This window comes from Enoplosus armatus, chromosome 20 (genome assembly GCF_043641665.1).
Source record: "Enoplosus armatus isolate fEnoArm2 chromosome 20, fEnoArm2.hap1, whole genome shotgun sequence".
In the NCBI taxonomy this organism is placed as follows: Eukaryota; Metazoa; Chordata; class Actinopteri; order Centrarchiformes; family Enoplosidae; genus Enoplosus; species Enoplosus armatus.
The window spans coordinates 1,813,378-1,924,930 of NC_092199.1; the positions used below are offsets into that span (position 1 = coordinate 1,813,378).

The window sequence follows — 111,553 nt, forward strand, 5'->3', positions numbered from 1 at the left end:
CAAAAAGTACGATTTATGGAAACATAAAGTTGCATAAAACACGGTTACTTTACTGATGCCTTGTGTCCAAAACGAAAGATTAACCCCCGATCTCAGTGTGTTTGTCTGCTAAAATGATAGGTGTTGGCACACAGCTGCCGTCTGAATATACTGTACGTAGAAACACAAACATGAATTCGAGAATGACAGTCTTCACCTTTTGCAGAGTCTGTGTTCCTGTTTCCTATTGAATGTTTCCAGGAAAGAATTATGTAATGGCACAAATGACATGAGAATGAAAAGAAAGACTCAGTTTTGAGACAGATATTTGAGTTTGATTAGTTGTACCGAGTTTATAATAAGTTCTCTCTAGAGTAGAGTAAGTATCAGCTCCATTTATACTGAAATAAATAATTCTTCATTATTATTTAGTATTGGAAACTTTATTGTCCAGGTACACTGAATGGTAAATTGCCTGTAGACAAATTTCACATTTTTGCACATTGAACTAACCTCTAGGTTGCACCAGAAATGAATTGGATTTAATACTTTGGAAGTGTGCCCATTGAACACTCGCCATTTTCCCTATAATTAGGTCCATATTGCAAAGTCCCCTCCAGGAATCCAAGAATTTACAGTTACCTTCTGGGAAAGTATACAAAACTATGGGATCTGTAAGTTTCCGTGACAAACTGAGAAAGAATCAAAAATCCACTGAGACAGTTTCCTTCTACACAGATTTTTAAAAGGTCAAAATCAGAGTCAGAAATTGCACCATAAAAAGGTCACAGTATTTCAGATGACTGGACCACTTGGTCTGAATATGTATTGGTTCGATATTATACAAAAAGTTAATTTTAAATACACATATTCCCTGATTTGCAGTGTGTCTTTGGTTTCTTTTCTCTTCCCTCCATCTGTATGTTGTCACTGCTGTCAGTGAAATAAATCCTGGTCTTATTCTTTTAATCATACAGACAGTACATCCCTGTTATTTAGGGTGTGATGTCTCAGTTTGAGATGAGTGAACTTTGACCCTTCATCGTCACAGCTCAGGTGTGGCGGCTGAACAAGCAGATTCCACAAGATGAGTCCTCGGCGAACGTCCCGGAGTCCAAACGGAGTGAAAAAGACACCTACTTCCTCGTTTGTGTTGTTGAGGAAACGTCCCACATCACCTCAGAAATGTCCGCCTCCGTCCTATTGCTTCATACAAACTACTGATTTCACATTAAAAAAGGCACTGAAAGTCCAGTAGAGCCCACACAGTGTTCTTATCATCACAGTACGGCACCTCGTAAAAGACTAAAGAAAAGTACACTTGTGTGTTTAAAAAGAAATTAAGAAAAAATAAGTTAAGTCCCTTAAACTAAACACTTTCATGTTCAAATATTTGTCCCAATGAGCTTTATAGTCTCAGTGGGTTTTTTACCTTCCACAGTAAATATACATACATATAGAAGAATCTGAGTAAAAGTCAGAATAGACCTTGGCCACTGCCAGCAGTGCTTTGACTGTATATTTAGGGAAGGGAGACAGGATATTTTAAGCAAGTGGCCAACTCAATTGCAGTCCAGTCCCTTGTCAACACACACTAACAAGAAACTCCACTTTAACTCAGCCAGAGACTGATTGCATGATACGCTCTAAAGTCATCCCAGTAAACAGGGTTTTGGTGATTTGCAGGTCAAAACAAGTAAACCAGGGATAATGAAATGTTTTTGAAAAGGTTATAACAAATACTTTTTTGATAAATAAAACTAAATCTCCATCCTGGACAATCACAGCAGCTGTCATTTAAAAAGAGAATCCTTGTTTCCTTCATGAAAAGAAAACTTCTGCTACGTTTTGTTTTGCTCAGTTCAAGAGACTCATTTTGAGACAAGGCAGGCAAGGTCGCCCCGTCCATTTCGGAACTTCCTGTTACCATTTTACAGACAGGGTGACGTCATCTCTGGTCGACCTGAATTCACTTGTGCATGTACAGTTGGATGAGGCCCGCCTGGTGCAGCTGCTGCCACAGATTCATTTCCATCCGCAGGTCGTGGTTGATGAAGAAGCCCACTGGGTGATAGTTGCTGTCGTAGTAGTGGTCAGAGTAGTTCTTATAGTCTGGGGTCATGAAGCCGTACGCACTCACCTTCACCAACAAAAGGAAACACAAAAGCCAGTCAGACTATGAAACAAATTCTGTCATCTGATATCCTAAATATCTAAACAGAGCTTTTAGGAGCTCTTTTATTTCATGCTTTGACTTGAACCCCTCAGCCTGAATCATTTTCAGCTTATTTTCATTCCCACCACAGACGGGTTGAAAAACAGGTTTTGACAGTGCTGACATGCTGTGGATGTGAGGGAATCTGTGGGTGATCAGATAAATAAATCACGCAGTTGGCACAGTAAAGGATCATTTCATATTTCCTGGGAGCACTTGAACCGTGGTTTGAGTGAGTCACTATCAGCACCAAGGCTACACAATGTCAGACATACGTGCATTCACAAGGCCAACGGCTACAAGTCAAAACATTCTCACGCTATCAGGCAAGTGCAGCCTTGTCCCATAGTAAATAAACAGCTGACTGACGGTAATATACAGTAAAGTAATTATGAATTCCACCTTGTTGCAGGTGTGCAGTGCAGCCAACAGCATCACGGCTCCTGTTGACGGACGGTAAATGTCCTTATATCTGGTTTTCAGAGCATTAGAACGAAGGAATCTGAAACAAACAGGAAAGAAAAAAATCATACAACAAAACAAATAAATCTGTTGTGTTCAGAGTCACTGAAGCTTAAATGAGGTAAAAATGGACATCGAGTACGTGAAAGCTGCTAACGCATAAATACTCTCATACAACTCTTTTGCCCTCCGTCACTGTGTGGGAACTTCCCACAGCAGCACACTCTGCTTTCTGCCTCTGCTTCTCTTTTACTCTCATTTCCAACTATTTGAAACGTGAGCCATGCTTTCATTCTGCAGATAATTCGCTCACCTGTTTCTGAGGTAACGGATGAAGTCGGGGTGATACATCTTCAACTTTTCTGCTGACACATCCTCTCCAAAGTACTTGGATGGACTGTAGAGAAAATATGACAAACATAAAGCACCCACATCAGGTTTATCCGATCTTTTTTATCTGAAAATAAAATAGTTGGATAAGAAATCTTTGCCATGTACTGTGCAATGACAATAGATTGAATCTGAATGTAAATGTTTACTGGACATGCTAGGGTTAGCAGTGACTCTTATCTGGGATTGCCACACTTGTGTGACTATGGAAGTGGTGAAGATTAGACAGTGATGTTTGAACTCTTCTGAGAGTGAAGCAACAGCACTAACCACACAGGAAAGCTGCTCTGCATAAACTCAGAGTGAGAAACACACCCGTCTCTGCTGGCTGAACTCATTTCCCTCTGAAATGTAGAGTATAAGTAGCAGAAAATGGAAATACTCTAGTACAAATATTATAAAATTGCTTCTTCAGTACCAGGAAAGTACACTACATGTGCTTTATCTGCTAAGTAAGTATGTTACGTTCCACCACTGCACATACATACATCTGTTATGAAGAGTGACAACATCAGGAAGAAGCAGCTAACTTAGACTGATGATGATGAGCAGTATGAAGACAAGAGTCTACAGCCATGCTAGCAGCTCTGCAAGGCTGTACTTTGTCACAGCAATGCTTTGAGCTAAATGCTAACCCAGCATGCTAACATGCTCACAAAGACAATACTAACATGCGTTTGCTGGGAATGTTATTAGTTTTGCAGGTATTTGGTAATATTTGGCGCTGGTGGAAAAGTCAGATGATCGCCAAAGTTAATGAAATTCATCCGGGGGGGGGGGGGGGGCGTGAATGTCTGAGCCAAATTTCATGACAATCCATCCATTAGTTGTTGAGACATTTCACACTAACCCATAAAATGTCAACCTCATGGTGGCGCTAGAGGACTGGTCTCACAAAAGTCAGTAGGGTTCATCCTCTGGGGACCACGAATGTCTGTGCAAAGTTTCATGGCAATGTTTGTTGAGATATTTCAGTCTGGACCAAAGTGGACCAAAGTGGACCAAAGTGGACCAGTCCCTTGAGCCATGACGCGAGCATGGCTAGAGATTAAGTCCACTAAACAGTGAATGTTTGTACGGAGTTTCGAGCTGAATGCATGAAGACGATGTATAAGAACATAACATAATGTAACATAAGAACATTATGGTGCTGCTTACTCTTTGCCCCGCTCAGGCCCTCTCTCTACTGGAGTGTGTGTCGCTGCAGCCTTCATCAGCAGGTAATCACGGTCGTGATCTGGCAGAAAAACGTATCGTGTTTCCTGTTGGAGGGCAGCACAGTGTGATGCGACTCAGGCCCGATTCTTTCACGGCACAATTTTAGCATTTTATGAGGAAAGACTTTTAGTTTTTGTCCTCACCTTAGACAGAGGGGGTCCTCTATAACCGAGGCCTGCGTAACTCCTCATGGAGTTCATCAGTGTATTGGTGGAGAACGTGTAGTGGGTGGTCCGAGACCCCACGTCCTGCTCAAAGCCCTTAATGATTGCCCCATTGGTCCTGAAGATCACAAGTGTCCACAAACATATGAAAACACACAAGCACAAGCTTAATGACAGAACACATCAGGCTGGCTGAAGGGCCACTGGTTAAGGATTTAGAGGCATCCTGAGCAGCAGTTTAGGGCCCCTCAGCCCCAAACCAACTGAAAATGTAAAAACTCTGTTGATATATACGTTAGATATTGTTAAAATTTAGGTATAATAACTTGGGAGTTCATTATATTCTTCATACAATATTTCTAATTTACCTTTTACTCTTTTTGAAAGTTATTTGTTATAAAATTGTACTTAACTGTAATTTGTTTTTGGGGGGATGGGGGCCCGAAAAAGGCTTAGGCCGGCCATCAGACCAGACCCCTGTAAACATGTGGCTTTAAACACAACATGTTTTTGCTATTGAACAAACAAACTAGATTCGGCTCTACTAAGGAAACTCTTCAGAGTCAGTACCCACCTGAAAACATAGTGATGAGCGTCGATCTCCTTCCCTTTCTTCGAATCCTTCAGTATCCCACCGTTCCCCACCACCGCACAGCGGATACACTCATTTATTGCCGATTTATTGCTGCGATCCTTCCAGTCGTCCAACATCTGCCAGTTAGCAGACGAGTTGAGGACAGACAGAGTTTCCACCAACGCTGTTGACACAGAAAAACAGAATTAATCTGGATGAGATTTATTTAACACAGTCTTAAAAAGGTTTTTACAAAAATCCTTGAACTCAAGAGGACAAGATTTAGTTGCTGAACCAATGATTTTTTTTGTGCCCATGTAATTGCATCCGCCCACAGATTCAGTTGCTTGTGATTGGTCTGAAAGAAAAATAAAACCCTGGAGGCTCCATGTGCACACAAAGAGGGAAGCTACCATTATCTCAACACGATAAGCATCTTAACTGTGATGAGGCCCACATGTCCTCGGTCAAATTATCCAAAATACTTTGCATCTTCTGTCCGGATATATCTGGGGTGCAAGTTTCAGATAACAAATCAAAGAGTGCACAGTCTTCTTTAGACGACCCTCAGTGTCTACACATCAAATATGAATGTACCCATGTACTTTAAATTACAAATTTAGAGGAATACTTAAAGGCAACACGCTACTTGCACAATGCACAGATTAGGAGGTATGGGGCCTCAACAGGGACTTAATCTGGCCCTGATGTGGAGGATTGTAAGTGTTTTCTAGACTCATTCCTATCAAAGTCAACAAAGTACCAAAAGACTTTGTGGAGGAGAGCGCACACTGATAAGAGCAATGCGCTTCATCAGGCTCAAGGAAATTACTTAAATACACACACAGTTTGTGCAAAGGCATACAGGGGTGCAACATAGGACTGACCCTCTCAGACAATAAATACAGATGAAAAGGTCTTTAAAAACAATATATAAAAACACCACACTGGAAATACCACAAAAAAAAAAAAAAAGTAATGAAAAACCAAAATCTAATCAAATGAAAGATGAATAACCGATACATAATAAATCACGAGAATAAAACATAAATAAAATACAAAAATAAGAACAAATAGAGAGGAATAACAAAAACAAACGCTCACTCTTGTAATCGACGCCCCCCCAGCCATGTGCTCCTGGGTACCGGCTCAGGCGCTGGTGCTGTTCACGAGTGACGTGTTTGGCCCACTGCAGGACTGGAATGTGTTCCAGAAATCGCCCACCAAATTCCGTTTCTGTGACCCGTCTTTGGATACTGCCTTGGCAGTCCTGAAGGAAGCAGATAACACAACCTGGTTATCAAGCCACATACAGAGGGTCTTATCTCCACTCTCTACGACTTTGTAGCAACATACAGTTCTGTCCCACATGATCATTACAAACCAAGCATCATTAGTTCCACTTGGCAGGTTGCACAACCTCAATATCAACCTCCAGACTCTCACTGGAGGCAATTATGTAGTAATTGCACGGCTGCAGAAGAACCATGAGCCAAGAGCATTCATTATGAATTTCACATGGACAAACTTTGCTGCATAAAATATAAAACTATATGCGGGCAAAGAGGGAGCATGGAAAAGGTTCCACACATGAATACACGGATGGCACTGAGCTTATTTGCAGCTTTATCTTGTTAATTGTGTTATCTGTTATCCGTGTGCGCTCTCCTCTTACGTAACAGCTTAAAGCCTAAACTGCAGCTTAACTCGGTTGATAGTGTGTACTTTAAAAGCTGGATCGTACAAAATTACAGTATGTGCATTGGAGGAAATTCACATGATTGTGATTCAGCACATGGAGGCATTATTCCATTCAACTCTTACAAAACCCTGTGATCTCTCCCACGAGACGTCGGGGCAGATGGAGTCATGTTTTCATGTTATTTTGTGTGTTTTCTCATCGTCTCCCTCAGTGAACCATCTGACAACTCAAAGAGACTCTGCCTGATGACACATTCAGGGAATCGAGGTGGAGAGAAACAGAGTCAGGCTGTAGGACTCATGACTCTATGAAACATTTACTAGACCCACCCAGTACAACTATGAAGAGTGTGTTCTGATGCTCCACAGATATGATACGCCAGTCATTTTACGAGATATATATCACTACCTGCTGGTTTGACTTCAGTCACAATGTCGCTAGAATCTACAGTGCACGTCGGTTTCAGGAAATGACTGAGCTTAAAGTAAAGCATCACATAAACTGCACCAACTTTTATCAGTATTGTCCAATTTTTCTACAAATAAAAAAATATGACTTCATAACAATTTGAAAGGTGCTATAATCACATAAAACTTCCACACAGAAGGGCTTTGACTTTCAGAGGTCTGCACAGACGGACGAAATCCACATAAGTTCTGCACAGGTAGAACTCACCGTCTGTGGTTGGATGTCTTCACTCATGTAAGTGTCTCCGATGAAGGGAGGCTCTGTTGGCCTGGCTGCCTGTGTGGGCTGCTGAGGCTTCAGTGCGGGGCCTTTGGTACTGGTCCTGGTTTTATCCACACCATCAGACCTGGAAGTGGACTTTGAGACATCCAGGACATTGTTCTCTGCTGGTTTATGTCCAGCAGCTGTGGATGTTTGAGTCTTTAAAGTTGGATTCTGTGTGGCACGTGTGTGTTCAGGCAGAACTGTGAGCTCTGGGTGAAAGTTGAAGGCAGGGGGCGGATTGGTCCACTGGTCACTGTTACTCTTTCTGTCAAGAGGCTCCTCTGAGTCTCGTGAGCTGCTGTGGAAGACAGAACAAGAGTTGGCGCTGAGCCCGGCAAGACACTCCTGGAAATAAATAATCTGAAACTCTCCCTCAACATGCTCTCATGTGGTGAGATGCACTTCCTCTTAAAAGGAATAGTTAAATATAAAAAAATGTGCTTATTTGCCTTCATGGTGAGGTTAGATGAGAAGATACCAAGCTCATGTCGGTCCATTAACTCTGTAGCTAGAGCCAGCAGCCAGTGAGTTTAGCTTAGCATAAAGACTGGGAACAGGAGAAGCAGCTAGCCTGGCTGTCTGAAGGTAAAGTGCCTACCAGCCCCTCGTTATATCTTGTTTGTTTAATCCCCACTAAAAGAGATAGAAAGTGTTAATTAGTGAGCTTTAGCACTACTGGTAGACACACCGAGCCAGGCTAGCTGTCTCCAGTCTAAGCTAAGCTAACTGGCTGCTCATAAGGTATTATAGCAGATTCTGTCTCTTCTTAGACACAAAACGCATATAACACTGTCAACAAAACTATCATTGTTATTTTAAATCAAGTTTATAGCTTTTCACACAATAACACATTAACTATAAATGTGACATGCGAGGATCTGAAGTTCAGGACGTTTAAATTGATTTAGTTCAGCTTCACACTGCATAACTTGGAAAGTCATGGAGAAGAGGGTGGGGGAGCTATAAAAGGTCTGTTCTATTCTCTACTCCAACAGCTTCTTTGTAGAAGTGACGGAGTGAATTCTCACTGATTTCAGGTGCACTGGGTCTTCATGGAAAAGGGTGAAGCCATTTATTTCCACCTACCAATCAGAATTTAAAAACATATAGATCAAAATCTGAATCTGATGACAGTTGTGGGGTTGAGTGTAAAAGTTAATTCTTGACTATGGCTGCGACTAACGATTTTTTTTAAAGGAAGACAGCGAGATGATGTTGAAAGTTATGGAAAAAGCTAATAAGTGGACCTTGAGTTCTAGTGTTGAGTTTTCCTGTCAAACAGCTGTGGTGTTAGTTTGCATTGCATTGCCAATAAAATTGGCTCAAAACACACCCACACAGTGCAGATTTGACTGTTAAATTCAAAATATTTGACTAAATACGTTCAAAGAAAGCTGCAGTCTCAGGTAACCATGGCGCCCCCCCCCCCCCCCCCCCCGACTGACCCATTATTAATCTGACACACCGGACACCACTCAGCAGTCAGTAAACCTCCAAGCTTCGTAAAGACACAAAAATGTAATAAATTAAAGTTTAACTGGAACTTGTTAATGTTGAACAAAGATTAAAGGTTGCAGAGAAGACAGGAAGTCAGTGAAGACGCAGCATGTTTGTATTTTATATGTTGCCTTGGAGGAGTTTGTAGAGAGACAAGACAAAATAAACAAAAATGTAAATATGTTAATTAGTTAATTCTGTCTATTATGATTTTCTTTTGGGAGGCAACTATTGTGATAAAAAAATTGCTATGAATTAAAGAAAAAATTAAATATTCATTCTTTGTCAATATTGTATCTGAATGGGGTCAAAGCTATTTTCTTTTCTAAATGAAAAAGGCTCCACAGTCCATTAAAAAACATGAGGTCTCCCACATCAAAAAGGAGCTGCAGCAGGGAGGTGACGCGAAGAGGATATTCACGTGGTTATTTTTACTCAGGCGTTCAGATTAAAGAACAGCTTTTAACATGAAAGACCTGCAAGCTCCACATGCCCAAACTTAACATTTAGTGTCTGAAGCAGACCTTTGAGAAACAGCCATCTTTCCCATTTCCCCGACTTAATGCATCTTATCTGGACCGGTTAGCTTTTAAACCTGGAGCGCCGCCCGTTATAACAAAGCTTACGTTTCACATACGCGTGTAAGAGACCACCTCCAGTGAAATAACTCCAGGGGCTTTTTTTCATTAGTGCAGCCGGAGCGCTGTGTGGCTCCTTTGTTAAAACCACAATGATACAACAAGAGGGGGAATAAGTGCTGGTTCCAAAAAAACCCATGGAACTTTTCATACCACTCATGAGCTAAGAGTTTAACCCTTCAACCCCGGCCCTTTTTACTGCCGAATCTGACCTCAATTCCGTGCTGGATTAAACTTCCTGGTCTCCTCATCTGTCTGTGATTTAGATTCTGAAACAACATATGGATACTGCGCACAGGGCAGTGTGGGCATTTGATTTTAAATGAAACAATGACTATGAGGCCCTTTAAGGCTATTTTTCCAATCAGCTTCTCACTGTGAGCACTTTTCAAACTGTTGGTTATTTCACATAGAAGATTTGTGTATTTGTGTTTTTGTCTGAGCGCTCAGTGTTTTAAGTGGGCAGGTCTCAGTTGGAAAAAGGTGACGTTGCGGTTGCGTCCTTCCACATCCACTCCGTCCTGTCGAAGTAGATGAACTGTGTTGTTTAAATATGAGTCTGAATGTTTCTGAATGTCTGTTGTTCGTTGTAATTAAACCCAACAATGGACATCATGTTATATTGTCAATACACAGTTTACTACTGATGGTTGGTTCTACCCATGAACACTGTCTTCTTTGTCTCTGGAGGAGCTTTGTCAAGTCTGCTGTAATGTCTTCAGGGTTATCTCAGTGGGAGAAATTTGTAACAGAAAGACGGCGTTACAGACTGGGGGATTGGAGTTTTAAAGACATAAGCAAATATTGTCATGCAGAGAGGGTCTAATGAAAGACGCTGTCAGGTTTACTTAAGGGATCCAGTGTCTTTGAAGCTGGACCTAATCGAAGATTTCGTGTATGTTGTTGAGCAATCCACCTGTGTTGTGTCCGAGTCATACCCTTGCCCCCCCTCTCTCTTCAAAGTAACAGATTTTTAAAAACTTTTAAAAAGGAAAAACTGTGCTATAAAAAATATACGACAATTTTACTCTTGTTTTAATACGTTTTTGTACTCTTCCATGTTTTTACTCGTCTACTCATTTACTCATTTTATTGCTATATAATGGTTCATCTTTTCTTTTCTTTTGATGTCCTGCAGATGGGGCGATGTCAGCTGCACAAACCGGGCTGTGACCACACCTTGAAATTCTAATTGTTGTTGCTTTGGTTGAAGAACTCGGCTCACTACACATCCCTTGATCCGTGACTACGATCACGCCGGTGGTAGCTGTGACGGGGCCGCCAGGCGCAAGACGAGATGCTGTGACTCCGCGAGGGTGAGGGCCTGATGGGGCTTAGGCTCTGCCTCGGCCAAGAGAGGGAGTTGAGCAATCCACCTGTGTTGTGTCCGAGTCATCCCGCCCCCCCTTTGTTAAAAGGTACAACACGTCTGTACGCTCGCCCTACGCTTGCAGTGAAGACCACATACGCTTCGGTTCCTGCAGGCGCCTCGCTAAACACGGAAGTTGAAGCATGCCTTGTTAAAGTTAAGCATGTAAAATGTATTTTGTGATCTCATATGTTGTTACCCAATAGCTAAGATGTTTTTATGGATCTCCGACCCCGAGAACAGGGGGCAAAGGTTATAAAAGGAAGAGCAGAACAAAGGCTGGAGGCCCCGCTTGTCTTCGGTTGCCTCTTTGGTCCCTTGGGATTCTTGGTTGTTTGAGAGACTTTGTTATTTGATTTTTGCTTAATTGTTTTTATTCCTTTGAGTTTTATATTTTCTTCTTTTTAAACATTTTGTATCCATTTACTCTTTTGATAAAACTGGGTTGTATTTTGTACACTACAACCAAAATCCTGTGTTGCTCCTCTCTGAGATCATCTAAGTAGCCCCCCTTCAGGTAAGAAGACTCCTCTCCTTGAGATATGCCGACAGTAGATAATCATTTGACTTTGATTGGTGAATTTTAATGAAAGCTGCTATGTTTATATTATGAGGTACAACATGGGAGGACATGTTGAAGGTTCAGCTCAGTTGTCTGCTGTTGCGTTATGTTTGGTGTTGAGGTTAAAGAGGTTAAATTTATCTAAATTATAAATTAGGGACTAGGGCCTTTGAGGCGGCCCAGTGTGAAATCAGGCGAGTGTCCTCAAACCGTCGGAGTGGACCTCCTCCAGTACTGATCTTTTCCTTCAGGGTCTTACTGGGGTACCACCAATCTCCAAACACCTACCGCACACAGACATTCCTGCTAATATCTGGTTTTCGGAGCTTGACTCATAGATTCTCAGAGATTTAACTGCTCAAGACTTCAGTGCAGGTTTCGTCCCTTCACTCACCTGCTCACTTCCTGTGTGAAGCCATGGAAGTGTTTCAGAGGCACTATGGACCAGGACAGAGGCCTCTCAAGATTCACACACAGGATGTAGACACACAGCAGGGAACTGGCGGTCAACGCGCCGACCACCAGCCTCCTCTGGACGGCCATCCCTGTCAAGGTGTGTGTGACCGGCAGGCTGTGTGAGCTCGCCCTGCCCTCCACTCCGCCTGAAGGAACATGAGGAGGCAGAGGATGTTGTCCTACTCAGGACGGTTTTCTGTCTTTTTCTGGTAAACCAGGGGAGGGAAGGCAGGGTGTCAGTGATGGTGGGGATTTAATTAGCCCACAACAGGATCTGGGCTCCACTCTGGGCTTCTCTCAGCACAACTACAGTGGGGGGGAGATAGAAAGAGAGTTGGAACGAAGGCAAAGACTCGGGGGAAAACTTTATCTTTCAGTGTCAACAAAGTCCCAAATAATCCCTTTTTAATGAAACCCTTGCCCATGCCCCTGAACACAAAGTGCAGGGTCATAATCTTCATATCCTTTTACATCCTGCTTTTATTTATCTCTTTTCTGCACTCACTGTTAGTTACACAACAATAAGTAAAAAGAATCACAAACAGAGAAGCTGAACAGGCAACATTTCCTCTCTTCCCCAAGCTGACAAAACTAAAAAAAACTCAAGTCAGCTGCAGCTGATAGGTGACAACAAATGCAGGAAGCTAGAAACACTTACAGGAAACTGTGCGAGAGCGTTGTAAGCCTCCAGAGACCTCACCAGAAGTTGACGACATTAACATACACACTGAGCACCACCCCTCTCCACTTCTCACCTCTTTGTAAGTGGTGTAATAAACACAGCCCGAGGCCAGGCAGGAAATCTGCTCTCTAAACTTCTCTCAAGTCAAGTCTCAAGCTGCTTTCTTAAGTCTAAGCAATCCTCAAGAGTGATCACTTAATAACTGGGCGAATAAAGAAAATAACAACAGCACTGATAACAATGTGACAGATACAGTTTCCCAGGCTTGTGTGAGAAGGTACTCCTGGCTGAGGCTAAATGGGGAATGGAAAGAATGTGTTGCAGTGATCCAGTGATAACCTCAGCTCCCATGTCTCTGATAACAGCCATAAGAGGAAAACTCTGGGGGAAATGTGTATTTTTCCAGACAAGAAAAAAAAAATACAATTTGTAGTGTTAGCAGAGATTTCTACTTTAAGTAAATGTCATAAAAGTGATTAAACAATAAATAACAATACCGCTGACAAAGAATCAGAGCAAAATATAAGAGGGGATACAAAAGGCATGCATCAGACTGTGACAAATCATGAGTCAATCTCTCTTCCTCTTAGAGTCAAAGGACTCGTCTGTTCCCGTCTAACAGAAATAAAGCTCTTCAAATGTAACACAAGAAGATCAAATAAAGGGACATGAGTGTCCTCTCACCAGCAGAAAGTCTTCAGTGTTCTGTGGTCTCGGTCTTTGCTTCATCACGGTGATAATGTGGACATATTCCTCTAAGTTGGGAGCACTGCTGCTCATCTAGTGTGGAGTGGCTGCACCGCCAGCCTCGGCACTGTATGGGCGGGACCATTGTGAAATGAGCAACAGCTGCTGGCAATTGGTCAACCCCCTCAACTCCAGAGCATGGGGGGGGGGGGCAAAGGAGCCCACTCCAGGCTGCAATAAAGTTAGACATGAGCAGGCAGCTCTAAAGATCTTTGCTATGCTCACAATGTGTGGACACCCTGAATCACAACACACTGCTGACAGACGGGAGACAGACGGGAAACACACACACACACACACACACACATGTATGAATGTATATACACACAGATGCTGTCAGGTGACATGCAGGAACATGCCGCCTGAACGTACGCCACACAGCTGACAGCTTTTAAAAATCAAGACAGGAAGACACTTCACTCTCTCCACATCCACAGTCACAAGAGCCATTCACTCATCCATCCAGCCCCCAGCAGCCAGTCAGTCAGCTGGGCCCTCCAAGCCAAGTGAGAGTCAATAGTCGGTGTGCCTCTCTGGGTTCGGTTTCCTCTGTGAAAAGAAAGGAAATACGCCGAGAGGGGAGACGTTTCAGTACGCACCACCGGTTGCTTTGGCAGTCCAGAGGAAGTGAGCTAGCTGGAGGGCGAGGAAGAGAAGAAAAAAAAAGGGGGGGGGGGGGGGGGGGAGTGGGTCAGCTCTGGACATTATTCCAGATGTATAGGCTGAAACCTCCCTGAAGTGGTTTTAACTTGTCTTTATAAAGGCAGCTGAGAGAAGAGAAGGACTGCAATTAGGGAACTATTGTGGCCAAAATATCCATTTACAAGAAACAGTTTACAGATATTTCAGAAATGGAACTATGCATCTAAACACTTAGGAAATACTGTCGATAAGTCATTTCAGCTATTTTGGCTCATAATTTGGATTCCACAGGGGGATTGACTAGATGTGATTTAAGACAACTGCATGAGTTATGGTCTGAGAGAGCGAGGGATGATGGGAGGGCGGGGGACAGAAACAAGCAAACAATTGTCTGTTTTCCCACAGTGAACAGAAACGAGAAACACAGTGTGTCTTCCCAACAGTCTTTTTATTCTCTTTTTGCTGATAGATCAGTCACCATCTTCTGCCCAGTTTTCGAACCATCAGCGTGAATAACATTAAAAACTAGACTAAAAGATGAGAAAACAGTGTGTTCAAGAACTACATATTCGGGCACAGAGGGTTACACGTGTAGAAATGGAAATAGCCAATGACTGCTGGAATGGTTTGTATACAAAGTCACAAATGAAAATAAAAACAAAACAACGAGGGAACCTTTTGCATGTATGAGTGTGTATCTGACACCACGAGGGTCATCTCAGGTCACAGTGGGAGGAATGGTGGCACACAAACACACACATACACACAAAGGCAAGGCTCATTGGCACTTGTAGGACGGGCATGCGCAAGGAATGCCAACTCACATCGCCACCCTCCCGGGTTCGAGGCCAGCAGCCCCGTCTGCTGTGCCAACAGCAGCAGAGCAGCGAGAGGCTGCGAGCAAACTGTGGTGCTTCGAGGCCTTCGGGCCTCCACACCAAAGTCCTTGTGACTCACAGTGAATCTCAGTTAGTGACTGCGAAACACACAGTGACACGTGACACATATCAACCACTTCTGTCTTAAAGATTTCTATTTTCTATAATCTATAATCTTATTTTTGTTCCATAAGGAGGGTTGGACTTGATTTCAATATTTGGTTTATTGGTTAACAAGTTGGCTGATGTGACAATCACTCTGATTTAATGCCTCTGAGGTCAGAAACTGCATTACCCATAAAGCTGCACTACGCTAACCCCTACCCTTCTACAACATTACACTTCATATGAACCCTTTACATTGTGGCTCAGACAACTTCCATGTCAGAAAAACCTGACATACTGTATTTCAACCATCTAAAAATGGCATAGGTATAACGTTTTACCACGGCAGTCTTCAGATCTGCCAAGTAACTGTATTAGAGTTCTTGCAAAAGAAATGAAAAACACTTGGTGTGTTGACTAGCTTTGAAAAGAAATACTTAAAATCCTTGACCTTTCTGTGGACCAAAAACACTACAAAGGTCATGTAAGAGTGCTACATTGGAAAATAAATAAAATAAAGAGAAACAGAATAAATATTTTCTGATATGCGGTCTAATCTGGAGGCTGTGGGCCTCTACAATCACATCAGAGTCTGGCCTTTCACATCACGTTGCACCTAAATAACAGGCTTTACTTCCAGGTTTAGAGTTTCTCTCTGCAGCACAAACTCTTGTTACAGCCCCCCCCCACCCCTCATTGACTCATGCTATGGACCGTTCTTACTGAAATCTTATCCACAAAGACTTTTTGTGTCTGCAAGAGGGACTTCAGACTGTCTTCAATCATAATGAGGGTTAAGAAATTAGAAAAGAAGCAGGAACATTTGAGGAAATCAATGAAATACAAATTTGCAAGTGCTGAGAGGTGGTGGCTCCTCAGAGAGCTACAAAACAGAGGTGGAGTATCCAGTTTGTGTGTGACTCCAAGCCCCTTTCCCTGTTGAGTTTGATGCGTTTTGTCACAGTGCAGCCTCTGAATCAGGCCGGGCCAAACCTATATGGCTTTTAACATACCTCTGGTCACATGCCTCGTGCCCCCTGAAACCCTCCTACCACCCAACTCTGTCCCAGCTCTGCTTTATTAATCCTATAAACATTTTCTATGCACATTCCTTCTTTGCTCCACCCCCATCCTCTTCTTTCTTCCTCACATTCAGAAACTTTCAAAGCCACTCTGTAATCATCTGTCTTTCACCTCAGACATCCCACTTTTCTTCACTCCCTTTCCTTCAAGTTGCCTCCACATTCTAGCGCTCTTTCTAGCAACATTCTTCATGCACTCTAACTTCAGTCTGTAGCCAGTGTTATTACATTACTTCTAACTTCTTTGTTAGACCCAAATTTTGGTTCAAGACACATATAACAAACGTTCAGAGCCGGTCACAGGGCTGAAGCGAGGGACAGGTTATAGATCCTGTGATTCGCACTCGCCTCGAGGGGGCACTGGGACAAAACACATGACTCGACAGATAAAACGGGGCACTGGGAGCTTGACTTGACAGAAAGAAGCTCATACTGTAGCTCCAACGCTGACTGATCACCTTGTAAAGGGTCCTCCAGAAAAAGACCCCCCCCCCCACCTTCTCCCACTTCATTGAAGTGCACGCCTGGGCTGGTTTCAGAAACATCTGGAACTGTTCTGTGGCAGCTCTGTGGGGAACATGGAGGCATTCCTGCTCCCACAGACTACAGAGGGAGGGAGGGAGGGAGGTGGGGGTACAGTCACAAAAAATGGCAGCAATCCTTCTTTGGAAAGGGAAGAAGAATGGGAAGTCCGTCCGTCGTCTTTTCATCTGGTGCCACCTGGTCTATGGCATTTAAATTAGGGCAGTTCCAACACAACAAGCTCCTTCATGCCTGGGGGGTGGGGGGTGGTGGGGTGACCTATACAGTGAGGCCCAGTGCATTTCCCCATTTTGTATTTTTCAAATGAGGTAGGACAAGGTTCAGTCACTTGTTCAACCCTCTGAAGTTCCACAGGTTCAGTCTTGCTGGCAGGAACAATTTCCAAAGGGGGAAAAAAAATCAGGTGGGGGCTTGAGCGACACAATGGATAGAGCTCAGAGCAGAGCGAGAGGGGAAAGATGGAGGGCGGAGAGGAGAGGTCCAGACGGATAACACCAGGCCTTCCTGCCAGTCACTTCTCCAGCAGCTGCTTCCTCTGTTGTTCCCACAGGGCCTCCAGGTGATCCGCCCTCTTCAGGGCAGCCTATCAGAGGAGAGGGTGATATTAATACACGCTGTCAATCATCTCTCCACAACTGTGTTTTCTTATTAATCAAGCTCTGACAGAAAGACGCTGCTTGTGCTTCATCAGGCCTCTCACCTCATGCTGCTTCCGGAGATGACTGACAGTTTCTTCCTTCTTCAAGATGGCCGACTTCACTCTGGCAAATCACAGAAGAGAGGACGTTAATTACGTGCCACAGATTTTGATTTGCTGTTTTCACCTCTGAAAACACAAAGCAGTGATTGAATACTTTACTCAAACGACGATTGACCATTTATTGGCCAACATGTTTCGGCTCCTGTGGTTTTGTTGTTGACAGTCAAATGAACGGATTTTGGCTTTTGGTGTTCTGTTTTCACAGAAGTTGCTTTGTTGGAGAGCTAAGGTACCAACACGTAATAAAACAAAACACACAAGGTATAAATTGTGACTCTTCACCATAACACATTATCCTTTATACAAGAGATAATGAGCATGTATACTACATGGTCCAAAGTATGTGGACACCCAAGTCCAACAAATCCCATGAAAAGACCAAAAGCAACAATAAATGTATCCTACTAACAACTTTTGTGTGTATATCCAAAGCCTGATATGTCTTATTCCTCTGTGTCATAGAGCTCCACTGTTCCACGGGGTGACACGTTCCGTATTACCATGAACCACCCAGCTCCAGAAAGAAATTATTATCCCAGTTTGTGTGGAAGAACTCGGAAGCTTAGGAGCTAGAAAAGCCACACTGAACTCCATGTCGACATTAATCAGGTCATCTTCAGGATTACTCCAACCCTCCATTCTACTCCTATTTCTCTTCTTTTAGAAAATGGCAGACACCCAGCAGAGTGCTTAAGTTTCCACCCTTTATTCATTTTAAACTTCAGGTTTAAACTGTGCGCCAACATTCCTTTCTACACCTTGAACAGAGCAGATTGTAAGGAGCCAGCTGGCCTCCAACAATACTTATCAAATGTTTGGAGACTGCCGCTGACCTAAATCCTTGGACAGTCTTTCGTTAGACACACAGGGGGCTTTTGATTGTCTGGCGATGGTGATTTACTGATAGTTTTGTGGAGTTTGGCCTTTGTAACTTGCAGAGATGCCAACTGGGCACCTCAATTCATCAGATTTGCGCAGAGGCACTAGCCAAGGCTGCCCACTCTCCCCAGGTTCATTTGCCATTTCACTTGAACGATTGGTGTGGGGATAAGTGTGCCATATCTGCAATCACAACTATACAACATAAATGTCACAAATCTGAAAAGTGTTTTCAAGTTCAGTTATTAGGAGCAAACTCTGTGGATGGACAGACAAAACAGAACAAAACTAATTAATAAAGCCACATTGTTTTTCAGATCATCTTGTCATTAATCACTCTGTCCCTTCCTCATTACCGTTGGTGGACTTCAGCCAGTTCCTCTTCCTTCTCCCTGGTGACCCTCTCCACCTCCAGCCGTAGCCTCGCTCGCACTTCTGACACCTCCACTTTCATCCTGCGGTTCTCCTCCTCCGTCATCACCAGCCGGTCGGCAAATTCCTGCCTTATCACCTCCGCCAGACTGCGGCGCTCGTCCACCAGCTTGTCCCTGGTCTGAATCGACAAGTTCAAATGGAAATTCAAGTTTTTCTGTATTGTATTGTACACGTGTCATCTCATATGCAGTTAAATTCTTTGAAAAAGTTCTGTGATGACTTGCTGTTTGCTGGTACACAGAGGACAGGAGTAACAGAATGGTAAGAGGAGGCCTTCAGAAGAAAGATGAAAGAACATGGGACTCGAGGGTTTGATAAATGATTAAATGACAGGGATTTGCTCCTCACCTGTGTGATGTCTTCAGTCTCCTGTTCTTTCAGTCTGAGCACGGCTTGTAGTCTAATCAGCTCTCCCTCCGTCTCCGTCTGCTTCTTCCTCAACTCTTGTTGTTTCTCCACAGCCGCCCTCTCCGAGCGCTCCAGCTCCCTCAGCTCAGCCTCGTATTTTTCCCTCACACGTTTCACCCTGAGAACAGTGAATTGGTGGTCGGTGTTGATTAAAGATTTTGTGAGATTTGGTGAGAAACTGTGCAAAAACAAGGATTTGCAAAAGAAAAAGGAAACAGTTCTTTTCAGGTGCTGGTCAGAGGATGCAAATCAATAACAAAAAACAGGTATGGATGTCTGCAACAGTGTTCATGTCAACATTTGCAACTATAGCAGTCCACAGTGTATGTGTACACTGGGGGCCACGTTCTCCTCATTATATAGTGTTAAAGGGAAAATATTAGAACTGGGTGTAACTGTGCTGTCAATCAACACACACACACACACACACACACACACACACACACACACACACACACACACACACACACACCTGTTGTCAGCTGCCCTCTCACACTCCTCTTTGTCCTTGCTGGTCTCCTCCTCCAGCGTCCAGATGGCGAGCTCGATCTCTTTGTCGCGTTCTCGACGCAGTTCTTCTTTGAGCTCCCGCTCGCGGCTCAGCAGCCACACTTCCTGTGGACACAAACACACATGCTGTCAGTCCTGGCTGCTCTCTGACCTCATACAGACACACACACACACACACACACACATATACAACACACCCAGGTTCAGATACATCCGTCATTTCATCCTTATTGTTTAATTCTTAACTTATTCACAACATCTCCACAGTGGAAGCTCCTGCCTGGATCACTGACTCTTTGACTCTGCTCTTCCTCATTACATGCGATCTACACCCCGAAGGTTTCATCCAAGTTACATTAAAATAGAGAGTTGGAAAGCACAGGTTGCTCTCACTTTGCTGCACTCCGGGGAGCTGGAAGTCTGCCACTTGCATACACCATTACATACAATGGAAAAAGACCATTTTTAGCAGAAAAGCTCAGCTGCTGTTCTGTTTACACTGATAGTTAAGTTTCACCTCCTCTTTTTGGAACACTAGAAATCTTACATTTGCCTGCAAACAGAAATGAGTGGGTAATCCAAATGCTGACAGGGTCCTTTGTATTCAGAGGTTCGGATTCATGCCAGCACGTCAACAAACCTCTTTTTTCTTGTAGTTTTCTTCCCAGGTCTGCTTTTCGATGTCCAAACGTTCTTGTAATGCCTTCATTTCCACCTAGTTGCACAAACAACACTCAATTATTTTGCTGCTGATTTTTCTGATGGACGTGGATAGAGGTTTCAAATACTAGACAGACTTCTGTAACAGATTCTGTTGAAGTCTGAAGTCAATGATGCTGATGTTATCCTGCACTGTTTATAGTCATCACCTGGTGTCTCCTCTCCTGCTCCTCTCTGGTCTTGTCCAGCTCCTCTCTGAGGGTTCGTCCAGCCAGAGAGCTGTTCTCCTCCAACTGCCTTCGCAGATCCTCCAGCTCAGCGCGCTGCCTGCGAGACCAACACAAACAAGAGCTTTGAAAAGGGGAACAACAATAATCCCTATATGCATCATCTATAAAAATACAACTGATTCACCCAGGATTGTTTGGGCAACACCAAAGCTGCCACTCCCACTACTGGGACATTCTGCGCCACAGTGGTTTCCGGGGCTGTCTTTTGTACAATGAACAACTCTGTTTTATGTCTTCACGTTCACTGCAGAAAGAGACAGACAGGTGACCTTTGACCTTACCTTGCAGCCAGCTGAGCCAGCCTCTCTTTCTCATCAGCCACCTCCTTGTAGAGACGCCTCCTCTGCTGCTGCAGGGACAGCTCCTCCTCCTGAAGCTGCTTCTCATATCTGACACACACAAACAAAAAGACACACACACCTGAATGCTACTGTAAACAGGCTGCTACATAAGCAATGCATAATCATCACACGCTGGCAACAAGTTAAACCGCTTTCTCTGTGTCGCTCTGCCTCTCTTGCCTTGCAGTACAGGCAGCATGATGTCAGTGCTTCCTAAAACAGTCATGAAGAGCCTGTTAAATAAACTGTTAGGACTGAAGGCCATCTCTCTCAGGTCTGAATCCATTAGGTCCATGCAGGCTGCTTGGTTTGTAAGACGTTTACTTTGAAGCTGCTTCCTGTTTAGTTTTTCCTGTGTTTACTTCAGCTTCCAGCAGCTGAGAATGAGGTTGGATGTTTTATTCTTATAGCCAGTTGTAAGCGGTGCATTCCTTGTATGCAGTGCTAGCATGCGTATAGTGTCCAAGACATATACCATTATCAAAGAATGTAAACAAAGTAAGAAAGAAATGCAGAAAGTATAGTGTAGTAGTATGAGTAATGATGGTGTGACATGCCAACCTCTGTTTAGCTAGTTCCCGCTCTCTCTGACACTGGTCCTCCTTCTCCTTCTCCAGCTGTTGGCGGAGCTCCTCACACTGGCGGACGTAGCGCTGGGCCGCCCGGTCGTCCGCCTGCAGCAGCTCCGCCTCGTGGAGCGTCCGCAGCTTCTTCAGCTCCTGTTTGTGCTTAGAAATCAGCTTCTGGATCTCTGGCTCCAGACCTGAGGGAGGAGGAGGAACAGAAAACAGTTACAAGTCATTACATTACAGACTTTTGCTCACTTATGCTCCGATCTTAACAGAGCTTTGGTAAAGATGTTTAAATCTCTGTTTGAAGTACCTTTCACAGTGATCTCTTTAATCTTCTTGGTTTTCTCATCAATCCATTTCTCCCGGCGGATCTTCTCTGTGGCACTCATTAGCTCTTTTAACTTCTTGATTTCCTATGAAGGGAGGGGGTGGAGGAGGAAAGAGGTTCGATTATGGTGGCGGTTTGGTGTCACAACTAGTCTGACTCACCAGATTCTCCTGCCCTCCCACTAACTGCGTGTTACTGTTTTCAATGTCCCCATTGTCACGTGAATCAACAACATCAACAACCTCCGAGCTAGCAGCCTACACGCTGAAAGTGGCAAGTTTTGACAAAGATTTAGATCATCTACGGTTTTAAGGGGTCCAGTGAGCTCTTCCAGAGCTCAAGTATAGGTCGGGGGGGATTTAACCATTTTAATGCCGGGGCTCGCCTCCGCACGAGCAAATGTTACACCAAAACAAGTTCCCCTCAGACACTATTTTGCAAGTGCACCATCGCTGCATCCTGGGCCGCCCAAGACAATTGTGATTGGTTTAAAGAAAAACAAACTAGCCAGAGCGTTTTTTCCCCTATCCCAGAACGACGAGGGTCTGCTTATGCGAGACTACAGAACCACTGATACACTAGCAGCAGTGAGGGAGGTACTTTGTAGGTCCCAGGTTCAGTTTTCACACCGTGACAGATTCAAGTTGTAAGCATGCTACAAGATCAAATAGTACATTGAAAAACATCACACAGGCAATAAGAGGAAGAGGACAGTTCAAATGAATTAACTTAAAAACACAAAGCAATGTGAGCTTTATATCTAAATCTAGAGATAAATGAGAAAAGCCTGAGGAGACTCACATGCAGACAGACTGTCCAACAGAAGTTGTGAGGAACAGACAAATGAAAGGAAAAAGGAATGGTAGAATGAGAGAGATGATCGTGCCAACGATGACCGGGTGAGAGGAAAAAAAAAGTTACCTCGCACAAGGGACCCAGAATTTGCCACACCTAAAAGCCAGGAAGAAACAGATATACAGACAAGGACAGAGAAAGAAAGTGAAGAAGAAGAAGAAGAAGAAGAAGAAAGGGAAACACAGTGAAAAGACAGTTAAATAAAAGCAGCACTGCAAGAAAGCAAGTTACGCAAGATGACCACACAAGATGCAAAGCAGAAGCAGAGAGGCAGAAGTTATTTGCAGTGCACATGCCAATTCTTAAATTTCCAAGGAAACATTAGATTATTATTGTGGCTTTTCAGCTTTTAGCTGCTGGCAAAATCTTCATCTCACCATTTCATGCTGCTCCTGCATTTGTGCAATCTTCTTAGTGTACTTTTGGTCCACCTGCTTCAGTTCTCCCACCACTCCTTCACAGCGCTCACTCAACGTCTTTTTATCATTGATCAGCTGAAGAAAGACAGAACATATTTTAGACCACAAGGGAAGATAGAAACATGTGAGAAGTTTGTTGCAGCTGGGATTAGATTGTGTATCCACATCTACCTGATCAATGAATGTGAGGTGTCTCTGGATGGTGGCTTCATATTGTTCCTTCTGGAGCTGAAAGTTTCTGTTCAGCTCCTTCTCGGTCTCCTTCACATGTCTCACCGTCAGCTCCCTCTGCTGGGCCTGATGGACAGGAGATAAAGAGGTTAGACATACCTGAGCTCTAGGTATTGTCATCTATTGTCTCCAAAAACTTGTCTCTACATTAACATGTACTGTAATGTGGGTGCATTTCCCCCACCAGTGCTGTCTGCAACATGTTGACGGTGCGTTTCTTCTCCTCCAGCTCCAGCTTGATTCTCATCATGGAGCCAGTGACTTCAGCGGCGGTGGCCGACGCCTGCTCGACACCAACCAGCTCCTCCTCTGACAACACAGCCTGAGAACATACAGGAACCATTCAGACAACACATCGCCATTTATTAGCATTTTGTTATTAATCATCTGAAAATGGACAGATGTGGGTTGACTGTATCATAAAACACACACTAAAAAGGCGACATCTACCCAAAACTCAAATTAATATACTGACTGCTTTGTCTAAAACAAGACATTAAAAAAAGTCAAATCTGTATACAACGTGACAATCCCATCGTGCTTCAGCAGTGCTTCCAGAAACAAACGTCAGACCCTGACCTCTCTGTGTGACCCTGAAGTAACTGAGCGTGGTCTCTCCTGTTCAGACTTCTCCATCTCATCCAGGAAGCTCATGATGCTCTGCAGCTTGGCCTCAGAGAGCAGGGCACCCCCATCTGGCAGTGCAGGGTGGTGGCTCAGCTGGCCGTGACGCTCCAGGTTGTCAGTTGTCAGAGAGTTGGAGTCTCCGTCCTTTAATGAAACACGGGGGAGATGAGATTATAGTCATGGAAAAGGTCCACACTGGCTGAAGATGAGCACTACACGACTAGGAAACTAATACTCCAGGTGATAAACATGCCATGTTGCAATAAGGAAGTCTCACCTCATCTATCCAGGCATATTTCTCTTTGCGGTAGCACTTTGGCTCTGACAGTCTCTCTGGCTCCTCCTCTAACAGCTTCAGGGTGTCCAGCAGCTCGTTGAGGGTGGTTTTAGACTGAGCCCTGCTGGACAAAGCTCCCTGCCGCTGGTCCTCCACACTGACCGACCTCTGCAGGATCTCCTGGAGCAGGAAGATCACAAACATGCTTATAATGGGACCAAACAGAAGAACTGCTTTAACATTTTTGCACTGGCAGATGGATTACTGATCAGTAATGTCATAAATTATTAATCATTTTCAATGATTTACCTGGGAACACTGGGAACCTCTGCAATTGGAAAAAGCTGGGGAAACAGCTCTGAAGCTGGAGAGCTCAACTAACTCAGCCATAACATTCAAATTGGAGTCTGTGGAAACATGCAACCAGTACAGTTATTACACGGTTCTCTCACATTCGCTTCCAAGTTCCACGTTGCACTTTTTTAGCAACCTTAAGTGGATATGAAGATGATTTTGGTGTTCAATAAGGCTCACACTACACAGCAGGAGTAAGCTTCATGATATAAAGCCACAGAGACATACAGACCTGTGTTCTTAGCTTTCACATCTGTGGGTGACATTGGGCTGTTGTTGCTCGATGAGGCTGGACTTTTGTTGATCGGCGAAATCTTGGGCGGTTTCTTGCGTCCTACCACACCAGTCTGTCTCATGTTTTCCAGCTCCACCTCAGCTACATGCTGCGCCTCTGCAACCCGCTGGGCTCTTTTCTGCTGGAGGTCCTGTAATACACCACCAGAGGGAGACAATCGACAATCAAAAGTTGTGAACCCAACTCACTGTGATGTGACAGGACGATTACTTTAAAAACATTGCTTTGACCCTGAAATGGGGTTTATAGCAAAGTACATACATTAGATGTGTTCACCTGCGTGACAGTGAGCCGCGCCAGACGAGCTTTCTCTTTACGAATTAATTTCCTGTCGTTCTCCTGATGCTGCTGCTCCAGGCAAATGTCTTCCTCTGCTCTGTCCTCCTGATCCTACGAGGGAAAAAGAGCGAGGATTTGTTAAATATCAGGAGAAAGGGAGAGGTAGAGAACTGAGGAGGTGGAGAGCTAAGATGTAAAGGTAGAGAGTTGTTTACCTGGGAACACTGAGAGCCTCTGTGATTGGACAAAGCTGGGGAAATGGCTCTGAAGCTCAGCTCACCTAAGTCCGTCACAACATTCAAATTGCAGTCTGTGGAAACACACAACTAATCAATACACTTATTACACAATCCTACATTATCCATGTTCAAAATACCAGTTCTTTGGCAACCATAAGAGGATACAAAGATGATTTGGTGTTCGGTATGGCTTGTGCTGGCCAGTAGCAGTGTCCTTACTTTCACTGTATTATGCCACAGCTATTCTATGCAACAAGACATCAAAAGAACTATAAGGACAAAAAAAGGGGATGTCTGTATGTGCACCAAAAGAAATCAGTAGTTTTGGGTGATTCCCAGACTTTACAATATATAAAAATCACTTTGCATAATTTAATTATAATTTATAATCTTTATTTTCCAGACAGGAAAAGTAAATTAATTAATATAACCCATCTCATCTTATAACAAGGAAGTCTGCAAATGAACAATGTTGTATCTGAAGTTAAAAGAACCCAGAGCAGAGACATACAGACCAGTGTTCTTAGCCTTGACGTCTGTGGGTGACATCGGGCTGTGGCTGCCCGGTGAGGCTGGACTTTTGTTTGAGGGAGAAATCTTGGGCGGCTTCTTGCGTCCAATCACACCAGTCTGCTTCATGTTTTCCAGCTCCACCTCAGCTACATGCTGTGCCTCTGCAACCCGCTGGGCTCTTTTCTGCTGCAGCTCCTGTAGCACAACACCAGGGGGGGACAGAGGACAGTGTTGTAAACCATCAAAATCCTGGGAAGTTATCCACAAAGAGGCTTGATTGAAATGTTCGAAGGAGGAGTTGTCTGTTTTGGTCCTGTATGGCAGTGTGGCTCTACAGACGGTAATGTTTGTCTGTTGGTCTTTTTACTTTGGTCCAAAAAGTCTCAACAGCTATTTGATGGATTACCACTGGAGACTAGAATTATTTAAAAGAAAGCCTTTGTAATATGCTGGGTACACGATTTCAAAGATGTGGCTAATAAAAGTTGCTTCTGAGTCGCATTATGGGAAGTGTAAGATCCAATGTATTTGGAGCTTGACACATATTAAGGACTTAAAGTCAGGCTGTCTCAGTCTCTGCTGCATCAGTTTACTTTTCAAAATATGTCTCTCGCAAGACTCCCAACTTCATGGAAGTGCAATGCTAAAAACTCTGGAGGTAAATCAGAGGTGGGCACCTGGATCGCAGCGAGGCGGGCCAGACGAGCTTTCTCTTCACGAATCCGTTTTCTGTCTTCTTCCTTTTTCTGCTGCTGCTCCAGGCGACTGTCCTCTTTTGTTCTCTCCTCCCACTCCTGAAAGGGAAATACACAGATAGTGTTAATGCAGTAGCAATGGAAAGAGAAAGACAAAACCAGTTAAGACCATGGAGGATAAAAGGTAAGGCAGCCTGGGGACAGATGGATACCTTTCTTTTACTGGCAAGGATGCGTTTGAGCGCTGCCTGGTTAGTGTGTTGTCTCTTGGCATGGCGTCTGTACCAGCGCTGGATAGTGACTGCCGCCTGGTTAACCTGCTGAATAAACCTTCAAATACACAAAGGAACTGCTATGAGTCACCGAACAGTACATGACAACAAGACATAAGAACATTAACATCAACAGAACGATGAACACAGTAGAAAGACTGGGGAAGCAGCCCTCTGGTCTGACCTCTCGGCCTCCTCCTCAGTGACCTCCCTCCTTCGAGACAGGACAGGGCTGCCGCGCTGGGCCGACACTGGGGATTTGTTGTTTGAGGTGGACGAAATTGAAGAGAAATTCTTCTGAGACTTTGTCAGGGAGCCATTCTCAAGCGACACCTCATCGTTTGCTGTGGCCTTCAGGATGTTACTGAGGGAAAAATATGATGATGAATTCTGAGAAACCTTAAACATTAGACTTTGACTGAGATGTGTTTCTGAATGTAAATGCCAAAATGTTTAATTGAAGATGGTGATAGTTGATTTCTTGAACTGATATTCAGTATTGTTTATTTTATTTCCCTGATATTTTACAACATTCAATAAAATTCTTAGACCACTAACTGCACTTAAACAATGTCACAATAAAAACTTTGAACAAACCACATGATATCCATTATTTTGAAGGGAGCCAACACTAACTGGCTGATATCAAACATTCTTCTTTAAAACCCATGTTAGGCAGGCAACTATGTTAATTTCAGGACATACTTAAAAGATGGCTTCTGGTTGGAGCTCTTAGGCGTGAGTGGTTTATCAGAGTAGTTGTTGTGTAAGATGGTGGTGACGGAGTTCCCCACAGCTCCCTTGTTGCTCCTGAGAAAAACAAAAGGCACAATGACCCTCTCCAGGAGACAGTACTGACTTACAAACCAGGCAAGATTGTGTTGGCATTCGTGTAAAGTATTGAGAATGCCACTGCCACCCTTTTTCACTTCATCCCCCTCAAGGCATTACAGTAACTGATACTGTACATGCCTTGACACAAATCCTTACCATATCACACACTCAGCCCACACTGACAATTTGACAATTTTGATGGAAGAAAAAGTTTCAGTGTGGGGGTGGAATTCCTGAAGGCAGTATCAGCTGCCATGATCAACAGGTATGAAACATGAGAAGCAGGTAGAAATCCAGAATGCAGCAGTACAAGTAGTCACCGAGCTGACGTTAGGCCTGTCCCTGCTCTACATGGACTATTGTGTGTGTGGATGAGTCAGAGACGCTGCCCACCTGTTGTTGGCTGTGAAAGTGGCAGCCAGAGCAATGCCAGGCTCTCTTCTCTTCAGGCTGGTGGGAGAGTCCACACTGCCGGTGCTGCGGGAGCTCGAGTGCAGGGGGAAAGCTCTGGGCTGATCGTCCTTAAAGAAGAGGAACATACACTTGTTACAACGTGAAATCTTTTTAATGTTTGGAAAGGAAGAAACACTTTTGGTCAACTTTAGCAAAACTTTAATTCTGATATTGGCTATGCCCTTTAGCTACTTAGCATAGATAATATGATGATCAGGACGTATATTAAATCAAATGTGATGATAAGTGAACTAATGTGAGTGGTTGATGGCACATACCAGGATGTTCCATGTGGTTCTGTCTGGTGAGGCCTTGCTAAGGCCGGCCAGTTTCTTGCGTCCCTCTGAGCCGCTGTCAAACAGGGCCAGGTAGTCCTCACTCTGGTCCTGACTGGGAAACACACACAAGCCAGCCACAAGTTAGAACAATACTGCACTATACAATTTGCCATTAATCAAATAGTCACAGGTGGCATAAAATCGAAACCTGGGACAATAAAACCCAAACTATTTGCATGCATAGCTAAAACTAGAGTAGGCTGAAAAAACATGTATTTTTTGCCATTTGGGTCAACTGACTTTTTAAAAAGCTGACATGGTATCTGTGAGCCAAGAAAAGTATTCAAAATCTGTCCTCATAAGTGGGGGAAAAAGCAAATTCTGGGCTCAATTTTCACAGAACCAGGGCTTAGCAGTGCACAAAACACAATTAAACAACTCAACACAAAGCAGGAACCCGACTCATGCTTTTAGTGGCAGCTTTTGTGATTAAATGTTGTAATGACAGCTGCAGAAATGGGACTCATCCCCTTCTCTTCTCCCCCCAAGCACTGGAATTCAGTATGTAGCAGCTGACCGTCTCCTAGGGGGAACTCCGTTATGGATTCCATGTAAATGCGTGCATGCATATGTTGATCCCGATGGCCTGTCATTCATTTTTCAAATAGACTTCCACACCAGCACCTCCATCATGAGGCACAGATGTAGGGTGACCTCCTGTCTGGCCTGGCCTCCACTGGTATCTGTGCTGCAGCCTGCCTGTGCTGTGCAGGGTACGTATATAAATGAGCATGAGTGTGTCTTTGGGGGGGGGGGTGAAGCCAGCTGGCCCAATGAAAAGCAATCTGACAACACTATTCAGGCAGCACATTCCTCTACTTTTTGCGTTACAAGAGAGTGATGCATGGAGGGGAGGAAGCAGTGGAGAGGGAGACGGGTGGTGAGTGACCCAATGACAGCCCTGAAAGACTCAGAGACTTAGAGGGGGTATTGGGGGTGTTTAGAATGTCTTTAAATTTAAAGCCCCTCCGCTCTGCATCGTCAGAGCCAGTAAGGGGAGGGGGATGGCGGCAGCTGCCGGACAATAGAACCAGAGCGTGCACACACACTTCTCCTTTCACTGGCTCCTGTTAGAGGGGGTAACCTGACCTCGAGGTCCCGGCCCTCCCCCTCTAACCTGGGACAAAGCAAGTCCCTGCACCCCGCGACCCTAGCAACAGCCGCCCAGCTTCCCTCTACTCTTTATCATGCAGGAGCTGGCGCTTTTAAGGGCTCCATGCAAACCAGTTGAACTACAGAGATTGTTCCTGGTTACACGAGCACTGCTTCAAGACTGTCTGACACACATTATCTAAAATGCACATTCATTTTTGTAATTTCTAAAAACATGGCCATAATATTTCAGCAGCATGTGTGTCACTGTAGCAAGTTTTCCCTGGGGCTGCATGTGCTGCAGAGTACATGTAACAGCACATACTGTACTATATGCAGTTCAGTGTGTCAATGTCAGTGATAAGGAATGAGGAAAATAGGTTTGACCCAGAGAAATGAGAGGGGATACTGATTCTCACTGAAATACGACGGTGTACTCTAAATGTGTTACGAGCATGAATCATTCCAGTGTTGTTACATCAGCAGGTGTGTATGTATGTGTGTGTTTGTACCTTAAACTGATGTTGGCCTGCTGATTAACCTGAGTGGTGCTGTTGGACCGCCTAAGGTTCTTGATGGAGCGGGAACTACCAAAGCTGGCATCGCTCTGTAGATTTAAAAAGGTTTGTTAATGAATTATAAGATTTGTTTGCAAACATTACACACTTTGTATTGTGGACATTTCTGAAACCAGCAACCTCGAAGACAGTCCTGATGCGCTCATTCCTGCATCTTGAATAGATTATCTTATAACTCATAAACAATCAGCAGTTCCATTCTGCTGCCAGTACAAAAATACACATATGGCAGTGCACAATCACTCACCAGCGTGTTGCGTTTTCCTCTGCTGTCGCTAGCCACAGACACCGACACAGACCGAGAGAAGTATTTCCCAGGTGATGCACTGCTGGGTCTTTTGGACATAGAAAGCTGGGAGCCTGACAAGCTGAGGTCCAAGGCATCTCCTGAGACACCTGTCTGGATGGATGAAGGGCTACGTGTTGTATGCATCCTCTGCAAACCTGGAATAGAGTGAAATAGGCTTGGATATAGGACACAATAGGCCACACATGCTATTTGCCTTGGGATTCAGCGGGACAACCACAACAACACAGGAAATAACAACCACTTTCCCCTGACTGTTTTGTCTCCCAGGGTAACCAACAACAAAACTAACTCACTATTTTTACTGCAGCTGGGATAGCATGACAATCAGGGAGAACAAGCTGAAATCAAAGTACAAACTGAGAGATATTACTGCTTATAGTTATTAGGTGCTGTTATGTGTTTTAACAGCTAAATGTTTATCTTGTTAGCTACGAGACAAGCTAGTTAATTGGTAAAACCTGAATAAAATTCAATGTTGCTGAGGCTTTGAGGCAATAGTACCCCGGTAAAGTTCGCCAAAATATAATCCTTCAAAGCAGCGTTGCTAAAAGAAATGCTTTCTCCTTGACATTCATTATGGCAGGTGTATGTTGAGTTAGCCCTGTTAGCTAACGTTATTATCATCTTCCCATCACAAAAACAAGATTGTGAAGCATGACAAGTATGAAAAATATCGTTACAGCACTGAAACGGCACAGCAAAATACAGCTGTCGTCAGATAACGTTAGTTAACATGATAATACTTGCTAGTTAGCTAACGTTATTGTACTGTAACGTCCCAGTTACAGCACGCTAACACAGTCATTATACCGTTACTATCGATAACTGTAGACCTTGGTAACGTTATTATTCCCAATTGATGCAAATCAGGATGTTTTGCAAATTAACGTCATTAAAGTACGATAACGTTCATTTACACTGATTTGTTATATCAACCCCTCGTTAACGGTTATGTTCCAATCGTTAATACGTTGGTTTTGAAGAGAAATAAAAACGGTTAGTTTTCGGATGAAGTCTTGTCAAAGCAAGCATTTCTAGCTAACAGTTAACGTGAACGTCTTTAACGTCTCTCCCAACAACCCCAAACATGTTGGTTGCTGAACAAGCAAGTTATCGTTAGCTACTTACTTTAAAAGCTGGATGGCACCATTGCTGATAAGCTCTAGTACGCTTTCACGGTTGTGTTTTAATTCCCAGCACAATCCTCTGATACCCAGCGAAAGTACTCCGTTGACTCAGTGGACAAATACGGGGAACCAAATAACGCGTAACATCATCTCTGTGGTAACAACACAGATAATCGCCGCCTTTCGACGTCTGTGATTGGTGGAGAAAGAACATTGTCCCTTTATTCGTGCATCTGATAGGCTGGGCGGAGCTGTCTGTCTACTGTGTACATTCCAGGGGGCGTGACTCAAACAACGGTTTGGTTGGCTTTGCAAAGGGAGGTGTGTTGGCAAAATGACATTTTTCAAATCAGTGTTGGGGAATACTTCCACAGGAAACAAAAGTTCCAGTTGATTCATGGTTTATTTATTGATTGTTCCCCGACACCTCATTAACAGATAGAACATAACATAATGAATACAAGTAGGTCTGCATTTAGCAGTGACTGTACCTTGTATGCATGTGACAATTGATTTACTTCACTACCCTATCATTTTCTCTCCCATTGGAACCTTTAACAAATAAGACATCTCAAACTTTAAACATTTACAATATTCAGTCAGGCATATTTAACAGAACAGTCCTAGCATATGGAATGAAATTATCGTTAACAGTAAATTGTAATCCAAATATCCCATTAGTAATTTATCAATAACAGCTATGTGTAGAAATCATTTATCTTCTTTTAAACTCTACAGCTGCTCTCCACACATCAGCCCCTTTTCCGAGGGTGATGTCCTCTGGTAAAGACTCGAGTCCCAGCAGAGGTGGAAGATCTTTCTTCCCCAGATGGTCCTCTAAGGTGCACCTGATGCTGGAGACAGCAGGGAGGGAAGGCATGAAGAAAACAACTGTTAGCACTGCATCCATTGTTTTCACCATAAGTATTCCTATTCACTTCCCTGCCCAGCTGCTGCTTCAATAGAAATGACCTGCGGCTGAGGGGATACAATTTAAGCTCCTTTCCCCTGACAGATGGCTGCCTGGAGGGGTCACGCTCTGGTCCTGGATGTCAAAAGGCTCCAAATCCCAGGGGAGAGCCCCGGGTGAGACCTCCACACTTTACTCTGATTAAAGCTGTCTAGGATCAATGGATTCCTTTAGACTAGGGGGGTAATCTTTGAACTGACAATAGGCACACTTCTTACATTCATGAGCTTACAATAAATTCTTACTCCTAGAAACACCTCTTGGGTAAACCAGGGAATAAATGTCAGTAATGCAAATGTTTTGACATTGTTTTACCATTTGGTGCATTACCTCCTACAAAAGCTAAACTTACAAATGGTAAATTAGTTGTGTTTTCATTATAGAGGGGGGATTACAAATGGCTTGTGCTTACTCCCAGTGTGGTTGGTAACCCTCGTCAGGAACGGCATTGCTCGTCTTCAGTAGCAGAATTTCATGCAGCTCCAAAGAGAAAACGTCAACATCTGTGACAGTGAGGAAATGCTTCAGCCCTTTCCGCTCCTCCACGGACAGCTTCTGCTGGAACGCTGAGGGTAGCCTCTGAAACGGGTCCTGAAACATGATCATGAATTAAGCGTAATCAAAATTTCATTTAATACAAAATGCAACAAAATGCTTGGGAGCAGAAACTAAAGCTCAGACAGAATTCCTCAGATTCAGTTTTTATTGGGGTCAAACTCTGGTCACCTGCCATGTCACACTTTCAACAGATTATAGCCCCGAAAATTTAACTCTCTGTGGTGTTTAGGGTCAGTCACCGGCAGCCAGCAGAGGTCATGAGTAAAAATAATGATTCAAGACCAAATGATGTGGTCACCATAGGTCGAGTTTCATGGATTTTGCGTTTTTAAGTCTTTAAAGGGCCTTGCCGTATGCACAGTTTCAGGTCATTTTACATATTACGTATGTTTTAATAGTCTTTTTCTGCCACATCCAGTAAAGTCAATGATCGTAAATATGATTTTATTAATACTTACTTGCTTTCTGTTCAGCATAAGCTCAGATTTCCAACAAGTCAAGACCTGCCAGGTGAATATACTGTGTTCCAGTTTGCTCTCTCCAAGACCCTAAAATGAAAATGAAACAGACAGGTTTAATGTTTGAAAAGACCATAACAGTATGTTTTTGATAGTTTTAGCTCCTGAACTACAGATCATGTATATTTCACATTTTAGCAGAACATTTTTGAATTCAGGCTGTACAGTTTTAAGTGTTTTTCTTTTGTATTTTTTCTACCACAGCCATTGGTTTCCATTCGGAAAACTTGTTAAAGTCTGCCTTGTCAGTGTTAAGTGGAGATTTAACTTAAACATCTGCACTGGAAAAAAAGTACAATGTAAACTGACACGTAGTTAATGGCTAAAACATACAAACTGCTGTATCAGAGCACCAGAGCAGACAGTGAGATCAGAGTATGGCATGAGGACCATTGTTATTTCACTTATTTCCACAAATGATTGTCAAATAAGTGGTATTTGAATGGGAAGTTGAAAAGGGTGTTGTAACAGTGCATTGCTTACAAAATGAGATCAACATAATCACATTCCTTGCATAGCAGTGTTGTAATAGAAGTAGCTGTGGGTCTGGAGGTTTCTACCTTGGCTACAGTGCTGGAAATCTGTGGGTCCATCTGCAGTGAATCAGTGAGGTAGGACAAAAGTTGACCCTGAGGATCCCCGCCTGTCTTTCCAAGAAAGCGAAGGCCAATCTCCACCACAAACACAGCATCACAAACATCTGTGTAGGAACGCAGCACCGTTCTCATGGCACTGCTCACAGAACCCTTCAGCGGTTCCTGTAGTACAGGCAGAGAAACTGTCAGCAGGCCAGCGAGAGGAGTGTGAGGGAAGGAATTTGACCTCTAACTAAGTGGCCTCACAGAATCCTACTGGGGAAACTACTGTGAACATTCTCGGGATGGCATTAGTCAGGTCCAGATGAAGCCTTTGGCACCGTAAAATAGTAAAGTTCAGAAGTAACTGAAATGGTCTTACCTGAGGAACCTTGCCTCTGACCTCAGTAAGAACCACAGAGAAATCCTGCAGGTGTCTGTTCAAGTACCTTGAGGTGTCCTGATTTGGATGAAAGAGGACAACAGTGCTGGTTAGCAGAATGTTTGCTATTGCCTGACATCTGCATGCAGTTGTATAAGTTTAGATTTTTACCGCTTGTATAAGTGGTTTTCCAGCCAGGAAACGACGGACCAGCTGGGTTTGGATGCCTGGCAGATCGTAGTTGCTGTGTGTCTCCCCACCTTTCTTCAAGGTGTAGTGGCAGTTGGCTAAAACCAGAGGTAGCAGCTCTCTTTCTGGGTGGCACAGGATCAGCTGGGTTTCTGAGACCCTTTCCAACAGAACACTGTATTCACTGGGGATATAAAACACGAGTAAGTCCATGATCCATGATCAGCCGTATTAATCATAGCTTTAAAGAGACCGCATCGGATCGTATGTTTCTGCAGTGCTGCTGTCAGTCTGAACACGGCCTTAAAATGAACTCAATCCACTCAAAAGCCAACAGCCTTTGCGTTTGACTCTGGACCGGGCGCACTGACCTGTCCTCTTGGCGGCTCAGGCTCCTGGCCGTCCTCACCAGGCTGTTGTGAGTCTTCAACAGGAAGTCTACCAGAGTTCGAAGACACGACCCCGGTCCATGTCGACACGGTGTCAGAAACTCCCCAGAGCTCTCGGCCGTCACCTCCTTCTCACACAAGTTCACATCCACTCCCAATTCTGCTGCTACATATACACACAGGCATGGGAGAAGTCCATGAAGTCACAACTCCACATAGAGGTACAACTGATCCAACTGAAACTGGAAGACTGCTTTTAGACTGAGATTCAAATGCTGAATATTCTGAATTAAATATAATAAATCAAACAATTAATTGACCACATGTTTCACTCTCAGCAGTAGCAGCAAAATGTTTAATTCCAATGATTTGATCTTAACATTTCACGAAGCTGGTCCTGTCTTTAACAACTCAGTTTTAAACTGTCATAAATAAATAATGTTTAATTGAGTCATATTTTAAACTTCACTTTCACGTTTAAAATCATACTTTTATTGTATAGCTTACCCAGAATTGAATTCATTCTTATTTGAATTCTATGTTGTAAATCACGTAGTAACTTTAGCTTAGAAAAGTTTTAGAAAGCTTATTTTTATTTGTAGTACTATAGTAGTAAGTACAGGTAGTAGCAGTAATATTCATATTACTGACACTGGTAGCAGTAGCAGCAGTAACAGCAGTGTTAGTAACTATCAGTTTCAGTTTTTCTAACGTGGCAGAGGATGAAATTGTTTGATTTTTGTGACTCTGATGGTGTCATATTGATGATGACAAAAGTCAGAGACATTTGATTGTTTCTTTTGGCAGATCAATGCATTGAATCAGCATAGTTTATATTGGATGCAGTGAGTGTAACAAATGAATTCCAACACCTCTACAACTGTACACTTATACACCAAAGATGAATGTTAATGGGGACATGCTTACAGTTGTTTGCCACCACCGCTCTGAGGCAGTTCCACACTTTGATGAACCTCTCCACTCTCTCAAGCAGCACCTTCTTCTGGTATCCTAACGAGGATAATGAGAAAGCTCAGTTTCTGTCAGTATGTGTGTGTGTGATTTTAGCAGTGGGGTTTGCATTGCAGTCTCTTCATTGCTGTACGTTCAATGATATATGTTTATATACCTGCTGGTATCTGCTGTAACATCAGCGCAATAGTCGGAGGTGTAGAGTCTGACGTCAGAGGAAACACCCTCAGCAGGTCTGACTGTAAAGCAGCCAGCTCAGGTAGGTGATGTAACTGCCTCACACAGTGTATCTGGGACAAACACACAGAAACAGAGTCAGTGCATGTCAAACACTGCAAACTGGAGTTTGGCTCCAAAAGCAATACGTCACTAATGTCAGGACAGCAAATAATGTTAATGAACATATAATAACATGTAGTGATGCAGCATGCATTAATACACATGTCCTGTCCAGTCCTGTCCAGTCCTGTCCTGTACTGTACTACACTGTACTGTACTGTACTGTCCTGTTCTGTACTACACTGTACTGAACTATACTGTACTGTCCTGTCCTGACCTGTCTGGTACTGTCCTGTACTATACTGTACTACACTGTCCTGTCCTGTACTGTCCTGTTCTACACTGTACTGTCCTGTACTATACTATACTGTACTACACTGTACTGTCCTGTACTGTCCTGTTCTACACTGTACTGTCCTGTACTATACTATACTGTACTACACTGTCCTGTCCTGTACTGTCCTGTTCTACACTGTACTGTCCTGTACTATACTATACTGTACTACACTGTACTGTCCTGTTCTACACTGTCCTGTTCTGTACTGTCCTATACTGTCCTGTACTGTCCTGTTCTACACTGTACTGTCCTGTACTATACTATACTGTACTACACTGTACTGTCCTGTACTGTCCTGTTCTACACTGTACTGCCCTGTACTATACTATACTGTACTACACTGTCCTGTCCTGTACTGTCCTGTTCTACACTGTACTGTCCTGTACTATACTATACTGTACTACACTGTACTGTCCTGTTCTACACTGTCCTGTTCTGTCCTATACTGTCCTGTACTGTCCTGTTCTACACTGTACTGTCCTGTACTATACTATACTGTACTATACTGTACTGTCCTGTTCTGTACTGTCCTATACTGTCCTGTCCTGTCCTGTACTACACTGTACTGAACTATACTGTACTGTCCTGTACTATACTGTACTACACTGTCCTGTCCTGTTCTGTACTGTCCTATACTGTCCTGTCCTATACTGTCCTGTTCTACACTGTACTGTCCTGTACTATACTGTCCTGTACTATACTGTACTGTACTATACTGTACTGTCCTGTTCTGTCCTATACTGTCCTGTCCTGTCCTATACTGTCCTGTTCTACACTGTACTGTCCTGTACTATACTGTACTATACTGTACTGTCCTGTTCTGTCCTATACTGTCCTGTCCTGTCCTGTACTACACTGTACTGAACTATTCTGTACTGTCCTGTCCTGTCCTGTCCTGTACTGTCCTGTCCTATACTGTCCTGTTCTACACTGTACTGTCCTGTACTATACTGTACTGTACTATACTGTACTGTCCTGTTCTGTACTGTCCTATACTGTCCTGTCCTGTCCTGTACTACACTGTACTGAACTATACTGTACTGTCCTGTACTATACTGTACTACACTGTCCTGTCCTGTTCTGTACTGTCCTATACTGTCCTGTTCTACACTGTACTGTCCTGTACTATACTGTCCTGTACTATACTGTACTGTACTATACTGTACTGTCCTGTTCTGTCCTATACTGTCCTGTCCTGTCCTATACTGTCCTGTTCTACACTGTACTGTCCTGTACTATACTGTACTGTACTATACTGTACTGTCCTGTTCTGTCCTATACTGTCCTGTCCTGTCCTGTACTACACTGTACTGAACTATTCTGTACTGTCCTGTCCTGTCCTGTCCTGTACTGTCCTGTCCTATACTGTCCTGTTCTACACTGTACTGTCCTGTACTATACTGTACTGTACTATACTGTACTGTCCTGTTCTGTACTGTCCTATACTGTCCTGTCCTGTCCTGTAGTACACTGTACTGAACTATTCTGTACTGTCCTGTCCTGTCCTGTACTGTCCTGTTCTACACTGTACTGTCCTGTACTATACTGTACTGTACTATACTGTACTGTCCTGTTCTGTACTGTCCTATACTGTCCTGTCCTGTCCTGTACTACACTGTACTGAACTATACTGTACTGTACTATACTGTACTGTCCTGTACTGTTCTGTTCTGTTCTGTACTGTCCTGTCCTGTCCTGTCCTGTACTGTACATACTGTACTGTGATCTTGGTGGAAGTATGCGTTCTCTGATCACATTCTACTTTCACTATAAGCTGGACTCTCATTAGCTACCCCTCTGGGACCATCAGTCTTCTCTCCTGTGTCTCCAGTCTTCGTGGTCCTGATGAAAACCGGTACCTTGTTGAGGAACATGACCAGCAGGGGTAAGGAGCCGTCCTGTGGTTCTCCCACCAGCTGACAGAAGCGCTCCACTGTCATCGTCTCGGGTAGAGTCCAGAAAGAGGAGCGATGTGTCGGGCAGTCAGGGAGGAGGGACAACGTGGTCCCAGGTTCCCTGAAGAGGACATTCATCAGGGGACTTCCAGCAAGTTGATCATCTGCACTGACGCTGTCCTGAGCTTTAGCCAGCTTCTTCTGCAAATCCTGAAAAGAGGCAAGTGGAAGAAAGAAGATTTTTTCTCTCTGTAGCACAAAATGTGAAAACTGTACTCACTAGTATCTAGAATCACTAGTTTTAACAGTATTAAAGTACCCTCTATTCCTTACTTGAAGTACTGGGCTGATGGCAGAATCACAGACGAGCTTCTCCCACTGCTGCCGTCCTTGTCTGGAGGATAGATCCTGTCTTGCGCCGCGGGAACCTTTGTTAACATTGAGTTGTGTCACATTTTTTTTTTCTTCACATGAACACTAGAGGAAGCAAGCTGAAAATCGTTGGAAAGTCTGTATCACCTGTGAATTTTGAGCAGGTATTGAGAATCAAATGAAGTGTAACCGCCGTGTTGTCCGTGTTCTGATCCAGCGTCTTCCCCAAAACACGCATGTCCTTTTCAAGGTGGTTCCACAGGAAGTTGAAAACATCAGGGGGCCTGGGGTGGATCATGTCACCAACTCCCTACAACAACAAAAGTACCACAGAAGTATTATTATATAATGCCATCTTTTCAATACCAGCGATGTGTCAAATCTGGTGTAAATGTAGGTGAAGTCTCACTCTGGGATTTCTTATAGTGCCTTCAAGCATGGCGAGGTGTGTAAACAGCCGCAGGATGCAGGACTGAGCGTAAGGAATCTGTCTTTCTGGGGCTTCGGACCTCTGAGCAGCCTCTCCTAAAATGTGTCCTGTACGAGTTTGATCTCTGAGGAGGAAAACAAATTAAATGAAACACAAATATTTGACTGAAAATACTGTCACAGAGCTGCTTGACTGGAGAGATGAATACCGATGTTCTGCTTGTTGAGTAAATCCTTCGACAGGTCTGTGATTCTGCCCACCAACTGTAAGTCCACAGTGACATTTTGCTAAAACCATCGGTCTACCACACTATGGGACAAACACAGAAGCAGATATATTATTTACTGAATTTCTCCATGCTTAAGGAATGCTTGCCAAGACGGACACAAAAAAAGCTCACACCTCTGTCACGTAGAATGGATGTCCGTTGGCGCAACCTGCGAATGATGTAAAAGACATTATATATACAGTATAACCTGATGGACTATTCATAGAGAAGCAATGATGGCAGAGATAACTCCTAAACCTTTATAATGTAAAATACTTACGGTACAGCTGTGCGTTCCTCTCGCTGTGCAGCCACTGTCTGGCTTCACTTATGTGGTCATCGGGCATTGTTGGCAGAAAGGAGTTCTTGGAGGAAAACATAAGTTGAGTTAATGTGCTACATTCATGGAAAACATGAGTAAGGGATAGTGATTTCAGTGAAAATTGTATTTTTGTATTATAGATTTTGTAAAATCGTATTTCTTTAGTGTAACTGTGTCTTGCAATTTGTCTTCCAATTTGTTTTCTTCTTTCTTTTACCGGAAACATTTCTGGACTCTGCAGAGGTGGTCAGTGTCTTTTGAATGCATCGCAACACATATTATACAGACAAATTGTTTCAAACTGAAAACTATGAGCCTTAACGTGGTGCTTTTTAGTTTTTCACTTTCATAAAGTGGTTAAAAAGAAAAGGTCCAAATTGAAGGCTGAGATATGCTGACTTTGCTAAACCAAGCTCCTAAAGCTCTAGATCCTACATGCTATTCGATTGCATTATGGATCCTGTTGGATCCTTCCTGCTTGGTAAACACCCTTGTCTTTCAAACTCCACACCTCCCGTTTGTAATGCAGGCACCATCATCAGATGTATTTTCTCCTCCAGAGCCACAGAAGACATTAGACTATAATAGGCGAACATAGAAGTACTCCCTGTGAAGGGAAACTGACCTTCATGTGTAAAATCAGTGTAGTGCCCTGATTTTACACATAAAGAGAAGATAAGAAGTGTCTTACTGTAACATTCTGAGGCTGGGAGGCTATCTGATGAAGAGGAACCAGTAGAGAATTTCCACTGAGGAGCACAGAGTTCAGATGGACCAGCAGCTCCAGGAGGGTTTGTCTCTGAGCCAAACGATCCGTGTTGATCTGGAGACCTGAGCCCGGTCCACCAGTCTGATTGGACAGAAGTGCAGTACAGAAATCCCTGAACTCCTTTGGCTGGGCGTTTTTCAGGAGCTCTTCCAGTCTTGCCGTCTCCTGTGAGTTCATGTAGAGCCACGTGTTAAAAGAAGAAAGTACATTCACAACAGACACAACGTACATGAGACACCATGTGTACAGAGACCTGTGGGGAGGGATGTATGCTGACGTCAGGTGACTTGTAGCGGCAGGTGACCTGTCTGAACAGGGCCAGGGCCAGGAGGCTGATCCGAGAGCCTCTCAGCTTCTACAGAGAAAATAAAACAGTACAACAGATGAGACAGAGGAACACAGAAAACCACGAGGTCCATGTGAGCAAGAGTGAAAAACAAGTGAACGACAAAATGTTGCTTCGGCAAAGTAATTTGAACAGGTTTCTGGAAACTGAATGATCATATTAGACCCTTTTTATTTCTTTTACCAGTGACTCTTTAAGATGGTAAGACCGTAACTTACTCACATAGAGTAACACTTACCTTTAACCTACATTTAGCATTTATAAGCAGTATGTAAACATTTAATGAATGGTTTATAACACACAATCATATAGTTAGAAGCAGAGGGTTTATTAATCTACTACAAGTGGAGGCTGGTGCATAAACAAAATAGTAACAGTTGACCTCAGAGTCATAATGTTGTTGTTGACAAATACTGGACATTAATTAACACTTAAAAATGTCCTTCTATCTGCTTATAACAACGTTAAAGTGTTACAAACCCCATTTGTTAAATGTTTATAAAGTGCTTAGAAATGCAAAATAAGGCGAGTTAAAGTTATTCAACGTGTCATTGATTAACTGATCAGTCACATGACCTTCCTGACCTCTAGTGGTCATTAGGGGACATGACAGTGTCTACAGACTGCAGACAACACTCTTTAATTCACCTTTTCTCTTCTGCTGTACCTCTAAACTGCTCATAAACTAAATGAGCTGAACATTTTCATCAGCCTTCCTGTTGGCTGTGGAGTGTCTCTGACCTGTATTTCTGCCATGAATGTGTCAGATCTGTTTTCCAGCAGAACGTGGGCCACAGCGTCTCTCATAGCTCGGTAAGGCGGCCCACAGCAGAGGAACTGGTCCACGTTTGCTGGAATCATCTTCTGTGAGAATAGAATGAGGTTTTGTTTTCCTTCTAAATGACCCGTGAGAAGTTAATAGTAGTTAATAGAGTAATGTAGTGGTAATGCAGCAGTTGTGGTGGTTAGTTAACAAACAGCTAACAACATTAAATTCTACCATATGCTCAAAACATCCTGGTTTACATCTTTACCTGAAGGTAAAGGAGCTTTGCAGGGAAGACCCATCTCCAGGCCGGATTGTTCATCAGGGACAGTATGCAGTCCCTGCCAGAGAGTCTGTTGAGGGCTCGGAGCAGGTAAACTCTGTGCCAGTCGTTACCACAGTACTCTAACACTGCCTTCACCTGCAGCAGGTACTCGTCCTCTTCTCCGTGTCTGCCTGCATTTCATGAAGAAACATAAAAGCCTGAGTGGTCCTTTATTTCCTCTTTTCATGAAAATCCCTGTATTTATGCACCAGCTGTCATTTCAGGCAGGATGCGATTAAACAATCTACATTATGAAGTTAAACAAAGGTCAGCATTACACACCTTGAACTGCAGCTTTCTCCAGCAGCCGGGCAGCAGTGCTCAGGCATATTCTCAGCCTGGCTATGTTGAGCAGGAACTCTGCTGGGTCTTCTTGTCTGCCTGGAGTCTGTTTCCTGGCCATCCTGCTCAGGAATCGGATTTCTGCTTGCCTTTGCTGTTCTCTACTCTGTTCAACTCCTCTCGCTTCTGAGCACAACAGAGAGTCCTGAGAAAAACAAACAGGACATTGTCAATAACAAGTGATGGCATTCGGTTGGATCATATACATAAATGTTTTGCAGAGGATCCAGGGAGAAAAAATGATCCCTAGGTAAGGCATGTCAAAAACAACAGGACAAGTACTAAGATCAAGTGAAGGTTGTGCTTCTTACCTGGAAGCAGTTGACAAACAGCAGGTAGAGTTCAGTTCTGTCTTCTTGGTTTAGAAGCTTCTCCTCCAGATTCTTCAGGTAGGTCTGAATGTGAGCCTTCGCCTGGTCGAAACTGATGAATATACTACGATTTACAAACGATGCAGTTTCTACTTTACAGTAAGTACAGCTTTGAGTTTTCCATTTTGGGAAACTTTCGACTTTTCTTCTACTACTGTTCAGCAATTCTTAAAAAGTCAGCTTTCCTCTAACAGCCTTGTTGCAGCTCAATGAAGCAATTACTTTTTTACAATGTACCAAATGTGTAGAGAAACATTTGGTCCTTCACTGGTCAGAGACTCGAAAATCCATCCAACAAACAGTGTGACAGAGTGTGAGATTTTAATTCTACCAATTTTGTACCAGGTGCAGGTTTCTTCACTGTCAGTTTTCCTACTTTAGAAATGTCAGTACTTCTAAAAAAAGAAATATAACTTTCCTAATGTGGTGTTACAACCTTTAAATGAGCAGAGGGTTTGAGTACTTCCTCCACCCGTGCTCACTGGATTCATGGCCTCACCTGTATTGCAGCAGCAGTTTTGGCAGCACAGATCGGACCACTGGACTGTTATCCACACACTCCAGGAAGGGAGTGAGCTCTCTGGTCCTGTACACATCTCCTGCATCACACAAAAGAATAAAGGGGTGAGTGCCTCATTATCACAGCATCATCAGTTATCTAGTTGTTTATTCTCTCACAGACCATTTGCAGAGACAAGTAAGGAGAAGAGCAGCTCCACCACTCCCTCTTCAGGCCTCTGCTCGTCTGATAGACAGAAGCGGGACACCACCTCCAGGAAGAAGGAGTTACAGCAGTCCCTGATCGCTGCTTGCTGCTGAAGTGCCGCCCTGAACCATGAAAAGAAAGAAGTTACTGAGAAGCTGAAAGATGAGGACACCAGGGCCAGCTCAACCGGGTCCAGGTAAGGCCTGAATCCTTTCTCTGGCCTCGGCAACCACCACTCACTACATGCTCTGGCCTGTAGCTGGTACAGCCACAAGGATTAGTGTTAATAAATTCCCCTAGGTGTTAACAACCAATCTTTTCTTCAGTACTACCTGTGCTGTCTCAGTGGGAAATGGAACATTTAACCTTGCAAAACGTTTCAGATTTCAGTGTGAAACAATGAATTCTTGACTGGGAATTTCTGAAGGATTTTTCTGAACTCACTTGATGGCGGGAGAAACAGAAGGCTTGAAGTTGGGTGGCAGGTCTGCCCTGCATTTTGGGCAAGAATGTTTGTGTGGCTGAATGCAGTGTTGGAGACATGGCAAACAGAAGACGTGCTGGCAGGGCAGGACGGACGGTTCTGTGAGCTCCACCAGGCAAACTGGGCAAGAAATGCCAAACCTTCACAGAGCAAGATGAGATTATTACACTGTGAGATAAGAAAAAAAGAGATCCTAGTAATATTCATTATCTTGTTCATTACAAACTAAAGATTTTGTTGAATCTTGTATTGACTTGTAAGATGATTTAGTTGCTTAAAGGAGTTACGGTGAGATGTTTGTACTTGTAAATGGACGGTGAAGCTGTGGTTGAAATAAATGTTTGTTCTTCACATTTTGTTTCAGCTTACTGGAATAAATCCAGACTGTCCCTTAAACTGAAATACTGAATACAAATTGTCAAGGCAGATCCTGACCTCAGATCCCTGCTGATACACTCATCATGAAAAGAATTGAGGATCCGGATCAGCTGCTGCAGAGTGTCCATGCTCCTTAGATCAGGTGTCTCCTGCATCACCTGTTAGAAAATGAGAAACAAAAACATCTGAACGCATGTCTTTGTGTTTCTTTTACTGTGCATCTCCCTCCCGTCTGAAAGCTTACAACTACAAAAACATTTACTTTGGTTGTTAATGTTAAACTGTTGAGGAGATTACAACTGTGTCTCCTGCTCTTAGTAAGAATCTCTTGTCTTTCTGGATCTTGGTATTATTTCATTTCGCCTTCGCAAATAAAACAAATAAATAATAAACATTAATACATTAACCTTCAAGGAAAAACAGCAGATGTGCTGTTGAATAAAAAGTAGCATTGTTTAGGCCATTATTTATAACTAAAGATGCCTCAGGATCTGGGAGGCCACCTCAGGAAACCTCTTTCAGTCAGATCAAGATGAAAACACAGACCCTAAAATCATTTTACTTACGTTCAGGTGAAGGTTGCAGTGTTTGAGAGCCAGTTCTTTCAATCTTGAGTCATTCTGATTAACTTTAAAAATGACGTGCTGGACGAAAGATGCAACAGCCAGCATCCCATGCCACAATGACCTGAAAGGGTAAATGCGTTTATAAATACACCTTGAAACACACAAGGTTTTTTTTTCTCCCTGTATCTCTAACCCCAACTCTCACCTGATAGAGTCCAGATGCTGCATGCAGCTCGGGCTACAGAGTGTGCTGTATTTCTGACCAAACACTCTGTCCAGACACGGCTGAAGAAACTCCACCCTGCTCACAAAGGACTCGCACTCTCGCAGGGACGTCACAGTCAGTAGTTTGGTCTGCTCAACACAGATACCAAGAGCTAAAATGTCCTCCACCTGCCAAATATAAAAAAGAATCATGCTAAGGCTCATTATAAGATTATAACATGTTCATAGTTTTATAGCTGACATGTTAACAACTATTAATATGACACTAGATGAAACACTAGTGTCTGTACCTTCATATTTCAGTCACAGAAACATTTATTCCAAATGATGATGATGATGATGTTTAAAATGAAGCTAAAAGGTTATTCTCACCATTTCTTGGGGCTCGCTCTTTGACCCCTGCTGAGAGACATCGGCGGCTAGCAGGGGCTGCAGCAGAAATATATGGCAGAGAGTGTCCAGTCTTGGGGCAAAATGTTTGGCAGCAGCCATTATCCAAGCAGGAGAGAGGTCAGGGACGGCCCCCATGGACGTCTGAAGCTCAGACACGCAGCCCAACACGGCCCTGAAGAACACCTGTATATGACATGTAAAAAGACTTTTTTTGCTGTTCCCAAAATATGTTTCACTCAAACTCTGTATAATCTATATATAATGTCTATACCCGAAGCTGGTCCTTTGACTTGATCTTCAAAGAAAGCAGCAGAAAGTCTTGTAGATAGTGGTGGCCATACTCTGCTCTCTCCGTGTCTGAGAGTTTCTGCAAGTGACTGCCCAGCCTGCTGTTGTTGAAGGTGCCCACAAACTGGCGAATCCTCTCTGTGCCACCCTCTCTTGTTACTGGGGATTAGTTATAAGAGCCAGAAAAAAAACATCTGATACCATACCATATATACTTCATGATCTGTTCACGGGTTTATACATTTAGTCGTTAAAAAAACTCTATGAGACCAAGGCAGACCTGGCATGAATTCAGATTCTTCCCATAGGTTTTCAAGGTGCATTCTGATGAGCCAGCTGAATGCAGCAGCGCAGGGTTGTTCTTCACCATCCAACATGAAGTAGTGCTGCACAAGCACCTCCTGGTCTGACTCACTAGAAATGATAATAATAAAGGAAGAATTATAACTTTTGTTGAGTAAATTCACTGTGGGAATTATACAGAAGAAGTAATCCACAATACCTTGGGTTTTGGTTGGGCATTAGCTCTACAATCTGAGAATCTGCCAGGATGTCCAACCACAGCTTCAGCAGGCCCTGGCTGAGCCTGTCACTAGAGAGCAGGTCCAGATTTGCATACCTGTCCATAACTTCCAACATGCTGGCCAAGACTGGAGTCACAGTGGACTGAAGAAAGCGCCACAGGGTGTGTCTGTCAGTTAAAGACACAAAAGAAAGCTGCACTTGATCAAATTATGAATCAATAAATAGTACACATGCACTGCCAATATTTGAAAAAATCTGGATGTGAATGAAAATGAATCTGCAAATGGAGCTGAATTCATACCAAAAACAAATCACTTGTTCCTTGTCCAATTGTCTAATGTTTCGACCATTTTATTTAAACGTTTTCAAGTTATCCTGCTCAATAAGTTTACCTCAGAGTTCCCCCCTCCTGCAGAGCCTGGCGTTTCTTGGCTTCTCTGACCACCCACTCCTTAGGAGAGAACATCTTTGTTTCTCTCTGTGCCAAAGCCTCGGCCAGTCTACCCAACAACACCTCCTGAAAGTGAGCTTTAATAAAGTTCATAGACAGAAACCAGTCAGAAATGCAACAAGACTGACAGAATGTATTTGCTCCTACATCACAGTCAGATGTTGGCTTCTTATAGACAAAATAAATAACAACAAACCCTGTGGGACCCCTGCAGATACATTCTGGTCGATTTCATAGTATTAATATTCAAACTAAAATCAGATGACCATATTTACCTCCTATATGCCCTTGACCAGTTCCCAGAAGAGTCAGAAGGATGTGCATCCGCTGCATGCTTCGTGAACTCACACCACTGGTGTCCCTCAGCAAACCCACAGCTTTTTGGATACATGATCTCACTAAGGATAGGCTGTGGAGGTGGGCTTTATCTGCCTGTACAAACACGAGTAAATCAAATTTAAGCAACATTTGCTTTACGCTAACACATATAAAGGAACATGAGGTTTATTTACTCTTAAACTCCCATTTGTATCTACCTGAGAGTCTTTTCTTTTCCTCACCGTTACTTCATCTTCATGGTGTTCTATTAAAGATCAAGAATAATAATGATTTTACAGTACAAAACCAGCCTAGAGAACAATTAAACCACTTTCTTTCACTTCTGTAATGCAATACATCTTTTATTGCCCAGAAGATATACAGTTTCTACCTGATGGTGCAGGGTTGAGTAGGTTGCTAACGAGAGTTCCACAGAAAACCATCAGGTTCAGGCTCATGTCCTCTGAATGTCTCAGGTCATCAATATGCACTGAGTGCCAGACTCCTTTGATGCGAAAGACAAAGCATAGCTTTAATCTTGTAATACGTCATGTATAACGCATTCAGCAAATAACTGTACTGCAATAATGATCATATTCCATTTAATACTTACCTCCTTGGAAACCAATGTACTGAGATTGACTTGAGATCCTCGAAACTTTCACAATGAAAATCACCCAACAGGTCTGATTGTCCAGTGACATCAAGTGATTCATGGTGCAATATCTGGAGGCAGATGGATTCATAAACACATCTGAAATGCCTGCAATGTCCATTTTTCCACTCAGCATGCATGTAATCACATTGCAATCTGTTAAGGATCTTGACATTGAGCCCTACTTTGCTGATGCTATGAGCTCATCACTGCAGTGGGATTCCTCGAGGTCCAACTGGATTAACAGGATGTGAAGAGAGTGGCCGGCATCGTGAAGGAAGCCCCTGACGCAGAAGGAGAGTAAGAGAAAGATTAAAAGAGAAAAAATAAAATACATAAGCCATGCTACTGTTATCTGGATCGTTAGTACCGTATCTTGTTGCAGAAGGAGACCTCAGTGTCGAACTGGTGGAGAGAGAGCAGCAGGATCCTGTCTGTATGCAGTCCTAGAGCATGGGCTACAACCCTGACATCTGATCTGGTTAACAAGCTGGAGAATGTTGTTATCTAGCAAAACCACAAAAGGGACAGTGATGCCAACAATTTGTAAAGATTGGGTTAAAGAAATTATGAAAACCAAACAGGAGCCATGGTTTGTGGCCTACCTCTTGAAATTTGCTGGACCCCTGATGCTTGTTAAGGCAATCTTCCAGGAAATCTTGGAGGGAGTGGTGATGCTGTTGCTGGAAGTACATTCTCTGGAGTTTCTCCTTCTCCTGGTTTGCTAAATCTGAATACTTAAGCCTCACCACAGCGTCAGGGGTGGCACAGTTCAACAAGAGACATTTAGCTAAATCAAAGACTTCTTCTTCCTCATTTTTCCTTGCAGACTCAACATCGTCTTCTGTGTCCATCATTTCTTCACTCTCAGACATCACTTTGTTCTCTTCATCACGTACCTCAGTGGATTCATCATCATTCTTTTCCATTGACTGCTTGTCCTCTTTAACAGTTACCTCTTTCTGTCCAAGTGTTTCGTTTGGTTCATCTTCATTCATTGAGTCATCTTTTTCATTCTGTTGATGTTGTCTTACCGCACTGTCTTCAACTTCTTGTGCTCTCCTTTGTAGTGCTTGCAAGAGAGCGCTGGCACAGGCATCGCCATGGTAGCCAACAAATATGTCGGACAGCTTGAAATCCTCTGCACCCGCACCTGAGAATTCCTTAGCCCACTCCTTCAGTTTGTGGAGAACGCTGTGTTGCCATGGTTCCAGATCGGTACTCCTATCTACCCTGTGTTTTTCAAGCCTGTTGATGAGGGGCACAGGAAAGTGCTCATAGACCTTCTTCTGGTCCTCCACTACCACCAAGCGGAAGTTTGTATGGACACGACATTTGACTCTGTGGGAGCCCAGACCAAGATCAACGTATTGCTGCTTACTGAGGTAAACATAGTACTGGTTCAAGGCATCATACAGGCTTTCATAAAGATTTTGCATGTTGAGGAGAATGACAGTACGTCCGGTCTCCATGCATGTTTTGACCCGGTTAACATTTCGGCAGATTTGGGCATATTCCTGGTCCTTTGGGAATCCTGAGCCAAAGACAATTTCAGGCAGTTGATAGTCTCCTTTGGCAAAGATTTGTTGCTGAAGTATATGGAGAGCTGCGTTGTTGGTGGTCAGCAAAAGGAGGTAACGGCTCTCATGATTGGTGTCATGATCCAGATTCTTTTTCACCATTTGCAGGGTGCTTGGTCTGGGAATTTCCGTTAAGCTTTGGAGAACCTCTTTGAAAAATATGACAGGGTCAAAGTCCTCTGGCTGTCCACTGAAGTTACGCAAGATAGACTCGACCAACTGTCCGCCATCTGGTTCGTGTTGTGTGGATTTGACTGTGGCAAAGAGCATTTTGACTAGGCTATAATAATCCCTTAGACCAAAGAACTGATTCTTTGAGGTCTCTTTACAGATGTGCAAGAAGGCCTTTGCCAAAGATGGGAAGAGATGTTTGATTTTCAGGAGAATTTGTTGTGAGGATGAACAAATTCCCTTGGCAGTTTCCACAAGTTCGTCCTCACTTGGATCCCATCTGGACACAAATATTCCTCTGTTCATCTTTGCTGGGTCAAGAGCCCAGTTGGAAATGCCCACAAAGCCAACCTTCATGTGTGGATCTGGCTTGTCATTGTCAATGCAACCATCCTCCAAAAGAGGATGAAGGGTCTTCAGAGGCATCTGAGGAGAATCTTCTGCTAGTCCTATCTCATCAAGCACCACCACTGATACATACTCGTCCATGTTTTTGTCCTTCTGGAAGCGGGCGCAGTTCCTAAATGTCCCTATGATGCCCTCGGGACTTGAGTGAGGACTGCACTGGAAGGAGACCATGTGAACTTGCTTGAGTTTCTTGAATAGTTCACAGTGGGAGTTCTGGCCTTGCATGGCATCAGCAACCACTGTTTTAGCAAGCGACTTAGAGCTGCCTGGCTTGCCAACCAGAAAGAGTGGGATCCTGAGCTCAATGCAAACCACCATGAGAAACACATTCTCTTTGAGTGCAACATTTTTGGCTATGGTCTCCCTTGTCTGTATCTTATGAAGGAAGAAGTCTTGACAGGATGAAATCTCTTCCTGCAAAGCTGCTGAGGAGCACAGAGGGTCTGGAAAGTAGCTACAAATTACTGAGAGGTACTCTTCTTTGGACACCAGAGATGGGTAGTAGCAGACTCCAACTGAAAGAATCAAGCACTTCAGTGTTTTATGAGCCTGACTGAGATGAGAGCAGTTGTTGAAAAGGACCTTGCTATGCTGGTAAAACCAAACTAGCACTTTCATTGACCTCTCCACGTCTCTGAGACTCACAAAACTGCACTCATTTTTCCGACTTCGCATGTATTTCTGTGAGGCTCCCAGCACATTTGAAATTATGTTCTTGCAGGCCACTGGCAAATGATAGTCGTCAACCGTCTTCTGGACAATTTGTTTGATGTAGGAAAGTTCAGTTGAATCACTCAACTGACCAAAATCCCACACCAAAGAAGCCATGCTTGGAGGCAGGGGATGAACTCTGTACACCAGCTGCCTCAGAGGGACTTTTCCAAGGCGCTCTTCTGTTTCATCGGCCTTTACCCTGTATCCTAATCCTGCACGTTCTAAACGTTCCACCATTTCAGGTGAGTGCTTCCTGTAAGGATTGCAAGCAGCTATTATTTTTAAGCCACTGCCCGCCTTCAGAGGTTCCCCTTTCATTGATTGGTCACACAGGATTTCCTTGATGGCAAAAATGGCCTCTGTGGTGTTGGCTTCGTCAAAGAACAAAATGGTGTCTAGCTTGTGCATTCTACTGTTCTTCTCAGCAAGTATCTCTGCCTCCCTCACCTTTCGATAGATCATCTCTGCTGTAGTTCCACCATGTACCTTAACAAGTACCATGTTCTCTACTGGTCCTCCCTCCCTCTGCAGAGCACAAAGGAAACGGACTAATCTGGTTTTTCCACAGCCGGTCTCTCCCATGATGACAACTGGAATTCCACACCGGAATCTCATGTGTATGGCCAACATCTTCATCACATTGTCAGCAGTGAGCTCATATGTTGGGTCTGGATCAAATTCTCTGTCCATCATTCCTTTCTTTGCACCAACAACACATGAAATCCTTCTGATTTTGTCCGGCCGGGGCAACTGATCAAAGTCTTCAGTGAGAGAGATCCTTTGCCGTTCCAAACCTTGAAAAAGTTTTTCTGACATCACATTTTCTATCAGGACCTCGAGGCTGTGAGGATCAACTGCATTGAGTGTGTTTCGCCTCTTACATGTCTTCACATTAAAGCCAAGGAAAGACATTGAAAATCGGTCTGCATTAAAGAAAATGTATGGATGAGACTCATTTTCCCAATGTTTACGAATTGTCAGACGGGCAAGAAGGTCATCCTCCAAACTGTTTTCAATGTGCAGCATGGGACTTTCAGGTGTGTTCAGAGATGGCGAAGCAAAATCTCTTGCCATTAGAATCATGAACTTCACAATGAAGCCCTTGAAACCAGGCAGCTGGTCAGCCAGAAAATCTGGATCACAGAATACTGAGTTCTCACAGTCTTTCAATTGCACATTGAGGAACCAGGAGAAGTTCTTCAGCTCAGCCCAAGATGGATCTTTCATTCCACAGTATGACAGAAAGTGATTGATACAATCAATGGGATCCCCCACTTTGGATCCTTCCTGGTAGTTAAAATGATCCAGATTCTGATTCTCTGTGTAGAGCTTTAAGTATTGATAGGGTCTTTGAATCCCCTCACTGCAAAACTCCTGCTCATCCATGAGTGGATCAAAAGTCTGTTTTGGCAACACCCCTCCACTGGCTAACAACTGATTCACCTCTTTTGGAGGTCTACAATGGATGGTAGGCAGAATGTCAAGAAGTCCAAGCCTCATCTGTGTGAGCAAATTAAACACAGATTTATAAAATCAATTGCAGAAACAGGTCATTTTAAAGCTCTCTCAATGAATGTTCTTCTGCTTGTATCTGGTTTGGCATTTGTTTACCACCTAAAAACACTACTAACTAGTGGCAGACTTCGTCCACTTATTTCTAGATGCTAAGAGTGACAGGTAAGTTGTATATATAAAATATGAGAATATGCCGTTATTAAAAGCTGTGACTTCAAAGAGTTACAGAAGTTAAAGGTTACCAGTGTTGTTGAATGTCTGAAGATACACACAACATGACAGTTAAAAAGACAGTTAACACCCATATTGAAAAGACGTTATGATCCAAAGAAGACATTCGTACCTGTTTTGTCTGGTTTTGAGGGGATGTGTATGTTCTCATGACTTCAACAGTGATCAAGTGAGCTACATTCCTTCTCCACAGCATGCCATGGCTGTCGCTCAAACAGCCCAGAATTAACAAATGGAACAGGAGCTCCTCCAGACCTGAATGAACCTGACAGGTAACAAAAGTGAAGAAGAAGACAGACTCTCAAGTACAACCAACAACAGAACAAGATATCTGCAGAGATAAATGCTTGCATACTTACTCCAGCGGTATCAATGTGCAGGAGAACAGGGTCCTGCTCTCTCAAGGTTGCCAGTTTCTCTGATAGACTCTTAATCAAGGAGTCTATATCAACGCATGGCTCAATCAGTCTGATCCTAATATGTTCTGCTCTGGGAGATTTCTGCTGGAACTTCTCAAACAACCGATCAACATAAAGGGATTTCCCTATAATAAGAATGTCATGAAAAAAGAACACAATACGGTTTTTACATAATAAACAAATTCTATTTTGGTCACTGTTGTATAATAATTTTCATAATGGCATGCCAATTAGGGTTAGCCTTACCAACTGCAGGGCGTACAGATGACACCATCCAGACTGAGAGCTGATCTGGAGAAACCAGTGCGACAGGGTTTTGTGGGATCCTGCTTTGTGTGAAGTGGTGATGTAGATATTTCCTGACAGTCTCTGTTGTTAGACTCACACCAGCCTGTACTTTGTCATTACTGAAGAAAGAGGGCACATATCTGTGCTGGTGCACAACTGGACTGACTATTATCAAACGATAATGTGGGTTGGCACTTCTCTCAAGACCCTCAAAGAGCTCCCCCAAGGCCACACTGACATCATATCCCAGCAGCCCTGGATTTACAAGAGAGTATATCTTCTGCCAGTTTCGTCCGGAGCCTTGGCTGAGAGCTCGGCGAAGAAAGATCTCCACCTCCTCCTCTGTGGTTTCCTCTCTACAGACTAGAACCTCATCAGTAGAAGGCAGAGGCTGCTCTGGACTCTCCATGTAAAAAGACAGGATGGTGGTAAAAACTTCTGCACTGGGACAAAGCACAAGATTGGGCCTTCCCTCTTGGAGAACCGGTGGAAGGTTCCTGATCATGTGTTGCTGGTTCATTTCATAAAGGCATGACAGGAAGTTGGCCAGAGACGAGATGTCCAGGTACTCGTAGAGGTACTGAGGCATGTCGTGCTTGAATTTATGCCAGAGTTTCTCAAGACTGTCCTCATCGCACTTCCTGATGACATCAGTGTGTCTGAATGGTGAGCCATCTTTGGCATCATCATCACATTTCATGACACCATCATCTTCCTCCTCTGAAGAGAACTCCATCAAATCGTGAGCCTTTTCCATGTCCTCTTCACTGTGTCCTGGTGAAGCTAGTGTTAAGTCCATAGAGGGGTTGTAATATTGATCTGCATTGTCAAACTCAACATCTTCCAATTCATCAGGTTTTGAGATCATACTTGCTGCATTACTGTAAGCGACTTTGACATCAGTTAGAGTGCATTGAGGCTTTATGGGAAAAAGCAAATGCCATAACTGAGGAGGAACTGACGCCTGCCGTTGACACACTTTGTGTATCCAGTGGCACAGGTACACTATCTGCTCTGAGGTGTAGTGGTTCAGCAAACTGAAGTTGGAGCGCATCTCACTGATGAAGGAGCGCCATTCTTTTTGGCAGCTATCCATGGAATGAGCCAGCTTTTGTAGCTGCTCAGTCACCTCGCCGTAGTACACCATCTCTTTACCCATCAGGGATAAGAAGGTGACTTTGATGCACGGTTTCTGTTGTGGGCTGCACTGGACCTCAGCATGCCATTCCCTGAAAAGCATGTTGCCGGATGTTTGCATCTGAAGAAGGATGATGCCCAGTGTCTGAACTCCTTCAAAAACCTACAGTACATGTGGACAGGAGTGTAGGGTTTAGAGTTAATCTCAACAGATAACATAGACCACACAAAGGCTGAAAGCTGAAATCTTCAGCTTTCTTTTGTTAAAACTGAACAAATCTTCTATAATAACAATGAATCAAATTATTCTATATGTTGGATAAAAACATGAAAGGTCAGTCATGGTGACTCATTTTCATTCCCCTCAAATCTCCAAAGCTTTTTAGCACACTGTTTTGGTTTTACTGCACATTTAGTAGATGTCTCAGCGCTCTCATCAGCAGAGTTTTCAGCAGACAAGCTCTGATTGACCCACTGTACGCTACCTGCCCAGCACCTAACAAAGTTAGAGACTTACTGGTGATGAAAGGGAAACATTTAACAAATAAAAAGCCAGATATTTCTCTCAGAAGTTGGTGGAGTCCAAACCAGAGGCGAAAGAAGACTTAATAACACGACTACTGTTGCTCTGTGTCTACTGGGTGTCTAAAAAGGCAACTGTATGCTAACAGTGTTAACATCTGTGTTCTATTCAATTAATGCAACTTTAAAATATCATAATTTTATGTCATCTGTGTGGTCAAGTGATGTTAGATGTTAAGAATGGTACATTAGATTCTTTTCTGGTCAATCCCATTGCTCTGGTTAGCAGCATGTTACTTTTCTGGCTGACAATGCCAGTAAAGTTACTGTAAACCTACTTAATTTCACAAAATCTACACCCTGTGCTACTGTTTAAGTATACAACAGTGTGAGACTGCTCTAAATGCTCTGCCATTTTTGTTGTAGTTACTTCTCGCCACTGTACATTGTGCAGAACGTTACACTTAATAAATGCCACTGACCTCTGTGAACCTGTTGACTTGCTCTCTGCCATGCTCCCCTTTGGACGACATGAGCATGAGTTTGTTCTGTAGCTCCAGCAGATCTTCAAGCTTGTAGCTCCTCTGCTCTCTGCCCTTTTTCACTGTGACACGTACCATGTTTGGTAGACATCTCTGCAAACAAGGGAAAATCAGAAAGAAAATGCCTCATAAATATCTTAAATAATGTATGTGAATTCAGTCAGCAAGGCCCTACATCTTGGTATCTTTGACATATCTTTTAATGGAAGATTGTCCACTTACCTTCTCTGTGTTTTCATCAGACCAGCCTATGTGATAAACCCCATGAGCATTGATAGAAGAGGCCAGGGAGAGGGAGGACTGCTCCACAGAGCCGTGGGTCTCCTTCAGTGCTTTCAGCCAGCTCAGCAATCGAGTAGACTCTCTCTGGAAAACAAACCAAGTGGCATCATTGTCACTTTGCCACAGTAACAGGGCTTTATGTTCTGCCTACAAATAAGGGAGAAGTAAATACCAATTTGTCTGGTAGCTTCTCATCTCTTCTCTGGGTGTCCCACACCTGCTGAGCACACTTCATGAACTCCTCAAAGCCAGCTTGAGGGGAGAGGGAGTAGAGCAGAGGAGCGTAGCCCATCACTGCATCGTGGAAACAGGCCACCTGGTCGATCTCTGTGTCATTCTCTCCAGCAGATATGGAAGCCAGTTCGACATAGACCTTCACGTCGCTCATTTCTTTTGAGGGGACAGAGAAGCGATCAGACAGACATCGTCTGCAAAATGAAGACATTTTATGTTTTTGCATTAATGTGGAGATTTTTTTAATGAAAGTGCCTTACTCTTGAGGTTCTCTTTGACCCAGCTGACCAGAGGTTGGCTCGCTAGAAACTCTTCCAGACAGGCAGTGTGCTGCTTGGTGACTGTGGAGAGTTGCTGTTTGGCACGAAGCAAGTCATCACTAAGGGACCCCAGGGCCCTCTGCTTAAATGTGTCTTCGTCCTGTTAAATAACCGTGCACATAATTCAAGTATTATACATGTTTGCTTCTACTAGACAGTTTTATTATTATTAATTTCTGTTCTATATTTAAATGTACTTATATTAAAATGTTGAATATGCATCTCTTATTCAAGTGAATATTGTGAATACATATTGTAAAGAAAACAGGAATAAAAAGAGTATCTCTTTCTTTTGGCTAGCCCACTGCAACTGTAATTAAAATCTAATGTCAGATCACAAGACAATTACCAGCTGGCTGAGAGTGTCAATTTCCGTGAAGTTCCCAGAAAGCTTCATTTTTTCAGCTATTTTCAGCATTGCAACGGCTGCGGCCCCGGCAACATAGAGCTGTCGATACTCCTGGATCTGACAAAGTCTCAGCTCCACCCAGTTCTCCTCAGGTTTGAACCTTCCTGACTCACTAAATGTCTCTGACATCAGACTCAGCTCCGTCTTCATTAGTTTCCCGTCTCCCTGGTCTCCAGACTCCGCCAAAACCTGATCCAGCTGCTTAAAGGTAATGTCTGTATTTGCAATGCTGACACCAAGCTGGAAGAACTCTGTCAGTAGCGGCTCCCAGATGTTTTCACAGATCTGTGTTAGGGTGACTGGAACAGGAGCTAAGAAGGGGTTCCTTGTTGACGCCAAAGATGCAGCCCCCTTTACCCAGAAGGCCAGAATCAGGTTGCTGTTATGCAGTTTGTGCATCTCTTTGGCCATTTTCAAGACATTCAGACTGGACTTATACCAGATGACGTGGGGAGGGCCCGTCTTTCCCAACTTCTCCTCAGCATCAAAGGACTGAACGAGCACCAGTCTGTTCAGGCTCACAGTCTGGAGGTCTGCACTGTGCTGCTCCTCCAGAGTCGACATCTCAGGAACTGGTTAAATAAGAACCAAGTTACTGAAGAAAACAGCGCATAAAACCACGATACAGAACCAAACTCTCTGACTTAACATCGTTCAAGTTAACATTGGGCTTGTAGTTCTACTCACCCGTGATGCTTTCTGTAACCTTCGCTATCATCTTTATCAGTGTGTCCATCTGCTGTTTCTGCAGCATGAAAGAGCTCAACTCCTTCTCTCTCTTAGACAAAACCTCCTCTGCATTGACAGGAAGGGTCTCAGATTTGGTGTTTTTCTTGTCTGTGGGAGACGTAATGCAGCTATTATTATTAATACAGTTTTTTACATTAAGGGGAAATGTAATGTAGTAATGAAGGCTGTTAGTGAGGTTCCTACACTGCTGGTAAAGTCTCTTAAACGGCTCTTTATATTTCAGGCAGGTCTGTAGGTGTCCCAGGGGCACGTGTCCTTGAAGCAGAGACTCCACCAAAGACTGCAATGCAGCCTGACAGCTGCGGACCACCTGTCCTGCGGAGTCATCCACCTGGATCGACTTCCAATCACCTGGGCCAAAACAATGACATCATGGCCATTATGAATTGAGTTAATATCCTAAAAACATATAAATGAAATAAACAATGTTAGGTACCGTGTGACAGTAGGTGGTTCATGGCGGACTGTGGATCGAGCAGCTGGACTACAGAGTTGTCTCTGAATCGCGCTGCTGACTCAACCACAACAGCAGACATGACAACATCAGGGAGATCCTTCACCTTAGAGCTGAGACTCCGCATCAGGTCTCCCTCCTGCCCCCTCTAAAAACAAGAATATATGATCATTTACAATATCTAACTCAGAAATTTTGCTCTTGACTGACCTGCTTGATGGTTTGAGAATTAACTACTTATAAACATCTGGACGGGGGGGTCTCATTAAAAGAGATAGGTGTGGTCACAGTGTCTCGGCCAGCAGTGATCTGGATCACCCGGGTGAGCATACATAAGCAAGCACCTTAAATCTTGACCAGTTGGGTGTGGGGAGAAAATGAATACAGTACTGTCTGTGGTGACTAAGGATGCACTCTGAGCACATCATTAATATGTACCTGGCAGATTGTCTTGATAGCAGACTGACACAGCTGGTCGAAACAGGTCTGTACGACCTCATGGCTTTTCCTTATAGCTGCCATGGATGAGTCAAGGCAGCAGACCAGCACTTTATCCTCCTCACTTGCCTGCAAAGGAAACAGTTCAGATGTGCTGTAAAAGGAAAGCATTTACCTGCCGGCACTAGATTCCTGATGAAACCTGTTGTGGGTTTGAACCTGACCTCAGGTGTCACTACAACGAGACGAATAATGTCTCATCAATAAACAATCACTGACCGTGGAAATCCTCTTCTTCAGGTCTTTTTTCAGGCTCAGCCTCCAACAGGAAGAAACTTCTTCAAGAGAGCATTCCACCTTCAGCAGCGCATCCCACATCTGATGATTCAACACAGTTATTAGTATAAGAGGCATTATCATGTGTCAAACTGGGTTTAACAAGAAAATAAATACAACTCATGTTCCTTTTTTATTTTTCAAAAATGAAAAAATCATGACTCAACAGTTGTTCACTGTCAACTGTAGGGAAACATAACACAACCTTTGGGTGTTTTAGAAAACCATGTAAACGAGAAGGAATGAAGCCAAAGTCAACTGAATAAAGACAGTGAGCTGACATAAACTGCTGGCCAATATTCTGTTGAACTGTGTACCTCGATTTCCTTTGGGTAGGCGAGTGATTTTGACGGCGTCACAACGTTTTTTTGCAGCAATTCATCCCTCCGATCACTGATTTGCTGCTGCACGGCCTGTAGATCCTTAAAGAGTTTCTGCTTTAAGCAGATCTCTTCTTGCGAGGACTAAAGGGCACAAAAGGAATACTGTGAATTAAAGTTATTGTTCCGTAATGAGGCAGTCAGAGCACAAGACATTATCACCTCTTCCCCCCGTGTAGCATCCAAAATCTCTGCCAATCTCAACACCAGCTGGTAGGACAGGACTGCAGCCGGGTACCACGGGACCAGTCGCACGAGTCCGCATGTGTGCTTCACCACACTGATGCTGCTCATGAAGGCTGGCTGGATATTTCCAGATTCAATCATTCTACAGACATAAAGCAAAAGGTCCAGGGAGCACAATACCACAGTGCATCAGTGGGACTTATAGAATATATTCAGATGTCCTTACCTGTCCTTCTCTTTGTCTACCTGCAGCAGTATATGGGTCAAGGCTTTCTGAGTATGCTGCATGTAGAAAAGACAATGATCAACATAAAGGATCATTTTAAAGATGAAACAATGTTATTTTAAAGGTAAAACAGGTTGTAGATTTCTCCACCTTTACATTCTCCTCTGCTCTGTTGTTATCCCTTTGCGCTCCACATTTTTGCAGTCTGTACAACAGACTCTGGATCAGGTGTTCTGGAGGTATTCCTGTCAGGTCTGAAAATTCAGGAAGATCCTGAAATGCGACCAGAGATAACCAGCCCATCAGAAGCAGAGGCCTCTCCTTAGCCATAGATAAGTGTGTCTGGATCAAAGTCAGCAGTCTCCTACAAAAAAGAAAAATGTTAATTCAACAAAATATGATCAACATTCCACAAAAAGACAGGTTACTTTGACAAACTCACTTTCTTTTGTCAGAGAGGGACTGTATATTCTCCCTGAACCTGCTGAAATCAACATTTTCAAGTCCGGACCAGTTCTCCTCCTCCACAGTTGGACCCACTTGTGTTGCGTTGGCTCCCGGCTGTCTGAGTCTGAAGAGCAGAGGAACGAGCACAACGAGCTCCGACACCCTCTGCTGCGCACAGTGGTTCATCAGACCCAACACAAGACTGAAAGGAGGAAACAGAGTCGTGTGAGAATGTGTCATACAAGGTCGTATCTCAGTGCCTCAGATAAATCCTCCTGTTACTACTGCAAATACTTATAGCAGTACTCCTGTTACCACACAGCCATGGTGACCAATGAGGACACCGTGGCCACGTCCCCTGTATTGTTTCTGAGAATGTGGGGGTTTTAATCGCAGAAGAATTACATTCCTGGACGTGTGATGAGATGTCAATATTGAAGCTTTTGCTAAACTTACAATTGTGGATTTTGGAAAAAACTGCACATCGCGTCCAGGTTTTTCTCGTCCATTGCAGCCGCTGAGGACACCAGGAGACACAGCTCAGCCCAGCCTTTCACTCCAAGGTTGATGTTACACTGTCTGGTAACCCTGAAAACAAGGAGGCCCAGAACAAGAGGACTGGTGCTCCTCCAGCTGCCGGGGAATTCCTCCTTTGGTTCTCTTTTTACAATCTCAACCAAAGTCTCTGAAATCAGCTCTGATGTCTGTAAATAAAAAAAACAAAACATTTGGTCACTGGTGGAGTATTGGACGTGATATACAATGAATGCGTTCTTGTTGCACCAACCTTGACCATGGGAGGAGGTGATCCGTCTGGGAACGTCATCCTTTCATGTGCAGAACCGAGACTCCTCATAAAATGACACAAGTTGTGACACAAGCTGTCAGTGCTCTGCTTGTCTGTCGGGGACCATTTCTGGAAGATGTTGTTCAGCAGATCTCTGGCTGAGGCCTGCCAGGCGTCTGATGTCTCCACACCTTTTGGTTTCCTCCAGCTGCTGAACATTTGAAAGCCAGTTTGCAAAAAACTGTGCGCCTCCTGACGAATAATGAAGCCTTCGTAAAGGTGCAACTCTAGATGAAGCACAGGCACACAGACGTGATCAATGTATGTGAAAAGACACAAACCTACAGCGGTGTGTTGACATGCTGAGACTAAACGGCGAGCTTGCCTCACCTTTAATATTGGAGTCGAATGGGATTTGAAGATGTCTTGTGGTCATTCCTGAAATCTCTTTGTGTCGTTGCTTTACACCATACCAGTAAGCCAACCTGTTGCCTCTATTCAAGACTCTTTCTTCAACGGAAAGACTTGCTTCCACCAGGCAGCCCCCCTGTTTTTGATCACTTAACATAAAAAGTTGGACATTTTTTACAATGATACTTTCTTTACTTTAACTGAAGCTGAAAATATCAGGACAGTTGTATGAATTTGATTGTGTCGGCTGTGTTCTTCAGCACACTGGACTTGAAATGAAACTATGAGGTTAAAGTTTTGGCTTCAATACTGTAGGACTTGTAGTCGGGGGGGGGGGGGGGGGGCGTTTAATGTTTTGTTTAAGGGAAGCTTGCCTCGGTCCATCCCTGCTTGTAGTCCTTTTTTATACACAGTCGGTCTGACTGCTCAGGCTTCTCACCCTGTCGGACTGTGTTGTAGTGATGTCACCGTGATAGAAATGATGGACAAAACTACAAACACGAGTTGTAATAAATGATCGTAACCTGTCCAATTACCTTCTGTCCCCTAAAACTGGGGGGCTGTGTCTGGAAAAGGCTACTGTTCATCTGATTAAAGCTGAGAGTCTGAACTTTAACCTTATCGTCACTGTTTCATTTCAAGCACTGAGCACAGAGCCATGACAACAAACCATGTACTGTCCTGATGCTGTATATTAAAGCATATAAACATCTTTAATACTCACACAAAATGATTGACTTTAAGGGGTAAACGCTCTTCTCCATTATACAACACAAGTGTGTCGTGTTCTTGGTTGAATCTAAACTTTTTGTCCAGCACAGCGTAGATGTGAAAGGTGAACATGGGAGCACCAGACGGGGGTCTCACTGGGCTTCGATCACTGTGGAGAGAGACAGATGCACGTTTACAATCACAGGTTCAACCGCAGTATCTGATGAAGCTGTTAATGTCGAGTTTATTCTTACCGTGTGGTTTTATCTGCTGCTTTGGAGGCTGCCACACTGGACTGTTTCCCACTCGCGCCCTCTCCAGACACAGCTTTGGCGTAAGACTTTGGCTCGGCTCCTTTTTCGGAGTCTGTGGGATCACCTGAGGTTGCTGCAGAGGGAGTCTCCTCTTTGGACTCTTTCTCAGGCTTTTGCTCCTTGGCTGAATCTGATACTGCTCGGTCACTGTCTGCATTTTCAGTTTGCGTTGCCGTAGTCTGAACAGCGCTGTCGTCTTGCACTTTGGGTTCAGGCGTGTGTTTGTCTCGTTTCAGCCGTGACTGCGAAGCGCTGTTTGTGTCGTCTTGAGTCTTTTCATGGTTTGTGTCGTCTTGTTTTGGCACAGGGAGGTCTGTCTGGGTTCCCTGGCTGCTCTGTAAAACAACTGGAGTTTGTGTGAATTTGTCTGTGCTCCTTGTTAGAGTCTGAGCTGGCACCGTCTCAGCGTCTTTGTGCCGTTGTCCTCCACTGTTCTGCAAGTGGTCTTCTGCTTGGGGATCCACGTGTTGTGTTTCTCTCGGCACACTCTCCTGAGTTTGGCTGCCTGTAGTCTCCGCAGCCTCCAGGTTGCTGTTTTCTGTGTTTTCACTTTTGACATCTGCATCTCCTTTTACGTTTGAGAGGCTCTTTTTTCTTCTTTGATTTCTCTTTTTCCTCCTCTCTTTCTCTTTCTCTTTCCTGGTTGGTCCTTGTTCCTGGAACACACATTAACATATACTGAGGAACACAGATCTGGTTTTAAATTTGTTCATGATGGTTCAAATACTGTTAAAAGTCAGACAGGTTTGGTCTGAAACCCTGAAATCTACCTTATTTCTTTTCCGGGGTCTTTTGGTGGCGACATCCTCCTTTTTCTGGGTTTCCATGCTGGTTCCAGTGGCACTGGGGAGGTTTCCTGCTCCCTCCTCCATCTGTAGGGACTCTTTTGTCAGGTGAGTCCCTGATCCCGTTATCTGTCTCTGAATATAAAAATCACACGCAGTCACAACCTCCATGTCTGAGTTAGATTACAGTCAGTAAGGGAGTGGCACAATGTGAAACACTGCCAGCACACACAAGTCAGCTGAAAATGTCAGTCCAATGTGACGTCTTTTAAGTGCTTGTTTCATCGACCCAACTGTCCAAAACCCAAAGATATTCCATTTAAAATGGTATGAAACAGAGAAAAACAGCAAATGTTTGGTGATTAACCGAATATCCAAACTGTTAATGTGGGTTAATGAACTAATGACTTGAGAAGTGAACACAGAGTCTGATCAAACTACCACAACAAGCCAGGCCTCCAGATACACTGCAGGTTTTACAGTTCAAAGAATTCAGCTATTACTGTGCTATGAAAGCAATATAAGATAATCCATGATAATATCATTTATTATTCACTGTTATTCACTGATACAGTTCAGTAAATCATGTTACAGTGAAGTCAAGCAGAAGAAGTTTGCTCACCTTTCAGCTGCCACACTGCACATCTGTCAGGCAGGTGTTTATGACGTAGACTCCAGGTTATCTCTCTCAGCAGTGTTCATCAGCAAACTCTTTCACACGGATCGGGTCCGCTGACATTCCGCCTTAAAGCTTTCTCCTTCTTGATTCAGTCCGTCGCCTCCTGACTGTCCCTGAAGCAGAAGAAGCCCTTTCACTTTCGTTTCTGTCGCAGTCAAAGACGAAACTTATGCTACGTTCAGGGGCTCATCGGAAGTCTTGACTTTCCATTTCTGCAGTATGGAAACCTAATGCATATAGGTTTGATTTGTCCAAGTATTTGTCCAAGTAAATCATATATATATATATATATATATATATAGGTATATATAGGTATATATATATATATATATATATATATATATATCATGTTATTTATTGTATAACGAAATCTAAATGTAACCGTGTGTTTCTTACATTTATGATGCCAGAGGTGAAATGTACATTTACTCAAGTGCTGTGCAAAATTACAAATCTGAGGTACTTGCAGTGGTGGAAGAAGTATTCAGATCCTCAACTTAAGTAGAAGTACTAATACTACACTGTGGAAATACTCCACTTCAAGTAAAAGTCCTGCATTCAGAACAGATAGATGTGCAAAGTAAACAGACAAGTTATTGTCAGGCTGCTACTAAGATGAATAATACAAATATAATAGTCATAATATAAACCATGATAAACAAAGTCAGATGGATTTATTGAACGTATTCAGATATCAACAGGTCACATATGGCAAGAGATCCTTTTGTATTGAAAGTCAGACGTCTTAAGTGTAGCAGCGCTGATTCATCCTCAAGTTTACACACTTCAATATTCAGATTTGCACAAAGCCAGAATACACACTCCTGTCCAACAAGCCAGGACAAAAACCTCCCTGATGCTGGTGAGCCATCTAGTGGTGAAGTAGAGTATAACTACGTTCAAATACTGATGAGTACTTCACTAAAATTACATTCGATAAACGTCATACACGATTACAAAATCATGTTTAACGTTTGTATGCAGGTTATCAGAAGCAGTCCAGTGAGAGAAGATGAGTGAATAGATAAATTCAGCTGTGTGTGAACTGTTAACGTGTTCTCAGAGAAGATGCTTTCACTGTTTAGGGTTTTGTGTCCTGCAACTTTACTGTATGTAATCTACAAATGTCCCTGTTCTTCAGTTTAGAGGCCGTCCATACAGTTTCTACTCTGCTGTTCATGATAATCGAGCAAAATCATGGAGGTGGTGACGGACAAAACCCTGTCTTTAAAAATGATTTATGAACTGAATTCATTTGGAGACTATAATAAAAGCAACATCCTGCATAAAACATTACATTACTCCCCAGCAAACAGGATTATGATCATCTCTCTTCAGTCCTGTGAAGCTGCAGGTTTCTTGATTCTCCGAACTATGATCCTGCTCCTCCTTCCTGGAGGTCGACCTCCTGCATCAGTCGCAGCAGCCCCCGTCTCTCCTGTCAGCCACCCCGGGGGTCGGGGTTCACCTCGGGGCGGTGCAGGACTCCTTCCTAAACGCACGTCGTCCACGAAGGCCTCCACTCGGTCAAACTTGGCTGTCATCTCAGAGAGACGCTCTTTCAGGGAGTTGAACTCCTTGTAGAGATCTCCCAGGGCGTCTGACAGCGGCTGGATCCTGAGGGATGCACCAGTCAGACAAAATGACTCTTTATCTCACACTAAAAGCAACTTACAAATACAACGATGATGTGGAAAATACAAGAAAAGAGTCTTAATCAAGTCAAAGAAGTAGATTATTTGGAAAAACATCATCATCACCTTCCATAGTCAGGCAGCACAGTGTTGTGGTCATGCAGGAGCAGATCTTTGACCTGCGTCATGATGGCATATTTCCAGTTGTCTAAAACCAGCGTGAGGTTGGCGCATCCTCTGGTGTTCACTCTCTCTGCTACAGGTGAGTAAAACACAGAGCAATCAAAACCACAGTCAATAAGAAAACATCCTTATTTTATATTTTACTGATTTTTATAACAAAGTCATTATTCAAATGTTAAATGGGCCCTGAATGATCTTCAGTGGTGGAACAAGAACCCAGTTTGACTTCATTCAAATCAGTAACAGCAGAATGGAAAATTACAGCAGTAAAAGTAAAAAGTCTGCGTTCAGTTTTATTCTGAGAAAGAAAGAAAAAACATACAAGAAAGAAGAAAAATAAAAATCTAAATCTGATCAGTAACTCCAGTATATAATAATAATAATAATAATAATAATAATAATAATAATAATAATAATAATAAACTTGATTTCTATAGTAAATCAAAAAGTGCTTCACAGAAAAGCCAATAATCATAAACATTAACAACCATGAGATAGGACACATTTCAATTTAAAAAGACAACAATCACTTTGGGAGAAAACAATGTTAAAGACTTGTCTTACGGTTTCCTTTAAAAGTGTCGACAGAGTCCTGTAAACCCGACTTATAACTGATAACTGAACAGCACTTCAACGACTATATATATATATATTATATAGAAGTGTATTCAGGACCTGCCTCCAATGAAATGCTGCTAACTCAATAGTTATATGTAAAACAAACTTCCGCTTTTAAAGCAAATGTACTCCAGTTTTAGACAAGACAGATTTTCTTACTTATTCAGATTACTGAAAAATGTAATATTTCCCATTGAAATGTGGAGGAGGAAAAGTAGGAAATTTCCAAATTTAGTACCCAAACCTCAAAATGACTTGAGTAGATACGAGGAAATGTATTTTCTTTACTGCTAACCTTCATTCCTGTAATCCCACTGGGTTACTTTCTGTTTCTGAGCAGCACACAGAACCACAGATAAGATGAACAGAAGTCCGGCAGTCTTCATCCTTCAACCTGCATCTGGAAACAAACATCCAAATCAAAACCTGACGAGTAAACGGCTGCCTGGCATCATACAGCAACAACCCAAGGGCTAGAACGTCCTCTGCAGTAATTAAAATGTCCAAAACATACCTGCAGTGACAGTCTGAAGTCAAATAATCCAGCGAGGACAAAGCTGACACTTTGTTTTGAACAGTTTATTATCTGCAAAGGAGGGAGGGTCTTCTTCAGGCTCTGCCCCCCTCTGAGGCTCAATCATCTATCAGGATTTCACTTCAAAGTCAAGCACCGACCTGCTGGAGCTTTTCTTTGTTTTCTGTCAAAGAAGCCAATTGTCAACTCCTAGTTTTAAGAGCTTCAAAATAACACGAAACAGCGCTTGGCGAGGCAGAGCACGTCCAGAGGAAGGAGGCAAAATGTGTATGAAGTGCTGTAATGTGACCTCAGTCCTCCGGGACCTTTGGCAGAGGTGTTAGATGTTTTATGGACACGTCCAACTTACACATTCCTGTTCTTCATCTGTTGTCCATCTGCAGAGCTCACGTACACAGGACTCTGCTGCTCTGATCGCTGGATATCCTTCCAGTGAATTGAATCTGGAGACTATAAAGGCCATTAAAGAAGATGGACGTTTACACAATGGGTACTGTGATTGTGAGATGCACGTGATGCTGGAAACAGGTTGAATTTGAGTCTCTAAGATGTTCACAAGGATCGAAAATACTATATGGTCAAAAGTATGTGGACACCTGAATAATAGGGTTAGGGTTAGGGCTCCACTCTTCTGGTTTCAGGCTTTCCACCACATGTTGGAACCTGGCTGCAGGGACTTTCTCCCATTCAAGAGCATCAGTGAGGTCCAACACTGCGTTCCTGTTCATCCCAAAGGTGTTGGGTGGGTTGTGGTCAGGACTCTCTACAGGCCAGTCTAGTTAGTTCTGTGGCTTTGTGCACGGGAGCATCGCCATCAGAGATCGACCAATATTATCTTACTGGAGGTGTATTGGTATCGGTATATATGTCGACTGAGGAGTCACAAGAACCTAGGCTTGAGCTAATTTAAAAACAGTCTCTCCGTTAAATACTTTAACCACCAGAGAGCACGGACCAGTTGATTTTTCAACAGTAAGATGTCCTGCGTCGTGTGCATCGTGTTTACATTATGTGTTTATTCTAAAATGGCCGGTTTTGTGCAAACCATGAAAAACAGCCCTAAAACAAAAGTGATGGTGTCCAAATACTTCAGGTCACGCAGTCTAGAGGCGGTTCGCACTAAAAACAAAGAGTTCCCATTTCTTGTTGATTATTCTCCTTTGCATTATAAATAAATACACAACAAATGAGAACTCGAAACAATTTGAACCACTTTGCTGATTGAATCTAAGCAGACAGCCAACAAAGACATCATTATCTGCAAAAGGAATTCTTTTGTTGTTGTTTTTTATTTGATTTTGTTTCAAATCCAGGTCAACAGCATACAACTTTCAGGGTCCTCAGTTAGCTCAGTGGAAAGTGAGAACCGGCTGTAACTCCAAGAGCATGCTTGCTCAGCAAACGGCCCCTGGATCAATACAAAAGGAAAAGGTCACTGCCGTCCGTTAGCTGTCCGTTAGCCGTCCGTTAGCATGACATCAGATAAATCGCTCTCGAGAATTCACACGGGGGCAAAAAGAGAAAGAAAAGAATTTTTTTTTTTTCAAGCATTTTCAAATTGATCTACAACTAAAAATATACTTTCACTTCATCAATGGAATTACTGTCAAGCTCTTACAAAGAAGCACGCGTCTCATAAATAGCCAAACTGCCGCCCACGACTCGCCCTCTGAACTGAAGAGGCCCGTTTCCCCGTCAGCAACCCCAATGAAACAGGATTTAGTGATTCGGTTTCTCCTGCCAGTTGGAACATCATTTTAGCAAAAAAGGTGAACAGTGAACAAAGTTATGAGGAAAAAACTAAATATGACAAGTTGTGATAAAAGGTTTGAGAAGGTTGTCAGTATGCATCAGTCAGCAGCAAACATATCGAGGATGTGGATTAAGAGATTCTGTTGGTAGAAAACTAGATGAGTCAGGATTACTCAAAAGGTGTAAATATGGGAAATGTGTAGTTTGTTAGCTGTTAGCTTTAGCATCAGTTGCAATTAATTCTCCAATGTTATATGAGCAATAGACAGTCACACTACACTGGTTTTCCATAATATGTTTGAGATATGTGGATGTATTTCCATCTGGACTACAGGTGATTGATTCTGGCACTCCAGCTTAACAAGATCACTGCGTACGAACAACATCAATGTGCTCCGATTTTACCGAATGGGTGCAAATGTTATGAGCATTTGGGTGCAGCGGCTGAAAGTAACATTTTGTTGCCAGATGTTAACATGTTAAAGATGTGCAACCAGAACTGAACTTTCATGACTTAAATGACCTCACAAGCTTTGGTCCCAATATTAATCTCACAGAAGAAAATCCAAGACAACATCAAAGTAATAAAAAGAACCAGTTTTAAACAACCATCCTAGAAAGCCCGCTACTGACTGTAACACGTTAAAGGGCGAGTTCACTGAAGTGATTTCAAATGAAAACATTTCCCCACTTACCACTAGTGGGATCTTAATGTGGAGATAGTTGTTCTCTTGTGTTTTTATTTGTCCAGGTTTCGAGACGTTTCTGTCTCTGACATTTTTAAATGTCACATTTCAATGCTCTTCGCACTACAAAACAATTTGCATTCACCTCCGCAGTACTGGGGTGTAGGCAGAACCTCGGACGCATGGCTAAATACAGCCAGAGGTAAGTGAGGAAATGTTCGCCTTTCTGTGCTGTCGAGGGGAGTTCAGTGCTTTTCACATTGTTTTCAGGCTCAGCCCCTTCTACGCCACTGACACTGTGAATCTACAAAGTGGAGAAAACATCAATCTGGACTTGTGTGCTGAACATCATGGAAGAGGCTTTTGTTTGAAAATAAAGAGGATAATTATCTGCAAAACCAAACACTCGTTTTTAAACACCGATCATCGTCATCCTGCTCGCAGATGTACAGCACAGACAGCAGATGAGAAGAGCGAAATGTTAGGCGTCTTTTCTCCCCGTGGTGACCTGCGACCTCTTGTACTCTGAGCAGCAAAGTCTTTGAAGGCTGAGTGACGGGAAAAACCCGGAGGGGGCCCCATCAGCGGAGGAACATTGGTTATGGTCCGAATCCTCGGGACCGGCACCAGCAAGAAAATAAAAAAAAGAAGAATCACAGGTAGGGAGGGACAGAGGGGGAAGTGGCGAGCACCAGTTGTTTCTAGAAGCACCTCACGGCTAATACAGTGCGAGTCAGTAACGATGACGATGATGATGGTGTCCTGGGGCGTTTTGTCAGAAACTGAACATACAGCTGATAGAATAAGCTACATTATGCCTGCTCAAGTTCAATCCACCAAATCCAAAAGCTACAATTCCAACAAACCAGCGAAAAGATCTTTATGAACCAGAAGTTAATAAATCACAAACAGCACACGTGGAGGATGAGTTAGGGGTGAAGAGCTTTTTGTGTATGCCTTTTCAAATCTGGGATTTATTTCTAAAGCAATTTAATACTGAAAATATAAACTCTACTTAAGTGGAATTACTCTGGAGCTCTTGAGAGTTTTCAGGTCTGAGCTTTGACCGATGATTGTACTTTAAGGGGCTTGGCAAAGAGACCAAGTCCTATAAAAACCTGACTGAGTCCACGCTGAAGATTCAAAATTTTAAGGTATAGCTACAATCAGATAAAAAAAAAAAGAAACTTAATTAAATAACAGTATAATTCCTCAAATGTATTTATACACAGCAAGATTTTCCAGAAGACGTTGTGAGAGTGAGAGGGGCACTGATGTGAGAGAACATCCAAACACTCAGAGTCTTTGCTGTTGTCCTGAGTCACAGCAACATGTATTTGAGGGGGTGATTATTTAGGGGGGCTGTGGATTGAGGGAAAGGGGCCTCAGCCAAAAGTGCTTTACCTTAACGAACCCCGCCACTCACGAGACCTGGTGTGAGGCGGGATACAAAAAAAAAAAAACACAGTCTGGTTTTATTTTATTTACTCATTGAATTCGATGTAAACGAGTGCATCCCTTTCAAGCGTCACAGCAGCCTGCGAGATGGGAAGGACAGAGGCTTCGAAGTGAGGCGAAAGGAAACAAAAAGGGGATCCAAATCTCGCAGCTGGTCCTGGTGCAGTGATGTCATTGGCGAGTTAAGAGGAGGGCTGGGCGGGATAAGATCAGGGCAGGGCAGGAGGGTGGAGGGAGGGGGTTTTTAACTGCGGGGCAGGCTGCACATTTCACAGTGCTCTGTGCCAGGCTGGTTCATGAAGGTGCAGTGGAGGCAGGACCACATGGCTGAGGAGGAGGCGGGGACTGAGGGGCCACCCATGGCCCCGTAACCCACAGAGCTGGAGGGCTGCCCGCCCACTGTACCTGGAAGGACAGAAGAAGGATTACAGGATATCAGGACAGCAACTAATGGATTCCTTTCTATAAAACTGATCCCCTCACTGATGAGCAGTGACTTACTGCACAGCTGCTCGATGGTGGCCCACTGCTCCGACTTCTTCCAGGTCTGTGCCAGATCCTCATTAGAAGTCCTCACTGCATCTAGTAGCAACCCAATGCTGTCCTGCAGACACAAACACAAACTCTGATCTGTCCACTAGACAACGACAGGTTCAGGAAACTGGAAAAAAAAATAAATAAATAAAAACCCTCCACACCAGCAGCTCATTATTTTTTAAGTCTGGATTTTATAGAAAACATGCAAATCTGATCAAGCAGTTCATTATTATCTAAACACTGAAAAAAACATTTTTTTTCTAAATCAAAGCCGCTTTTGATCATCATGTCGGGCCACGGGCCAGTTTGAAAATCGATCAGCATGAATAAAGGGTCTGAGTGAAAACATCCTCACACCACTAACCACTTCCAGATTGGAAAAGAATGTGGCCATATTCCAACACATTGTCTGCGACACAAATGGAAAACTAATGGAAAACAAGAAAAGAAGTCGCTTTGAAGTGTTATCTTACTCTCAGGGGCATGACGTCATTGGTAACGAGGAAAAGGAGCAGATGGAAGTCTGACACGATGTCCAGGAATGCCGTGGAGGTGCACTGGGACAGGTATGTCGCTAAACTGTGGAAATTCTGCACAAATAACAAAAAACAAGATGTATAACTTCCTCTGACCTCTGGAGGTTATGGAATCCAGAAGGTCACCCTTCATTTCTCAGGCACTAAGCTGCGACTGGTCATGTCAAGTTGAAATACAGGAAGAGATTAAGGCTGAAGTCGACTCAAGAAAGTCTGACAAGAAAAACAACAAAATGATGTGGCTAATCGAGTGGCTGCTGTAACTCTCTTTGCAACGTACATAATCAATAATAACACATTTCTAACTCCTAACTTCAGTTACAACAGTGTAAACCCCCACCATGAGGACAGAAGGTTTTAATTGATGAGGTTATTGACTCCTTTCTATTTCTACACACCTGAACTAAACACATGTTGTGTTCTGTAAATAGAACAAAATGGGATATTTCCCAGATTTCAGACTGTGTCTTTAAACACAATATCCCTCTAACTATGTTTAACACTGCCAGACACTTATATTTGGTCATTTTATCTCTTGACCAAGACCGGTTGAATCCGAGGTGAGACGGTTTAAACAGAAGTTCATCCAGAAACGCCTTACTTGTGTCTCTCCCAGGATGTCGCGGTTCTCAATGGGGAAGCGTTGTGTGGAGCAGAAGGTGTACTGGGGGTCCTTTGGAAAAGTGGTGGTTATCTGAAGAGGAAAATAAAGGGAAATGATCTAGAAAGGCAGTGGCAGTACGTTCTATCAATAAGAATAGATGCTGTGTAAAAAAAGATCTGTAAAAAGAACACACACACACACACACACAGTAGTAATATCCTACTCACATCTATGATAAGGTACTCCACAGGGAGAGGCCGGGCTAGAAACGTGACGTCATTTCCAAATTTGTCTTTGTCCTTTTGGATGGAAGGAGGAAAAAATATTAGGTTCAGAATCAAACAGAAATCTTGACATCTGGATCCAAACATCTGGATGAAGTGACTCATAATACCTGGCCCCCAGTGGAAAAGTAAGTACCTGGTTGTCATTATTCTGCTAGAGACAAACAGTCAAGTGTAATGTGTAATGCTCAGTCGCTGTGTGTTCTTAAAAAGAAACCATGTACCATTGTATACTACGGACAGTTGCATCTTAACACATGTATGAAGTCTTACCTTGTAGAAGACGTCTGGTACGTACTGCTCAGGGCTGGACTCTTTGGCGTAGCCCAGCTCAGGAGCGTCTTTACAGGGCAGTAGGCACTCGTCTCTCACCAAAGCCATGCACTGATTGGACACCTGATATCCTTCAAAGTGCACCTGGTTATCTGGACCACCTGCACACAGAGCACAGGGACAGACACATTATTAAATTGTTGGTTGAAGACTAATTTCAATTGTTATTCACTTTACTTTTGACTGAATAAAGGCTGCTGAGTAGAGGCCTCCAAGTGTATTAGTATATATTGTATTCAAGTAGTGATGATATGGGACCAACTGCAATTATTGATGAATAATGAAGGTCATTAACTAATTAATTGATTGGATTTATTTTTCCATAAAACCAAGATGGCTTTAAACTTGACTTCTGCAATCAGACCCTGTTAGTAGCAGCAATACAAACAGTCATCCTGAGTGTAGAAATAAATTAGAAATACCAACAAAGAAGTCGTGCACACTCCAATAGCATTATGAAACTATTATTATTATGTCAGTAAGGAGTGCTCAGTGTCCATCTAAAAGCTCGTTACACATGTAACTCATTAGCAAACAGACTACGTGTTAACACGAGGGAAGGTAAAACAGATGGATGCTGCGCTTGCTGGCGTTGGATGTGTAACCATGACATCAGCTTTGGCTGCTAGCGCCTCATTAATGCAAATGACAGGGATGAGGTCACTGCTACGTTGTGTGCTTTTCTGGAACAAATAAAAGGAGGTCTTACGAAGTTGTAATGGGGGGGGGGGAGTGTAGTGTTTGTGGCCTCGATCCCACAAACAACAGAGAGTCTGGCTTGTATTACACTGCTCCACTGGCCACAAAATTACCACACACATCATATAGATACGTGAGCGGAATAAATAAAAACTACTAAAACAGGCACCCCACAGCACGTAAGTTGCACTTAAAGGAAATTGCAAGTAATGATATTTTACTATCAAATTAAGGGCTTCAGTATGTCATGGTTTAGACAGGAATTATACTATCAATAGGAATAGTTCTAGAGATTGTTTTCAACCCTCACTTCAGCCTCAGTTTGTACAAAAACATACCTGTTGCCACCACGGTCACAAATTTGGAGCCAAAATGGCCGTCTCGAGAGAGTCTGCAAGGGTTTGAATGGTGATTCTGGAAGTATCCCGCTGTGATGCATTCCTCTGCGCTCAGGTAGTGCGACTCCTAACAGGACGTAAGGACAATGATGAGACATGAGGGAAAGCAGCACATTAGTCTGATGAACAGGTCGTCTTTGAGTGAGCTGCATCCTCACATTGTTTCTCGTGTAGCGGACAGTGCCTATCCTCGTATCCTCAGACAGCAGGTCAGTGAATATCCAGCCCACCTGAGAACCAGAGAAAACACATAAAATGAGGGGAGCTGAAACAATTAGTTGATTAATCGGCAACCAATTTGATCATCGATATATCATTTAAACAAATATCATTATCTTCAGCTCCTCAAATGTGAATATTTGCTGGTTTTCTTCGTCTTTTATGATATTAAACTGAATATCTTTTGAATTGTTCAAAACAAGATATTGGAATATGTCATCTTGGGCTTTGAGAAATTTGTATGGACATATTTCACTATTTTCTGACATTTTATAGACCATTAATCGTGACAATAATCTGCAGATTAATCAAGTATGATAATAATTGTTCGACACAGTTGTAAAAATCTGAGTAAATCACACATCACAAAGGAGGACACATCTAAAAATAGTGAAACAAGAACAGAAAAAGTTAGCGCTGTTCACACACAGCATCACCATCCTGCATGCCCCTTTGTCTTTCTTTGTGATATGATACAGATTTATATGATATATAACATGGTCGGCTCTCTGAAGTTTCAGGAATTTCCAGAATGCCAACATATTGATAAAAGAAATGATCGCTGTCTCAACCAGTGAAAAGCCAAAACTAAAACAGCCGGACAAATGATACTGGCAGTAAGTGGTGGACTGTGTATTGGCAGAACCGGGTTTAGATTTGCCCATTCTCATCAAGGTAGACAAATGTTCTATTAGCCATGTAGACATATTCATGTTCAACAGACCAATGTGAAGCAGTTTGCTTTGCTAGAGAAAGGCTCAGGTGGAATGGCTTAAATTCTTTGATGAATAACAAATCAATTCCCGTGCCAAAGGCTTCAATGGTGAGACAGCAAGAACACCTTGACGAAGAAGACACAGAAATCTGCCTTGAACCTTTAATTCAAATTTCACACTGCTGGAGTGCAAATGTCAGTATTCAGTGTGAAAGCAAGTTAAGAAACCACTTTGTCCAAGGTAACTGGGAGTCACGGTGTCAAACAGAGCAAGCAAGAAAAGAAGGCCAACCTTGCAGAGGCCCAGTTTGGCAGCGATTTCATCCACAGCTGCAGCTTTAGGATCCTCCACTAGTTCCAGGCTGTTCTGAGTGGCATTCTGAAACACAACAGGGAGCGTTACGATTAACCTAAAACAAAGAGTTACTACATGGTTAACAAGGACTTTCACTCATTCATGGAAGGACAAATTACAGTATAGTAAAAATCAAGGAAATGAACGAAGACTGGAGGAGTTGAAGCAGAGAGATAGAAGGAATCCCTCACCTGTGGTGGCTCGTAGATAGCAGCCACCTCAGCTCTGATGCCCAGAGGGATGTCTGTGTGCTCGGTGAACTTGCCATACAAATATCCCATCCTCTGACTGCCCGTCTTCCTCCAGAAGTCCAGGAAGCGGTCAGCAATGGTATGGTTCTCAAACATGATGTTGTCCACGTGTCTGTATTTCTGGGAGAAGAACAGAGAAAGCTAGACGGATACACTTTTTTCATTCAACAGATCATTTGGGAAGGAGAGAAATTACTGTTTGTTTTCACACAAAAAAATCATCTGTACGGTTGATGAATTTCACAACACAGATTCTGTTTTCTATCGCTGTCACATCCATTGACCGATATTTTGAAAGCAATGAAAACCAGTCATGCACACACATCAGGTGAATGACTACATGTTTCTCAAAAGAGAAAGGTGCCTCATTTGAAGGTGCTGCTGATGACATGCCATTCAAGTATGACGTTTTCATTGTTTTTTACCTCCCCAGTAACTGAAGAAAAGTACTCAGGCCAAGTCTGAAAACTTAAGACAACTATACTGTTTTTCAAGCATATTTTCATTGAAAAGGTTTTATTGTCATTTGTACAAAATGATGCATTTATATCAATCTGTTGCCAAAACATCAATAATACATATAAATAAATTATTTTCTTCTCATTCCAATAATTTCCAGACATAAAATAACTTTTCCATGGTTATTAAGGACGGTATAAACCAAAGTGAAAATCAGGAACAGAACGTTGCAGTAACAGGTGAACGATGAATTGTTACAGCAGCACAGGTGATGATGATGCTCTCTCTTCATTCATTCATTCATTCGTTCATTTCCACTGTCAGATAATGTCACTTACAGGATCATTAACATCGTTACCAAGCCTGACTCAAACACTCCTTGATACTGGTTGTTTGTAATTTTAGTAATCGACTCTACTGTTGCACTCACTGAAAGCTTCGTCGTCACAGACGTAAGTACGATCACATACCTGTCTGTTCAGTGTGATGGCACTGGGCTGGCACTTGGTGCAGATCCCCTCCGGCCAGGGAGGGTGGCCCTCACAGCCCGACTTGATCTTACAGCTGATGTTCTCCAAAGCTGCAAACTTCCCTCTGCAGGAGATCAAAACAGAATTTAGAACTTGAATGTGTGAATTTCCACTGAAGAATTTAAAAACAACTTCTCACTTATCAGCTCCACCGGTCAGCTTGCGAAGGTATGCGTGGAATGACATGTGCTTCACTGGTGGGTCGAGGTGATTCAGGTAGTCTTCATCAAAAGGCTGACAAAAACAAAGAATCCAGGGTTTCAATAACTAAAATCAGAATAAACCTGTCTTACAGTAGTGGTGCTAGCATTACTTTAAGAAACAAATAACAAGAATGAATTCTCTTACCTCCAACGGTACACAGTGCACACATTTGCCAAGGGCACCATGGCGACATCTGCAACAAGAAAAGAATCATTAGGCATCGGACATTTGTCTTTCGTTTGGATGTTTTCAGTAGATCTGGTTCTTACAGCTGTGGATCTTTGTTCCTGTAAATCTTGCCATCTTGCTTGGCCAGATACTGATCAATCTCATCCTCCTGGACCTGGGGTGCTGAGAAGGACCGGGGGATCATGGAGGACGAAGAAGAGAATGAGGAAGATGAGATGGATGGTAGTGATGACGATGAGTGTGGAGTGGCCGTGTCCATCACCTCCCCAGAAGAGGAAGAGGATCCTGAAGGGAACAGAAACAGCATGTCGCCATGCCTACGCAGGAGATGAGACAAAACAAATGTCATGTTTAAAGCTAAACTGTAGTTTGTCAAAAAATTTAAATGCAAGTAACACTTATTAAATTATCTCAATTGTAAAAACATCATTTGACTTGATTTTGACCTGAACAGGTGTGTCTTTTCAAGGACTCACAGAATTCAATTTGGATGAGTTGTAAAACCTAGACTTAAATAATGCTCAACGCTGTTTGCTTTTACTTACTTGATCTTAAGCAGGCTCATTGTTTTGTTCTGGGAAAGGATCTCTCCGGTCTTGTTGCGGTTCAGGTAAATAGAAAACCCATTGGAATTGAACCCAAACTCTTTGGCCACCTGAGAGAGAAATGATGCAGAGTGCTGATTAGACGGGATGACAACTTTGTGCCATATGGCCTCAATCAAAATTTTGATGTTGAGATGGATCAAAATACACAAAGTCTTAATAAACAATGTCTCAGAAGATTTGCTCTTCCTTGAAATGTGTGTAAAGGGTGTCCACTCTTTAAATGATGCCAGCCACCCTATTAAAGCAGATTAGCATCGAGCCTCTTGGCACAAGAGAAACTCAACTTGTAGGAACACCTCTTAAGGTCATCACACAGTGAGCCAAACTAAGCTATTAAGAGCACTCTGAGCTGGCCAGCCAACAGAGTATCCCATAGCACTTTTATCATCCCATCACATATCAGGCAGACAATCACCCTGATGCATTTGCCTGTATTTCATCACTTGATGTGTCCTTAATTCAACACCCATTAGTGAACTTTGTACTGTTACCATGAGAACAGAATGATTATCTTGGCATATAACTGAACTCACGATGACTCACATACAGAATAAATACCTAAGACAGCTGCATTGATCCCCTGACATCTAAACCAACAATCACAAAACATCTATCAGTGGCATTTTTATTCATCTCTAAGGTCAGTGTTGGTAAAACTATGCAGAGAACAGTCGTATTATTACTGTGTGCTGTGACAGTGACTGTATGAGACAGAACATCACTTTGAGCTACTTTTATTCTGTCTCAGCTGCAGAAATATAACCTACAGGGCTCAGACTGCCTCTGCCCTGTCTTCCTCACCCCCAAGGTTTTCTATTCCACCCATCGCTGGCTGCACATCGACAGGGAATGAAAACTACTCCTTCCATTGATCTGCAGACTACACCATCTTGCCTTAACACAGATATACATTTTTAATGAGGTACTGCCGCAATGCTCCGCTGTGACCGGTCTGCTGGAATACAGTTCTATTTTAGCTTTTTCAAATCCACTGATTCAAATGCTTTGTAATTATTTTTGTGTGCTTATGCATGAATAGAGATCAGATGAAACAAAACTAAGATAGGATTGTTCTTATAAACATATCCAACTTCAGGATCAATTTTATATCTATCTATTTTAAGCGTGTATTATCTCCATCAATAGTCTCTGTGTTGCCTGGGTTGTAAACTACAAACTGGTAAGCAGCTGTGAAGACTGGTGAGCAAAGCAATGCATCCACTACACTCCCTGAACACACATTTCCCCAGCAAGCACACAGGACCAGTGACCAGACAGACTTGCTTTCTGCACAGCTTCTTACATAAATGAAGTAAAAACCCAGGGAACTTACTGTCGAGATAGTAATAGATAATACACTTAAAATATGTGGTGTACATGTTGTGCTACTGAGAGAATGACTTGTGATTGTGATTATCTATAGACATGTGTGAATTTGACAGTACCCATTCTGACTTGAAAACTGTCATGTTTTACACACCTTCTTTAAAAAAGCAGCAGCTGTCTCCCTCTTGGTAGAAGGAATTTTCCTCATCCCATCTGGGGATTGAACCCTGATGACCTAAAAAAAAAAAAGAACACAAAAACACAAACTATATTCAGTTTCCAGGTCAAACAATTGGTATGGAAAGCTCCACTGTTCAATCCAAAATAATGCGGACTTCCTACAGTTTCAATACGACTTCCCAACACCTGTCAGTCACAACAAGGGCGCTACTCCCCCTCTCCCCCCTCTTTACAGTGGTGTCAGTGTCAGGATATTATGACAACGATGACAGTGCAAAAAAAAAGTAAATGTTAACGTTAGCTAGCTCATGAGCCTCTACTTTCCAACAAAGGGCTTTTGTATCGTGACATTTAGATGTTGACTTTGATCCAGACAACGTTAACTAAAGCTGTCACAGTGTGGGGGCTTATTCACAGTCAACAAAATATGACTTTTATTGATTCAACAACATCTTGGCTTCCATTCCATCCACCGGGCGTATTCTAGCTAATGTTTGGCTAATGAGCTGAGCATGCTAAACAAACATTTCAGGCATTTTTATTCCTGAATTTAAGCCGGTTATGCAGCTTCCCCGTTAGCCAACGATGCCTCTTTATATTATGATGCCGTCCGCTAGCCAAAGAGCTAAGATTAGCCGTTTGGCTAAACAGGCCCCATACACTCTTTGCTAATGACAGCGAGCGAACGTTAGCTACCAAGCTAATTCTGCTGCCTCATCACTCCGGACTTCGGCTAACAAGCTAGCTAACGTTAGCCGAGTCGACCCCTCACTGCAGGTAAAACAACCTGCCATCATACTTACAATATTATCTGCCATGTTGCTCGGGTGAGTGCTCCCAGTAGATTACGCTGTATTAGCAGACAGACACACTAAATACAAAATTCACGTAGCGTTGCTGTCTGTCAACGAAACTCCATCCCACAACTCAAACACCGGGTGTTGCAGACATTAGTGACCGACCGTTTCCCACCGGTCCCACACTGAAGCGACGACGGCCGAAACAAGCTTTTTTTTTTAGCTGAAAACGCACGTTCCGCTTTTTTATTTAATTGCAGTGTTATATCTGAATCTCTATTGGTATGTTACACATACAAGGAAAATGATTTTTTCATTGCTCTCATAAACAGAAATAGACTTAAATACAGCTAATACAATGACAACAAGCTCTGTTTACTCAAACTTCCACAAACCAAATCACACAGAAAAGGTCCAGGTAGTCTTCCACAGTACTGCTTGGTTTCTGGGTCTCTAGTCATATAATGAAGTTGCCATTCACAGTGTAGTCCGCTGTATTTAATGGGAACTTGGGGGTACATACACAATGCATGTGTGCATTAGATGTCATTTTTTCCTGCCTGCTCAGCATGAATTGGCAGGCCTAATGTTAACACGATTCAGTGAAGTGGTCAACCTTAGTAATAACACTACTTTACTGACTTTGATAGAACAAAGTGTCATCTATTTTATCTATGTTAAGGGGTTATGTTTATAATTTCAATGTCACATACATTTCACCTGTTCCTCTAATATATTTATGTATTAAATCTGTTGCAATAATCTCAAAAAGTTGTGATGTGATTGATGTTGTTTAAACAGTAACCTATGTGTAACGACACGGAAATCACATGATACGGCAGAGCTGATATATTGTGTTATATTATATTATATTATAATCTGGTCTAATAGGTTGTATTTCAGGTCTGCTTTTCCACATTGCAAATCATATTGTATTGTATTGTATTGTATAAAAGCAACAACTATCAAACACAAAAGATAAGAATGAGATGAGAATAATAAAATCTCCATTTGTATTTTCCTCTTTTTATGTTTTATTTTTGCCCTCATCCTGTAGAGAGGTCAAAGCTCCATTACACATCGCTTCAGATCTGGGCGTGTACTGAAACATCCATCCCACTCATCCCTCTGCCACCCCTCACTACTACAGTGCAATCATTGTGAACATAATTGAATAAAAAAATCCACCACCTCTTCCATCACCTTTGTATCATCAGGGAAAAGTGATCAACTTCTTTGCTATTATCTTGTGGATTAGAAGAATGTTAAAAGATAAAGTCAAGGTTACAGAAATGACATTACAAGTTGAAAAGCTAAATGCAACTAAAGGTGTGCAGGCAATGATCGTATGTGTACAAGTTTGAATGAGGAGGGCGATACTTCACTGTCTAAACAGAATGACAGATCAATGATCACGAAGAGGACGATGAAGATGAAATGACAATGAAATCAAAAACAAATAAATGTAATTCTGAATGATGGAAGATGAGGGACAATCTACAAGATAACAACATAAGAGAGCTAAAATAATGATCTTAAAAACACAAATATGAACACACAGGGCACAACTGTGTTGTGTGAAAGTGTGAGAAATAAACATGAAATTTATATTTTCATATACATTCATATTATACAAGGGAGATATACAAATAAGAAGAGATATGAAACTAATGTTAACACAAGCTAACACGGTGATGGAAGACGCTGTACGTCTTCAGTTAAGATGAGTTGTCAGTGTGGGCAAATGATGAACGATACACACTACTGCCAAAACACACACTGGTGTGTTGCAAGGAGGGAATTCTGGTTTCCTGGAGTTTTATTCTCTGCTGAGTTGGTTTTTAAGATGTTTTCTCCTGTGAACACTTCCCTACGTGCACCAGACGTCCACATATTATGATGGTAGAACATTTACAGAATGATGATGATTTATGTATCCTGGGCAAGATAGGTACAGTTAAAGGTTGGTCAAAACAGAGGGAGAAGAGGGATATCTGATGATTATTAACATTATCCCACTGAAAGGTTACGCTCAGCAATGGCAAGCTGGTGTCCATTCTCTACAGAATTCAGGTTTTGTATTTTATATGTTCGGCACTGATGGACAAGCCTCTCAGATGACGAGCGGCGCCGAAGCACACGAAATGGGAACCCACCCACTTCATGGGTTTGTCACTTAAACTCAATTTGAGGCTGCCTTGCTTGCGTAAGTTTCATGTTTTGTCCATGAGAAGAATAGAAAAGAAGAAGAAAGGAGACAAAAATAGAAGAGCAAGAGAAGAGAAAAGGCTGCTGGTAGTTTAGAGTGCAGTGCAGATCTAGTGAAGATGTAAGAATCAAATCAAAAGATCCTAAAAATGAGCAGATGCTGTGTTTGAACTGCAGAATCAGAAGAAGAATCTGGTGAAAGAGGATAGAAGGTAATTTTTTTGTAGATCTTTTTTCTCTTTTTCCATTTTTGTGTTTGTTACAGTTCGTCATGGTAGTTTGTTTGGAATAGTTCCATTTACAGTTAGGAGATGGAGCCTGAGGCAGATGGTTTGAAGTGCATGGACGTGGCCTGTAATCCTCAGAGGATTGCAGGGAGATGCAGGAAGGCTCAGATGATGCCGTACTGGGCCAGCTCATGCAGCTCCAGGTGATTGAAGGCCTCCCAGGGGCAAATGACGGTGATGTCTGCAAAAGAAGACAGAGATACGAGGTTATTCAGGCCCCCGCATCACAAAGAAACTGATATGAAATGCATTTAAAACTTAAGGTGGACTCACCTGTGCCTAAGCCCTCCATTCCAGGGATGTCATCTCCAAAACTGCAAAGAAAAACAAATTAAACACCTTAACTTGCCATTATTTCTAAACCTCTAAAGAAAAACTGTGATTTATTCAAGGCATACCCCTGGATGCCCTTCTTCGGAGGCTTGCTCTTGAACTGACGGGTCTGCCTCTGCTTGAACTTGGGTGGTCCCTTGCGTGGGGTGGCGGGGCCTCCGGTGACACGGGTGGCCGACTTGATCTCAGCTTTGGGCGGCTCAAGATTCATTTTGAGCAGTTATGATAGCTGTGTGCAGGCTGTTGGCTTTAGAGACACCTCTCTGACGTGTAGTCGTCGTGATGATATCTTTTCATTTTGGAAAGGAGAAAGAAAAAGTCAGATGATTCATCCAAACCAAGAGATGGAAGGAACGAGCCACTTTCACCCGTGTGGTATTATCTAAGATGCTCTATTTAACAAGTAACTTCACGTAACGGTTAGCATGCAGCCTCTGTCACCTCTGACTGACATTACAGGCCTTAATCTTCTTACTGATCTGACAAGCACCAGGCAGGATTTACACTCATATTTCCCAGTGATTGAATGTCTGAGATGGACTCCCTTGCAGCGTGTTCTGTGAGGATGACCCAATTTTCCCATAATCCCTGGCTCAAGTTAATAAGCACTCCCCCCTCTCTGTTTCAAGCCAGCCGTCCACTTGTAATCTCGTTAGAGCAAGGACAACACGGCAGATATGCTGAGCACGCACTGAGAGTCTAAGTGATCAATCTGCTCACGGCGTCCTAATGACAATCACCGTCCTGAATAAGTCCTAGTCGTTTAATAATAATATGATTGTGCATCATTTAGCCTTCATAGCCTAACAAACTTAATTCATATAAAATATGCTGTATATATTTTGTTATTTTGATATCAATGCCAAAACCCATATCATACGTACACTAATATCGAAACATTGCAAACAATATCCAGCTCTAATCATTTAGACAGCTCTAGTGAGACTCTCCTTAACTACAGAAAATCTACAGCACACCTGATTCCTAACGGTACAAAGGAGACCAAAAATGCCTGATGAACAAAGTTATTTAACTAATTAATTAATTAATACACTGTATGCCTCTCATAGTACCAGTTAGACCGATCCATTACGCTGTTTCCTCCAAGTGCTGCTCTCACAATGTTTCTATCTTTACTGCACTGGTTTCAATCCTCAAACTATCTATCTGCTTTTTTCAGAATGAATCGCGTGTTATCTGCAACACGAGACATCAAGTGGTATCTTATTGTCATATGTTCAATCACATTATGATCAGCTAAAATCTGAAAAGAAACTGTAAAAAATGAATAGCATTATCCATAATATCCAGTGACTTCCATGCAGCTCCAGAATAGAAACATCAGTCATCCGCTGTCTTTAAATCCCAAGTATCTCAATAACAGCATTGTTTGTGGTGGTGGTGGTGGTGGAGGTGGTGGTGGAGATGTAGTGGTGGGTCTACTCACCGGCTGCTTGGGTGAAGGACAGCCAGACGAGTGGGTGTGAGCGCAGCACTGGTCTGTCTAGCAGATGAGTGGAGTTCTATGCTAGGCTTGCTGTGAGGGCCAGTCGGGGCTTAGGGCCCCTCTTATATGCTGAACCCAGCAGAAGATTATGAACGCACCGCCTCCCTGCTCTAATGTCAACAGTTCACATGTTCGGGGTTTGGTTCAAAGAGGGTGAGGTTGTAAAGATGCACTGTGTCATTATGTAGTTTAGATTTGTAGAATAGTTTTAGATATATGTCAGTTTTCAAAAACTTAGAGTAGATTCTGGATGAAAATGTGTGATTTGGAAACCATTACAATCAATTATTATTTTACATACGTTCTGTGTTTATCCAGTTTTGACATGAAACAGTATTTGTGATAAAACTAAGACAGGGCGCGTTAGTATTAGTAGCACATCTCATAAAGTGCTTTACATAATGCATTCAAACATAAAAAGAAAGACATACAGGATGTAAGCTGTTTACTTTGATCTTGTTTGATTTGTTTGAGATATCCAGAGCATGATATAGGCCGACTGTACTGTAATAAAACACTAAGCAATGCCAATCAAATCACTGTAGGGAGACAATAGGATGCATGAGACAATACAGTCTGGAATACGTTGATGCAGATTATGGATGCAGCAGGAAGCTTCCTGAAAGGCCTGGTCGCCCACCATCTGCTTCTGGCAAAACCCTTCAATCCTCCATCCTGCAACAGTCTCTTCGATCACCTTAATGTACATTTCAGTGTAATTTCCTGCAGTGAGAGCGAGAGCCCTCCATGTAGCAGCACGATAATCCAACACCAGCCTCCACACCTAAAATCAATCTCTGTACTGCTAATCAGGACTTCTTGTTAGTTAGTTCAGATGGATAAACCTACAGCGTCCTTTTGCCTTAAAGAGATACTCCAATGATTTAATATTGTACTTATATGAAGTTAGGGTACCTTAGCGCCTCTTTGCCTGGTGCATGCCCACGTTCTTCAAACTCCACTCCTCCAGTATGTAAAGGAGTAGTCGTCTTGTTGTCTAAGACACAGAAGACATTAAAGAAATGTTTTCACAGTTTAGTCGTCCTCCTCATGACGAGGAAAGTGACCTTTCTGTGTAAAGAGTCCACATTGTGTCATACAAATCTACAAACATAGAAATGTCTCCGTAATGTGGACATCAGATCATCAAGACTCAAACTGATCACTTCATCATGAGACACTTTTCGGATTTTGTTCTTTGAAACTTAGTTGATAAAACAATCTCATCACAAGGTCCATTTAGTAGTTGCTCTGGTGATTTCGATCATATCATATGATCTTCATCAGCAGATGGTGTTTTCCCAGCTGTCATTCTGAGCACTTCAAAGACAAGGACAGAAAAAGTCTCACCACAAGGTCCATGTAGTCACTGTTCATCTGCTAATGAAAATTGTGCAAAAGCTCGAAAGCTCCAGAACAGCTACTAAATGGACGTTGAGGTGAGATTGTTTTCAGTCACTACAGTTGGTCTCTCTGTTGTTCAGCTTGAGGAAATGAGAGTTTACTCAATATAATGGCTAGTTAACAGCCAGACAAATCAAATTGATTTGTCCCGGTTTCTTTCTTTTTTTAGGACGTGCAGTGGGATGGCTCATTGTTTGTCATCACTGCCTTGAGGGCGTCCCCCCCGCCCGTGATGATGACCCCTAAGCTCTCAGCAGGAGGGCATGAGGGCACATGTGCCTGACTCTTTGTACACTATTAACAAGAGAATTCAAATCTCTATATGGTCTTTTTATTATCTAGAAATACCACTTTAACTGAGGCGGCCAATGAAAAGAAAACACTGACATCAGGAAGGCCAATGATATTGTCTATGATTAAGTAAATGAGTAATAATAATTAGAAATGTGTCAGTGCAAAGACTTCCAAACTTTAATCACCTAACAAACTGAGTGTACCCAGACTACATTTGACTCATGTGATCAGATGTGCTTTATGTCACAGCGGTGCAGCCTGCAGCGGTGCATCAGCAGTAATCTGTCCTGAGTTTTTTCCATCACGTCACAGTCGTTGGGTACAGTGTTCTGTATACGATCAGTGAAACACCTAATTTGTAATCCCCTGCATAACCCAGATCAAAGAATATCTGCAGGCTGGAGCTGCCCACTGGCACCTGTGTAATCGGGACTTACAGTGCATCACTGTTACCAGACTACTGCTGACTCAGTCAGGGAGATCAGGGTCACCGTCACCTCAGAAAGTGGCCCTATGAGATGTGAGATGCACAGGCAGCAGGCTGGATTCACCTCAGCCGACTAAAAGACGTCATTCTAACATGGCAGATGTGAACGTGCTCTGCTTCTTTTCTGACATGATCCAGCAGGTTATCACTTCTGGTCTGCAGGAAGCCTCCTCCATTCATCAAAAACGCTTAAAGATCAATTGAAACTTTGAATTTTGTAAATGTAAAATGACAAAATGTACATTTAGACTGTCAATATTGAACTTGCTTACATATATTACTTGATCTCTTAAAGGCAACCAATTCTGGAGAATACTGAAAGATTTTGTGTCTGAAAACCACTCCCATTATTATTACTATAGTAAATACAGTCTGGCAACACTTCAAACCATTCCTGAAAAGGAGCTGCTTGGGCACGTTGACTAACTCCACACTTGATGAAATGAACAAGTTAAGAGGATCAGCCAAAATATTTTATCCTCCTAAGAGTAGACATACAGTTTTATGTCTATCTGGCGCTCCCTAGTGGCCTGTCCTTGTGCTGAGGCGATGCAGAGGAACACAGATCTCGAAACAGTTTGTTCAAGTCATCTTAGAACATTTATTTAACTAACAACCCTTGAAAATAAACTTCAAATGCATAATTTAAATACGGCCTTAAATATAAAGAAGCAAATGATTAGATAATAAAAATATACTTTTAACACTTCAGTTCAAACCTTCAAAACAAATCAATAAAACAAATGTGCAAATGTGCTTCGTGACTAAAGGAACATGACAAAGAATCAATGAACTGGACAGATTCCTGAACCAAACAGTAAAAATCAACCAAAGAGAGGCCACATTACCTGGCATGTTGATTTTCTTACAGTGACCACATACTAAACACACACCTCAAGCACCTTCTGAAATAAAGCAAAGACTACTGTGACAATAATTCAGGCATTCCTGCAGTTTCAAGCAGACTAGTAGAGATGAGAATTGATAAGATTTTACTGATACCAATACCAGTATCGATTGTGCGTATCGGTCTGATTCTTTATTGATTCCCTTCAGCGTCATTATTGTTCATCTTAGTCTTAGTGAAAGAACAAATCTGCTAAGCCTGCCTGTGTGTTGTTAATGTTATAACAGGATGTTTACTCGGGTTACCTTGGTAACGCACATGATGCTCGGTTGGGAAACAGTGGCACTCGTGTGTTGAGTGTCAAATATGGCATTCCTGGAATTTAAGCCCATGTTGTGTAGAAAGATGTTTCAGCATATTGCTGATGTTTCCACTTTTACTTGAAATGATAATTTAACAGACATTACAACCAGCACTGTTGTCATCTTTCTTCTTGAAATGAAGCCACACTTGGGACCGCTTCTTCATCCAGCCGCGTAGACGCACGAGTGTGACGTCTGTGACGCAACTGTCAGAAAAACATGCCGGCATCAATAAAAGAAATGCGATTCCAGTGGTTCTCAATCCCCATCCCTACAACGCAGGTCTAATTTCTCTAATGTTTGCCATTATTATCCTAATCAGTCACAATCACATTGTACTCACAAATGAATTGCTGAGATCTGGACACACCAGACATCACAAGTCGAGCAGGTGACGAAACAGGAGCAGTCAGACAATCAGACAGGTTGTAAACCAATCCACGGGTTAAGCAAACGTTTACACATTATTACCTAAACTGTTCGTTGTGAAGCGCATCACAGTTTAGAGAAAGACTTTCTGCCTCAACTTCACCGTACTAACCACAGCTTTCCTGTGCAATGAGCGATTATTACCAATATTTCAGGTGTGCTCACTTTCAGTTTCACCTCCATATAAAGTGGTTTAGATAATCTGGATAAACTGTTGGTCTGATTGTCTCACTGCTCGTGTTAACGTTGTTAGCAATGTCCTCGTGTTCCAATATCTCAGCAATTATTTAGATGAGTACAATGTTAAATGATCGAAATGAGGGACAAAGCTACCATAATAACTTCAAAGTTGTAATAAACTGGAATTATCCTTTAACTGTTTAATCATTAGCTTCACCTGAATGTTTGGTCTATCAGGCAGTACAGGTGTACTCCTAAAGTCAACAGCTACCTTTACTTGTCACAAGCAGACCTGGTAGCTTGTGGCAGTTTTCGGAAATGTTCTGCAGACATCAACTGTGGGCCCCCAGGAGGAGGAAGTGAAAATGTGGAGGTAAAAGCAGTCTTACTCCACGTCAACACTGTGGTGGTAAATACATCAGTCACGTCTTTTTCAAGAGTCTGATCTCCATCTTTAGGTAGGTTTTAAGGTTCTCATCAAGAACGTTCTCCTCAATAGCGGCGAGTGCCCGGTCGCCTCCGTCGTGGTAGTACGCCAGCAGCTGCTCTGCATGTTCGATCCACACACAGTTATGACAGCCACTCATGCAGCAGTGGGTAGGAGCAGCTGGTGGACCCTGGTCAGCTGACCAGGCAGAGGTGCTGTGGCTGGGTTCTGGTTCAGTGCACTCAGAAGACTCAGTCAGTGTGGGAGGAGCAGCTGACTCTGGTCCAGTAGAGAGGCAGCGAATGGTACCACTGTGTGGATCAGTCCTCCACGACTGCAGAGGGTAATGATAGAACCGATGTCTCAGGTTTAGCAGGGAGAGGATGCACAGCTGAAAAACAGTAGAATATATATATATGATTCATCGTAATCACACTCTGATAACATCTCGCTTCCTTCTTTATGTATTCTTCTGATCTAACCTTTTATTTTATTGATGGCAGTTAGAGAGGACAGAAAATCAAGAATTTTGCAGTGCAGCTTTTTCTCCGTGAGTATGTCAATAACGCCTGAATCTTGAATCTAAAGTTAATGTATTTCTAGTTGTAAGAGGACATTGGGGATCTGAAGTGAAGACATGTTGACTTGTTAAAGCAGCTGTAAAGTGTGGCTCTGTTCCATTTAGGTGTCCAGGCACCATGTACCAGTGGGTAAGCAGAACCAATAAAAGGGCCCAGGTAGGAGCACACCTAAATAGAATGCAGCCATCATTATTATCATCATTAGCAAGACTGTATACAGTTAGAGGTCTTGTTGTTGTTGTCAGTTAGTGGAGATGTTATGTAACTCAGTACACCTAAATCTATTCATTGCTTACTAGAGAGAACAGTGTCCTAGTCCGTGCCTCTTTTATAATTAAATATAACGACTAACAGCTACACTGATGTTTCAATGTCAACCTAATTATCAATGCAGACGTCTTAATCCTAAACACACAAAGACCCTCATTTGATGGTCTCTCATCACTAAGGTTCAGGGTATAAAAACATCCAACGGTAGTTATTAATGGTAACTCAAGACCTTTAAAGCTTTTGCCCAAATGTTGAGTAACCTTTCCTCTTTGGAGGGTGACCAAGCTGCATGAACCGTTCCTCTGTCTTAGAAGTGAAACTGTTAAAATATCAGAAACAATACGGTGTGCTTTCTGAAAATATTACCTCCAGGTGTGAACAAAGGAAAGGTTAGGTCAAAGTCAACGTGTCACATCTGCTGGGATTAAAAATAACGTATGTTAGCATCCTTACCGCTAGCTTCACACTACCGTTAGCTTAGCTACCAACCTTTTGTAAAGACGTTGACGACTTCACCGCATTTACACCCAAACACAGCATCGTCGGAGAAAATACGAAGCTTGGTTATGTGTCTATATAATTCATTTACTTTGAACTGTAGTTTTCATAAGGTTGCTCCCCCCCCGGGGCGTTATGTCCACAGCTTTACCTGCCTTGTAAGCTAGTTGCGTCACTTCATATTCTCCTGAACTATGACCTTTGTGTGTGATTGTAAACATAAACGTTGATTGGCCGACAGGACATTCGTTTGACCAATCAAATAGCACCCTTCTAGAATTAAACCAATGGAACGCGTAGAATAGTTTCTGGGCGGCTCACAAAAATGAGCTGCATTTCAACATGCGTCCAGCAGGTGTCGGTATTTCATTTGTATGTCTTATGCAAAGATGCAACGAAAGGGTAGTAATCTTACAATAAAGCTCATACAAATGTCACATCAAGTTATACATTATAGTGAGGACTTTATCCCAATACAGATTCTCCATTTAATGCCACTTGTCATTTGTCATGTTTGGGCCTTGTCTGTTGGCGATGTCGCGTCTGGGGTCAAGATCAGAAATACTGTAGAGGACAGAAGTGCTGTGGACTTGAGTCATGAATCTGATGACTTGACAAAATACACAAAAAGACTTGGCTTTGATTTGAACACCAATGACTCATGACTTCACTTGGAATTTAGTCTCATTAATCACAATGACTTCATATCCTCTCCAAAAAAATGATGTTACAGCAAATGAACTCTTCACTGTTCTTGCAGCAGCCAATCACACTGTGGGTAGAGGTAAGGGCGCGTACATAATGTCGTATGGTACATGATAACTCGTTTAGGACTTGAACTTGACTTGGGACTTGTTGGTCTTGGCCCGGGACTTCATAGCCAAGATTTGAGACTTACATGTGAGCTGCAAAACAATGACTTGGTCCCACCTCTGGCAGAGGAAACTGATATATTTCCTATTCACCTGGTTTGAAGCTGGAGTCATATTTACAGTAGGTTATATAACGTAAGCAGAAACCATTATTAAAGGCTCAAAACACGTTTTCTCCTCAAGGTACTTTCACTGACCTAGATTTTGAGAATGTCTCACTGCACTGAAAGAGCATTACAACCAAAGTAAAGCAGATTTGTTGAGTGAAACGGCTCCTTTATGCTCATGAGTGAAAGTAAACCCTCTTTGATGTAGTTTGTGTGACTGTGGTTCAATGGTTCTGTACCATACCCTGCCGATTTCTTAACTATTTGACCCATTCAGTGATGCGAGAGGAGATGTGTGTGTGTTTAGTATATAGAAGAGAAGGAGTGTGAGTCTCAGGTCCCCACAGACCTCAATGTTTGCAAGCCACATCCATGGCAACGTGGTGTGGAAACACAGCAGCTGCTCGGTCTGGCATGAGATACCAGGTGTGTGGTGGGGCATGTTATCTCACCAGAGGCCCACAATGTGACTTTATCCCAAGGAGAGGTTCTCCCTCAGTCACAGTCATGCTTCGTAGAAACCCAGACTTTCATTCAAACACATAAAGCCAACCACAATTAAAAGGCTGCTAATATTATGGATAGCAAATAATGTCTGAAGAGTAACAAATAGAGAAGGTAGCTGTGTACACAGGCAGTAGAATGAACACAGACATGAGTTTTAATAGCCTCAGCGATTCGGCCTTAGTCTTATGATAATGGTTTTATTATTCCACAGAGGTTTTTGTTATCATGAGGCGTGCCTGATGGTTCATATTTCACCATAAATGCAGGACGGACAGAACAGATTTGACTCCATTCAAGGAGTGACATCATAATGTGGATATAATAAAGATATCTGGGAGGATCAGTCTTGTCAAACTTGAGTTAACCAGATGTTGTAATTGTGTTTACAGTGGCAGAGTCATATCACCTGAGTGAGTAGATACACAGATTTGTGTGAAACCAAACAAGCATTGAGGGGATCTTTAGTGAGAAGTCTTTGTTGGTCTGTACAAGCGACCCCTTTCACATACACATAGTCATTTGATCCATTGTTCAAATGAAAATAGTGATATGTGCAGCTTTAAGTGACCTTTTCAATACACGACTTTTACTTGTCATAGAGTATTTTTTCACGTATTGTCAGTAAAGGATCTGAATACTTCCTCCATCACTGACTGCGTGCAGTCTATGTACATATTGAGGAACACTGACAAAAAAGAGGTTGCATTCATTTACGGTGAGATTTAATGTAGGTCATGGTTAAGATGATCAGTGTTTGGTATCAGCTTGTGTAGCTCAGCTCAGAGAATATCTTAAGTATGTCAGGTATGTGAGCGCTGAGGAGGCCGAGGGGTCCGTTTACTCCAAGACCGCCACCGGCCTCTCCTCACAGACGGTCCCCTCACAGCCGCGGTGCTGGATTAAGTTTCTCTCAACACCTTTTCCTTTGGAAATCCTGGAGCCCTGCTTTACCTCTGGCAGGCGTCTCCTGAGGGGCCCTTTGCTTGCAGATTGAGGGAAAGATAGATTAAGTCAGGCACATGACAAACACTTCAAGAATAGAAGCTCAAGGGAGGGAGACTATTTTCGATGCAGTTTTATACTTTTGAAACATTTCACATGACCCAGTGGTTCCTAAAGTACGGCCTCGGGTTTCCCATGGGTTCTAAGGGAATTCCTGGAGGCCTTGTAAAGATGAGCTCAACACATCAACAGTATTCTACTCTATTTACACACAGTTTAGAGTAATTACTGTGTACAGTTATGTAGCATTGCATGAAGTCATAAATAAAGGTACATTGCTGTTTTCAAACGCAGCTCAGTTCACAGTTAAAAACATTAATAGCAAGCTGGACGTGTGGCTCGAGGGATGGCAACGAACCCTTCTGGCTTTGATCGATGAATTGTGAAATGACATGTTTCGAGGGATTCTTGATATTGAAAAAAAAGCTAAACATAAGCATAAACAACACATAGCTTTGCTCTGGCTGCAGCCATTCTGCATGAGAGGGATTAGCTTCATCGCTGATAATCCTGGTGAAACACTGCGAGCACAAAAGGCCAGGCAGTGTTTCTAACAACCTGTTGCACATTCTACAACACTGCGCTGTCCCACTATATATGGGAAAGTTTTCCAGGAATGCAACCCAAACAAAGATAAAAAAAAGGAATTTTAGAAATGCATCAATGTAAAACAACAGTGGTATGTGTCAAATGTAGTTTATGACCTCAAATCAGAGGCGAGAGGTATGATTCTCTCCTGGAAGGCTGAGCACAGGGTTGTGCAGAGTTTGGGTTATCTGGGCTCGTGTAATGTACCTCTGATACAGTAGCGGTGCCTATGACGAAGTATTTTCTAGCTGCAGCTGTGTCAACAGTCTGGACAAACAGCTTCCCTCAAGTCCTTCAAAACAGGGTTTTTCTGTTTCACTTATATGCTGAAATACACCGAGAATGGCGTCTCTGATAACTAAGCATCTTTTCCATTTGTGGCGGCCTGTGTTAAAAAGGTAGCAGGGAGGTGTTTTGGTTCTCAGGTGTCCTTCCTCAAGGTCCTCCTGGCTGACTCACAGCACCAGCTTTGTCCCGAGCGTACAAAGACCACACTGTTCATTTACCCGGAGCGGACGGCAGCCGCGCCGCTGCCCCAAAATGACAAGTCAATGACATGCCTCACATGCTAACTTGTCAGATTTGGCAGAAACATGTTTGTGTATGAGACAGGAGGCGGAAACAGGAGACTGGATGGAGTTTACTGAGAAAACAAAGAAAAAGTCAAACTGAATTTTTGCTTAGAAATCAATGTATTGATGTTCGTTTCCAAAAGAGGAAATGTAAGTTTTATATGCATTTCTGCAGTGATAGGAATATTTCACTGAGAACATTTTGACATGTCACAGTAGGAAGAGCACAGGTGTCGATAAGAAAATGAATGGGGGCTGAATTCCATTCGTCTGCTTCTGTTTCAGGGTCATGGTGCATGTTCGCTCGCTGTCATCAGAGGGCCATCGTTAGCATCATTATTAACAACTGTGCTTTTTCTACTACGACAATTAAGTCAAAATGTCTGCTGTGAAAAGGGACCCTCATATTGATGATTTTATATAGATTTTATATATATTTTTGGTACATTTTGTACATTTGTTTATGCTGTGAATAAACTGAACTCACACCACAGAAATCAGTGTGCAAAGGTTTATCTCAGTGTAGATATATTCTCACAGTCTTAGAAGCTGATCATTTTAATGACCTTCATAAAACAACGAAGGCTTTTCCCTCAGAGGACGTGCCGGTAACGAGACAAACAAGGGAGAGTCATCAGTGGAGTCTAATGAAGCACAAACAAACAGGAGGCTGTTCCGGGTAAAACTACAAGGGCTACTGAGAAATGCATCCAGCGGTTTTCAGTCCGTTCAATGAGAGGTTTGTGAGTGTTATAAGAGGTCACGAGCCTCCGGTCTCACCAGAAAGTACCACAGTGAAATGTAGTTGTTTGTGATTTGAGACAGTTTGGTGATGAAGTGGCAACTTACGCATCTGGTCGCAAACTGCACAGTTTGTTCACACAGTTCATTCGTACCATCGACTCCTGCTAGTCCACCAAAGTGGATTTACCTCCCCTCTGACGTTTCTTCAGATAATCACGTGAAGAAACCTCAAAAGAGAAACTGTAGCCCCTGAGAGCAGTTACATCTTTGAGGAGGTGCACATTAGCTACAGTGAAGGCTATGGTGTAGCCATGGCTCATCCATGTGCCTAATTGCTGCTTGGACCCCTCTAATCTTCTAACCAAACAGTGAATCAACCCTGTGTACAGTTCAGGTCGAGCTTTGGGTGCACTGACCGATCGCCTGCCCTGAACATGAACACCTCTACACCGACAGTGAACACCTCCACTCCTCAAACCTTTGTCCGGTTCAGTAGTCCTGTATAGTAGCAGCAGGATGTAAAGCTGCTAATGAACAAAAGACTCAGTTCACTTTCTAAATGTGAATCCTAAAATAGTTTAAACACGTTTTTAACATGAATGTGCATTATGAGGCGGACAAAGAGAAACAGAAAGGTTGAGGGCTGTAAATGTTTACCTCGACTCCTGGCGTGAACTCATCGATGGCTGCAGTTTGTTGAGCCGTTGGAGCGAGAGGCATGCAGGGTTTGGATGGGAGGGGGGCTGCTAACTGGGAGGGAGGTGGGTGTTATTTTGGAGAGACAGAGGAGCTTTGACTCGGGCAGTGAAGTGCCAGAGCTCTGGGCTCAAGTTTGGCTGCCAACTATGCTGGAAAGAGTTTATCAGTCAGTAAACAAAAGGTACTTTTACTCAAGTGCTTTACTTCAGTACACGATGTGAGGCAGCTGTACTTTATCTGAGTATTTATTTAAAGCTGCACGAATCAATATGTTTTTATTAAAAGTGCCCAATAACACTCACTCCAATGTCACTCATTACAGCTCAACTCTACACAGCTTAATGTTTTGGTTCAGTCTCATTTCCAGCTGTTTTTAGTGAAAAAGCTTTGAGAGACACGCTGTGTGATACCTGCTCAGCACCAAACAGCAGAAGAATGAAGTCAGTGACTAGCTGGTCAACATAGTGGAACATTTAGCAGCTAAAGAGCTAAAAGAGAGTCAATATCGGACTTACCTTCATCAGATGGCCAGAAACACAACTCCAAAGAAATGCTGATGTTGTCCTGCGTCGACTGGATGTGTAAATATATGTCAACTAAACTATCTCCATGACAAACTAGCTAACTTCATCTACTGAGGAAGATAACATGGAAATGCTGATTACATGTTAAAGCATCAATAACAAACCACCAACATATGTACATTATATTCTGTAATGTTTTGATATTGATAATTGGGTACTTTTACACATTTCTATTAGAATTTTGACTGATAATGGAAATGTTTACAGTGTGTTACTGCAATATATATTTAACTACTACTACTACTACTTCTTCCACCACTGGCTAACTGTACCCTCATTGAAATAAACCCTGGGGAGGGGATTTGACTCAGTTATCTGCCTTTCTCTTGCACCGTCTGGAAAGTGTGACACTGGCTTTCAAACTGTGTAAACAACCTCTGTTACTGTACATGATGTCCACTGCAGCTCCTTCTCTCGTCGTTTTGTTCACACAGTTCACTGCAGTTTATTTCCGAGCTTGATCGCACACTGTGTGTGTGTGTGTGTGTGTGTGTTTGTGTGTGTGTGTGTGTGTGTGTGTGTTTGTGTGTGTGTGTGTGTTTCTGACTAATTGGACAAACCGCTCGGTGTCTCAGATACCTGCGCTATCAGCAGGATGCAGGCGCTGACTTCTCGCACCAATTAGCTCACAGTGAGACGTCTCTCACACTCCTGACACTGCTGTTCCAGGAAGCTGTGGGACCTTTTATATTCCCCTCGTCCTCCTATAAGCATCAAACAGCATGCCGAGGGTTGCAGACTCACACAGGCATAAAGATGTCACAGGTTTCAGTCTGGTTTTCAGACTTTGTTGCACGCCATGGTCCTGCATCATCACATATCTTCATTCTGAATGGTCGAAAGGCAGTTTGAAACATAATATAATAATCAAAACATGTTTCAACATATTTGATATCGGATGCTTGTCACAGATTTATTTATTTATTTATCTATTTACTACCGTAAGTCTCACTCAGGCGTAAGCAGTTTTGGTGTGTGAGCACATCGGCAGAGATCCAATATGGCTGCAGGGTGCTGGAGGACAACCAGCACTGATCACATTGTTCTCCCTCCATGTTTCTCTCTGTCTGAACAAATAAATAATTATCATGTTATATTAATATAGGGTCATGAAAGCAAACGGGTGGTTAAAGAATAATTCAACTTTATTACAACTTGGGTCTTATTTTCATAGTTTTGTCCTTCAATCAGACGTCAAAAACAAAAACAAACAAAAAACCTTGCAGGACTTTACTTGTACAAGAATCCCTGTGACAAGATAATTCAAACAAAAGGCCTCAATCACAGTCATCAACAATGTTACCTGTGACTTCTTACCATGTTCCCAGGTCTCAGGACCACAATGTTGTCATAACTGAGAGAAACGATTGCCAAAACTATGAAAATAAGTCATTAAATCGTCAGTTAATGATTTGTGGACCCGAAAGAAAAATAACATATACTTGTTAAATGTTTGTAGCTGATGTGCATCTTATTCCCTCGTCTCCTTCAAATGTTTCAACCTTCAGTGCACTAGGAAACAAGGTGACGGTCATTAATGCCATCCAACACTAAGGATCATCTGGCATCATGAGGAGCTGCATCATAGTAATCTAAACCAGACCTAAAATAAAGAGATGCATGTCCTCTCTGACTCTCCAAACCTTACATAATAGATTATTCTGTTACTGCGTCTCTCTGTATGATAAATTGAGGTCAGAGCTTTAGGAACTTGACATTATCACAGAAGTAATGAAATCCTTCCACTGGACATAAAAGGGGAAATAGACAGAGTTGCATGTTCCGTTTATCTCCTCACATGTCTTATCTGCACCACAGCAGTATAGTTTTGCAGATTTTTTACGGCGCCATCTATCATGTTAAAGTGATAAAAACACAGCAGGGCCTGCTGAGCCTAAAATAGACCTCGGATGTGGCCTTGTATCTCCTCCTCGGGAGACTTGGAGGTTATCAGGCATCACAGCTGTCGGATGGCTTATAAATCACAGTCCAACCTCTTGACCACAGCAGCAAGCAGCCCGAGTTCAATGAAGACTGAAATGAAATGTGAGTGTGGGAGAGGTGGAGATCTGTGTGTGTGTGTGTGTGTGTGTGTGTGTGTGTGTGTGTGTGTGTGTGTTCGTATGGCGATCCATTTCAAAAGATTACATCAGGTGTTGCAGCAACTCATGATGTTGTGACTGCAGGTAATTGTGATAAATTAGAAAAGTGCTATAAAAAATGTCTTTAAATGTGTGAAATAAAAAGAAATAAAATGCTTCAAGGTAATGTTTTAGAAAAAGATTTCTCTCTCTCTCTCTGGCTAACCACCTCCTGGTCTCATCTCATCTCGGAGAGAAATCAAATAAGTGCATTTCCAGAAATGTTGAACAACTCTTTTGAACTCCTTAAACTCCGTGTGAAGTCATAAATGTCAGGAAATATGATCCTATTAGATTCTGTACAAATGGATTCCATTGATATGTTTTTAACATTTTACATCCGTTTATGGAAATCGTTCTCTGACATTATGAGTCGTGGCTTTATTCAAAAATGTTTGACATTTTAACATCATGTAAAAACACAGCTCGCTGTGTATCTCAGGCAGCTTATGTAGGAAGCCGGTCGGTATTTACCTTTGAAAGGCCGTGAGCTCCAGGCCTGGACCGGAGGAGCTGGCTCCTGACATTTTAATAGCTGAGGTGAAACACAGATGGAGGACTCCGCTGAGTAAACAGACGGCCAATGAGGCATTTTGATGGTGAGAACCTGATACACTAGTAGAGAAAGTGGAGACACTGCTGCAGCATCGCAGTTAGAAGGGATGTTCTGTGTTTTAAACACGGCACGAACATGCTGCTTCCTCTCTAACAGACATACTGAAGATGATCTGGCATTGGAGGGAACAGATAACCGACACCATGATCAATTATTTCTGTGTCCTCTGATGACCTTGATGAATTCAGCCATCTGATGTCAGTGAGGTTGGATCGATGAATCTGTTGATGAACATGACTGAACTTGTGTTACTCGTGTCTGTCTGCAGCAGGACATGCACGACCATCTTTTGTCTGTTTCATGGATGCAGATCTGCACTTCATGAAGCTTTTTTTAGGGGGGTGTTTAGTCTTTAGCTGTCTGCTCAGAGTCTCCAGAACCTGTTCCCATCAAATGCTAGCCAGTATCAGCCATAGAGAGTATTTCCTGTCACACCCCCTGACTGCCCTCCTGCCCTCATCACCTCACGTGAACATCACATTTAGATTAGAAAAGACACTCTTCATAACATCCCAAGTGAGTATTTATTTGCCGTATATTAAAGACAAATCACACAGCGGCTGTGAACAGCTGGAGTCCGATCCCCCTTTTTGAGATCTTTTCCAGAAAATATATTTTCTCTTTAAGAGTTTCCGTCATTTGTCTTTCTAACAGTTGAATCACCCAATTGTGTTTTCTGTTTTCTGTCAATAATTAAACATTGTGTCTACGTTTGTACCAGACAGCAGAGCTTCATGTCCAAAATCATTCACTCATTCACTATTCAGCACCTTATAAAGGGATTCTGTGCCGTAGAGGACACGGTGATGTGTCAGATGGACAGAAAGAATACAGCAAAACAGCATCAGATTTTCTTTCATTACAAATTGCATATCTTTGGTTTGGACTGCAAGCTCTGGCTCAGAGAAGCCAAATCTCACAGACTAAATGATTCATTGATTAATTGTTAATATTCAGGTTCCTTTCATCCAGCAGAAGCTGCTGTGAATCGTGAATGATTTCAGCCTTTTCATTATTTTAACATTCAACAACTACAATATGTTGTTATTGTTATTGACAACATAGTCAGACTTTTGTCTTTGTTAAAAAGGTTCTCAAATGACATTAATAATGATAAAAGAAACCTTTCATGAGAAACGACATTGAGCATTATAAGCTAGTGAAACAAGCTAATCACAGGCTTTGACCTCAGCTCTCTATTCAAATGATTGTTTGATTGGTAGAAATGAGATCAAATAATTAAATAGCACACAGTAGAGCTATAAATAGTATTAAATATACACATTCATACAATGCTGCCATGCAGTGCCGAACCATTAACAACATATTTAAATTAATTCAACACCAGCAGCTCGATTTTATGTGTGAGCTTTGTGGGTTTTAACAATATTCACAATCCAGGCAAAAAAAAATACATTGACTCCAACAATTAAACTCAACACTATTTGTTTTAATAGAAGTGAATGTATGAATGTAATCCTTCTGATAGTGTTTTGTTTTTCCAGCCTGCGTTGCCTTCATGCCAAGCTGAGTAAGGAATGTTCCACTGGTGCCTGGCTGCTGCACTGACCGTGGTGTGTTCAGGGGGAAGGGGTGCCCTGTGATGTAGAATGACTTATAAATGTACCTTGAACCTTGAACTTTCACACTTTTATGTACACGTGAATATCATATTGGGACAGAGACACTCCCAACATCTCGTTAAACTACTCTTTAAACCTTTTTTTTTTACGTCGTCAGCAGCGCCGCTCTTCATCGTGTGATTGGGTCCAGCAGAGAGCTCACAGTTCACCGTGTTGCAAAAAGTCTTTGTTCTGCAGCAAAGCCGTGGCTTCATCCCCTCGCTTTGACTTCCAAATGAAGCTCTATACTGTCTGATACCCAGTGGCACACGGGACATCAGTCAAAAGAAGGTTTAGCTGTTTTCCATCAGAGGTGATGACCAAGCGTTCACCTCCACATGCCGGGGCTGAGGGTTCCTCTTAGAACCAGCTTAGGGAACCACGAATAACAGCAAACATACAGTCAGCGAGTACAAATGAAAAGACAGGAAGTGAAATGATTGTAAGTGGGTGTTGAGAACCACGGCGTGTTCACCACTGGGTCGTCCTATGCAGACCATTCCCCTGCAGAAGAAGAGAGACACAGTAGAGTCGTTGATCAGTAACATGATGAGGTTTTAAATAAAAACTCCACTGAAGAACAACACTTATAGTATCGACCGCCCTCTGAAGGCTTGAAAGGTGGCTCTGAAATGTTTGCAGCTTTCTAATTTGGATTCACAACAGTCACAGTAGGGGAATTTAGACTTTGCAGCAGAACAAGAAACAGGCTAAGAACTATTTAAAAATGCACTAAACAAACGTAAACATTTCAGGAAGTGGCATTGAAACTGCACATTATATACATATTACAGTACCTGAGATACTGAGCTTATAGATGGACAGTTGAGAGGTAGATTATGCTGCATCAGTAGTAGTTTAAATGGTTGTTTTGATATTTTATTTTACCATTAAAACGGCTCCAGTTGGAATCCATTGTTACTGCTGTGAATCCAAACTGATAAATACGTAAAAGCTTTGAGGGAAGTGTCGAACACTCAAAGATAAAGGTTTAGAAGATACGTTTAGTACAGAGAAATATGGAAAAAGACTATAATTAGGCCAGAAAGAGACAACTCATGTCGAATCAAACATTTCCCTTTTCACCAAGATGTTTCTTATATTTCAGTAAGAGAAAAGATGGATGACGTACAGAGTGCAGTCAGTCTAACTAACATATTGAACAGAGGAAGTAAAAGACACAAGGAGAGAGTGAACTCCACAAGGTAAGAAAAAAACAATCCAGACAAAGAAGTGATTCATAGTCAACCTGTAGAGGAAGTTGCTATGGATACAGCGGGAGCTGAGAGGTCGACATGCACAGAGGCCGGGGAATAGAAAAGCATCTGGAGGTAAGCAAGGAGATAAGGAGAAACAAGGAGAGGCGTCGGGGGTTCGGGATACGACCTACGCTATTTCCATTTGTCTGTGTGTGTGCAGTGTTCCCCATCTCAGTGTGTGTTGAGGGGGTGCTGCTCCCGCTGTTGGCTGCAGAGTTGGTGGAAGCTCTGGGAATGATCATGTCATAGCACGAGTCCGGAGGGTGCTGCGTGAAGTCACAACACGGCCCATGACAAAAACATCCAAGAGGGAACGTATCTGTAACCACCTGCTCTTTGGAAAGACCTCCTCCTGTTACATGACGTACCAAACCATTTAACTTAACACCCCTCAGAACGGCCTGTTCTTACATATACTGGATAGTGCGTTGCCTAGCCCCAGTTACTTTCACGATGCCTGTAAAGCTCTTAGGCTTACAATGATTTACTGCTCGAGATTCATGGTCACTTTCTCTGAAAATGGGACTTTGATTTCATAGAGAATTAAACAAAAGCCGGCTTCTCATTTCTCGACGATGGCCGGTGAAAAACACCTCGAAGGGCTCTTAATGGCTACATACAGTGCATGAGTGCTAAAAGTCGGCATCCAGGAGCTCCGACACAGTTGATGTATCGGTGATGAATGGAGCTTTTTTAACCTGTAATGCCCACAAAATAATGTAGTTAGCGCTAACTACTGATAAGCTCCTTAGCCTTGGAGGTAATGCTAGTTTACTACTCCAGTGAGCTGGTTAGCTGGGCGTGCTAGCAACTTACACTGGAGCAGACAAACACACTGGTTAATACAATCCAATTAAAAATATAATTTACCATTCGATGTGTAATAAAAAAGTAAAAAAAAATATTACTCTTGTAATGCCCAGTTATCCTCCCTTTATTTTATCCACTCCTCATCCTTTGGCACAATCCATATTGCACGATAGTCTCAGTGAACAACTCATGTGGGTGTATACTCACGTTTCCCACTGCTTTGCTGATGAGAGCCAGCTCAGTGGGCTGGTAGACTGAACTACGCAGCTGACCGGTGTAGCCGCTGTATGGAGACACAGGCTTGGACGCTGTGATGGACAGAGACAACAAATGTCATTGTTTGGTCACCCAACAAGCCCTCTGTGTGATATCTTTAGGCCTCTTAAGTGCTACCGCTCCCCAGCAACCATCTCTTAAATCTTTATATTACAATCACTTAAGATACACAGCAGTTAGTCACCAGAACGAGACCATGAGACACTATCTGCCCTTCATCTCGTTTGTGCTTTCAGGGATGCATCCTGCAGAAACACCCAGCTGAGATGAATGCGACAGATGACTTTGTCACACTTTATGGCTCCTAACGTCAAATATTTTCCCCTGGATGAAACTATTGCCACACCTCAGTTGTCATGGAGACAATGCAAACACAAGGTGTGATGTTTCTGGTGGGAATCAGAGGCAGAGTGGGATGAGGTACCGTACAGATACTAGACACTCATTAACAGGAATGATTCAGAGGACACATTGCCTCTGAGTCCCAGACTGCAACTCTGGAAAAGCAAAGTATACAGATGTCCTGGTGCTGATCACCATTATTAACTTTCCAGTCATTACAAGGAAATAGGTTAACTATCTAGGGAGTTAACTGGGGAGTTAATGATGGAGGATGAAGTCATAAACTCATTTTCATATCACACAGCAGCTGTTCATACAGCATTTAACGTTCACCAAGAACTGAAAATAGAACAATCGTTCTGCAATTCAAGCCGAGTAAAAATTAAATGAACATGAAGACTTTAATTAAGTACAAGACAACATGCAACGGTAGTGAAATATACTATACGTATATTAGTGATGAGAAATGATCTTTAATTTCAGCAAGGTGTAAAAAACAAACATCCTCAGGTTTTAGGGAGTTTTTGTTTTGAAAACTCACAAGTTTGAGTTTGAGACAAAGAGGAGAAGGAAGAGACATGAAAACACAGGAAAGGAGAGAAAGACATCTGGTCACTTTGCAGAAAGGCTGTTCCTAAAAATCTGACATAGTGAAGATACAAGATTTTACTGCACAACAGCCATATTCATCTCACGTTGAATGTAAAACCTGGAGTCATAAAACATTCCCAACTGTTAGATGAATGTGGTGGAGTAAAACATGCTGTAGAGAAAAAGTTAAACATCTCCCATCTCTACACCACAGCGACACAAGCTGACACACAACACCGTCACCAACTCTACCAACAGCCCCGCCCATCAGCAGGGAGCTGTGAGGCTGCAGACTGTCGGACGTAGTGTTCTGATCTCGCTGGCTTTTTTTACTGCAGCATCAGATCCTGTTCAGCTCGGGACTTAAACGGCAGCATATCAGATTCTGTGGGGTCATCGCGTAGCTGCAAAACATCCTTTTCAGGACATTTTGCAGGGTAATCGCTCTGATGTTTTTGTGGGCTTGAAACTTTTCCTCATCTCTCATCTGTACAAGGTCACTTTGTTTATTCTATGATAAGTATATTATCATACAGACAGCAGGGACAAAGGACAGAACGTACAATTCAATGTATCCAGGCACTCCCCCGACAAACCGTGGGTCAAGAAATATGACGCAAGAATGAACATCCAGTTTGACTATTTGTGTTATGTAGTCAGGGAGGTTACTGTGTGACTAATGCGTCACATGCAAAGCAAATATACTTCATGCGCTCAAACTCCCTTCTAGTTATTACCTCACAAACAAACTGAAACTTTCAAATATGTCGACCAGGCAAATATTTTATTTAAAGGGAATAGTGGGAGAGAAAACTGCTTCCAGCTTCTTTGCATAAAGATATTCACGTCATCCCTGAGAAAATGAACGACTGCCCAAATCCAAAATCATTTTAATTTAAAATCAACTATTAACAAATTGCAGCTCCAACGTTTTGCTGATGGTAGAGTTGTGATTATGACTACTGTTTTGTAAATAGTGCATGTCAAAGTCAATAAAGATGGATATAAAGATGGAGGCGGATATAAATATTCCTTCATTAAAGCAGCTATGGATCAAAGCTGCCATCCTCTGCAAAGGAACAAGCCTACAGTTTTATACACGAGGAACAGATCCAGTTGACATGCAAAACGTTTTAGTTATAGTTAATGATAAAGGCGATCAAACATTCTGATTCTGACTCTTTTCAGAGAAGCTTTGAAAAGTACATACATACATACCTTGGTTGGGCTCGTCCATCGAGAAAGCCTTGTTCTCCATGAACATGTTCTGGGAGCTCTGTTCCTTCAGGATCGTCTCGTAGCCGACTCCTCGGTTCGGGTACAGATCTTCCCCGAAGCCTTGCTGGCTTTCATCGTCACTGGTCAAACAGCAGATTTCAGGAATGGTGTAAAGGATGAGGAACGCCCACGCATTCGCCACCAAGGCAATGGCCAAGGTGGGGTCGTCCCATGTGGGCCCCCCGCTCCTCTCATTCCCGTAGACATACATGACAATCCATGCCACCCAAATACCCACAGAGACCACGCTGGTCAGAAGGATAAAGGCGCCGTCCTTCTTCCACTGCTTGTGTTTGCCCGCCATGATGGCCAGAGATGCCACCACCGCAGCCAGGATCAGGGTCATCACGTAGATCAGCGCCATGACAAAGTCCTCGTTGGCGATGTTGCAAGGCGTAGCAGTGGCTCCGCCAGTCTCGGCTGTGGCGTTGAGTGGCGCCTGTGGGTGGCGCACTATTGTGATGATCAGCCACTCTGTGTTGATGACCACCTCCACCAGCCAGAGCCCCAATGCCCCCAGACATAAGACCCAAGCCCGGGGTGTGTGGTTCCGCCTGGCGAGGATGTTCAGCCTCACACACTGCATCAGGAGGCAGGCGAAGCAGCCGCCAAACAGCACGCCGAAGAGGAACCTCCGTGAGGCGCAGGTGGAGAAGTCCTTTCCCACTATGAAGGCGAAGGTCAGGCAGAAGAGACCGGCAGTGCAAACCAGGAAGCAGGCGTGGAGAGCCACCGAGCTCTTGCGGTTCTTGTCTTGCGTGAAGGGCATGCTGGCCAGCAGCGAGATGAAAAGCACAAGGGTGAAGACAATGCCAGCCGCCGCAAAGGCCTCCAGCACGATGCCCCACACCACACTAATGTCACACAGGTTGTAATAGATGGAGTCCACGTTAGGGCCGCAACCCTGAGGGGTGACGTTGGCAGCCATGGCTACTGGGAGAGACCAGAGTTCAGCTTGGACGAGTTGTTCTGGGATACTGACAGCACCTGTTGGATGGACAAACAGGGAGAGTCTGAGGAGGGGAGGGTGGACTTCACAGAGACTCAAATACGTCAGCAGTGCTGGATTAGGATACAAATCTACACCCAATTAAGCAAATATTACACTTGCATGAGTCAGTATACACACAGACACACATGGGATCCTAAACAAAACCTTTGCAATGATGTTTCCCCGGAAAATATGTAATAAAAAGTGACTGAACTGTTACTCAGAGAAAGAACGAATCACAGAGCGGCATCCAAGACCTCAGCAGCCACCAGAATGTCAGAGGAATGTCAGACTCCAGTTTCTCCCACCTCTCACGTTAATCATTAATGGACAAATATTGTTTCTGTGCATTGCGATTACACCTGAATCAATGAGGTGAAAGTGCATTTAACCAAAAGTAGAACTGTCTTTTTTATTTAAATCAAATGATAAAGTGGTCCATCAGAACTTCTTCTGTTGAACATAAAATCAGAACGAACTTTGTCTGCTTTTTAAATAAACATCTCCTCCACAGTCCCGGTCTGGTCCGGCTGCTTCTTCTTCTTGTCCCTGTCAGATTGAATTACGCTGGGACAGAAAGGGCATTCTCCGAGCCAAATCGATAGCAGCGTGGAGGCGGACGTTCAGTCTTTCTGTCTCTACGACAAGGATCTTTCTGGAACAAAGAAATGAAGAATCAAGGAATTCTCCATGTACCCAGATTTTGAAGGTCCCTGAGCTTTGTGAGTACTGTCAGTCCCTTTGTAAACAAAGTACTAATACTGTTTTCATTTTCGGGTGTGACCTCTAATCACACACAGACGAGTGTGGAGGACCAACTGTGCTGTGGCAATTTCTTAATGCTTTGGGTAGAAACACAAGGCAGATCTTCAAGGAACAAGGCAACATTTACAACAACTGGGCAAACTACATCCGCTGATAAAGATCATGTGATGTGACTGAAAGCTCCAGAACAGCTACTAAAAGACCCCTGTGGTGAGATTGTGTTCGCAACAACAGCTTGAATTTAAGAGACTACAAAATACTGTGAATCCAATTAAACAGAAATCAACTAAACGCTAAAGGTTCCAGGTTCACCGTGCGATATCAAATAATGTGATTAGCTGGATTCGTACTCAGTAATCTGAACCATTGAAACACAATATACTGTAAACTGCGATGATAAGAGTCTCTAACTCTAACCGAACTTGTTGAGGGGCCCTGTGGCCAAGTCTAGTGTCAATATCTCTAAAGGAAAACATGTTTAATCAATCTACCACAAACTGACACCCGTCAAATATCCTGAAGCTTCCATGTGTTGAGCATCTTGATCGGTACTTAAACACAACATGGTACATATTCAATGCACAGAGATTGGAAAGAATGGGGGGGTGAATGGGGGCCCACAGCTCATTTGTTTTATCCCAGGGTCCCCCAGAAGGTTTATCCGGCCCTGGAAGGACTGTCACTGAGTTTGTTGTCCTTATCGATGAATCCATCTCACCTGTAATCTTTTCTAACCGACCAACACTGATCTATCATGTGAACACATCTCTAAATACACAGAAAGCACATTAAATCTCACACATCTGAAGGAGCTCATTCTTCATGAATCAAGAGCATAAAACACTGAGACGAGCCTGATGCGTTCAAGTACCTGGCTGTTGTCTGCAGACTTGCCCTCTGAGCTGCTTGTTGATCCCTGAAACGCTTCTTCACCTGCTCCAAACGGCAGAGTGGAAGTTCAATCCTCGACAGCGAAGAGAGAAGTCACAAAAAAGTTTCCACTCTGCGTCCAAATCCCGCAGAAAAGCTCCTCGAACTGATCTCAGCACAGTTCACTTCAAATTAAAGGGAAAATAAAAGTTTAAGAATCCTTTAGGAGCGTTTTTCAACGATGTGACCGCTGCGATGCTCTCCCTCCCTCTCTCTCTCCCTCTCTCTCTCTCTCTCTCTCTCTCTCTCACACACACACACACACACACACACACACACACACACTCCAATGCGTGGATCGTTTTCTTGCTATAAAACTACCTTTCTGAGTAATCCACTTCCTTCTCGTCTTTTTGCTGGTAGCAGTTTAACTGGATTCATTGTTGTCCTTAATGTCAGATGTTTATCTGTTATCTATTTGAAGTCCATCACAGGAAAGACCGGGACAGTGATGTCAGTGATGTGTGGGGACATCTGGTGGTGAAGAGTGGAGACTACATGTACTTATTAAGTGCTGTACTTAAGTGCAATTCGAGGTACTTGAACTTTAATTGAGTATTTCCATGCAACTTTATACATATTGTACTTTTTACTCCACTGCCTTTGTCTGACATAAACCTGCTGTAATTCTTGAACAGTGTGCAGTTCAGACTAAATCTAGATGACAGGTGCACCCATAGGTGGCGCTGTAGCATCAAATGATGACTTAACCTATTCAGCCACTGACCCACTGGTGGGTTATGGTTAGAGGTTTATTTTCAAATTCGAGTGGAGATCCTAAAATTGCTGCCTGGCTTTTGGGGGAAATGTGTATAAACAGATGCAGAAAACATCCAGAATAAATCCATTTGTTTGAATGTTGAAGCCATAAAAGACACGGAGCCTTTGAATATTTCACTCCCTTAACTCTTCAACGACAGAGGCTGATAAAGAACATAATCTGCACACGATGCTGCCAGACGCTGTGTGATGAAATGACTTCTCCAACCTGAAAGCTACTTAAGGGGGAAACTGGTAAAGTCCACCTTGTATTGGTTTTAGATTTAATGTTACATGACAGGAAGAAATTAATAAATAACTTGAATGTAATACACACACACACATGTACCATCCTAAGACAAATAAATAAAAACTAATATATCAAGATTGTAAAATAATTATAAATTTAACAAATCAATGAATACATGACGAGATATCCAGGAAGTGAAATGTCAATATTTAATGCTTCATTTAGACTCTTTCTCAAAGTTTCTAAATCTAAAAATCTGCGAGGTCATGGCAAAAATATTCAACAACTTCTTTAATTTACACTTTCTTTATTCTTCCTGTAGCTGAGGAATATGCAGCCTCTCGAGCTCCTGAAGTAAATATGCTCAGTGTTGAGTCTGGCATGAATTGTTGTTTTGGTGCGTTTGATGTCTTGGTCAATGATTAAAGGACCAGTCCGCACAGAGAAACGCTCCCCCTGCTCTTTATATGTTCCTCCAGTTTACTCTCACTCACACTTGTTGCTTCATTTCCCTCAGCGAACTGGCTGATCTCTACAGAGTGCACAGCTTCTCGTTTGGACTTCCGTATGTCTCTCTCTGATGGGAAGGAAGTCCAGCTTTTAGCTCTCCATGTTTTGTAATTAAGTCCTCCGCCTGGCCTGTGAACCCGCTGGAACAGGTCTTTTTCCGGGGCTGAATTTCTCTCGTCGGGTCCGTCCATCTGGCTCCTTGTGGCCGTCAGATTAGCGGTTAAGTCTGAGTTGTCTGTTTCCAGATATAGATCAGCTCCGTCACTTCGGTGTCCGAGTCTGACCTCCTCCACCGCCACGTCCCATTCCACAGCTCATCCCGCATGATGTCATCTGTGGAGGTCTTTACTGACTGATTCACTGTCTCCTTGAACCAAAGCCCCAGAGAGACATTAGAGAAGAGCGATCTGCTGGAGAGCATCATTCATTCTGTAACTCTGCAGGGCCTTACTCATTACTGGCTGCTGGAGCCATTTCTATGGTTGATGCTTCATTTCAAAGGTCAGCACTTGCTGGCCTTTCTGTTATGTATGTTACAGTATGTGCAATGCTGCATTATATCTCTACATGAAATCATACCAGGCAGGTGAAGCCGATTTAAACATTGCATATTTCTGCCTTTCTCTACAATCCACAGACTCACCTGATGTACGTTGTCTCCCAGCCGGTGCTTCTCTGTGATTGCACATTTCAAAATAAACTGCACCAATCCTGCGTTAAACATTTATTTCCTCTCCACATAAAACTCTTGTCAGTGCTTACAGACAGAATCATTCTGCATTACAGTTACACTTGAGCCAAATGAGAACTGAAGCCACTTTAACAACAACAGGTCAACATGCGGGAGAACATGAACGTTCATCAGATTCAAATTCACTGAAGCAGAGAAACAGAACGCTTTCTGACTGAACATCCAAAGTAACAGCAAAGGATTCACGTCAGGTTGTTCAATGTTAAAGCTAAAGGCAAACAAGTTAGCAAAGAAACACATTTTAACGGGCTTCACTTGTTTTGCAATTTTCTACCCAACAACTGCAAAAGTGCATTCAGTGTTCGGATGTGTGATGCGGATTTCTTTCATTGATTTTCAACTTTCAGAGAATTGAAACTTGATAAAGAAACGTGATCGTTTCCTGAACATACAGTGATCTGCAAAACTTTTTATGGTGAAGTTTAGGCAACTCAAAGCCTCGAGGTCTTAAAGTTCGAAAGTCAACAATGTCATAAGGAAGGACATTTTTACATTCCACCAAAATCACGATGATTGATGGGCACAGTGTGAGTGGAGAGGTTCAGTCGTGCAGAAAGGCTGATTAAAACATGTAGTGTGAGTGAGAGTTAACACAACATACAAGATGAATAAAAACGTAGAGTTTCTGCCCAGCTTTCAGGATGTAACACTACTTCCTGCTGACTGGAAACAAACATTCACATGAAATATCACACATGTGCACATCCGAGCAAACGACTGATGCTTTCGCTTTTTTGATTTGTTTTGTTTGACGTAACCGTCCATAAAGCATCTGATGGGACACACCTGGCAGGGCTGGACCAGGTGTTTGAACAGACACAAAGGACAGGTGGCAGGCACACAGGGGACGTGTGGCTAGTGGGGTTTACCTGATCTTTAACGCCCCCCCCCCCCCGTCACATTTTACCCCTCTCCTCCATGTGACAGCTCCATTAAACTTTAATCAAAGCCTGCTCTGACATCTTAGCACAACATTACGGTCTTAACTGTTTGTTCAGTCATCTCTGTGACCCCCCCTGTCTTAACCAGTGTAACCTCCCTCACACCCCCCTCTGTTACTGTCAGGCAGCAGGAGACATCTTCAAAGAAACAGTTCGTATTTACATCTGCGTCTGGACTCTCAGAACTCAGCGTGGGACCACCGCGGGGGCGACATGAGCAGACCGACATGGGGACACACAGGGGAACCAACGCTGTGTCTCTTCCTGTTACAGTAAACACAATGAGGGCTGCAGAGGGATGAGAGCCGGCGGGCGGCTTGCATTGGAAACCTTAAACCTGAATGGGTGGTCAGAACGATCTAAACTCCGGGAGGGAGGTGTATACACGTACCGTACTTGAGACTGAATTGTTGAGTGCATCAAAAAAGTTTGTGATGATACGGAAAGATTTCACTGACTGAATACGTCACAACACTTTGAAGTGTAGTGTTGAAGCAAACACAGAGCAACATTAGCATCCGTTTGGAGTCGTGTTTGTGTCCATCTGTAGAATCTAAATCCAATAAACACTCTCCTTTTAGCTCCGTATTTTGGAAATCTGCATTTTCAGCTGCTGAATGCTCCACTATGTTCACTCGCTGGTTGCTAACTTTGCCTGCAGGCTGTTTGGTGCAAGCAAATCAGATAATACTCAAATCAAATCAAAGCAAAACTACATCAGTTACTCTCACAGCTGGATGGAATCTGGCTAAAACACCTTCATTTAAAGCACAGGTTGAGACAAGATCTCCTCGACTCAGGCGCGTTTGACAAGCAGACCGAATAAGTGCTGCATGACGAATCTAAATGACAGCATAACTCACTTTTCCCGAGAGCTCTAATTAAAAATATGAACGTGTCAACAGCAGATGTCTCATTCAAAACTTAAAATCACATCAGCTGTTAGAAGTTTAAGTGCAGATCAATATTTAACAGTAATATTTTCATCAAATTGTGATGTTACATGAAAATTCCTGTTGTAGCAAATGGAAATGTACCAGCTGACGTCTGTGTGGGTTTGCAAGTGTTCGTACATGCATGAGAGTGTGTACCTTCTTTTGTGTGTGTGTGTGTGTGTGTGTGTGTGTGTGTGTGTGTGCAGACCATCAGGCTAATCTGTGGTTTGTTTAGCCAGAGCTGAGGCCATGTTGGTGA

The 111,553-nt window shown here is 42.8% G+C and overlaps 6 protein-coding genes across 7 annotated transcripts; all 6 read right to left on the reverse strand.

Moving 5' to 3' along the window:
• Positions 1-400: 400 nt before the first annotated feature.
• On the reverse strand, positions 401-13,367 carry st6galnac (ST6 (alpha-N-acetyl-neuraminyl-2,3-beta-galactosyl-1,3)-N-acetylgalactosaminide alpha-2,6-sialyltransferase). The gene is made up of 10 exons (XM_070926880.1): positions 13,325-13,367; positions 11,897-12,264; positions 7,380-7,734; positions 6,107-6,272; positions 5,003-5,186; positions 4,408-4,546; positions 4,205-4,308; positions 2,970-3,053; positions 2,597-2,696; positions 401-2,119 (listed from the first exon to the last, which is right to left on the reverse strand). The coding sequence occupies exons 2-10, from the start codon at positions 12,043-12,045 to the stop codon at positions 1,949-1,951; spliced, it is 1,452 nt and encodes a 483-aa protein (XP_070782981.1). The 5' UTR covers positions 12,046-12,264; positions 13,325-13,367; the 3' UTR covers positions 401-1,948.
• A 3,665-nt stretch (positions 13,368-17,032) lies between these two features.
• On the reverse strand, positions 17,033-31,711 carry cep131 (centrosomal protein 131). The gene is made up of 27 exons (XM_070927029.1): positions 31,610-31,711; positions 30,419-30,615; positions 30,106-30,200; positions 28,442-28,553; positions 28,104-28,231; positions 27,582-27,686; positions 27,061-27,240; positions 26,817-26,934; positions 26,587-26,703; positions 24,816-25,008; positions 24,539-24,636; positions 24,230-24,409; positions 23,905-24,096; positions 23,510-23,647; positions 23,266-23,391; positions 23,053-23,169; positions 22,742-22,771; positions 21,803-21,905; positions 21,482-21,683; positions 20,861-20,968; positions 20,499-20,616; positions 20,270-20,344; positions 19,592-19,734; positions 19,060-19,237; positions 18,633-18,829; positions 17,338-17,398; positions 17,033-17,220 (listed from the first exon to the last, which is right to left on the reverse strand). Exons 2-27 carry the CDS (start codon positions 30,602-30,604, stop codon positions 17,149-17,151), a joined length of 3,372 nt encoding a protein of 1,123 aa, XP_070783130.1. The 5' UTR covers positions 30,605-30,615; positions 31,610-31,711; the 3' UTR covers positions 17,033-17,148.
• Positions 31,712-31,992: 281 nt separating this feature from the next.
• On the reverse strand, positions 31,993-63,720 carry rnf213b (ring finger protein 213b). The gene is made up of 65 exons (XM_070926682.1): positions 63,592-63,720; positions 62,955-63,104; positions 62,125-62,840; positions 61,884-62,039; positions 61,139-61,308; positions 60,749-61,035; positions 60,418-60,665; positions 59,957-60,163; positions 59,665-59,878; positions 59,515-59,570; positions 59,265-59,430; positions 59,040-59,186; positions 58,666-58,764; positions 58,387-58,515; positions 57,931-58,096; positions 57,678-57,845; positions 57,432-57,581; positions 56,685-57,316; positions 56,276-56,435; positions 55,954-56,171; positions 55,722-55,865; positions 55,440-55,592; positions 53,257-54,598; positions 52,951-53,135; positions 52,704-52,856; positions 48,578-52,345; positions 48,343-48,479; positions 48,158-48,256; positions 47,931-48,043; positions 47,709-47,822; positions 47,536-47,582; positions 47,275-47,431; positions 46,941-47,076; positions 46,526-46,714; positions 46,304-46,437; positions 46,007-46,182; positions 45,715-45,918; positions 45,323-45,510; positions 45,118-45,238; positions 44,609-44,709; positions 44,134-44,313; positions 43,666-43,811; positions 43,483-43,582; positions 42,924-43,035; positions 42,553-42,757; positions 42,214-42,401; positions 41,921-42,043; positions 41,087-41,188; positions 40,756-40,998; positions 40,023-40,107; positions 39,877-39,911; positions 39,668-39,783; positions 39,454-39,598; positions 39,192-39,354; positions 39,006-39,100; positions 38,637-38,882; positions 36,319-36,451; positions 36,117-36,200; positions 35,172-35,355; positions 34,783-34,984; positions 34,612-34,689; positions 34,215-34,412; positions 33,595-33,684; positions 32,991-33,169; positions 31,993-32,462 (listed from the first exon to the last, which is right to left on the reverse strand). The coding sequence occupies exons 2-65, from the start codon at positions 63,054-63,056 to the stop codon at positions 32,324-32,326; spliced, it is 15,423 nt and encodes a 5,140-aa protein (XP_070782783.1). The 5' UTR covers positions 63,057-63,104; positions 63,592-63,720; the 3' UTR covers positions 31,993-32,323.
• Positions 63,721-67,888: 4,168 nt separating this feature from the next.
• On the reverse strand, positions 67,889-79,873 carry nploc4 (NPL4 homolog, ubiquitin recognition factor). Of its 2 annotated transcripts, none has more exons than XM_070926817.1 (17): positions 79,745-79,873; positions 78,916-78,996; positions 77,373-77,482; positions 76,908-77,144; positions 76,783-76,831; positions 76,574-76,668; positions 76,375-76,498; positions 75,386-75,565; positions 75,132-75,218; positions 74,064-74,135; positions 73,846-73,972; positions 72,749-72,909; positions 72,419-72,490; positions 72,189-72,281; positions 71,525-71,641; positions 71,016-71,118; positions 67,889-70,919 (listed from the first exon to the last, which is right to left on the reverse strand). In XM_070926817.1, the coding sequence occupies exons 1-17, from the start codon at positions 79,757-79,759 to the stop codon at positions 70,759-70,761; spliced, it is 1,884 nt and encodes a 627-aa protein (XP_070782918.1). In that variant the 5' UTR covers positions 79,760-79,873; the 3' UTR covers positions 67,889-70,758. The 2 variants fall into 2 exon arrangements, with proteins under 2 accessions (XP_070782918.1, XP_070782919.1); XM_070926818.1 differs by having other exon boundaries at positions 72,749-72,913; positions 73,835-73,972.
• A 2,464-nt stretch (positions 79,874-82,337) lies between these two features.
• Positions 82,338-82,777, reverse strand: pde6gb (phosphodiesterase 6G, cGMP-specific, rod, gamma, paralog b). Its single transcript, XM_070926974.1, has 3 exons — positions 82,632-82,777; positions 82,507-82,547; positions 82,338-82,414 (listed from the first exon to the last, which is right to left on the reverse strand). Exons 1-3 carry the CDS (start codon positions 82,775-82,777, stop codon positions 82,338-82,340), a joined length of 264 nt encoding a protein of 87 aa, XP_070783075.1.
• A 17,600-nt stretch (positions 82,778-100,377) lies between these two features.
• On the reverse strand, positions 100,378-105,390 carry gprc5c (G protein-coupled receptor, class C, group 5, member C). The gene is made up of 5 exons (XM_070927618.1): positions 104,403-105,390; positions 102,183-102,283; positions 101,495-101,497; positions 101,297-101,431; positions 100,378-100,410 (listed from the first exon to the last, which is right to left on the reverse strand). The coding sequence occupies exons 1-5, from the start codon at positions 105,388-105,390 to the stop codon at positions 100,378-100,380; spliced, it is 1,260 nt and encodes a 419-aa protein (XP_070783719.1).
• Positions 105,391-111,553: the final 6,163 nt, after the last annotated feature.

What these genes read in the sequence shown, in the direction of transcription:
- st6galnac (XM_070926880.1), bottom strand. Translation starts at nt 12,045, where the DNA reads ATGGCCGTCCAGAGGAGGCTGGTGGTCGGCGCGTTGACCGCCAGTTCC. An exon ending in TTCACACAGGAAGTGAGCAG is followed by an intron (nt 7,735 to 11,896) that starts GTGAGTGAAGGG and finishes TGTCTTCCACAG; the next exon opens with CAGCTCACGAGACTCAGAGG. An exon ending in GAGGACCCCCTCTGTCTAAG is followed by an intron (nt 4,309 to 4,407) that starts GTGAGGACAAAA and finishes GCCCTCCAACAG; the next exon opens with GAAACACGATACGTTTTTCT.
- cep131 (XM_070927029.1), bottom strand. Translation starts at nt 30,604, where the DNA reads ATGCATACAACACGTAGCCCTTCATCCATCCAGACAGGTGTCTCAGGA. An exon ending in GAACCACATGGAACATCCTG is followed by an intron (nt 28,232 to 28,441) that starts GTATGTGCCATC and finishes CTCTTCTTTAAG; the next exon opens with GACGATCAGCCCAGAGCTTT. An exon ending in AGCAGGAGAGGAGACACCAG is followed by an intron (nt 20,345 to 20,498) that starts GTGATGACTATA and finishes TTGTGCAACTAG; the next exon opens with GTGGAAATGAAGGCATTACA.
- rnf213b (XM_070926682.1), bottom strand. Translation starts at nt 63,056, where the DNA reads ATGGAGGAGGGAGCAGGAAACCTCCCCAGTGCCACTGGAACCAGCATG. An exon ending in TGTTTGTCAACTGCTTCCAG is followed by an intron (nt 42,758 to 42,923) that starts GTAAGAAGCACA and finishes TGTTTTTCTCAG; the next exon opens with GACTCTCTGTTGTGCTCAGA. An exon ending in GCACTATAAGAAATCCCAGA is followed by an intron (nt 39,355 to 39,453) that starts GTGAGACTTCAC and finishes TTGTTGTTGTAG; the next exon opens with GGAGTTGGTGACATGATCCA.
- nploc4 (XM_070926818.1), bottom strand. An exon ending in TGCACTGTGTACCGTTGGAG is followed by an intron (nt 76,669 to 76,782) that starts GTAAGAGAATTC and finishes TGTTTTTGTCAG; the next exon opens with CCTTTTGATGAAGACTACCT. An exon ending in CTATCTACGAGCCACCACAG is followed by an intron (nt 75,219 to 75,385) that starts GTGAGGGATTCC and finishes GTTGTGTTTCAG; the next exon opens with AATGCCACTCAGAACAGCCT.
- pde6gb (XM_070926974.1), bottom strand. Translation starts at nt 82,777, where the DNA reads ATGAATCTTGAGCCGCCCAAAGCTGAGATCAAGTCGGCCACCCGTGTC. An exon ending in CCGAAGAAGGGCATCCAGGG is followed by an intron (nt 82,548 to 82,631) that starts GTATGCCTTGAA and finishes TTTTCTTTGCAG; the next exon opens with TTTTGGAGATGACATCCCTG. An exon ending in AATGGAGGGCTTAGGCACAG is followed by an intron (nt 82,415 to 82,506) that starts GTGAGTCCACCT and finishes CTTCTTTTGCAG; the next exon opens with ACATCACCGTCATTTGCCCC.
- gprc5c (XM_070927618.1), bottom strand. Translation starts at nt 105,390, where the DNA reads ATGGCTGCCAACGTCACCCCTCAGGGTTGCGGCCCTAACGTGGACTCC. An exon ending in GATGGACGAGCCCAACCAAG is followed by an intron (nt 102,284 to 104,402) that starts GTATGTATGTAT and finishes TGTCCATCACAG; the next exon opens with CGTCCAAGCCTGTGTCTCCA. An exon ending in CACAGACAAATGGAAATAGC is followed by an intron (nt 100,411 to 101,296) that starts GTAGGTCGTATC and finishes CTTCTTCTGCAG; the next exon opens with GGGAATGGTCTGCATAGGAC.